This window comes from Coregonus clupeaformis, chromosome 1 (assembly GCF_020615455.1).
Source record: "Coregonus clupeaformis isolate EN_2021a chromosome 1, ASM2061545v1, whole genome shotgun sequence".
Classification (NCBI taxonomy): Eukaryota; Metazoa; Chordata; class Actinopteri; order Salmoniformes; family Salmonidae; genus Coregonus; species Coregonus clupeaformis.
In genome coordinates, this window is record NC_059192.1 from 57,167,884 (window position 1) to 57,312,062 (window position 144,179).

The 144,179-nt window shown below is 42.7% G+C and overlaps 1 protein-coding gene and 1 pseudogene across 12 annotated transcripts; one reads left to right on the forward strand and one right to left on the reverse strand.

Annotated features, from left to right (window-relative positions):
* The first annotated feature begins 11,837 nt into the window (after positions 1-11,837).
* Positions 11,838-89,670, forward strand: LOC121571060 (transcription factor COE3-like). Of its 12 annotated transcripts, none has more exons than XM_041882384.2 (16): positions 11,838-12,541; positions 12,806-12,962; positions 13,312-13,375; positions 13,720-13,775; positions 15,550-15,623; positions 17,331-17,399; positions 52,889-52,970; positions 56,491-56,632; positions 60,974-61,107; positions 61,308-61,434; positions 80,899-80,987; positions 85,631-85,696; positions 85,813-85,984; positions 86,095-86,280; positions 86,508-86,597; positions 87,923-89,670. In XM_041882384.2, exons 1-16 carry the CDS (start codon positions 12,411-12,413, stop codon positions 87,952-87,954), a joined length of 1,671 nt encoding a protein of 556 aa, XP_041738318.1. In that variant the 5' UTR covers positions 11,838-12,410; the 3' UTR covers positions 87,955-89,670. The 12 variants fall into 12 exon arrangements, with proteins under 12 accessions (XP_041738318.1, XP_041738246.1, XP_041738279.1 ...); XM_041882312.2 differs by having other exon boundaries at positions 11,839-12,541; positions 86,508-86,675; positions 87,923-89,669; XM_041882345.2 differs by having other exon boundaries at positions 11,839-12,541; positions 56,491-56,608; positions 60,977-61,107; positions 86,508-86,675; positions 87,923-89,669.
* Positions 89,671-116,616: 26,946 nt separating this feature from the next.
* Positions 116,617-125,666, reverse strand: LOC123482300 (annotated as a pseudogene).
* Between the last annotated feature and the right edge of the window lie 18,513 nt (positions 125,667-144,179).

Consider the following 144,179-nt stretch of genomic DNA (forward strand, 5'->3'; position numbering starts at 1 on the left):
ACAGAAAACTTGAGCGTGCATACCCAAGTCAATACTTTGTAGAGCCACCTTTTCCAGCAATTACAGCTGCAAGTCTTTTGGGGTATGTCTCTATAAGTTTGGCACATCAAGCCACTGAGATATTTGCCCATTCTTCAAGGCAAAACTGCTCCAGCTCCTTCAAGTTGGATGGGTTCCGCTGTTGTACAGCAATCTTTAAGTCATACCACAGATTGTCAATTGGATAGAGGTCTGGGCTTTGACTAGGCGATTCCAAAACATTTAAATGTTTCCCCTTAAACCACTCGAGTGTTGCTTTAGCAGTATGCTCAGGGTCATTGTCCTGCTGGAAGGTGAACCTCCGTCCCAGTCTCAAATCTCTGGAAGACTGAAACAGGTTTCCCTCAAGAATTTCCATGTATTTAGCGACATCCATCATTCCTTCAATTCTGACTAGTTTCCCAGTCCCTGCCGATGAAAAACATCCCCACAGCATGATGCTGCCACCACCATGCTTCACTGTGGAGATGGTGTTCTCGGGGTGATGAGAGGTGTTGGGTTTGCGTCAGACATAGCGTTTTCGTTGATGGCCAAAAAGCTCAATTTTTGTCTCATCTGACCAGAGTACCTTCTTCCATATGTTTGGGGAGTCTCCCACATGCCTTTTGGCGAACACCAAACTAGTCTGCTTATTTTTTTCTTTAAGCAATGGCTATTTTCTGGCCACTCTTCCGTAAAGCCCATCTCTATGGAGTGTACGGCTTAAAGTGGTCCTATGGACAGATACTCCAATCTCCGCTGTGGAGCTTTGCAGCTCCTTCAGGGTTATCTTTGGACCCTTTGTTGTCTCTCTGATTAATGCCCTCCTTGCCTGGTCTGTGAGTTTTGGTGGGCGGCCCTCTCTTGGCAGGTTTGTTGTGGTGCCATATTATTTCCATTTTTAATAATGGATTTAATGGTACTCCGTGGGATGTTCAAAGTTTCTGATATTTTTTTATAACCCTGATCTGTACTTCTCCACAACTTTGTCACTGACCTGTTTGGAGAGCTCCTTGGTCTTCATGGTGCCGCCTGCTTGATGGTGCCCCTTGCTTAGTGGTGTTGCAGACTCTGGGGCCTTTCAGAACAGGTGTGTATATATACTGAGATCATGTGACAGATCATGTGACACTTAGATTGCACACAGGTGGACTTTATTTAACTAATTATGTGACTTCTGAAGGTAATTGGTTGCACCAGATCTTTTTCAGGTGCTTCATAGCAAATGGGGTGAATACATATGCACGCACCACTTTTCCGTTATTACTTTTTTTGAATTTTTTGAAACATGTTATTCTTTTCATTTCACTTCACCAATTTGGACTCTTTTCTGTATGTCCATTTCATGAAATCCAAATAAAAATCAATTTACATTACAGGTTGTAATGCAACAAAATAGGAAAAACGGCAAGGGGGATGAATACATTTGCAAGGCATTGTTATATATATATATATATATATATATATATATATATCAAAAGTATCAAAAGTAACAGTCAGTATCTGGTGTGGCCACCAGCTGCATTAAGTACTGCAGTGCATCTCCTCCTCATGGACTACACCAGATTTGCCAGTTCTTGCTGTGAGATGTTACCCCACTCTTCCACCAAGGCACCTGCAAGTTCCCAGACATTTCTGGGGGGAATGGCCCTAGCCCTCACCCTCCGATCCAACAGGTCCCAGACGTGCTCAATGGGATTGAGATCCGGGCTCTTCGCTGGCCATGGCAGAACACTGACATTCCTGTCTTGCAGGAAATCACGCACAGAACGAGCAGTATGGCTGGTGGCATTGTCATGCTGGAGGGTCATGTCAGGATGAGCCTGCAGGAAGGGTACCACATGAGGGAGGAGGATGTCTTCCTTATAACGCACAGCGTTGAGATTGCCTGCAATGACAACAAGCTCAGTCCAATGATGCTGTGACACACTGCCCCAGACCATGACGGACCCTCCACTTCCAAATCAGGCCTCGGTGTAACGCTCATTCCTTCTACGATAAACGCGAATCCGACCATCACCCCTGGTGAGACAAAACCGTGACTTGTGAGTGTAGAGCACTTTTTGCCAGTCCTGTCTGGTCCAGAGATGGTGGGTTTGTGCCCATAGGCGACGTTGTTGCCGGTGATGTCTGGTGAGGATCTGCCTTACAACAGGCCTACAAGCCCTCACTCCAGCCTCTCTCAGCCTATTGTGGACAGTCCGAGCACTGATGGAGGGATTTTGCGTTCCTGGTGTAACTCTGGCAGTTGTTGTTGCCATCCTGTACCTGTCCTGCAGGTGTGATGTTCGGATTTACTGATCCTGTGCAGGTGTTGTTACACCTGGTCTGCCACTGCGAGGACGATCAGCTGTCCATCCTGTCTCCCTGTAGCGCTGTCTTAGGCATCTCACAGTACGGACATTGCAATTTATTGCCCTGGCCACATCTGCAGTCCTCATGCCTCCTTGCAGCACGCCTAAGGCACGTTCACGCCTTAGGCGTGAGCAGGGACCCTGGGCATCTTTCTTTTGGTGTTTTTCAGAGTCAGTAGAAAGGCCTCTTTAGTGTCCTAAGATTTCATAACTGTGACCTGAATTGCCTACCGTCTGTAAGCTGTTAGTGTCTTAACGACCGTTCCACAGGTGCATGTTCATTAATTGTTTATTGTTCATTGAACAAGCATGGGAAACGGTATTTAAACCCTTTACAATGAAGATCTGTGAAGTTATTTGGATTTTTACGAATTATCTTTGAAAGACAGGGTCCTGAAAAAGGGACATTTATTTTTTTGCTGAGTTTATATACAATACCTGACACACCTACTCATTCAAGGGTTTTTCTTTCTTTTTTCTTTTTTTTTTTACTTTGGAAAATAGTAGTGAAGACATCAAAACTATGAAATAACACATATGTAATCATGTAGTAACCAAAAAAGTGTTAAACAAATCAAAATATATTTGATATTTGATATTCTTCAAATAGCCACCCTTTGCCTTGATGACAGCTTTGCACACTCTTGGCATTTTCTCAACCAGCTTCATGAGGTAGTCACCTGGAATGCATTTCAATTAACAGGTGTGCCTTCTTAAAAGTTAATTTGTGGAATTTATTTCCTTCTTAATGCGTTTGATCCAATCAGTTGTGTTGTGACAAGGTAGGGGGGGTATACAGAAGATAGCCCTCTTTGGTAAAAGACCAAGTCTATATTATGGCAAGAACAGGTCAAATAAGCTAAGAGAAATGATAGTCCATCATTACTTTAAGACATGAAGGTCAGTCAATACGGAACATTTCAGGAACTTTGAAAGTTTCTTCAAGTGCAGTCGCAAAAACCATCAAGCACTATGATGAAACTGGCTCTCATGAGGACAGCCACAGGAATGGAAGACCCAGAGTTACCTTTGCTGCAGAGGATAAGTTCATTAGAGTTACCAACCTCAGAAATGTAAGCCCAAATAAATGCTTCACAGAGTTCAAGTCACAGACACATCTCAACATCAACTGTTCAGAGGGGACTGTGTGAATCAGGCCTTCATGGTCGAATTGATGCAAAGAAACCACTACTAACGGACACCAATAAGAAGAAGAGACCTGCTTGGGCCAAGAAACATTAGCAATGGACTTTTGACCGGTGGAAATGTGTCCTTTGGTCTTGAGTCCAAATTGGAGAGTTTTGGTTCCAACCGCTGTGTCTTTGTGAGACGCGGTGTTGGTGAACGGATGATCTCCGCATGTGTCTTTCTCACCGTAAAGCATGGAGGAGGAGGTCGCAGCCGGCCGCGACCGGGAGACTCATGGGCGGCGCACAATATGCCCAGCGTTGTCCAGGGTAGGGGAGGGAATGGCTGGCAGGGATGTAGATCAGTTGATAGAGCATGGCGTTTGCAACGCCAGGGTTGTGGGTTCGATTCACACGGGGGGCCAGTATATATATATATTTTTTAATTCACTAACTGTAAGTCGCTCTGGATAAGAGCGTCTGCTAAATGACTAAAATGTAAAATGTAAATGTGTTATGGTGTGGGGGCGCTTTGCTGGTGACACTGTCTGTGATTTATTTAGAATTCAAGGCACACTTAACCAGCATGGCTACCACAGCATTCTGCAGCGATACGCCATCCCATCTGGTTTGGGCTTAGTGGGACTATCATTTGTTTTTCAACAGGACAATGACCCAACACACCTCCAGGCTGTGTAAGGGATATTTTACCAAGAAGGAGAGTAATAGAGTGCTGCATCAGATGACCTGGCCTCCACAATCCCCCAACCTCATTCCAATTGAGATGGTTTGGGATGAGTTTGGATGGCAGAGTGAAGGAAAAGCAGCCAACATGTGCTCAGCATATGTGGGAACTCCAGGTGAAGCTGGTTGAGAGAATGCCAAGAGTGTGGCTATTTGAAGAATCTCAAATGTAAAATATGTTTTGATTTGTTTAACACTTTTTTGGTTACTACATGATTTAATATGTGTTATTTCATAGTTTTGATGTCTTCACTATTATTCTACAACATAGAAAATAGTAAAAAATAAAGAAAAGCCTTGAATGAGTAGGTGTGTCAAAAGTTTGACTGGTACTGTATATATATGTGATGTGTATAGACAGTATATACAGTGCCTTCAGAAAGTATTCACACCCCTAGACTTTTTCCACATTTTGTTGCGTTACAGCCTGAAATTAAAATTGATTAAATTTAGATTTTTTTGGGGTCACTGCCCTACACACAATACCCCATAATGTCAAGGTGGAATTATGTTTTTCAAATGTTTTACAAATTAATAAAAAAAGAAAAGCTGAAATGTCTTTAGTCAATAGGTATTCAAGTCCTTTGTTATGGCAAGCCTAAAAATGTGCTTAACATATCACATTATAAGTTGCATGGACTCACTCTGTGTGCAATAACAGTGCTTAACATGATTTTTGAATGAGTCTCATTTCTACACCCCACATAAAAAATTATCTGTAAGGTCCGTCAGTCGAGCACAGAATTTCAAACAGAGATTCAACCACAAAGACCAGGTAGGTTTTTCCAATGCCTCGCAAAGAAGGGCACCTATTGGTAGATAAAAATAAAAGCTGACATTGAATAACCCTTTGAGCATGGTGAAGTCATTAATTACACTTTGGATGGTGTATCAATGCACTCATCACTACAAAGATACAGGCATCCTTCCTAACGCAGTTGCCAGAGAGGAAGGAAAATGCTCAGGGATTTCACCATGAGGCCAATGGTGACTTTAAAACAGTTACAACGTTTAATGGCTGTGATAGGAGAAAACTGAGTATGGATCAACAACATTGTAGTTAGTCCCCCATACTAACCTAATTGACAGAGTGAAAATAACGAATCTTGTACAAAATAAAAATATTCCAAACATGCATCTTGTTTGCAAAAAGGCATTAAAGTAATACTGTAAAAAATGTGGCAAAGCAATTAACTTTTTGTCCTGAATACAAAGTGTTATGTTTGGGGCAAATACAATACAACACATTACTGAGTACCACTCTCCATATTTTCAAGCATAGTGGTGGCTGCATCATGCTATGGGTATGCTTGTAATCATTAAGGACTGGGGAGTTTGTCAGGATAAAAAAGAATCAGAATGGAGCTTAGCACAGGCAAAATCCTAGAGGAAAACCTGGTTCAGTCTGCTTTTCACCAGACACAGGGAGATGTATTCATCTTTCAGCAGGACAATAACCTAAAACACATGGCCAAATCTACACTGGAGTTACTTACCAAGAAGCCAGCGATGTTCCTGAGTGGCCGAGTTACATTTTTGACTTAAATCTACTTGAAAATCTATGGCAAGACATGGCAATGGAGGTCTAGCCATGCTGAACAACCAATTTGACAGCACTTGAAGAATTTTGAACATAATGATGTGCACATTTTGCACAATCCAGGTGTAGAAAGCTCTTAGAGACTTACCTAGAAAGACTCTGCAAAGTATTGACTCAGGGGTGTGAATACTTATGTAAATTATATATTTCTGAATTTCATTTCAATACATTTGCAACAATTTCTAAAATATGTTTTCACTTTGTCGTTATGGGGTATTGTGTGTAGATGAGTGAGAAAAAAATATATTTAATCAATTTTGAATTCAGGCTGTAACACAACAAAATGCGGAATAAGTCAAGGGGTATGAATACTTTCTGAAGGCACTGTAATTTGGAAGAAAATGTTATGTACAGCAGTAAGTATATTAGGATGAGCTATGTCGAGAATACAGTCTATACATACACAGTGAGTAAACAATAGTATATAAACAGAATATGAGGTGAACAGCGTTCAATAATTGTATACATGGGGTATGAAGTATACTTCCCAGAGAGCTCCTGAATGCTTTTCCTTCTCTTCCCACGTCCCTCTGCTGCTGCTGCCTGACGTGGAAAGTAGGCCAAGTGAGCACCAGGGCGTTGCTTTTTTAAGATGATCAGTTTGACAGTGTGTTTTTGTGTGTGTGCTCAGGACGGCTATTCATGTGGCTTGACTCTGTAGAACAAAGAGCAGCATTATACAATTTGCACCACTTCCAATAGCAACGGAAAAGGAGAGGTTGGAAAATAGGGACTGAGCTCTTACACATGGATGAAAACAACTGGCTTATATTCTAATTTCATTTACCTCCAATATTTTACCCCTTTGTTGCAGCAAAAAGGTCCCTAGCCAGTAACACTCATCTGCACTCTGCAGGAGAATACTGAAGGTGGGATTATTTTTAGCTTTGCTGTGCTGCTTTCACCTTGACTCCCTCTCTGTCGTCTGACATTATCATTATCATTCCTGGTAATAAAAACACCTCTATTTGAGCTTTCATTGGAGATTTCTTGCACTATAGGTGTTTTTCATTTGAGCTGTTTTGAATTTTATTATGGCTCTGATAACGGTGAGATCTTTCCATTGTGTGTCTTTGTGTTTTTCTATTAAAGCTTTATTGAATTTAAGTTAATCTCACCAAAACCAACATGATAAAGCTAATATTAATATGTAGTTTGTCTGTTCATTGCTTTCTTTTGACATTTAACACAAAGGTACAATCACAGAATTGAGTATCATGCACCAACAAACAGCTGTCGATTAAATGGTGCACCCATGGTTGAGTATGAAAGAAAAGGTGAATGCAACATTTGACAGAAGCTTCAATGCAGATTTAAGAAAACATCTAGGATTAATGGTTGAAGTTCTCATACAATTTTTTCTTTCCCCAGATTGAATTGATCTAACAAGATGCCAATACACTAACTGAAGAGCAACCTGTGGACATCAGCTGAAGAACATTTGACTTCTAGTGAGCCATACTGTCACCTCTGCACACCCAGTACATTTCAAGTATGGTTACCTTTTCCAAATTGAAATGACAGTAAATGTTGTTAGGCCTGTGTATATCTGTGGTGATAAGTGGTCTGGTGATACAGAGTACCAGAATAGCCTCCTATTATGAGCGTTCATAGAGTGCCTTGTGAATGTTCCCTGAATTTTGCAGACTCCTGTAGGTGGGGCAATATCACCATAGAACAGCTAGTCAATCAAGTGGCTCACTGAGTAAAACAAGAATCTCTAGATTCAAAGAGGGAACACTACCCAATACATTACATTTACATTGTAGTCATTTAGCAGACGCTTTGTTGGCATGCATGTCTAAGTTCTCGATTGGCAATGAGTTCGAGTTTTTCATTGTTTATTGCAGTTGAGTAAAAACAGATTATTTGAAGTAGGCTAGTACCTATACCATCTACACTATTGGTCATAAAGAAATCGAAATAACAGAAAGGGCAACTTTGTTGTGTGACAATTTGTTGTGTTAATTTCAGATCTAGGGCCTACGCCAACTTCTAGTGATGGGAATTTTTCAAGATGGGATTTGAGAGCGGTGTAAATGGGGAATGGTCATGCTGTTTTTTGGGGCTCCATTTCCATGGGATATTTTAGATGTTAATAGCCCTGAAGTGGTCTCGGTTTCTTATTTAATTTCTCTCGCCTTTTTAAAATGTGAATCGCCCGCAGACTGCGCCGCGAGGCTCTAAACCGCGCAGCAACTCTCTCATCATTTCCAGCAGAATGGAAATGCAAATTGTGCACGCGGCCAATGACAGAACTCACCACTGCACATAATTAACAAGACCACTCTCGCTAAAGTTGGTGACGAAAATGTGACCTCGCTGTATCACTGTAAAATGCTACATATAATATTAATAATAATAATAATAATAATAATAATAATAATAATAATAATAATAATAGTACATTTTACACTCAAATAGTCTCAATATATTTCTCAGAGTTTAGATTCAATCAAACTGGCAGTGCACATTTTAGGCAGTTTTATAAAGACCTTTTTTTCGCGTGACAAAATATTTTGGGTGTTGTGTTGAAATAGACTCCCCTTATAGATGCCTCCATTTTCTGTACTGAACAGGTGTGTACGGACAATAATTTGTAGGCCTATTCAAAGAAAGACAAACTATTACAATTAATGTAATCGAATCCATTCTCCTATGCATCAAACTCTGCTCATTCTGTTGGCGTGAAAAATGAATATTCGATTAATTGCATCACCGAGGACAACAGCTGCCCCCAATCGACACGTGATCTCCACTGTAACCAACGAGGGGCGCTGTCTATTAACTCTGTCTTATGTTGCATCTCCCAGTCTCCACATGTGACTTCCGATATGTTCATCTAATTTCTCTCTAAAATGCTGAAAATGTTGTTAGGTTAAACTAATAAAAAAATGTGGGGAAACAACTCAGAATTTGGTTTCCAAATGTCTGAAATGTGAGCCTAAATGTAGGCCATATGCGTTTTTCGTTATGCCATTCAATGCATATTTTTTTATGAATTATTATTTAATTGTCTTTCATAGTATATTACTTAGGCCCTATGTATTTATTAGGCTATCTGCCTATGTTAGGCCTACTCCTTTATGTCATATCAGATTGACTTTTAAACAGATGGTCTACATGAAGTCTACAATGTAAGTCAAATAATTACGCTACAAGTGACATGTCTATAAAGATTTTGATTCTTATATGTATTTAACCAATAAAGCAATGAAGGACGGGCCGATGTAAATGTGAACTCTTTGCAAATTTGAAACGAATTTTCTATTTCAACTTGATAAACATAAAAATATTCAGTAAAATAAATGAGCAAGGTTTTATCGGTTAGACTATATTTATCTTTCTAAACTAATTCATAGGTGGGATGTTTATTGGGACTATATTTGATTTGATTAGGCTGTTTGATCACAAAATAATGCATGGCTTTTGTAAATGTGTATTACACGCATTTTTTTAATAATAGAAATGCTGAACATTCAATCAATCAAGGTAAAACATGATGGCTAATCAATGTGATTAGAATAGTTGTCCTAAAGTCCATAGGTTTCAGGACAGCTGGGCAGTGGCCGTCTGACTTTGCCTTGACATCTGGGAAGCCCGCTGGCCTGTGGCACGTGCATCGGCTGATGTCGCCATTTACATGTAAATTTACCAAGATCATGAGGGCCTCCTTCCGTAAATTCGTACAAAAAAAGAAGACGTCACCCTTAATACGGTCTTGGAAGTCAATGGAACAAAAGAGCCACGCGCCACTGATCTGAAGAAATTCTGTTTCATCACCATGTTAGCTTTTGGGGATTCATATCTTGGTCATCAAATTTTTCCAATGTGATAATTTCAATATGATCAATAAAATAGGCCATATTCTCAATTATGTATGATGAAGATGCTTGGAGGAATCTTGTCTTCAGGAATCTTGTCTTCACTTACCTTCAATGTGGTAGGCCTATATGCCTACCACATTGAAAAAAATGTGTGTAAAATACATTTACATATAAATATTGTTCGAATATGCAGAAAATTATTGTAGCCTACGTGACAAGTTGATTTAGACAAATTTATTTATATAAATAATAGAGAAAAAATTAATATCAGATTCTTCATCCATAAACTTTACACAGTGTTATAAAATGGGAGATCAACAAAGGACATTATTTTATTTGGAAGGTGTGATTGTAATATTTTCCTAATGATGGGGAGCGCATTTTTCACGATGTAAGCCCACCGTGCAGATGATCCCGGAGAATGAGCCGAGACGGATTTAGGCTCCTCGCCTGTGTGTGGAGCAGCTGACTGCCCCTCGCCACGTCCAGATGGCTTTTGAACACAGATTTGCATTCATTTTCCTTTAATGTCTTCTGAAATAGCGGGGCAGCTGCATTTGTTGTCAAATACGGTTTAAAGCCCTCTTTCAGGACATCATCGTTACCTACGTGACGGGTGTGGAGATCCATTTTCCCTCTCCAGTCAACAATATCAGATCTAAGAGGATTTGTCTCAAAGTCTCCTAATTTGATAATCAGATTTAAATCGCATTGGTGCGTGTAATTAGGGGTTAAGTTCTAATAAACGACTTGAAGCCATGTTAAAAAAACACACAGTATGGCTAGGCCAAAGTTCTGTAAAGAAAGATAGGTTGACAATCTCAAATGAACAGACACATTTGCCCAGTTCTGCTCCCCAGCCTGTTTTATATTTGTGTTCATGGAAGTGCCAAGAATCACAGCACAAAACGTGGTAATGGGGCATTTACCTTCATGCCTTCTAAATATATGTTGTTTTGACGCACATATAAGGATATATCTTATTATGCAGTGGCAATAACGCAATAGATCTTGAAAAGAGGTGAAAGCAACAGATTATTATTCATTTATCTTTGTCAGCAGCTATTAACCCTCAGCACCAGATAGATAGATTGCTGAGGATATAGGCTACATCTCTTCTTATCTCCTCCCCCATTCCCTCCTTCACCTATTTGCCCTCAATAATGTGAAGGGTTTTCTGAATCCAAGGCTCGGACATTCTCTCCCCCATTAATCAAAACATTACACTACTTATGACGTCTACTGTCTTGAGATGAAAATAACGATACTTTATTGTCCGAGTATGTTTTATACAAGGCAATCCGGATCTTAATCACATTAGACTTCAGGGAATAGAAATGGAATGAAATTGCACTCATGATGTTTTCCTGATTAATATAATTTGGAACACACCTAAATGAATGGTGGTCAATTTCCAAACTCACTATCCACTCTCACTATTCTTTATTTTTTTATTTTATTTTTTTAAACAACGTTTTCTCTGCATGGGAGGGAAGGACATCCCGAGGCTTTGTTAATATTTTAATATCTGCATAGCGGTGAATTAATTAAAACACACTCAGTTTACCGACTAGGCCTTATTCCTATCGAGGTTCTTAGTCGATGTCGCTTTGATCAAATAATATAGGCTACATGTGAGATTAAACAAAGATACGACAATAATTTCAACATATTATTTTCTAAAACATGATTTATGTAGGCCTAACATATGCCTATTAAATGTTTTTGTTAGCATAGCCCATATTAGTGAATTCACTGCCGGCCATATCAATCTTATGTGTCATAATACTCCCAATTAAATAACCTAATAAAAATATGAAAATATCTCATTACAAATCTTCTCAAAAATATAGTGTAGGCCTACCATAAGCAAGCGTTCACAATAGACAAATGACCATAACAGGAATAGGTTTTTAATATAGTGAATGGATGTTGTGTGATGGTCACACCTCGTTGAATTCATATCATTGAAGAAAAAAAATCAACTCACCACATTGCAAGAGAAAAGTAGAGCGAGTGTTCTCAGGTTGCTTCTATAGGCTAATACTCGTATAGTCGAGCGCCACTGCTTGACAGGAATCGTCAGAGCTCCATATATGGTAAAAGCTACGCCCCATGAGCGTCATATTCTGACTGAGCTCTCCCGTGGGTTTAGAGTTTTGGCTCCCGGGAAAGATTTCAGTCCTCGGGGAAAGAGGGCTTAGTTTTGCATGTTCCCTTCCATCCTGCACGACGCGAAAGGCCCCTTATCCACCTCTCCTGTGTACCGGGAACACCTCCACGGTGACCAGCTTCTGCGTGTGCTTGTCTTTTGGAGAAGCAGCACCTTTCAATTTCAGGAGTGGTTTATTCAAGTGTCCTGAAGGTTTTGGATGCGGTGCTTCAGGGATGTCGATACTTTGAGAGCATCATCCACACACAAACAACAACTATCGAATTGTTCTGTGAATAAGCACAACAAAAAGAAGGAACAATAGCCACAAAAAAAGACTAGTCTGTCGAACAAGTCACTTTTCCAGTCTGTGGATACCACACCGACTAAGTAGAGTACTTTGAGAATTGTTCACATCGCTGCAACCCAGGACGGATTGAAAAGGGAGGCGAGACCTGTGGACCTGGTTTTCCCCTTGCAAGGCTCATACGGCATTTACGACTTATCCCTTAAACCCTCAAGGATAACACGTTTGGACGTTTATTTACCGAATTCCACAGGAGGCTCTTTGCACGTAAATTGTTCTAAATGTTTGGGATTCAGGAAACTATATCGCGGGGTGGGACAACGATGAAGGAGGAACCGCTGGGTGGGCTGAATTCAGTCCGCTCATGGATGCACACAGCTGGGGTGGTGGATGCGAACACAGCCGCCCAAAGGTACGCATGCCAAATCATCTGATTTTCTCACGCATTTCTCATATCGACCCTCAATCCCCTCAATACTCTGTATCAATTACGGTCTCCCAATGCCCCCCTTCGGCTCTCCCCAGTTTCATTACATCAGATTACCCTTATTGTGACAAATCAAGAAATCTCTCGTACTCAAACGTGCTTCCACATCTCGACTGTTTTCATCAGCTCCATCATCTGTCCCCCGTGTCTGATACTTAACCGAGATGGTCTCTTGTTTTCTCCCCGCAGTGGTGTTGGCTTGGCACGGGCACATTATGAAAAGCAGCCACCTTCCAACCTCAGAAAATCCAATTTTTTCCATTTCGTCCTGGCACTGTATGACAGACAGGGTCAACCCGTGGAGATCGAAAGGACAGCTTATGTGGACTTTGTGGAGAAAGATAAAGTAAGCTCTTCATGAGAATATCGTTTATTGAATTTAATAATATTTGCTTTGAAATTAACTTTACTTAGAGATGGCTGTGGGTCAATAAAGCAGGTCACGTGCAATATCGATTTTTAACCCCATTCGTTGATGACAGGAGCGTGATTGTAAGTCTTATTTTTTACAAATTATACATTTCAATGATGAAATATCTGCTAGATAGATAGATAGATAGATAGATAGATAGATAGATAGATAGATAGATAGATAGATAGATAGATAGATAGATAGATAGATAGATAGATAGATAGATAGATAGATAGATGCTTTATTATCTGCTGACCATCATCTCAATGTTGATTATTTTCAGGAACCAAACAGTGAAAAAACTAACAATGGGATACACTACAAACTACAGTTGTTGTACAGCAATGGTGAGTGAAACAATTATTTTATAAATTCAATATTACCCAAAAGATAAAGGCTATAAATAATAATAGTAATAATAGTAATGATGATGATGATGATGATGATGATGTTGATGATAGTCATCATCATCGTCATCATCATCATCATCATCATCATTATTATCATTTAAATAATTGTTTACATGTCCAGGTAAAATGATGTATGATGCAGATTATAGATGTATAAATGTTCTCAGTTTAAAAAAAAATATATACGTTATATGAATGATTTTGTATTTTATCATCAGCATTAATGTACATCTCATACAGCTCTAAACTTTTGCCTAAACTTGTCATCCTTTTCCCCCCAGGCGTCAGAACAGAACAGGATCTTTTCATACGGTTAATCGATTCCATGACGAAGCAGGTAAGCTACCTTTACTCTTATATTCATACAGCTTGCTTACACTAGAGACATTGCTTCTATACTTCATCTGCATTGTGAAAATCTCCACAACCTGTGCAATTCATGACACATGCATAATATAATTTATGAGATGGGTGTTCTTTATGCAATCATGTATTGACTGAAATTGCATTATATATTGACAGCGTGTTGGCCTATATCCTGTTTTTGCGGGACTCCTAAGTAAAATTAATCAAGCACTAAGTTACCATAAACTTAGCCTACAATTGTGTACCTATACAATATAAATTATGATTGATGGTTTGTAATGCTGGTACTTTCTGCCGATACTGATAGAATGCATTATTTAGCCCATTAATCTTAACATATAAGACATGATAGGCTATTGTAAAATAAAGTAGGCCTAGGCTATTTTATTGATATGGAGTTACAAGTAGTCGTGTTCTCTTGTTGAGTCCCTTATTCTAATCTGTGACTTTTAGGCATGTTGCTAGGCTTGACCCATGGCCCATATTAAACATATCTAATGTTTGGGTTTCTGAAAAGGCTCACATAGCTGAAACACTTTCACTCGTAGAGGAATTGTCGAAATTAAACCCCAAATCTCATCACATTATGGTAACTAGGGAAAAAAGAAAGTGGCCTTATTTTAGACTTTTCCACCATGGTGGTTGTTATTACTACTAATTTACGGAGGGTTACAGCAGATCCATCTAAATAGAGCCGTTAAAGCTTCCACCACTCCGAGGGAAAATTCCTCTGCGAATGATCCGAGTCAATGACGCAGAACAAGCAGTTTATGGATTTCTCTGTTTCTGCAGCTGCAAATATCGACATAAATCAAACCAATATATATAATCGCCCGGTGCTCACCAAACAAAAACAAAGCCGTCAAAAAGTCTAGTGGGGTTCCATCCCAGTAAGAATAGGACGTCAACATTTCGGAGTGTAATTGTGTATTTTTTTCTCCTTATCATAGGCCACACTTCTCATTCAAAATGTCTTCAATTGAATATAGAAGCGCTATAGGCCTACCGAAAACAAGGCAAGTTACAGTGCCGTATAACATGCGTCTTTGCGCTAGGTAGGCTAGTTCAATAAAGGGGAGCAAAGGGACTCTTCAGAATAGAGGGAGGGAGAGCGGCACAACTGATAGCTGCACACCATCTGTTTCAGCCAATGCTCAAAAATTACTCAACCGCACTGCCAGACACCGCTTTTTATCCACGGAAAGATCATTGTTAGCAGCTCAAAAATAAACAACAGATTGCCCATTAACACTTTTCCCCAAATATCTGCAGATTATAACCATATTGATGACACTTAATTGGATCGTCCCTCTTGAAAAACTCCCCCTAAAAAGTATTCTTAATATAATGTTATAACAAAATATATAACGTTATTATATTATACATATTATACATATTATACATATACATATTGTTATTATTTTATTACTATTATTATTATCACCATCATCATCTGTTATTATCATTGGACCAACATTGTAACATGTTATCAATTTCGTATGTGTAGTTCTACAACATTACACTTAATGAAAATATATCACAGTGTTATTTTTGCAGTAGTAACGACAATATTGATTTTTCACCAATAACATCAGTAGTTTAGTTGTTTTTTGGAGGCATTTGTTTTTTATTATTCGGTTTTAAATGCCGTTTATATTTAGGCTACTGTAAAGATGATTATATACAGTTTCTCATTATATGTATTTAATGTAGGCTACATATTTGTGTCTTTATTTTTTCCAAAGGCGATTATATATGAGGGTCAAGACAAAAACCCTGAAATGTGCAGAGTTCTTCTTACGCACGAAATTATGTGCAGGTAAGTTTTTTTTCTCTCCACAAACTCATTGTTGTTGAAGAAGTATACAGTACATTTCTATATTTTCTCCCCACACTTGTTTATGATATTGGTATATGACACGAAGGCCTACAAGTAGTCGAATACAAACAGACTGGTACCCAGGGTAGTTGTAGCCTACAGGGTTTCTTGGTGAATATATTAATATTAGTCTGTTGCCAGTGAGTCTGCGCCTCAAAACATGGAGTTGGTTGGTTGATCCCACCTGACATTAGTGATCAGCGAGCTTTTTAGCATAATTTAACCAGGTAAATCTCAAGCTCTCATGTTCCGCTGTTATTCAACGGTGTCGTTGATACTAAAAGGAAAAACCTCTTATGTTGTTTATTGTTGAGCTCAGTGTGAGATTTGTGAGAATTGAATTCAGATACTGTCGGTTAACCTTTCTTTTGTTGCACTGGCGCATTGTTCAAGTTGTTTGAGAGCAAGTGCACCAACCTAGAACTGAGAATGATTTGCCTTTTTTAATAGGTCTACATAAACTCATCACTCATACAACATTTTATACATGCATCCATCACTTATTTGTGATTAGATATCATGAAGAGGATATATCTTGATGTGCAAGACTAGCCTATACTCTATTTGAACTTTATAAATCAAAACTGTGCACTTTTATTAGTTAGGCTGTATCAATATGTTGAAAATGAAGTGTAAGTGAATTAACAAAGCCTTATTTTTTTGCCATACTAAGATTATTTATTGACATATCGTAAATAAGCACAAAAATTGCTCAGTCTGGAATGATCTAGTCTCCCTAAATATCGCCCAACCCTAACATTGAATATGGTGCGCTCTAGAGGTAATTTTACTGTCAGTGTCAAAGAGAAATTGCATTCTGTAGTTGCATAGGAAGACTAACCTACTCACTGAGTGAAAGCTATCATCATTCAAGAAGGCATGAGGTTATGAGTAGCCTAGGCCTACTCCATGAGAGTATTCTTCTGTTCTTTTTTGCTCTGGTAAAGCATTAAGTATATTGTTGCACTACTATGCAGTATTATTCTAAAATCCTCTCAACCTATCTCTTGTCTGCATGTTGTGAAAAATGCTTTGTCTTTCTTTCCTTGACATATGGCGTCAAATGTCAGTTAGACCTGCAGCCATTATACAAGTATACATTTTCATTTCAAATGGGAAGCAGCCGTATATTTGTGTTTAATTTCAGTTTGAATTAAATCTCCAATCAAAGAACTGAAGGTATAGTGTAGTTTAGAGAAAAGATGGTGGAAACATGTGGTAGAGGATAGATTAGTGCTTTTGAGGCCGTAATTGATAAATGCCCCACAGAAATATTGGTTTGAGGGTGGCCTCTTGCATCTCCCCCAGAAATAGCAGCTTGGCAATTAGAGGTAAACAAAAGCTGAAACTGTGAAAAGTGACTCCCCTGCCTCCTGGCCCAATCCCCCCTCCCCTCCCTTCTACTCCCCTCCTCTCAAGCACTAAGGCACACACTGTACCACAACATGTTGTTATTCCATTTTAATTATCCATCAGCATCCATGATAGGATAGATTTAGTGTATGTTATTTCTCTATTCCTTTTTGTGTCCAAATTTAACACAATTACGTTTTGCCTTAGAAAGCGATATACATTTTTAAGGGTCTAATGTTCACACTAAACAGTAACAGCCACTGTTGTGATCTCAAACGCTCTTTCTTCCCCTAGCCGGTGTTGTGACAAGAAGAGCTGTGGCAACAGGAACGAGACTCCATCAGACCCTGTGATCATCGACAGGTAGGCTCTGCTCCATGTCTCCTCCATGCTGCTGTGATTGTGACCTGTGTTAGATTCAGCCTTATGCTCTGTTGGGAAATGAATGAGTTATAACTCTGCAGTGTTGGGGTGCCCAGGTGGGTTGACTTCAACCTTCTGGTCCACTCTGTGGGAACTGTGGCTGATTGCTCTGTAAGCAGGTGAGCAGGGTCTTTCCAGGTACCTGTGCTCAGAGGGGCAGTCACCACCTGGAGAGGAGCGTTCAATCACAGGTGCATCGGGCGGGGTATTCGTCTAATTAGCTAAGGGGTTTATCATGATTTTTGTCTCTCATTCTCTCTTTGTCTATCGAAGTAGTCATTATCCAGTTTTTACTATTCTCTAAGGTTAGGCAATGCTACAATTTTGAGTAAAGATGGTTAGGGCTCTGTTGTGATAAGAGTTTGTGTGAGTGATTTTGCTCTGAACCTTTAGGTTAAAGTATGTCATATAGATTACAGGATTTGGATATTCAGAGAACATAAACTGCATATTGGCTATTACATTCCTTCCACACAGTATAACTGTTATTCAGACTACTCTATCTCACGGCTGAAAAATGAATGTGCGTGCCCACGTGTGTGTAGGAGGGAATATCTTCAGCATTGAGCCCATCTAACTCTCACCATGGAGCGGGGAGAGACAGCAATGCTAATGTTTGACTAGCTGGAATCACTGTTTACTTAGTGGAGAATGCCTGGTATCTGACAGAGGGGACAACTCTCTTATTAGTAATCAAATAGGGCTGAACAGTTGTTGCTGCCACTCCAGCAGCTTCTCATGCATCAGGAAGTAGGGTCTGCCCTGGATGCCTGCCTGGCTGGATTACCACAGCTATTGCTTCTCTAGATGCCACTCTCTCTCTACTAGGAGAGCTGATGGTCCTCTATTATGTAGGACTGGATGTAACATTATGTTATGGGCATTATGCATGGGATTTCATTTGAGCAGCCCAAGGCAACACTTTATAATTCAAATAAATATATAAAGGGCTCTCATCATGCCTTTCATGAAGTTGATTATCTGATTTATTAGACTAGTGTATTTTTTGGATACAGTGTTCACACAGAAACATAAAGTATGAGAGATAAACATCTCACTTATTTCTGCTGCTTTTAAGTTTGATTTGTACTGACTCGCTGCCTTCATTTAGTTGAGTTTCACACTCTATTGTTCCTCAATCTGTGGGACAAAACATGGAACATAAGTACAATAGCCAAAATGAATGCAAAATGGAAAAAAAGAGAAGCAGATGGATATTGTAAGCTCAACCAGCTCTGAAAAAAGGCTCCGATTTTTATTGTGACTGGAGTGAATGGGAGTAGAGTATCCTTTTCCTCGCACAATGAGCAGGTCTGTTGAATCACAAAAGCATATGTTCCTAATTAGGCCCTCTCATTGTCTCCATGTCGTAACTATGAGCAGATCAGTTCACCCTCCCAGACCCACACTACTTCCCATTGACTTCCCACTGACTAGAGGGGGTTGCAGAAAGGCTAGTTGTAGAGTTTCGGGGTTAACACACAAAATCACTGACGTGTACTGTGCTGCATGCACGTCACCCAGTTTACCATCCTGATATAGTAATTTTCAGTGAACATATGGGTGAGAGTTTATAAAGCCTCAATGTGTTACAGACTCTCTTGTAACATCTGTCTGTTTCTCATGCAAATTGTGAGTGGCACCTGTGCTGCGGTTGCTTCTGGCTAAAAGTGATTATTTTAAATTGAAGAGAGCTGAGAGTTGAGTGTGTGAAAAACAGACTGATTGTTGAATCAGTCATGTCTTAGGTAGCTGCCTACATTACAGTATAAAACATCTTCAGCTCTGCCACATTTCCTAGAGAAACAGTAGCATAGCCCAACCTTTAAGAAACAGATTTGGAGTGAATCATTGATGGCATTTCCTCGCTGTAACATTTTCCCAGATGGTACGAGGGGAAGCATACACAGCTAGCTGGCATCTAGCAAGACATTAACTGGCGTTCCCATGGATCTGAAATATATCAGACTGAATTTGGGAAACCTATCATTCCAAATGTGTCCTATTTTCCTGTGGTCAAGCCAGACATCTGTTTACCCTATTTTCTCTCTGAGTTTGATGCAGATTTTCAGTAATTTTTTTGTTAAGGGAAAGAATTCTTTAAAAAAAGTTTGTTAGATACAGTATAAGCCTAACAGCTGTCACAGAGTTTCAGTGCTGGAGGAGCTTTAAATATTTCACAAGTGACTTTTGATGTCATTACATTATTCATATTTGTTTTCTGGGGAAAGAAAGGGACTATTTTATGTGTGTGTGTTTGTGTGTGTGTGTCTGCATGTGTGTGAGCTTGTGTGTGTGAAGGGAAACTCTGACCCTATCTTCTGCGCTGACTGTAAAATAAAGTCTATTACAGATATTAATTTGAGCCAGTTTGCTACAGCAGGAAAATAATCATGCAGCAACAGGAAATGTGAATTATTTTGTGGATTATAATCAATGGATATTTTTGTAGGGGTTGATAAATTTTTCGTAAGGGAAATCAAGTTTGACATTTCAAAGTAGAAATTACAAACTTCAGAAGCCTTTTTAAACCTAAAATACACTACACATTTTACATTTCCTGCATCAGGGTGATCAAATTAAGATCCTACATCTGTATGTTCTGTCAGTCTTTACATACACACAAAAAAATGAGGGTTCCTCAAGGGTTTTTTGGGAAGGTGATGGTTCTATGTGCAATCATACTGACCTAAAGAACCCATTGAGCCCTTCAATCTTTCTTTGCAGTCCATAATGGTTCTATGAAGAATCATTAAAAAGGTTTCTGTAAAGCCCCCAAAAGGGTTGTAACCACAAACATAAACCTTTTTTGAATTTTTCTTTATAGAACCTTAGGAAAGGGTTCTTTATAGCACCATACAGGTTTCATTTAGAACATTATGAGCATGGTTCTTTATAGAACCTTAAAAAAAAGGTTCCATATAGCGCCAAAAAGGGTTACGCTATGGTTATAAGCCTTATTTGACACTATATAGAACCATTTGTTTTTAGTGTGTATTTTTTTGCTCTTCAAATCAGGAATGTTGGAAACTATGTTGGCTCCTGCAAAAACAAAAAGATGCTGATTGAATTTGGTCGGTAATTGTATCACTATTGCTATGACTGCAGTACTTCTCAGATGGTTTTAATCGTATCTTCCCATTATGAAGTCAGTGGTGGAAGGGATGTCACATCTTTAAGCTAGTGGCACCTTAAAGTGAGTGGGGGCATGGGTATATACAGGCAGTAATTTGAGTTTCGAGAGTTATAGTGATGAGGTGCCCAATATCTGATTAGGTGGTTTCCCCATTTACAGTATGTGTAGAGCAGTGCACGCCAAACATAACTACATTTGTGATTACTCTCCTGCCCTGGTATCTATCTTCACTCTCCTGAATATTGATTTAGTCTTCTCCTGTATGAAAGTTTAGAAACATGGTCCATGCTTACACATTAATTTTGTAATATGAAATAAGAACATCCTTTTGGGAAAAAAAAGAGAAAAATACTAATTCTGGCTGCCAAAGTTCAAAGGTTGCTTGTATCACAGAGGAGATGCAGCAGATTAGGTGAGGATAGCAGAGGACGGAATGTGTTTTCATAGCTCACGCTGCCCATACATGAATTGTGAATCTAATGTGTGTAAACATGGCTTAACATCCATGCCAATGTACACTCCCATTCAGAAAGGAGGACCGCGGACCAGACCAAAACATGTCAGCTCCGCTTATTACAGCTTCAACCGCGTTCCCTTTCACTTCCTGTCACAAAGGTCAAAGAGCGTTGACCTCTGAAGGCCGGCCAGCAACTGAATAATTCATAACATTGACTTGTTTTTTTTCTTTTGATCTTTTTTGTCAGTCATCAGCACACATGGCTGTGCTGTGGGAGGGTTTTTATTAATTTAGCTAATTTATAAAGGCCTCTCCGCACCTGTTCGTGTGTTAATGCAATTCAGTTTCTGGCCTAATGCAAATTTTGCTTAGCTTTTTGTTATGTCGCTCATTAGCGCGCTGTATTTTCTAAATGACTGTGCGTTATCGTTCATTTGCGGAACACCTATGAGGTCATATCCCAGAGTGCAGTGGCTTGTTGTCTGAGATGTTGGTCAGCAACAAAATAACTTTGTGTCTAACCATCTCACATATGCTTTCTCTTCCCTCTACGCAACAAATACAAACATTGGTGTGGTAGTGTGTTCCCATCTGGTTTTTGCAAAAGTGTGATTAACTCCCAAGCTGAACAAATGCCAGTATTTATAAGGTCAGCTTTTTGCATTGGAAATGCTATGTAAATGAGAATCAGCGAAAGGGGACATTAAGCAAAATTGAATTCATTGACTCCTTTTATGGCATTTACATTTTTGGCTAAGCCCCGGACTGTCAAAAAGGATTTTAGAGACCATTTTAATTACACATGGAAAAAAGAGGTGTGTTATCATAGGCAGTGTTTTGATAACCTGTGAAGAGAGGTCTGTTTATTAACTTCCTACTGTAAATTACATGTTTTCACAAGGCTAATTAAAATTGCACTGTATATGTCGTGTTAATTCACCATCCATCCACAAGTGAGAATGATGCAATGCAGAGGTCAGAGCAATGCACAGGTTGTGCTGTTGAGTTGAAAGCTGGAGGTCTAGCTCATGGATTCTTGCATCAAACAGTAGAGAAATTGTATTTGGCTCATGGATGGTGAGCATACAGTTTTGAAGTACTATAGTGCAGTCGATTAAAGTTGCTGCCTTTGGGGAAAAACACACACACACACACACACACACACACACACACACACGCGCGCACGCGCACACGCACACACGCACACCATGAATACATGCAACCACACATACACATTGCACGTACACACGCATCCACTTTTCATGTTCAAGCCTCAATAATATTATTTCCATCTCCGCGTTTTATTTACGGCTGTTTTCAATGTAATTCATATGACATATGTGAGTTTTTGACACCCTGTGAGAAAGGAGAGAAGAAACTGGCCACCCCTGACTGGACTAGAGTGATGTTTGAGTGAAGCCTGTCTCCTCTTGAGCCAGAGTAGGAAGAGCAGGAAGTGTTGAGAGCGAAAGCTGTACTTGGCAGCTCTCTGTTGGCTTGCACTTCCCGAGAAATGAAACCCAGACCCTCTCTGCAGCCTTGGAGCCAGAAACTCCTTCCCACTGTTCCAACATCCAGGATTGAGTAATATTGTTCACTAAGCAAAACATTACCTCAAATTATTCTGCTCAGTTTTTTATTCCCTCCTCCCTCATGTCGGTTTTATCGCAGTTTGTAAATGTCAAGACACTTACAAAGACGCACAGTATAAATTACATTTTCCAAATTATGCTCTCATGTTTGGGTTCACATGAGTGGCGTCTGAAGGTAACGTGGTGCCTGGTGTTCCCGGAGGAGACCCACCTCACTGGGATAGGATTCCCCAGGGGCATCAGCTAATGGCAAGACTTGACAACAGCACAGAAGACGTTGAGCAGGGGTGAAGACTTTAACATGTGTGCAGAGAGAGAAGGAGGTATGTATGTTTGTGTGTTAGAAAGAGAGAGAGAGAGAGAGAGAAAGGTGCGCTGTACAATAAACTAGTCTGGACCAACAGAGCGACGGATTCGGCTCTAGCTTGACGGCAGTGAAAGACGAAACATGGTTCCACGTGTTGAGAAAGAGCAGTCCATCTGTCCGCGGAGACAACCCCTCCCCCCTTTCCACCCTTACCCCTCTCTCCCTCTCCTCTCCCCTTCTCTTTCCTCATTCTACTCCCCTGGTTCGCTGTGCTGACAGAAACAAGGCCAGAGCTGGGGTGATGGAATGAAGGCTGGGCAAAGAGCAACAATGGCCCTCACACACACACACATACACACACACGCGCACACACTCACACACATGTTTTATTTGTAAAATTAGTGATATTTTTAAGTAACAATTTTGATAGTTTGTGTTTTTCTGCTTTGATGAAGTTCCATTGTCTCCTATTACAACCAAGAACTCTGTGGAGTATCATGGTAATGCTCTACATTAAGCTTCCCTAAAAGACGATTACAATCAAACATAATACTTGACTATATATTGTGATACTTGAGAGAAAAAAATATATAACGAAATTCCATGAAGCACAAGTGTAACACAGTACACAATGAAAATTGTACATTATTGAAAACTAAATCTAACCTAAATAAAACATGTCACTCTATCTCAAATATTTAACAGCTCTACTTTATAATTAAACTCTGTAGCTGTTTAAAAGTCTTTGTTTGGTTTCTTAAAGCTTTAATGGTGCAAAAGTTTTTTCAAACATCCTCGCATCCTATGAATTGCATTTAGGTCACCCAGCGCACTGTTTTTACATGCTTTTTGTCCTTTTGAAAAAGGGTCTCCTTTCTTTCTTTCTTTCTTTCTTTCTTTCTTTCTTTCTTTCTTTCTTTCTTTCTTTCTTTCTTTCTTTCTTTCTTTCTTTCTTTCTTTCTTTCTTTCTTTCTTTCTTTCTTTCTTTCTTTCTTTCTTTCTTTTGGCATGTTCTCACTGCCATTCAATCCTTATTAGGTTCCCCCTAATTGTCAAACAAACTGTTGGGTCAACCTCAGTCGTATCTGGCAGTAAAACAGCACATTAGGCCCTGGTGAGGGATATACTGTATATGGTATTTCATCGGAGACGGCATAATGCTGGGGTTTTATGGTTAAGTACCAGTTCACGCCCACGCCATTTGTTTCGCATTAGGCTGGAGGTTTTGTAAATCAGATCAATATGTTCGCCGTGATGTGATTCCTCGCCGGGATCTCCCGAGTCGTTCTTTCCTCCAGTACTTTTGTTGTGGGACCGGTTGTCGATGCACACTCACGTCACTACCCCCCTCGCTTTCCTCCGTCCATCCCTCCCTCCATCTCCTCCTCAATCTATTTCCATTTTCTGAATGTAGCAATTTGTATTGTGACATGGCTGAGATTAGGATGGGAAGCAGTCAGAGGAGGATTGCATCGGACATGGTCCTGCTCCTATGGCGTGGGGTCACAGGACAAAGATGGGGAATTGTGGGATGGGGTCATCAGTTACCTCAAGGAAACGAGCGGGTCTTCTGGCCGCTCCGATGGCCCCCAGGGTTGCCTGGGATGGATCTGAGGGAAAAGCCCCAGAGAAAGAGTCCTGAACCAGTGTCATTTATTAAAAGTGACAAATTATTTCTAAGTATAGCTCAGTTTTTTTTGCTTTACAATGCTGTCATTTGGAACAGTGCCCCGCTGTCCACGATTCACATAGAAATGATACATGTATGGATGACCCCCTCTTTTTACATATACATACAGTTTGGAAGTTTACATTCACCTTAGCCAAATACATTTAAACTCAGTTTTTCACAATTCCTGACATTTAATCCTAGTAAAAATTCCCTGTCTTATGTCAGTTAGGATCACCACTTTATTTTAAGAATGTGAAATGTCAGAATAATAGTAGAGAGAATGATTTATTTCAGCTTTTATTTCTTTCATCACATTCCCAGTGGGTCAGAAGTTTACATACACTCAATTAGTATTTGGTAGCATTGCCTTTAAATTGTTTAACTTGGGTCAAACATTTCGGGTAGCCTTCCACAAGCTTCCCACAATAAGTTGGGTGAATTTTGGCCCATTCCTCCTCACAGAGCTGGTGTAACTGAGTCAGGTTTGTAGGCCTTCTTGCTCGCACACGCTTTTTCAGTTCTGCCCACACATTTTCTATAGGATTGAGGTCAGGGCTTTGTGATGGCCACTCCAATACCTTGACTGTGTTGTCTTTAAGCAATTTTGCCACAACTTTGGAAGTATGCTTGCGGTCATTGTCCATTTGGAAGACCCATTTGTCAAGAAGCTTTAACTTCTTGACTGATGTCTTGAGATGTTGCTTCAATATATCCACATAATTTTCCTTCCTCATGATGCCATCTATTTTGTGAAGTGCACCAGTCCCTCCTGCAGCAAAGCACCCCCACAGCATGATGCTGCCACCCCCATGTTTCACGGTTGGGATGGTGTTCTTCGGTTTGCAAGCACCCCCCTTTTCCTCCAAACATAACGATGGTCATTATGGCCAAACAGCTCTATTTTTGTTTCATCAGACCAGAGGACATTTCTCCAAAAAGTAAGATCTTTGTCCCCATGTGCAGTTGCAAACCGTAGTCTGGCTTTTTTATGGCGGTTTTGGAGCAGTGGCTTCTTCCTTGCTGAGCGGCCTTTCAGGTTATGTCGATATAGGACTTGTTTTACTGTGGATATAGATACTTTTGTACCTGTTTCCTCCAGCATCTTCACAAGGTCCTTTGCTGTTGTTCTGGGACTGATTTGCACTTTTTGCACCAAAGTACATTCATCTCTAGGAGACAGAACGCGTCTCCTTCCTGAGTGGTATGACGGCTGCGTGGTCCCATGGTGTTTATACTTGCGTACTATTGTTTGTACAGATGAACGTGGTACCTTCAGGCATTTGGAAATTGCTCCAAAGGATGAACCAGACTTGTGGAGGTCTTGGCTGATTTCTTTTGATTTTCCCATGATGTCAAGCAAAGAGGCACTGAGTTTGAAGGTATGCCTTGAAATACATCCACAGGTACACCTCCAATTGACTCAAATGATGTCAATTAGCCTATCAGAAGCTTCTAAAGCCATGACATCCTATTCTGGAATTTTCCATGCTGTTTAAAGGCACAGTCAACTTAGTGTATGTAAACTTCTGACCCACTGGAATTGTGATACAGTGAATTCTAAGTGAAATAATCTGTCTGTAAACAATAGGAACAATTATTTGTGTCATGCACAAAGTAGATGTCCTAACCGACTTGCCAAAACTATAGTTTGTTAACAAGAAATGTGTGGAGTGGTTGAAAAAACGAGTTTTAATGACTCCAACCTAAGTGCATGTAAACTTCTGAGTTCAGCTGTATCTTCGATTCAGTCTGGGAACATTTGTATTCTGTTTAAGGAGCTGTTTTTTATTGTTTGAAATAAAACAATACAGGAATTATTTGACAATAACTATGAAAATATTTCAATGTGTTCAACAGTTTGTTTAAAAATATTTGTTTTTTAAAATGAAAACCATCTTATTGTATATATCTCAATTTGATCTCGTCAGATAATCGCTCCCAGAAGTCTTAGCAAACAGAACCATGTTGGAATTAAAACAAACGCTTCAACATCTATTTTGGTGGCGTAGTCAGATTTTCATTATTTTAATATTTATGTAAACCGTAACATTAGATTGTCCTAACCAATATTATTGTATTCTAATATGAGCCTCCTTTCCATTGTGGATTGGTGGGGTCCTCTTGACCCCGCACCCTTCATAGCCTGCCCCAACTGCGTTAATTATATATGACAGAAATTTCCTTGTGCTGGTTCAGTGGCAAGAAAGGTCCTGGCTGGTCTATATCAATTCATCTGACTTATGTTCCTATGTCTTAAATTACCACTTGATGGAAACCTGCTGCTCGCTCCTCTTGCCAAATGAAATCAGATCTCCTCTACAGCCCGGTGTGATATTGATCCATATTCAACACCCAGGCTGCCGATCGATCACTATTGATTTACAATAAAAACACTCCTCTGCTTGTTCAGCACCACGTTCAATACAGTTGAAGAAAAAACTGCATTTTGTCTTTACCATGCAGGGACTAGAGCCATATAAACATGTGAGGAGCTTTTTCATTCCAAGAAAGGAAAAATTGTTATTGGTCTGAAACCACGACAAAATGGTTAGTGTACATCATTGTACTGGAACAGAAAAATTATCCACTCAAGTCATGTGAAGCAAACTAATAGAAATGGTTTAATGGGATGACAGTTCTATTAGGAGTCATTTATTGAGGAATGCCTGCCCCATTTCTGAATTAGCGTACATCTATCTATATTGCAGTGGGGAAGTATAACTGTCATGTCAAATCTGTCTGAAATTGAAATGGAATGCTGTAAGCGTGGGTTCAGCCATGTGCACTTTAGCTTGATTTCTCCACGTTAACACAATGACAAGATTTCCTGTGGCTTGATTTGAATAGGCCTCTCTCTCTTTATCCCACCCTCACACACAGACATGCTCTCTCCCTCCCACACCCTCACTATTAGAGGCCAGAGTATAGAGCAGCCCTAGCAGCTCCAGATCTTGGTATACCCGCGTAATGTCTTAGTCTTAATCTCTCTGATTCCTCCCCCCCCCGACCCTCTGTAAAATAGCTGTTCCCATCCAGCTAGTCCGAGTCCCGGTGCCAGCCTACGGACATCTGAAAGAAATTATCCCCAATCTCTGACATCCAGGAGTTTACAGTTATATAATGATGGGGAAAACCACATGTCCCCAGAGGGAGCACACATCTGTTTGGGGCTATACTCAGGCCAGACCAACAGGACAGCGCGGTACCTTTTACCAGCCCTGGTCCAGCCAGTCTGGAACTCATTACATTGTGTTATAAAGCAAATCCAATAGAGCTCCCTCCTCAGTGATTGTGGCACCATCTCTACCCTGGTTGTCCCTGTCTAAGTGCTGGTTGTTTGTTTGTCCTGGAGAGGCTGACTGAGGGCTATGCAGGGACCGGGCCAGCCAGGTCGGAGGCAACGCTATACCCGAGCTACCTGGCATTGCTCTGCTCCCTCACCGCTGGCCTTGTTTGGACTGCAGCTCCAGTTTGCTTTCTTAGAGGGAAGCTGAACCCTCATAATAACGGGCCCTTCCCTCGGGTGGGAAGCTTTGCATGGACAAGGGAGTGATGACGTAGTCCGAGAGGCCTTGCCAGTACACCCTTGTGCTCTTAGCATATTTATTTTCTCTGCTCATTGTATGGTTTAAGTCACACCGTATTATGTTCGGCCCCTATGCACGTGCAGATCACTCTGATGTGATGAGGTATATGCTATAGACCTGTGGGCTTTGTTTTCACAAATTATTCTGGGGATTACTGACTGGCTGACCTGATTGTAATCTTTATTAGTCTGTTAACCGTATCCTCTGCTTTTGGGGCCTTCATAACTGACCTGATAAACCCTGACAATTTTCAGAGGATCCTTGCAAGATCTAAACCTATTCAATATAAGAACAAGTGTTAATTTGTATACATTCAGTATTTCTCAAATCACTCCCACTCTCAAGAAAATATTTGGACAGTTTGAGACCTCCCTATTGTTTCAGACCAAAGAGAATGTTTTATTCAATGCCACTGTTGTGTTTTGTTATGTTATTGAAATGGCTTGTCGATTCGAATAGAGTCAACCTGGTCTGACAATACAATCTCATTGTATCCAGTGGAGAGTGAAAGCCATCTCAGCAGCATAGCCTCACCAGAACACACAGTGAGATTGGAGGAGGGGGGCAGGGTGAGTGGCTCCTCCAGATGGAGATCCAGGATAACAGAGAATGTCCGGGTCCTTTTCCAGAGATTCCATAATAGGAATCTACCATGGCTTGCCTATTAAGTTGTGCACACAACGAGGAATGAGGAGAGAGAGAGATGGGGAAGAGGATATTGTTTAGACTGAGATGGACAACACACATGGCTTCACCTTTCTTGTGCAACTGTCAAATAGAGACTACCAGAAGTCTCAGGTCATGCGCTACGACAGTCAAAGAACTGCCTCGCTAGTGGGCCGCTTTTTTCAGTCACAGAGGCGCATGACAAAATGTGTTTTTGTTTTCTGTTGAAAAAGGGGAAAGTTCGACATGCAGGTCAGGAAGGTCAGCGTTGGGGTTAAGAGGTCACAACCTCTTTTGTACCTGAGCAACCTCATATGTCTAAGCCATTTCTCAGGCTCCTCAAAAATGGGGTTTAAAGCAGTGTGTGTGTGTGTGTGTTTGAGGGGGTTGAAGAGTAGGTTCTCCAGTGATCTGTCAGCAGCAGCAGAAGCACATAGGATGGCAGCTACTGCAACTAAACAGCGTAAAACAGATTAGCAGGACTTTCTCAGTTAAGATACATAAAGCTGCAGAAGGAGTCAGAAAGACTGAGTACAGTGGATGTTGAACTTTGACCTCTCATCCGAATAAAGAGTATGTAGAACAACTGTATACTCATCCAATAAAAATGCTTTTTTATAACCAAAGTGTTCCTTCTTCTTAAATATTGGCAGTAATATTCCACAGTGTCAGTTCTAACCAAGCGCCACGTAGTCCACAAATATCTCTGAAGCTGCATTTTTCTCGAAGATAGTCTATCTGTGTACAGATTGGCCTGTCACTTAGTGAAACAACGTTCATGATTTTTTATTGTTGCTCTGCCATCACCCTTTCCTCCTCTCTACAAAGTGGCTTTTTGTCGTTTGAGGGAAGTAAACTTCATCAGGTCGACGCCGAGTTGTGCTTCACATGTCACTCAGTGGAGCTCTCCCCTAATGAAATGCTGCATACAGATTTTTGCCTGCGGGCTCAAGGGGATAAGACTGTGGAAACAGAATGAAAAGAGCTCCTTTCCGCACACACACACACACACACTTGCTTGAGTGCATCCATGTGAAGAGATCCAAATCTGCAATTTATTCAAATATTGATATTTCTACTTGTCAGGAGAAAGGTGCCTTGAAATTTCCTCTGAGTACTCCTGTCAGAAAAATAGCGAGAAATATGTCAGATCATTCATAAATAGAGTTCAGCACTGTGAAGTCAGTAGGGAACAGCAAAAATATATATGCTTGTCAATGAAGAGTAGGAGCAATATTACAGAGACTAGCGCTTAGTCTTCCATCATGTCAAGCAAGCAGCCCTTGCAGGCCCATAGTGTAAACTTGTATATCAGTGTGTGTTTGTGTGTGTATGTGTATAATGTCTTTGTATGTGTACATGTGTATGTATATTTATCTAAATGTGAATGAGTGTGTGCAGGCCATGTTGTGACTCCTGCTTAGATCTGTTTGTTGTCTTTTTCCATCGAGACACACCATTTCCCATCCTGCAACAGCCTATGAGAGCGTGGCCCTTCTGCAGAGGTCCGTAACCGGACGCTGCCCTCCATGTGGTTTGAATTAGGGCCCCTGAAGCTGTGAAGGACAACCCAAATGACATGAGGCACTCACACACAAATTCCAATCTGCTGAACGGTGGAGGAAAAGAGCTCTCCGGGAATCCGCCGAGATATTTTGGCTCAGGCCCGGAGCGATTAAAACAGGGGGGAAACCAATAACTCAATGAATCATGACTAAATATCCCATGAAATTTGCCTCCCTCAGTCACACCCACATGCACGTCCAAATAAGCCCTCTCAGATTAAAGCTTTTCAAACTAAACCAGAGAAAAGTCTTGTTCTGTACTCCCTTGGCTGAATGGAACTCTCAACATTGGGAGCAGATCAGGCAGTCTTGTCTTTCGGCTAGCTACCTCAGACCTGACAGACATAGTATTCAGATGATGCATGGGGCAGCGAGGCTCCATTGTGCCAAGGCGATACAGAAAAGGACCCAGTATCTCCGGTAGTCATGTGACGCTATAGTTCATAGCTGTTGACGAGGAGTGGTTTGGCACAGCTTGGGACCCATCTGGGTGGTGCAGATACCCATACTGAGGAGCTATTTTACAGCTAGGCATCTGTGTGGCTGAAGAGCTATTTAGCATAGGCTGCTATATGGAAGAATGTGCCTCAACATTGCCAGCCGTAGATTAGTGCTTATTTCCTAAAGCTCCATGCAGCATCGGATAGATGCAGTACAATCCAAAGTGAATAATAATGTTGGTATTTCTGTTGCTTTAATAGAAAACACATCCTACTTTGTAATGACTCCATAGAATGGCTGATGTTAAGGCTAGGACCATGGCAGCCAGTTGAGACATTGCTTGTCCATCTACCTGCATGGCACCTTTCATACAGTGTGTCCATAGTGGGGACATGCTCAGATGTTTGGGCTGCAACACAGAACAGTGCTCTGCTGACAGGGAGAGGGTTAATGTTTACAACCTCAATCCTTCAAACTCTGTGAAGGTATTTCGATCCCTTTTAAAATAGTGATTTGATTGTTTTTTTTTTACAAAAGCAATGGCTTGTGTGTGTTTCGGAGTTGTCATACTGGTGTGTATATAAGTCATAGACATTAAAACCAGTAGATAGTGATAGCGCTGACATCATCCACGTATTCCTGGAAAACCCCGATGGCGCATTAAGCCGAAAGTATTTGAATTTGAAGCGCGCCATTTTGCTAAATGGGGCTAAATGGCGCCAAAAAATCGCTAAGGATCATGGTGAAAGTGGCACCACTAGGTTGCTATGCAGTAGCCAACCAGCAGAGCTTGTGACTTCACTCTCCAGACCGGACACTGGCGCTTGATATAAGTACTCTATCTGTCCATATGTGTATACAGTACGTGACATTTGTGTGTCTCAAAAGATTACACTCCTCTTTCCACGATCAAACAGCAACATTTCCCGCAAACTATTCAAATGAAGACAAACAAAACTTTTGGTAACAGCATTGTCTGATAACAACTGCCTTATAGACCCTTTTGGCTTCCATATCTCTTTCTCTTCCTTTCCTCTCTCCACAAGGCTGTCACACATTCACTCCCCCACAGAGCGCTCCTCCACAGAGATCAGGAGCTCCTTCCCTATCAGCGGTGCTTTGTCACGTAGCAGAGTAGCGTGGAACTCACCCAGAGCTGTTGAACAAACACCAGACCAGCCTGTCAATAGCACCTCTGCAAACTAATTGCCTGTCAAATGAACCATCCCCAAAGCTGCCCACATACGCTTTGACTCAAAGCGCACCTTGTTAGAAGACAAGAGACACGAGTGGCACTCTTCTTTGACACCTTGTTTTTATTTTTTACAATCGTTGTAGCCGTGCACAGTGCAGTGACCGTGAGATTGCTTTTTAGTCCTTAATAAAGGAAATGAAGTGTACAATTAGGTTGGTGTAATTTCACTACACTGAGCAAGGGTTACGGTATGTACCAATACATTTTTGTTTTTACACTCATTACATGGACATAGACAGCACACCTTGCACCAACTGCTATTGTTGTGTTTTTTTCTGTAGTCATTAGACTGTAGTAGTGTAGTAGCCCATTGGCTTGTCTGTTAGCCTGTAGTAACAGTACAGTGAGATTGACACAGCTGGGGAGAGCAGCTTGAGGCTGCACGCTCAGGAATACACAGGGGGTGTTCAAAGCCCCTCTCTGAATCCTGATCAGAGAGCTGCCCCGGCCAACTGATGGCCTATTAAATATACATGGGCAGGGGTCAGAGCTGGAGGTCCCCGCTTCCTCCCAGCCATGTGCACTTAAGCGGAAAGGCTGGGCAACAATAAAAACCTCCTCTCGCTCCAGTGAGCTCTCCCCTGACACCTTCACCTCCAGTGTGTACGTCAAGTACAGCGCTCACCTAGCGCTACATTACAACCCTGCCTTTGTGAAAAGGACAATTTATTTTTTTTTGACACTGGTAATTATATATTTATATTCAATAGCACCCAAGACCACTCTGTCTCTCTTTCCTCTAGACGTGGACAGATAGCCTTATTTGATACAAAGAGAAAGAGTTTTAACTGTAGTTTTACTGTGGTGTGATGGTTCGACATGTGATTAAGTAGGCTAGGAAGCAGAGACAGAGAGGAATGCTGGAGTGGTCCTTCATGCCCAGGCGTGATTAACATATTCAGAGTGACAGTCACTCTGTGTTGTTCTTTAAGCCTGCTCTGTCGGCCTAATGAAGTCGAGCAGCAGTTTATCAATTAACCCAGCGGTGAGCCACTTGTGTCGGGGATAACCCTTTTACCAGGCGTCACAGTAATCAGGTTGGTGCCCTTTCACCTCTAGCGAGTGTCCAACGAGACAGCGACTGTGACAACGACAGCAGGACACACAAGCTTTCAATGGGATATCCACTAAACAGGACTGGTGTGTGTTGTTGTAATCCAATGAAAAGGCAGATCGAAGAGAGAGGACGTTGACAAACTTGGAAAGAGGATCATGAAAAGGGGACGGACAAACTGGCTATGTGGTTGTTCAACATCTATAGAGTCAGCACAGTACATTGTACATCATAACACACATCTTAGTGGTGTCTCCATCAACAATTCTCCCTTGCAACTACGTCCCGTCCTCCCCCACTGTTCCTTACTCCCTTCCACGTTGCTTGCGTTCATTTAGACTGCAGTGACCTGGCTTACACACACATCAGCCCTTTCTCTCATGAGTAACTGCGATGGTCTCCTGGAGGATAATGTGGTTTAAACTCCACATCGGCTGTCTATTAGGAGAGACATGATGGCAACCACAAATAATAAAATACATTTATTCCTCTATATGTGACGCTAACTAGGCAACATATCAAGCGAGTGCTGCTGCTGCTGCTAATGGTCTCTCTCTGTCAGATATGGCACCCTCTATTCCATTCCCCAAGGGCCTCGCCTCCACTTATCTTCTGCTTCATTTTCCATGGGAGCCCAGTCAGAAATGCACATACACCTCATATATATTTGATAGTTAATATTTATCCTCGCAAGGGAAGTGCACTTTACATGTGGTAACATACGATTACCTGCGATTCGTATGGCAAACAAAATCGATATGGATATATAATTTATGACAGAGGGGCTATCAGTTTTTATGGCTCTCTATCCAGGCTCATTAAAGTTTTATCGTAATTGACTGGAAGTAGGAGTTTTTAAAGCATGTTTCGTTCCCTCACTTTCTTCCTTTAATAATTAAGTCAAGTTTAATTGGCTGTATTTTGAAGTACCTAGATGATAGGACTCCTCAAATTCTGAATCATGAATTATAGACGATGATATGCTATGCATTAGTGTGTCAATGTATTTATTAGTAAGGCAGAGAAGGTATGTCATTGCCCAAAAATCATAAGCCAAAAATCTATTCTCACCCCCTTCAAACACCCCTTTTGGCTGTTTAATGCTATGATATGGCACGGTCACTCAAAACTCCCTCACCAACCATGAACCCTGAATCTACTCCACTGATTGGTGGTCAAGTTGCTCTCTTGACGGCTGATTGACAGAAGGAAAATTGCTCTTTCAAATTTCACCCTTCATTCATTGCAGTTGATCTTCCACACATCAACCCTATCCTCCATGTCTTAGACAGACAGGGGCTTTATCCATTAGGCAGTAGCAGGGCGGACGACTGGACAGATTGAGGTGGGATGGAGGAAGCAGGGCTGGAAGACAATCCTTCATTTGAGCACTCTGAGGGAAAATCAATCATGTCATCATAAGTGAGAAGTATGGATGAATTTCATCAGCTGGCTCCTGTCCTGTTCATGCCACTGGCTCCCTGACTAGTCTGTCCTGCTGATTGGCTGCCTCAGTGAATGCTGGATTTGAGAAGGGGTGGATTCTGAGATCTGTTGTAATAAGAGAGATGGGTCAGTAGTCTCAGTGCAGTACTGCTGGAAAACTCTGGTGGTTTTCCCTGACAACGTGATAATGGCTTAACCATCTGATAAAAAATTGAATGGTTTTGTAAGAGGATGTTTCTCAACAATCTCCAGATATGATGAAGTGTTTTAAAGGGCACCAGGATTTTGTCTCTTGACATCTTTACCCCATCGTTTCATGAGGTCACATATGAGCACTAAAAGCACTGTGGGTATAGGGTGTGAAACAATCAGAAAGTTATGAAAGTGATGACATGGAAAGCAGCGAGGAGAAATCGACAGCTAGTTTACAGCCTTGTTGTTGATTCGAGCGATAGAGAAAGAGAGTGAGAGAGAGAGCGAGAGAGAGAGAGAGAGAGAGAGAGAGAGAGAGAGTGAGAGAGAGAGCGAGAGCGAGAGCGAGAGCGAGGAGAGAGAGAGAGAGAGAGAGAGAGAGAGAGAGAGAGAGCGAGAGCGAGAGCGAGAGAGATAGAGAGAGAGAGAGAGAGTGAGAGAGAGAGCGAGAGCGAGAGAGAGAGAGAGAGAGAGAGAGAGAGAGAGCGAGAGCGAGAGAGAGAGAGAGAGAGAGAGAGAGGGGGAGAGAGAGAGTCAGAGAAATTGAGCAAGGAAGAGAGAAGGGGTGGGTTAGAGTGGTGATAAATGTAATGGAAAAATCAAATACAAAACAAATTAATTCCTCTCCACTTGATGCTTGAGTCGTTCCTTTCTTGGCCTGTGTTAAGCCTTTCAAATAAACTGTCACTCCTTATCGATTGCATCTGAATTGTTACAGAGATTTCTGAAAAGTAGTCTTGACACACACAGTGCAAATGGTAATCTTGGGAGATGAGAACATGCAGACTGAACAGCTAACACTTCAGACTTCAAATACAATGGCTTTTCTTCTCACATTTCAAATATAACTTCATGCACTTTGTAGGATTGCACATTTCATTGATTAATGTTTTGTACATTGGTGTATATCAATGCCATTGCTAAGTAGGTGTCAAGTTTAACCCTTGCTTGCTGTTAGACAGAAGGAAGCCATGCTCTCTGTCATTGGAATTTGTACACAACAACAACAAAAACTATTTAAAAAAAGCTGTGCCACAGCTTATTTACCATTTGTGCCCCATATCTGTGATGAAGATGCCATGATGAAATTCAACTAATATGTCGTTTTCAGTGACCAGTTAAATGGACACTGTGTAAGTGACAGATAGTGAAATCAGTATGTCATGGTATGGTTCATTAAGTGTACAGTATAGTGTATCAATTATAGATAGAGAGCTCTATATTCAGCAGTATAGCTGTGTGTCAGTGGGAGCTGGGAGAGACAGAGAGCTCTGGTTGTATCTACTCATTTCCAAACTGACAGGCTTGCAGCAGGAGAAAAGGATTTATCCGGATTGAGTGCCATTTTCTATTCTTTAACAAGGAACTTAGTGTGTAAAGGAGATCTATCAGGATAAAGTGCAGCTTGACTGATGCCACCCTCCCTCTCTGTCTCTCTTGCACCCCTCCTCCACTCTCTCACTCCCTCTCCTCCCACACTTCTCTCCCAGTCCCTCACTGTCACTCTCTTTCTTGCTCTCTCCCAGTCTCTCTCTCTCTCTCTCTCTCTCCCAGTCTCTCTCTCTCTCTCTCTCTCTCTCTCTCTCTCTCTCTCTCTCTCTCTCTCTCTCTCTCTCTCTCTCTCTCTCTCTCTCTCTCTCTCTCTCTCTCTCTCTCTCTCTCTCTCTCTACTCAATGGCTCCCTCAGGGGATCTTCCTTGAGCATTAGCAGAACACATCCAATGTCCCAGCTACCTGATTTCTTGATATGATTTGTACCGGGGATTTACAATAATCCCCAAATAAAGTTGAAAGTGAATGACTCTCAGTAAGACACGCAGACAAGCAAAACCAAACGTTTTCTTTATCTTCAAGAGCATGGAAAATGAATTGGCTTTGCGTTAGATCACAGCATTTTAGCAACAGATCATGCATGTTGTTTTGTGTTTTATTCTCATAATTAATTCCTACACAGGAACCTCAGTGATATACATAATGCATCACACGCTCATTTAAATGTTCAGTTCCTCTGTTTTTATAGTAGCTTCTCATTACTCTTTACCTCTGTGTGTTTGGTAGAGTATGCTACTCACTTGTAGTCAAATATATCTGCTGGAGTTGCAGGATGTTATAAAATGACAATGCAATTATAGTTACTTCTCACCCCTCTCTCCACTTTCACTCTCCTTATGTTAATCCGTTAGGCTCAGCATTAGTGAGAGCTAACTTTTTACCTCAAGTGGACAGGGATGAGATTCACCCGCATGTTTTAATCAGTCTGCTAACTTCAGAGGTATGGGGTAAAGAAGAAAAACACATCCCAGGCTAATTTGAAATGTACTCTGCATCCGTGATTGAAAACAGCTTCACAGGTAAGCAAGAGAGAGACAATTTGTGAATTTCCACCAGAGAAGGAGCTGTATACAAAAAAACACTGGGCACTATTTAACCATCTGGCCCCTAGTATGCAGGGAGCACTAGCTGAGGTCCCATTTCAGCCGTCAATCACAGCTACCTCACTGTGGGGTGTGTATCCTAGTGAGAGAGCCTAGCGCCAGTCATTAGCCAGCGCTGCCGAACTGTACTGAGAACTGCTCTGCGCCGCTCTCACAGCAGTTTTAATATCCCCAGCACTGTGACAGGATCAGTTTAGCGATCTGTTGGCTTGATCTCCTCTTTAAAGTTTGGCCTGAGGCAACTCTAATTGGGAACGAGGCTGACTCCCACTTCCCTCTCTCCCTCAACTGTCAGTCAGTGCTTTGTTTACTGAGGACATGCCCAAACCTATTTACTGAATAATGAGGAGACTTGGTGGGGATGCTGCTGATCATGCCGTGGCCCACAACAGGATTTCACCACTCTGGGGAGGGAACTCCGTTTTTGACTTTTTCAGCTACTGACAGTTAGCACCTACAGTAATCATTACACGGAGGAGTAGTTTGATTTTTCTCCTCTCTTTATCCTATGCACCCTTCATTGTATGGAGGGCAGACAAGGTGCTTTTATACATCAGGGGAATTATTCTGACACCTTCCAACAGTATGCAACAAATGAGAGCATGTTTTCAAGGCAACATAAAGGAGGAAATGTGTTTCACTTCCACCATCTTACATGCACTGCTTGTGGAAATTGAAAAACACATTTGACAATGCTCTTGAGATATCTGGAGATTTCATGATACACAGCAGATTATTGTATTTGTTCAGCTTGCTGTAGACCAGAAACTCTGAAATATTTAAGCCCCTAAAACCTTAAAACCAAACCACGTGCAGGTGTCTTGGTTAATGCCCTCCAGTGGACCATTCTGGAGGAGAGTGCTTTCGCCCGATAGACCACTTCCTAGTCTCTTTGAATGAATGCCTCCTCAGATTAACATTCTCATTTACGAGGTTTTCAGTGGCGGTGAATGACAGAGCCTTTGGTTGGTCTGGAGAGGCAGGTCCATTGATGCCCATAGGGATTTATGAATGATGAAGTGCAGGGCCAGCCACTATCAGAGGTACACAACACTGCTCTTAATAGAAAAGCATTTAACAGGGAGAATGGAGGGGGGCCTGTGGGGGGCTTTCTGACACTCTACTGATAAGAGGCAGCTCTTCAGAGGTGATGGCGGTTACAATGAAAGACGCTGATGGGGATACAATGACACACATGTTGCGTCTGACAGCCGGTGATTTAGACGTGGGGAGAATAGCTGGACCGGGAACACAGTTTCTCTATGAGCCACCATTTAGCTCAATAGCATAGCATAGACATAGTATCACCTAAGCAATACGTAGATTCTACAGATATAGTTTGGGGTATTATTAAACTCTGGACACACCTACTGTACATTGTAGCATGAGCAAGCTGCTGAGAAGGAGAAGAAGAGGGATAGAGAGGAGTGAGAGCGGTGTCTCATAGATAGAGAGAGAGAAAAAGAGAGTTGTCAGTTTGAGGAATGAGCAGGATAAGAGGAAGGGAGCGACTTGGCAGATGGGCAGAAGAAACCGGGAGTGTACTTCTCAATTAAACATGTAAACAGCGAAAGCAGGCAGAGACAGAGATGAGGACAGTTAAATACACATTACAGCACACTGTAATTACGGTACACTCTGAAAATGCCACAATTTTATGCCTTCAAGATGAAGCCATTGGACTTGACCTGAAGGCTTGTTTAGTTAACCCTGCCTTAGTTCCCCATCCTTATTTAGAAAGGTAATGATACAGAGTATTGTTTCAGGGCAGAAATAGCAGTCTCCTACTGTAACAGACCTCTCTCGATGAAAAACTTCAAATCATGAATGAGAATCTCAATCCTGTTGATGTTGTAATATCTTTGTTGTTGTTGTTGTTAGGTCTGTGAAACATTATTGATTAATGATGGACTGCTTCTGCGGCAAGTTTAATGCACACATAGTTGTAGCTCACCAGGTGATTTGAGATGTGTTCATAGGAGAGGGACATTTTATGACTGTCTCTTTTTCTTTCTTATCTCTCTCTGTGTTGAGTGCATTTGTGGTAAAATGAGGGAGAATATTCCCACTTTGACATTCAGCGCAGATGCTATCGCGTAGCCTTAGTATTTAGCAACACAGAGAAGACAGACATCTGTCAGTTGTTGTGTTTGAAGTGAATGTGAGTAGGCAGCTGAAAAACACACTGGACACCAGCCCATTCAGACCACAACGTCTCAGGTGTTTACAAATGGAAGAGAGAGTGACAGCAGAAACCAGAGATGAATGGATGACTGGTTTTGATCTCCGTCCTCATCCTGTGTGTTAAGTTATTCCTTAGCTGCTCCCCCAGTGGGGTGCAGGGGAACAGGAAGTCCTATCCAGGCAGCAGGCAGGCAGGCACAGCCCCTGAAGGACTCCATATGAACATTACAGTATGAATGGGAAATTTGGGCTTGTCACCCCCTATACATAACTTATGCCTCTCTATAGCAATATTAAGTAATAGGAAGTAAATGGGTGGATGACAATAAAACCAGTAATTGCTAGTAATTATTTTAATCTTTAGTTGTTTAGTAGTATAGTAATGTTAGTAGTAGTAAGGGTAGGAGTGACACAGTAGCTATAAAGTAGTGGTGGTTATATAACAGGGTATTTTGCTATCATTGTTATAGGAGTGGCCATAGTCATTTATCTTCTGTCAGCTCTCCTCAGACCTGTATCTATTTCAGGTGGCGTGTCAAGTGAGAGCAGATATATCTGGCTGGCAATTAAGATTGCCCTGCCTCCCCTTGATGCTTGATTAGTCCGATTGATGGAGGAGGCCATATGTGGCAGTTTCAAAACTTGGCAACCAGGCTCCATCCTCTCAAATGAGAGACTGACTATAAAGAGGCAGGCTGCCCAGGGAAGCACATATGTGGGCTGCGATGTGGACCTCCTCTCTGGGGACTTTCTCTGGGGGTCTAATGGCCCCTGGACTCTCCGGCCAAGTTCCAATAGGGGCGAGAGGTGGCCACTGGCTGGGGGTGTCACTGTCACTGGATGTCCCCTCTGGGGTGCGAGCTGAAGGCTAGAGGGGGGTAGTGGGTTTGGCGGTTGGTGTGTGGAGAGGCGGAGAAAGCCGAAAGCCATGGCCTCCTTCCCAGTCTTGCTCGGAGACAACAAAAAGGGAATGCTTGAGAAGGGGGAAGCAGCGGGAGAAGAGCACAAAGACAAAGGCGTGGTCAAGGTCAGCCCAGCTAATGGACCGGAGCTGTAGGCTGCCTGAGGGCGAGGGACACTTCTGTTCTCTCTCCCACACCACATCGGGCCTTCAAACACCCCCAAGTCTACTCCTCTCCTCCTCTCCTCTCCTCTCCTATCTCTCCACATCTTCAGGTGATGCAGTCCAGAGATACCATGTTGGTTTCTATTTTAAAAGACACACAAACATCTAAATGGTATTGCTGCTAAGATGTGTGGGGGTGTTGACGATCACTACTCCCCTCTCCTCAACCCCCAACCCCATAGCATATCCTAGTCTCTTCGTTTTTCCCACTTATCATTCTGTCAATCACCAAGGAGCTGAACTCTTCAGCTTTGTCTGCTATCCCCTATAGGGCCTATACTCTCAGTGAGTGCAGGCAGGCAGAGAGGCAGGCAGCCTGGCAGTGGGTGGAGTTGTTCAAGGAGGCACAGTGTTTTCAGGTTGGCTGCTGTTGCTTGGCTCCACTCACAGGCTGCTTTAATGTGCAGCGGAGTAGAATAAGTGAGTGGTTGTGGGCACCAGCTGAGCTCAGCCTCGTCTCTTCCTGGTCGCAATGGGGCGAGCTGCTGCCACCTGACACTGGGCACCCCGCTCAGGGCTCCTCTTGGCAACGTGGCACAGCACACATGTCCCCTCATTTGGATGGAGATTCAGACGCACAACACACAAAAGCTTTGCGCCATCCTCCCCTTGCCCCATCTACCCCTCACTCCCTTTCTTTTTTTTTTTTTTTCTTTTAGCTTTGACGGCATCATAATAATCTGGGTATCTTCTTGATCATGCCCCGTATTTTTCTTTTTCCCCCTTCTTTTATCCCTCATCTTCTTGGAGACGAGTTTGAAATTGCCAGCGTCAGGACTTTGCTAATTAAAGTCATACTTTCAAAAATGCCATAATAACTGTTAATTAGCTTGATGCTATTTTCAGCATAATTTGCTAATTAGTGGAAAACCTGTACAGCGTTTCTCTCTAATTACAGTATGGCTCCGCACGCCGCATCTGTGCCTTGACTCCAAATGATACCATTACAAAGTCCCATATTACGCATTCTCTCAAAACAGATAATTGCCTCCACAGATACTGAGATACTTCAGTCAGCTGATTTGATGGTAATAAATGGACAGGCACAGACACAAGCCTCCCCTAGTTCATGTTTACTCAATATGGAAAGGAAAACATTTTCTGGAAGAGGTGAGTTGGGAGTAGAATGTATGCAACTAGTAGAGTGATTTGGATTTGGTAGCTACAGTACATTTTACAGGAAACTACCAAAAGCAGATAATAGTTTCAACATTAATACGGTCTAAGGCACTGCATCTCGGTGCTAGAGGCGTCACTACAGATCCTGGTTAGATTCCAGGCTATGTCACAATCTGGCCGTGATTGGGAGTCCCATAGGGCGGCACACAATTGGCCCAGCGTCGTCCGGGTTTGGCCGTCATTGTAAATAAGAATTTGTTCTTAACTGACTTGCCTGGTTAAATAAAGGTTAAAAAAATTAAATTAAAAATGGTGAAACAAATTGCCTACTGATCAACCATCGGCCTAGTATAATCTAGCAAGTAATGAATCACTACATGACCGAAGACTGACTCGCTAAGTGTGGGGAAGAGCATGATTGGCATGACCTGTGACCCCTCTCAGCTGTGCCCATCCTCCTCCATGCTCGGTACCTGACAGCCACCAGCAGTCTGACAGGGGTAGCATCGGTGTTAGCTAATTAATGCACCACTTCAGAGCCCCTTTTATATATGGCTTCTGAAAGGCATTATTAAATTAATTAAAGCACCAAGAGTTAGTCATTATGAAATCAGGAGATTTACATGGATGACAGCGTTTATGAATTAAACATCCCAAAGTTCCTCACAGGAGATACCCGGGGATGAGTGTGGGTACCTAGCGCGACAGATGTTTGCCCCCCTCCCTCGAGCTAACCTGTATCGCAAGCAATTTAGGACTCGTTTGGGGGTTTCAAAACTGAGAAGGGGAGAGAGGAAGGTTCAGGGTAGCTAATGAGCAGAGAAAGAGAGGGGAAAAGGAGGTCACAAGCTCTGTTCATCTTTAGATAGTACAGATGACACTTTTTCATACAATGCAACACAACCTCTCATACTATGCAACAATGATATACATTAATTTGTTGATCATTAAATACATATATTTTTAACAATTACATAAACAACAGTGGTCTCTTGAACCTAATACTTTTAGACTAGTGCTAGATCATTCTTAGATCATGTGAGCTTTGAGAAATGAGGTCCTTAAACTCTGGCTTAGCTGAAGTGCACAGAGCAGAGTTGAGTGGCTCACTCAAGAGCTTGGACGATACGCTCCTTTTCATCTGTCGACTGGGATTCATAAAGAATCTCAAGAGGCTCTCTATCTCTGTCTCTCTCTTTCTTTATCTCTCTCTCTCTCTCTCTCTCACCCCTCTATTCAGGAAGTTTGCCAGCAAGTGTCTTTGTTTACAATGCCAAGGGAAAATGTCAGAGACGTTAAAAAAATATTCTTAGAATCTTTTATTTTTTCCTTTTTCATCTTCCTAATCTAACAGTTTACTGAACTTGATAAGTGTCCTATCAACATGCTAATCAAATTACTTTGGAACCAAAATTGACAGTTTTCATTAATTATACAAGATTATTCTAATTGCAATTCAAATTTATTCATTCCGAACAGAAGGTATCCAGTAATATTTTACAAAATTTGCATATTAAATGGGGGGAGTAGTGCATTATGCATGGTAATGTATGCACAGTTTCTTATTTTTAACTTCACGGCCATATGTGGTGTCGTTGTAGAAGCAGGTGAAAAGTGTAAGTGTGTTTAATTTGCTTGACAAACATTGGGCTGGAGCTTGTCAAGGGGAGTATTGTGAATGTCAATCTTTATTCCCTCTTTATTGATTACCCCAAACTCTAAACATCTGGATGTAAATGTCACTGAGAGAGATGAAGTGAATCTTGGGATTAGTCCCTTCAACGGCTAAATCACTATCAATTAATCTAATAGCATAATTCAAGTGTGCTGTATAAATAAATGTACCTGGTTTCATCTGGGGTTATTGGCACATTTAAAATGGTTTGTAGAATTAAAGCATGGGGATTGTAAGTAATACAACCTACAATGTAACCTTGATTTAACTAATATACCACTATCTCAAAGAAAACGTTTCCTAATTTTTACATAATTAACAGCTTTAGTTAAAATCCTCAAAGTGAGAGAAACATTATGTTAGAAAATAATAATTGGTTCCTTGTCTAAAACAGCCATATTTACTTGGGACGCAAAACCTCCCAATTTGCTGGTTGTTTTTATTTCCTAGAGCAGCCACTAAACTGTAAACAGCTTACTGAGATGGCCGTTTACTATATGAGGAGGAAGGTGTGTGTGTTGTAGCTCCACAGGCAGAGGCTTGTAAGCGTAATAATGATCAAACAGCATTGGGGGCTCTGGCTATGGGTTTAACACTGGGAAAGCATGTTTGATGTGTAGAGGCAGCCTATAGAGCATCCATACAGGGTGACTAAATCTCACGGTTCAGGGAGCACATTAGTATGGAACTACATCCACCCGCGTTCTAAAGGTGATTTCCATTTAGACACACATTTCCTCATGAAGATAAATATGACTTGAATCGTAATTTCCCTGAAGTAAATATAATACAAATACAACATAATACAGTGTCAGACCAAGCATCCTAATAGATTACTGTCATGTTTTCCATTTGTATGGTAAGTGGTGAACCTTGTGGTGGTCTAGCAAGTAACAAATTGAATGTTTAATCCATTTTAGGGCAGATTGAGAATATCAACCGACTGGTAGGTAGCTGGTGTGAGTTCTCCTGTGACTGCTGGTACATTTCACCTCTTTAGGCTCTTCTGGAATGTATTGGCATAGTTAGACGTGCAAAGTGGCAGATAAGTGTAATTTCTTATCTTTTATAAAGGCATCTGTTATTTCTCAAATAGGCATTTTGACTTGACATAATTTCTAGTCATGCATGACTCACTTTCTAAATGTTACTAAACAGCTTTTAGATACATATTTAGTTGTTTAATAAGTATTTGCCTTGGCACTCAGTGTAAGCAAGATTAACTTGAACACTCTCAACATCTCTTATAAAGTGTGACAAATTGATATTTGTATATGGCTTAATCTGTTTACTATGATGTTTATATGAGAAATTATGACGAACTAATGAAAGAAATCGCTTTGATATAATTAGTCAGATAGGTTTCAGGAAGCTCATTAGTAGTAATTTGCATGAATAAGCCCTGTAGTGGTGCTTCTAGACGGAGGCACCAGATCTGTGTTTTAGTTCCACATCAACCCCCATTGTTTGTTGTCTAAGGATGTCTGAAGCGGCCTGAGATGTTTTTAGTCATTGCCCCTAGAAGCAGCAGGGTGTCTGTCAACAGATTCCTCCCCTTAAGCAAGTCAACCTGTATGTTGAAGCAGAGCAGCAGACACATGCTCTTGTGTACACAAGCCAGGAGAAGCGAGAGGCAAAACACTGTCTATTTATCTGTCAGTATTCCTGAGAAAGAACTGAGCTGACAAGTCAGGGTTTCCCTCTGTGGAGTAGGTGGGAGGGGGGCTTCTGCACACTTACATGCCCACTCTATGCCCAGTTTCATGTTATTTGCAAATCACACTCTTTGAAACTCACACAAATGGGTTAGACGTGGCACTCTAGGAGTTTGTCAGCTGCCTTCACAACAGCTAGCGATCAGTAACAGTGTGTGGTTCAGTAGGAAGCAGCTTTCTCTTAGCATTTGCCTTGCTGTCACTTTCTCAACACATACGATGTTTTCATGCTGGGCTCAGCTAGCCTCCTGCTCTGGAAGGTATTTCTCTTCCCTCAGAGACTTCTCATCCCCCCTTTGGACTGAAGGAATCAGCATCTTACAATGACATAAACTCCCCCAAGAAATCATACTCCAAATAAGAGCTAAATTAATAATGAAGAAACATTCATGAAGGGAATCCACATTTTATGATTAACCCTCTCACCATGCACTGAGGACAAATGGATGTAAAAAATAAAATAAATGAAAATGTATCCTCAATACCATTTTCCCACCACGGACAAAATCCTCTCCTAAGCATCCTGACAGAGAAGCACTTGTGTAGCGCTGATGTCACAGAGCTAGCTGGCCTCTTTCTCACAAAGGCTAAGGTATCATTAGCTTGCTCCATACAATGGCCATTCAAGCAGCTCACTGCACTCCTCAGGACCCCTGAACAATGTTATTATTTGTCTCAGAATTATAAAGACAGAGTTTTGCAGGAAACCCGACAGGCAAAACCCTTTAGAGGTAAATGCTTTGGGCGGCTTTTGGGGTTTAATCTTGTTCCATTAGCATTTAGCTTCTTTCTCTTGGACACAAAGACCATAGTACAGACTTTGGGTTTCAGGAGCCAATGACTATGTGTATCAGTATAGTCACAAATTGCCCATAGTTGACTCCTCAATAGCCATATTTTATTATCTGAAATGTACACTAGGATATGTGAAAAGAGGAGTATCAAAAATGCCTAGAATACTTTAATGTTGTGCTAAGGAAGCTTATATTGTACAGAATGGTAAAAAACGTACATATTTCAAGCGTGACTTGAAACACCCTTAACCAAAGAATATTATAAATCACACATGTAAGCAGGAGCAAATATTTCCCCTTTATTATTTTCTGGGTTTATACTCATATTGTCAACAGTATAACAGCTGTGTGAAGGGTTCTTATGTACTACCTTTGTGTGTGTGTGTGTGTGGGTGTGTGTGTGATTCATTCCAGGGCAGTTTTAGTCCTTATAAAATATTCATTTTGGTTGTGCAGGGCCCTGTAATTGCCATCTCTCACCCTGAATTATTTATACCTCGCACAGACTGACAAAGCTTTGCCATACGGCCCCAGATGAATCAGAAAGCAGCCATCTCTGCTGCCAACAGCACTGGGCTTTCACACAAATATGGCAGCCACGTCTCTCAGCCTGGCCCCTCTTAATTTGACATTTTCTTTCCCCACTGCCTTTGTCCTAGTAGCACAGAAAGGTTACCTGCTAGCTTTAAGCACACCAACCTGCTCCTTCTCTCCCTCTCGTCCTCCATCCCTCTCTCTCTGTGCCTTGCCTAAATGACAGCCCACTGTGGCTGTGTTTTGAGATGGACTTAATGTGGCAGCAGTAGCAGAGTGGCTGCCTTTTGCTTTATGATGACTGACCAGTCCTGGCAGCCACTTTAGATACATGTATTATACATTAGTAATAAGCCCATGTAGAAGTTTACACACACACACGTATACGCACGCACATGCACACGCACACGCACGCACGCACACACACACACACACACACACACACACACACACACACACACACACACACACACACACACACACACACACACACACACACACACACACACACACACACACACACACACACACACACACACACACACACACACACACAAACACAACCCCCAACAACGACCACCACCACTATCCTCCTGGATGTGATGCAGCTCTGCTGTCAGTGAACGGTCAAAGCCCCTACGCTGGGCTCCCCTGTACAGCTGCTGGGTTCCACTGCGTCTGTCTGTAGCCTGATCAATCCAAGGTGCCTGTGGAGGAGAGGGCAGGGGGAGCCGGCTGTGCATGGGTCTCATTGTAGGCCCATAGTGTGGCCTTCCAAGCACCCCTACAGTACGTCTAACACCTTAAATACTGCTATTCACTCCAGCATATGCTTATCTTCCATCTCACTAGTGCAGGGCGGTGCTGACTGGTATTTCTTCAGGCCGCAAGCACTGAATGCTAACCAGTAATGCACCATATTCCCCCTTGCAGAAAGAACCTAGAAATACCCTTTTTCACGCTGCTAGACCAGCTGGCTAGCGGTTTACACTGAAATATGAACTGTATTGTTGATGTATTGTTGTGCGGGATTATTTTCTAATGTCATCACCTGTATTGTCGAGAAGGTGTGTAAGTAACAATAATGTATTCATAATATTTTAAGATAAATCAAACTGGAATATATCAACATTTCAGTAAGAGTAGAAATAGTATTGGTCGTATCACTGAAACTAGCTGTTGATTCATTTTACATTTAAGTCATTTAGCAGACGCTCTTATCCAGAGCGATTTACAGGAGCAATTAGGGTTAAGTGCCTTGCTTAAGGGCACATCGACAGATTTTTCACCTAGTCGGCTCGGGGATTAGAACCAGCAACCTTTCGGTTACTGGCACAACGCTCTTACCCACTAAGCTACCTGCCGACCCCAGGTATGCTGATTTTCACAGTAAGGCCACACTAGACAAAAAGCAGTAGAATAATTTATGTTTTGTGCTTTATGTTCTACAAAGCCATGGTACAGAGAACCCAGATTCACTGTAAAACAAAGAGCAGCAGGCCCACTATACAGCTTCAGTAGCTTGTAGTGTGGTAACGGTAGAGAGCTTGGGGCTAAACATGTAGTATGTGCTGGGTTAGACCTAAAGCACAGCCCTAGAGAGAGAGAGAGAGAGAGAGAGAGAGAGAGAGAGAGAGAGAGAGAGAGAGAGAGAGAGAGAGAGAGAGAGAGAGAGAGAGAGAGAGAGAGAGAGAGAGAGAGAGAGAGAGAGAGAGAGAGAGAGAGAGAGAGAGAGAGAGAGAGAGAGTTCTCTTCTGTAATGAGTCCTGCAGCCATGAACTAAATTAAGAGGGATTGACAGAGTTGGGGATCCTCAAGTGAAATGATGTCAATGCCATTCTGGCCATTAGAGAACAGTGGGATGGTGGAGGAAAGGGTATAGACTATAGGGGATGAATGGGGAGGTTTTATTGTTAGTATGTCTCAACAGCCCTCGCTTTGGATAAAAGCGTCTGCTAAATGGCATATTATTATTATTATAAGGGGAATACTAGATGTTGAACACAAAAACAATGATAGTGAAATGTTTTAGCAATAGCATTCTCAGCAATAGCATTCTCAGAGGAGGGCAACGGCCCCTAGAGTGGAAAGGGTTAATTTCCCTCAACCCAATAACATTTGATAGTAAGGCACTTGTTCCTGATAAAGAAGTGATAGGATCTGTGGGGCTGGTCCCTGGGCGCTTGTACAGGGGTAGAGCAAATATTGTTAATGTGCTGTGGTTACTACGGGGAAGGGGAAGAAAAACAGCTGTAGTTGATGAGAGAAGACAGCAAGCAACCAGAGTTTGACAGCAATGACCAGGTTGCTAAAAATCCCTCTGGAATTTTAGAGGTTAATTTCTTTCATCAGCAGGTAAATTAAGATGTGTTAGTACAGAACAACCTACATAGACCAAAACACTTGCTCCTTGTTTATAATGGAATATTAAAAGATCAAACCAGTGTAATGGAGCCTGGCCTGTCAGAACAGGGACCTGAGTGAAGTACAGTAGATGAAGTACGATAGAGTACCTTACATACTGGAGCTGGAGGGGATGCAGAAGGCTTGACATTAAGACCCTGGTGTTTTGGAAATCCAATACTTTATTGACCTGTGTACTACTATCTCAATGAGGAGATTTGCTGTCAGCAGATCGTAGTGGTGTGCTGTGAGACGCTGGTTCCAGGTCTCCTCCAGCCTCACTGAGGCCCATAGTGAGGCCCATACTGGGGTCTGATGGGCTGTGGCTGGGTGGTGGTCGATACTCATCGCCCTGCAATGATGACCTCACTGTCATGGCCGCTGGCTGTGGAATCTTCATGGCAGTCATTATTGCTTGGGCACCAATCAGGAGCTAAGGACGGTCAATACCTGACAATCATGGACGTTTCGGTGGTGAACTTCTGAAATGGGTGGTGTATAAAACACAGTGAAATAAATGCTGTATGATACCCTGTTAATATTGGTAGTACTGTAAGAATACAATGGAGTGATTACTTCCCATTTGTCCCTGAATCAAAGGCAGAGATGTCAAGGAGTGGGTGACATCTCCCTCTCCCAATTAGCTTAGCTCCTTAAATCAGGAAGCGTCTCCTCACTTCATCTGTTTGTTTTCTCCATTTCTCCTCTATTTGATGATGGGAGAGGGGTGAGCTAGCATTAGGCCGACGGGTCTCCCTTTGAGTGTCAGCCTAAAATGATCAGAGTAGAGATAAGAGGGTCTAGCAGCCCTCAAATCAGTCAAAGTGCCAAAGTCTGCTTTTTTCTCCTCAATTACCAGGCGTGTGAAGCACACGGAGTGGAAACCGCCGAGCCCGCAGCATTACTAAAGAGAGAATCTATTTCCCCTTTGACCAGAGGGAGAGAAATCATTATCGCATGATTAGTAGCTAGCCTCGGCAGTGTGGCGAGCATGGAGGTACAGGCTACAGGAGAATCCTATTAATTGCCCTAGTCTCCGTTAGAAAGGGATCGTTTTGGCGTTGATTTGTGGGCCTGTAACTCGGGCTGTTGGAAGATAAAAGCTGATGTCAGGTCGTAGTTATACTGGCAGACTTCAGACAGGGAGAGGGTTGTGTCAAAATGAGCATAGCTCTCCAGTACTGGAAGTCTATCTCTTTAGGCTTTCGCCTGTCTCCCTCTCTCTCATTTGACTTTCTTCCCACTTCATAGTTTCCTCCTCCCCTCGTTCTCTCTTCTACTCTCCCCCCTTCTCTCTCTCCTACTCTTTCTCTACCACCACCACTCTCTCTTCTCTCTCTCCCTCTCTCTGGTGAATTGCAGCCCTGCTCCAACTGATAGCTGTCTGGGCCGATTATTTCCTCCATGGCAGTCCGCTGAGAGCCTCGCTCGTCTACTGGCTTTGGAGAAGTTGCTTTAATTAGCCATGTTAATATCTCCTTCATTGGCCTTAATATCTCTCTACACCTTTCTCCATCTCCACGGCCACGAGGGTCCTCCTGTCCTGTCACTAGCGCTGATTATTGAGAAGGATAGCTTTAATCAAACCTAATTGCAGTTCATTCTTTCTCTCGATCCCCCCTTTGCCCTCCGTTGCCAACATCTAATGGCGTCGTCGCCATGATATCCCATTAAAAAACTATCAAACAATCTCGTTTTTGTCTCCGAGCAAAACACCAGCACAAAGTTCTGTAGATATTTAAGAAGTAAAAGAGAGAGGCTTGTCTTAATTGCTTGCCTTTTCACCAAGGACCAATTTACAGTGTGCTCATGTAGAATGTTAACCAACTCTAATGTAATGATGCTTTACTGTTGCCACTAACATGGACTACTGTTGAAATGAAGCTTATCTGTTAGCTGGAAAATGTGGTTAATCGTCTTCATTACAGTAAACATAAATGAGCTAGTTCACAATAGAACGGCTGCTTTCTATTCCCAAATTGTCCTTTTCTGTTTATTGCTCACTTTTTGTTTTACTGCAGTTTTACACGTTGTAATTGTACTACAACACAACAGACAAAGGAGCAGAAAAGCCCCATGTTAAAAATAACATGTCGCTTCAATAACATTTACATTTTGGCAACAAAATTCCTTTTTAATCTTTTTCTTTTGCATATATATTTCTTTTGGGTTGCACAAGGTGAAAACATACAGTGCACATCAATCTTGGACACACACAGGCTCTTACCAAAACACACAAACACTAGTCTAATCCAATCTGTATGAGAGGCGACAGACAAATAAAAGTCGTATTTCAGGTCTGCTTTCCGCAGATGTCTACTGCTCTGCATTACGACTCTTTGGGGAAATAAAAACAAGGTCAGGGAATTAGAGTACATAATGGTCATTTTGATGATAGGCCAGCAGCTGCAACCAAAAACACACTGAACACAATCAGGCGAAATGCACTAATGACAAGTCAGGTTTTTTATGGCCTCGCGGCACACCAACAGGCAATCAGCATTTTGGCGTGGCTTAAAACTTTTTATTGATTGCAGAGCCAAAGCCCCTTGGATGAGGAGTGAAAATATTTTCTCACCTCTCATGCTCTTTGGGGCTGGCGGTGGTGCTAAGGGTATTGGAGTCTTACTGGAGAACTCTTCTAAATGACCACTGCATGTGTTAATGTGGCCAGGGTAAGAGGGGGCATTTCAAGGCACTGATTTATTGCATTGGCCCAGATCCCACTGTGGAGTTAGAAGTAGGAGGCTAGGTGTTGAGAAAGGGCCTTCTTAGGCAACAACCTCTATGTTGAGTAAAGAAACGTCAATTCAATCCATGGTAATGCAATAAGTGGCAACAGTGCCAATTTAGCTTTTCAATGGAAACCATGAAATTGTGCATTAAACCAATAAATGATGGTGAGTGTACATCAAACTTGGAGGAAGCCAAAAAACATGAATCCTAATGATTCTGTAGTATGTTTTTACTGTACATGACAAGAAAGTCAATTAAAGTGTGTTGCAGTATGTTCTGCTGATAAAACCATTGATTCCACTGTCAGGTTTAGGACATATTGTTGTCATCACTTGTAGTGGTATTAGGGAAGACATTTGTAGCAGGAGACAGCAAACCAAGTCAGGGACTGTTAAGTCTCCCCCACCTGTCTCCTTTGTAATGTTATCTACTGGATCACGGAAAGGTTATGTTTAAAAGGAGAGCTCACGATAGGAGGCGGTTTCAATAAAATCACAGTGACTTGACGTTCATTTGACGCTCACAGGCAAACACTTGGCAGCTGAAGCGCAGCGAGAGAGAGCGAGAGAGAGCGAGAGAGAGAGAGAGAGAGAGAGAGAGAGAGAGAGAGAGAGAGAGAGAGAGAGAGGAAGAGATAAAAAGATACAGAGAGAGAGAGAGAAGCTCACAGACTAACCAACCACAGATCTGTCTCTCACATGACATTTCTTCAGAGACGATTAGCTAGGTTGTAATTTGTGGCATAATTGCCTCACCCATCCGCCAGTGTTTGTGTGCGTGTGTGTGTGTGTGGCGTGAAGCGAAGGTCCCAGGAGTGGCCGCCTAATTGTCTTGACAGGACTATACGTTTTGTGGCGTGCTCTCACCTTGTTAGGTCCTTTATCCCTGATGCTCTTCAAACAAGACCTGGTCACAGGTGGGCCTCATTTGCCTCCCTATTGAACAGCACAACTTTAATTGCACAGGGGGTGTTCTGGGATTAAATAGATGGGTGGAATATCAAGTGACTTCCTGTATGCTAGTAACAGATGGGTCTGGGAGCAGGCTGTGAACTCAGGTGAGAGGATAATATGACAAAGGGTTGCTGCTAAGGGATATTAGAAGCAACAGTAGATATCTGCATTATTTTAAACAGTTGAGTAGCATCTATCCATTTGATGTTGGTGAAACAGATTTGTTGTTGACATGTTGAGTGGCATGGACCTGTTTTGATTTTATGGAATTCCATTAGAGATGAATTCTTGAATGGCTCTATGCTTCAATTGTTTTTGGACTATTTCGTAAACCATAGTAGTACAATGTAGTCAAATTATATCTTTGTTTTGTGCTCTCTTTCAGATTCTTCCTGAAGTTCTTCCTGAAGTGCAATCAGAACTGTCTGAAGAATGCAGGGAATCCCAGAGACATGCGCAGGTTCCAGGTAACTGAAAGTTACACAAATTTACACACACACACACAGTTTTAAACTCACTCAGGTTTAAATGCACACACCCATGCAGAGGGTGTCAGTGTGCTGCTGAACACATGTAAGAATATTTATTGGAGAACACCATCTGACAAAAATAAGGATATGGGATTTAAGGGGTGATATCAGTTGTGGTCCTGACAGCTTTCTGAACCACAGCACAGAAGGGAGGACGATCCCACCACATGTGTTAACTCAGGGTTTCCCAGTAGGACACGTACGCACGCACGCACACACACACACACACACACACACACACACACACACACACACACACACACACACACACACACACACACACACACACACACACACACACACACACACACACACACACACACTCTCACTCACTCACACACACACAATTCTTCACTGTGCAGCCATCTGAGAGGTGTTTTCCATAACACTGCAGCCAGCAATGATATTATAGTATTACCAAAGAGACGTCTATCTGGAGGTCTAAGAGGCTACAGAAGCTAAAATACATGTCCTATTAAATATGGAGAGGTGCCATTGAAGTTAGTGATCTCCATATCCACTTATCCCAGACCCATATACCCCAGGTAGGAGGTCAGGCCTGAATAAAATGGTGGTATCCTATCTGCCTTGCCACAAACTACAGGGGCCATCAGTCACTGCCAATCATGGGCCATGACAAACATACCAACCTAGCCTCCTCCAGCAACCCTCAGACATGAAACAGACAGACTCTTTTTGATGTCACCACTAGACCTCCCTCGTCTCCTTTTCCCTGAGGGGGTAACTGGACTTAACAGAGTCAATCCCTTCACAGACAGCTCAGGTGTTCACTCTACCATCGCATTACTCGTAGATTCACAAGAGACTGGAACATACTGCCCCAGCCATGACAGCTACTGAGTTATCTTTTAAATAATGAGTGAGTGTTGTATAAAACTTCTACCCCATTTGTATCTGTTTATCTTTCAAAAATCAAGATTTACCGTATTTATAGGGAATCAACTGGCAGGACTTATATTCTATGAATATGATTTGACATTATTGTTAGAGTATTTGGGGGTGGGAGGTATTGTAGGCCAAGGCTTACAATATTGTTGGCTATCTTCTCCGGTCTCCATTCCAATGGCCAGAATGCCATTTTTCCCAGATAGTTTTACCAGATGCTTCACTGTAGGTGTTTCTCCAGCCAAGCTTGTGTATTCTGCATGCCTTCCACTCTGCTTATTTCCCCCCCAAACCAGCTGGAGGCCAGAGAGGGCCACATCCATCATCCCCAGATTGGCCCAGCTCTGAACCTGCGAGCAAGAATGGAGCTCTTTCACCTCCCCACTCAGCCCCCCTACCTCCTTCCCAACCCCACACCCCCAACTAACCAAAAAAGCACCCCCCAAATTCCACGGCTACACTGAGGTCACTCAGAACCTGAGAGGGGCTCTCTCTTTCCAGCTCGGAAACACTTTCTCCATTCATGGCCTAGTCCACTGTTTGGAGATGTGGTGGAGAGAAAAAACAACAATAAAAACAAGCACTATGATATGTTGAGGCCGGGATTCAATCCGATCGCTGGTTAAAGGCACTGCGGCTTTTAAAGGCAAATTTCGATTGAGACGATATACAGTATTTAGCGTTTACCGTGAATGGGATCTCCACGAACGTGGGAACATTGCCTTTAAGAGCCACTTTGCCTATAACCCGCGATCAGATTGAATCTCCGCCTAAGTGTGACTTGGAATTTGATCCAGGTGAAATGTTTGTTAAACCAAGAAGAGGTTTGTTTTAGTTGTTCATGAGTTTATCCAGTTTGTCAACTGTACGGAACTACAGTGCCTTCAGAAAGTATTCACATCCCTTTACTTTTTCCACATTTTGTTGTCTGACAGCCTGAATATTTAAATTGTTTAAATTTAGATTTTGTGTCACTGGCCTGCACACAATATCCCATAATGTCAAAGTGGAATGATGTTTTTAGAATTTTTTACAAATTAATTAAAAATCAAAAGGTGAAATCTCTTGAGCCAATAAGTACTCAACCCCTTTCTTATGGCAAGCCTAAATAGGTTCAGGAGTAAGAATGTGCTTAACAAGACACATAATAAGTTGCATGGACTCACTCTGTGTGCAAGAATAGTGTTTAACATGATTTTTGAATGACTACCTCATCTTTGTACCCCACACATACAATTAGCTGTAAGGTCCCTCAGTCGAGCAGTGAATTTCAAACACAGATTCAACCACAAAGACCAGGGAGGGTTTCCAATGCCGCTCAAAGAAGGGCACCTATTGGTAGATGGGTAAAAAAATAAGCAGACATTGAATATTCCTTTGAGCAAGGTGAAGTTACTAATTACACTTTGGATGTTGTATCAATACGCCTAGTCACTACAAAGATACAGGCGTCCTTCCTAACTCAGTTGCTGTAGAGGAAGGAAACTTCTCAGGGATTTCACCGAGGCCAATGGTGACTTTAAAACAGTATAATGGGTGTGATAGGAGAAAACTGAGGATGGATCAAAAACATTGTAGTTACTCCACAATACTAACCTAATTGACAGTGAAAAGACGGAAGCCTGTACAGAATACACATCACTGAGTACCACTCTTCATATTTTCAAGCATGGTGGTGGCTGCATCATGTTATGGTTATGCTTGTCATCGGCAAGGACTAAGGAGTTTTTTTTGGGATAAAAATAAATGGAATAGAGCTAAGTACAGGCAAAGTCCTAGAGGAAAACCTGGTTCATTCTGCTTTCCAACAGACACTGGGAGACAAATCCACCTTTCAGCAGGTCAATAACCTAAAACACAAGGCCAAATCTAAACTGGAGATGCTTACCAAGACAACATTGAATGTTCCTGAGTGGCCTAGTTACAGTTTTGACTTAAATTGGCTTGAAAATATATGGCAAGCCTTGAAAATAGCTGTCTAGCAATGATCAACAACCTACTTGACAGAGCTTGAAGATTTTTTTTAATAATGTACAATCCAGGTGTGCAAAGCTCTTAAAGACGTACCCAGAAAGACTCACAGCTGTAATTACTGCCAAAGGTGATTCTAACATGTATTGACTCAGGGGTGTGAATACTTATGTAAATGAGATATTTCTGTGTTTCATTTTCAATAAATTTGCTAACATTTCTAAAAACATGTTTTCACTTTGTTATTGTGGGGTATTGTGTGTAGATGGGTGAGAAAACACCCCAATTGAATCAATTTTAAATTCAGGCTGTAACACAACAAAATGTGAAATAAGTCAAGATGTATGAATACTTTCTGAAGGCACTGTAGATGGATGAGTCGATCAATGTGTTTTGTGAATCAATTACATCACGACAACAATTGTCATAGTGGGTCAAAACAAGTGATTATAAAGAGAGCTAAATGTTGTTGTTGAAATCTGAAAACAATAAAGCGTGGTTAAGCTGATGTTTTGTATGTGATTGTGTCCCCTTCCTACAGATTGCTAAATGACACGGTCTACCTTCACTCTTGTTGCAGGTTGTCGTCTCGACGACAGTCAATGTGGACGGCCATGTCTTGGCTGTCTCAGACAACATGTTTGTCCACAACAACTCCAAGCATGGGCGAAGGGCTCGCAGACTCGACCCTTCAGAAGGTACGCCTCCTTATCTGGAGAATGGTAGGCACATTTTACATCATATTATTTGCTTTCCTTTTTTCTTTACATTTCCATCTTCCTTTCGTTCATAAAAATTTTCTCATTCTGTGTTGTAAGTCGCTATTTGCCTCCGTCATGCATACTATTTGTAGTGGATTGGAAATAGTATACAATACCATGCATAGGGCACTAATCAATCGAATAATGCTAGTAATTATGGACATTTTAATGATGATAAAATTATATTCTATTTCCAATCTTAACCAATTGTTAACTGCACATAAACATTTTTTACCTATTAGAAACATGATGAAATTGGCAAAGAATTCACAGTGAGGTACATTCCCTGTTGCTGGGTGCTGCAGTTTCAGCTGAGAGGAGAAATTAGGGGATGAAGGAGAGGGCGGAAGGAGGGTCTTGGAGAAAAACAGAACTTACTGTTTTTCTTCCAACTGATTCCATATGATAGACTGATTGCCTGCATGGCCAAAAGAGAGAGAAGCAGGACCACCAAACCATGGGAAATCCAAAAATTTAACTGCACTAAACATAACCTTCTGACCCCTCCTGGCCTCCTCTCGCAGATGGGAGCATAAACAGCTGAAAGATTATGGAAAAAATAGAGCAGGCCAATTGTGCAAATTGCTTATCTTCAGATTTCAAGGGGCAATTATGGCTAGGCAAACAGTTTATATACACACACCACTGACTGAAACGGCCTTCTCTCCACTTTAATAGACATTAATGGTCCTATCACCAAAAGCAAATGTAACGTTTAATACAACAACGGTAAAAAAAAAGACAATTAATATATCTTGTGGGGGGAAAAGCTAATTTGTTTAAAAGCTATTTGTTTTTGTCTTTATTAATGACTCCACTACTGGAGAACAAAATCAAATAATTAAAGTCCTGCCCCGAGCATCAAAGTCATTATGCTCAGTGATGTTCTGTTTGTGTCTATGTCTCACGTTTATGACAGGGTAGGTGTGGATCGCCTAGCAACCTTAGTCTTAATGAGGAGAGCAATTAAAGAGGTTGAGCCCTCTCCTCCATGTTCCCTCATCCCACAGGACAGTGTGTGTGTGTGTTCCACACAGATTTCCCCTGCCCACCCCTTTCTTCCCCTCCTCATTCTTCTAAGCACAAGAGCAGGAAGCTTGCCCTGTAAAGCAAGCTTCCTTCAATAACACAATTTAGCTTAGTATCTGTGTGAGCTACATACATATTCATAAAGTATACATAACAGTCCTGATTTTGAGGGCCTAAATCACCAAAACATTTTAAATTATGGAGAACATTTCATTTAACTATAATATACTAAATGTTGCTTTCCAATATATCGCAATCTATTTTCCATCCCAATCTAATGTAGTCGAGTGTAGAAAACGAACACTTTGTGTATATTACCAATGTACCATAGCTCTTTAGCCAAAACGTTGCTTGTTTGCGTCTCCCACTCTAGACACTCATAGACATGACATATGAGAACAGGATACTTGGTCATAAAACGTAATCCCATCCATGTCGTCCATAGAGTTCTGACACCAGGCAGGCAGACAGAGTGTGCTTTAAATTAGCAACACATTCTTCACTGGGAGTTCACTGGGTGAGAAGCCTCAGGTATGTGGCTGACTGACTCTCTGTCTGTGTGTCTGCGAAAGCAAGGCATCCTCTCAGTTCATTGTCTCAATGCTGGGGTGACAGTGTCAGGCTGCTCAACAAGTGCTGCCCCCTATTGGTGCTGAACAGGAATTTCTGTCACTTACACACAACTGAACCATGCACGTTTGAGCTGTCACAAAAGCATACACATTTAGACATGAATATACAGAAAATCCTTCACGAATACACACACACTTACACACTCACACCCTCATACACACTCATGCCATGCGTTCCTTAGCTCGGTTTGACCTCCACTGTAGCGACTTGGAGAATATGGAAGACTCAGCATAGAGCCTGCAGCGCCCCAGTCATTTGCATGCCAAGTGGCTGTAATGCTGTTAGGGTTTATGCAATAAAGACAAGTGAATCCAGTCTGCTCCGTCTGAGAGAGGGAGAGACAGAGGAAGAGAGAGAGAGAGAGAGAGAGAGAGAGAGAGAGAGAGAGAGAGAGAGAGAGAGAGAGAGAGAGAGAGAGAGAGAGAGAGAGAGAGAGAGAGAGAGAGAGAGAGATGGAGAGAGAGAGAGAGAGAGAGATGGAGAGAGAGTGAGAGAGATGGAGAGAGAGAGAGAGAGAGAGAGAGAGAGAGAGAGAGAGAGAGAGAGAGAGAGAGAGAGAGAGAGAGAGAGAGAGAGAGAGAGAGAGAGAGAGAGAGAGAGAGAGAGAGAGAGAGAGAGAGGGAAATGGAGAGAGAAAGGGGTAACAGATGGCCCAGGGAGAGGTAAAAGGTATAATCCCATCAGCTGCACTATCAGCCGACCATCTGGACGTCCCACAGCACAATTACAACACATTTCAGCAGGCAGAACAAAGGACGCCACAGCCACGGACACATCGAACCTGTTTGAGTGGCTCAGTAGGCCTTCAAGAGCTTCAGACGGAAGTTGGCCCTAAGCTCAGATCTAGGATCAGTTTTCTATACTCCAGTGCTAACTTGCACCATTAGCAAGTAAAGGAAACCAAATTGATGTTGGATTTGCGCTTAGGAATGTAAAAAAAATTAAATAATAATATTGGTTTAAACAATTTAAAAGTATGAGTTTAGTGATGCACAGACAGGCCCTGTTTCAGACATCCTCATTCCCTCCCTGCAATGTCGATCATCTGCTGCGGGGCATTGTGCGTGTCTATCATCAGATCGCTTGCGCTGCCTGTGTAATCCACTTGGCCACGGTTCCCATTCAGCACATGCTCCCCTCTCTGTCTGTGCATTGAGACATATGCAGATTTTCAGGCAGAAGGGTGGACGGCTTAGGGCCCCGGTCGCTCCCTCTCTATGGGTCCTTTCTGTGTACCAGAGGGGGGCGTTGGGATTTCCGAGGTGGTGTGTGTATGTGTGTAGGTTTCTGGCTGCAGCTGCCCCCCAAGAACCACCATCACCCCTCCTCTCTCTCTCTCTCTCGCTCTCTCTCTCTCTCTCTCTCTCCTGGCCCCAAAGTCAATTTGTTTACAGTAATTTTGAAGGGGGAATTATTTGCCGTAATCGGCAGCACTGATGAAGGTCAGCTCCTTTGAGGGGACGCGGCGATCCCACAGAGAGATGATCTTCTTTCAGATGCTCTGCTTAGCAATTAAGGAAAGCAAATGTCACTCGTCCAGACCTCAGAGATGAAATTCTGTAAGGGGTGATTAGCATGAAGTCAACAGCATTGTTAAAGTCAGATTTCCCACAGTGTGTACATGTGTGTGCATGTGCGCTTTATGGGAAGAAAGCAAACATAACCTGAACAGCCCCAACAGCAAAGCAAACAAAGGGAGATGTCTTGTATGTAGTGATCCTTACAGCAAATGCATATGGTGATTTATTGTATTTACTGAACTGGAGTGATAATAGTAGCACAGCAATGTGCTCATATAAAATACCTATAACTGAAATAGTACAAAACGTTAAAAGAACAAGAATGTGCGCAGTTCGCATTGTATTCACAAAATATTGATGTAAAAAGACTACATTTAATATTGCTGTTTTATGGTTAGCTGTCATGCTATGCCTGTTGTAATCATAGTGTCAGGGTGAACATCATATTAAGGCAATGTATCAAATGACAGAGAGAGTTTGGCATGAGCTCGCTCAAATTCGATTATAATAACACCCAGCATTCTGATGAATGGCACAGCTATGTAGCAAAAGTCATGGCTGATGAAAAGCATTGTAAGAAACAATGTGAAATGGATTGAATCGATCACAAAAGGCAAAAACTGAGCCTGAATAATTCATGAATTTATTAATGTTGTAAAATGTGAAACTGCATTCTGAACAACATGCCAGAACGCAGGGAACAAAGACAATGGAATGACATGAAACCAACAACACAGCTTTGGCTTGTCATTTACATTCAACAGCCTTATTCTTGACTCATTTGAGATGTGTTCAACTTTGAAATTCTACTGTACATGCAGGGCTACGCCTAATCCATTTTGATAGCTACATTTGCCCTGACACCTAATGTGCTACATCAAATAATTTCCACTCACAAGTCCAGCGCTTAGCCTTTGTGAAGCGGACCATTTGAAGGGTCTGCTTAACTACATCACTCCAAGCTGCTGATGAATTATTTTATTCTCGTGCCTAAAAGGACAAATCCATCATTTTTTCTCTCTCCAGGCTTATTTCCATGATATGTCTTTCTATTGGGATAAAGACATCAGGCTATATAGAAGTGTAGGTACTGAATAGGCTCTTTTTTCTGTGTGTTAAGCAGCCACCCCATGCATCAAGGCCATCAGCCCCAGTGAGGGATGGACCACAGGAGGGGCCACTGTCATCATCATTGGGGACAACTTCTTTGATGGCCTGCAGGTCGTGTTCGGGACCATGCTTGTCTGGAGTGAGGTACAATATGTTGTCTGATGACGATGCAAAAATGTTTTGTCACACCATTGATTTTATTGAATTTCAGCCTAGGTTTGAAGTGTTTTTCAAACTGTTTCAAGCCTGTACCATAACAACTATATAGTAATGATGTCCATTAGTTTGTACGAGACCTTAGTAGCCATGGTCAGACTCAATGGTTCCTGTGCCCTGTCTTCCAGCTCATCACCCCCCACGCCATCCGTGTCCAGACCCCTCCCAGGCACATCCCTGGTGTAGTGGAGGTCACACTGTCCTACAAGTCTAAGCAGTTCTGCAAAGGGGCTCCTGGGAGATTTGTCTACACCGGTGAGTCAGGCTGCTTAATGCCCCTTTTCAATCGCTCCTCCCTGGGTTTAGTGCCCTGACTAGCCATCCTCTCTGGATGGAACTCAAAGTCTGTTCAAATACTTTGAAAAAGCATAGTGACTTCCTTGCTTCCTTGAAATATTCACTGATCTAATACATTTGGATAAAAAACAAGGTTTCCCAGACATACATAGCTTTTACCTATTCAGTCTTTTTTTTTATTTTATCTGTGGCTAGGTTGGAAATAAGGATTCATTTTCACAGTACTTTAACAGGGCCCCAGTGTCAAGGCAGTAATGATGGACTAACCAGGGCCCTGCTCTCTGGGTCTGAAATGTTCAATGTGTGAGAAGTGAGAACTGCATGGCTAGCTTAAGGTGTTTGGTGGAAGGACTTCTATGAGTGCAACTTGATCTCACCCTGAACTGCCATTAGAAGGCGGTGCTGCCTAGCTTTGTTAAATTCAATTTGTCAGGATAATTCACTCTGACAATTGTATTTCTCTACTCACTTGTCAGATATGCATTTGCTAATTTGCAGATTTTTGATATACACTACATGACCAAAAGTATGTTCCACCTGCTCGTCGAACATCTCATTCCAAAATCATGGGCATTATTATGGAGTTGCTGCTATAACAGCCTCCACTCTTTTGGGAAGGCTTTCCACTAGATGTTGGAACATTGCTGCGGGGATTGCTTCCATTCAGCCACAAGATCATTAGTTAGGTCAGGCACTGATGTTGGGCGATTAGGCCTGGCTTGCAGTCGGCGTTCCAATTCATCCTAACAGTGTTCGATGGGGTTGAGATCAGGGCTCTGTGCAGGCCAGTCAAGTTCTTCCACACCGATCTCGACAAACCATTTCTGTATGGACCTCGCTTTGTGCACGGGGGCATTGTCATTCTGAAACTGAGGGGCCTAGCCCAAACCATGAAAAACAGCCCCAGATCATTATTCCTCGTCCACCAAAATGTACAGTTGGCACTATGCATTTGGGCAGGTAGCATTCTCCTGGCATCCGCCAAACCCAGATTCGACCGTCGATCTGCCAGATGGTGAAGCGTGATTCATCACTCCAGAGAACGCGTTTCCACTACTCCAGAGTCCAATGGCGGCGAGCTTTACACCACTCCAGCCAACGCTTGGCATTGTGCATGGTGATGTTAGGCTTGTGTACGGCTGGAAACCCATTTCATGAAGCTCTCGACGAACAGTTCTTGTGCTGATATTGCTTCCAGAAGCAGTTTGGAACTCGGTAGTGAGTGCTGCAACCGAGGACAGACAATTTTTACGCACTATGCGCTTCTGCACTCTGCAGTCCCGTTCTGTGAGCTTGTGTGGCCTACCACTTCGCGGCTGAGCCATTGTTGCTCCTAGATGTTTCCACTTCACAATAACAGCACTTACAGTTGACCTGGGGCAGCTCTAGTAGGGCAGAAATTTGACGAACTGACTTGTTGGAAAGGTGGCATCCTATGACGGTGCCACGTTGAACGTGACTGAGCTCTTCAGTAAGGCCATTCTACTGCCAATGTTTGTCTATGGAGATTGCATGGCTGTGTGCTCGATTTTATACACCTGTCAGCTATGGGTGTGGCCGAAATAGACGAATCCACTAATTTGAAGGGGTGTCCACATATTTTTGTTTTTTTAGGATATATTTTCATTTGAATGAAAGCAGTGACTGAACTAGAGAGGAATTTAAGCATGCAGAGTTCAGGGTATTTGTGAGTGTGAGTGTGTGCACATGTGTGTGTGTGTGTGTCTTGTGTGAGAGTATCACACCATAAGTAAAGGCGGATTATCTTGGCTAACAGAGGGAAGTGGTTGTATTATCTGTCATCATTGGTGAGGAGGCGGAGGTCATGGGGGTCACGGCCTGTCTGACCTGGAAGCCTCCGTCTGGTCTAACACTGATGGCTAGAATGAGAAGGACATGTCAAACCACTCTCACTCACCTCACACCCTACCTCAGCCCCCCAACATAGACCTTGCCTTGAGCACACAGCGGAACCACAAAAAAAGTTGAGGGGTGGGGTGAAGGGGGGGGAGTTGGGGTGGACCCCTTAACTCCCCCCTAGACCCCTTCCATACCGGGGCAGCTGTTTCTCATCAACCCCCCTAGGCAGCCATCCATTCCCTTCCCGTCCAACCACGTAGTCTGGCACTCCTGTGTTTAACCTCCCTACCAGCAGAGCAGAGGCCAACAAGGCACCAGGATAATGAAACAAGAGTGCAGTGTGCTGAGTGTGTGAGTGTATGTGTGCACATGTGTGTGTTTGTGTGTGTGAAGCCTGGGAAGGTGTATAAGTTAAGACTTTAATGGCTTCTATAGCACCCTGGTGAAAGTGCCAGGTCCCTTAAGAATTAGTCACACGGGCTAAGCGGATTGGGATGATTACCATCAGGTTTTACTGGGGGAACATGTCCCCTTCTGGATCTATGCTGATTTTCTTCCTTCTTCCTTCCCTGGTTCCTGCTCTGTTCCAGTTAGTAGAACGATACAATTACCCTGGGAGGCAATGGCAGTACAATTGATTAGTGTGGTGAATTAAAAGAGAGAGCCACCAATAAGACAAGTCTAGCTCCTCAGACTGCTGCTATTCCCAGAGTGGATCACCCTGATGGTACCAGGGTCGACATGTGAGGGAATGAAACTGTTAGCGAGCTCCCGGCACTTAACGACAGTAGTAACAGGGACTCCATATGTACAGTAATTGCTAGTTGATAGGAGGACATTACCTCTTGGACAGTTAAGTACAACGTGGACAGGCAATAAAAAGAGGACATGTAGTAACACAATTGCTTCATCTAAAGGGCACAGAATGTGCTCGTGTCATTTCGGTGGTCGGGCAACTTGTGCATATCAAAGGTTAAATTATCAAAGCTGCGATTCAAGAGTGACTTTGCGGCATGCCATTGAGAGAAGCGCTTTTAGACCTTTTCATGTACTCTTCTCGCCCGACCGGCCCTAATTGTGAACATTTTACTTGCTCAATTTAAGAAATTATCACAAATTACCAAGAGTCAACATTAGAGTAGACTGCAGTCAATTCTAACGGCAGAGGGAGGGGCTTGTTGGGTTAGTATTCTGGACCACCTCCAAAACGAACAATTCACTCAGAGGATGTGAGCACCACGTAGTGTACATCAATAATCCTGTATGCATTGAGTTCAATCATGGAAACACCAGCTATGGAGACACTAAATGCTACAAAACTTTAGAGGATGCTTCATCTTCATAATCCACATGCAGCCGTTTTTATCTCAATATCATATCATTTCTAGGGAACAATTAAGTACCTTACTGTGATTGTTTTCAATGAAAGTTGTCAAAAATAAACTAAAATAGCTTCTTAGCAAAGAGTAATTTCTCAAGCAAGAATTTTGCTTGGACTGTCTGGGAGTGGTCTGAGTGGGGAGGGGAAAACTGAAAATGTGCTGTTATTGGCAGAGAGGTTTGGAACTCTCTTTCTTATTGGTCTATTAACTAATTTACTGCCTGGTGAGGTCACCAGCCAGGCCAAAACTCCATCCCACCAATACAGGCTGAAATTTCAGGTGGTCTTTTCAAACAACTCTTACACTAAAAGGGCATTATCATCATTTTCACAATTTCACAGTATTATTCCAACCTCATAGTGTGGAAATACATATAAAACACAGAAAAATCTAATTTTTGATTCCACTGGGCCTTTAATGTATCAATGTTTACAGCATTGTTTACTTTAGGGAAAGGACATGGTGTATTATTGTCTCATGGAGGTGGTTTGTCCTGTATCTGATCCATGTATTGGTTATCCATTGGTCAGGGTGTCCGGAGGATCAAACTGTCAGCAAGGTTGTAGAAAATCAAAGGGAGACAGGTCCAGCTGTCCTTAAGTCAATACTTCACACTTTATTAAGCACAGCATAACGGATCTGTGTGTTTTCTTAAAGGGCTTTTATAAAGGGCCCTCTAGGTGACTTCAATTTAGTAAATCTATGTGATTGATTTTTTACCACAACGTTACAGTAGACGACACCAGTGCAAAAGAGTAAACTATCAGTAAAATGTATCAGTAACTTTCAAACTCTAATTGCATCAGTTTCTATCTCAACTTGATTTCTATGACAGCTACCCTCCCAGGACCCCTATGGAGACCCTTAGTGATATGAAGTGCTCGCACTGCTGCTAACACACTCAGCTACTATTTATCCTAATCAGTGACATTCCTATTCCCGGGATTGTGTTCAAATGAACCCCTACCTCGCCCCAGAAATCGCACATTTACTGGGACCCCATTTGTCATGGGTAAATTGAGGGTCAGTACACTTCGCCTGTATCCTCTAGTGGGGATCCGGGACATGCATCATAACGTTAGGGGAGAATGACTGGCAAAGAGTAGCTGTCATACATTTGTCAGGGGGAAGGGAACATTATTTGCTAATTTCCCAAGCTGGAAAGTGACAGGGTGCTTCATCTTCAGACCTTTGGTGACCAGCTTGGTTTCTGGGCTATTAGCAAGTGTTTTATTTTTTTCCTCCCTATAAGGTTGACTGTAACGAGAGCCATTTATCCGACCTCACAGAGGGCTGCTATTTAACACACTGGGTCTGGGTGAAGGATTTTGGATGATGCTGCTGATGATGCCCCATACAGTGAGCGTCTCTTGCCAGATTTGGGTTGAGGCTAGACATCATTGAAGGCTGATGAATCACAAAGTTTTCTTGTCAAGGTGACAGTATCAACTCCACTGCACCGGAATCTGACATAATGGGTATAAGGTAGTTATTCATCAACATAAGGACAAAGGGGTCATGGGTGATTCACTCAATACTGTTAGAGACCAAGAAATGTCAGTCTGGTAGGGGATGGAAATGGAAGGTGTTAATACTGTATATATTCTGTAAGTATTAATGCTATCCTACACCACTTGCAAAACTCACAATTATGAACATTTATGTTGACGGTTTTTACTGTAATGATCATCAAGATGTTATGCATTGTAAATGTAATGCTGTGAATATTGATGTGTACCTTGACTGACCACTTTATCCTTACTCAGTTGGGCAGAGATACAAAGAGATCTTCAAATCTCAAATGAAACCCTTTGCCCCACTGCAAGCAGAAATTGTTGGCTCTTGACCAAAGAAAATGCAGTTCAGTACAAATGGACTCCTTTATCAAAGCACATCAGTCCAGGCCTTGTGCTGTTCAGTTTGTGTATCGGGCCTAACCCTACAGCTCCCCTCCGCCCTTCAGCCGAGACATTCTTTGAAGTTCCGGATTTGGCGCAGATAAGATACAGAGCTTCCTCACGATTTCCTTCCCTGCAGGGCAGGGTTTGGTAGCAGCTAGTCAGGGATGGGGTGGGGCCTAGACGCACTGTAAGATACGCTGTAATCAAGACATTCACAGAGGTATGTAAACAGATCTGTTTAAGAGGGTCTTTCAATGGGATCTCTTTTAGTGTAAGGGCGTAGTGTACTGTAATATAAATGTTGTATGAATGGCGATGTATAGCTCATGTCCCAGTGCCTGTCCCCCAGTCTGTCTTTCTCATTACATGCCTGGTATTTAGCTCTAGCTCCTCCGGAGTGACTGAGACACTTGTCACCTAGTTAGACAGGCTCAGGCAGAAAGCCTTTGTAAGCGTGTGCAGATAGCGTCAAGGATTGAGGAGGAAGGTCCTTTCGTCCAATTAGAGAGTTGACGTGGCACACACTCTACCACTCCCCACTGTCAAGCAGTTTGTCAGGTAGATTTTGAGGAGTGCACCGTGACATTATATATTTCACATAGTGGAATAATTAAGAGACCTGGGAAATCCAGCTATGGAAAATTGATTGAAATAAGTGGCAGCTTTTTTGCCATTGCATAGTATCGGTACAGGGGTGTTTCTCTATAAGGATGAAAGGACTATTCATTTATTTGGATTTAATTGGCACCACTTGATGTTCTACTGTGTGTTTGGTAATGGTACGCCATATGGATAGTCCCCACTAAGGCACAATATTAGTCCTGTGCAGCAAAAAAGATAGATGGGAAGGAAGGAGGCTCTTGATAGATGAGGATCTCTCCTTCCTCCCCTCCGTGCCCCATTTTCACTATGTTCCACACCCAACGGGCTTTAAAAGAACTCCCATCCCCCTATTCCCCATCCCCCTTCTCCCCCCAGCCCTACCTCCACCGCTTGTGATTGAAATTCATCGGCAAGTTTATTGAGAAATGAATGAGAGAGGCTGCATGGTATTGACTTTGAGAGGAAAACACAACTCATCTTGAATGAGGGAGAAAACGCGGACGTAATTTAGCCGTCATCGATTGGGCCCCGTCCATGTATTGATCTTCATTTTACAATATGAATTTGCGCCTGCAATCAGCTGTGAAGGGAGGCCATTTGATTTCTGTTGGACGGTAATGTGTGAAAGTCCCCCTCTATGTCCTTAGAGGAGGGGGACACTCACTTTAGATGTCATTGAAGGGAAGAGAAGAAGTGTTTTCACCCATTTCCAATACAGAGATAAAGGGAATTTTGAAAGTATGAGAATTGTGAACTGATACAGTACATCACTCCCATTTAACCTGTGTTAATTACATTTTATCTATTGCAGAAGCAATATCTGGTGGAATTGTAGCTTGTTTTTTTCCTGTTGTCTGTATCGACTCAATGTTCATGATATTTCAATGAACATTGATTTCTCTCTATTGATTCAGCTTAACTGCAGATCTTTGAAATTGTAATTTTCGGATCAACCTAACACTTCTGGAGATGGAATCACTCAGTGATAGCTTGGATTGGATGGAGAGAATATGGTCAGTGGTAAATGCACTGGTTTGGTTTGTGTTGGTTTGCCGTGAGTTAATATTGGTTGGTTTAGTTTGAAGGTGGGTTCTGCCTGCATGCTTCTTTTAGATCTGTCTCCACACATCTATATTGCTGAACATCATGACCTCTATATGTCTCCCAGAGTCTGTTCATGTTATCCCTGCATCTTGTATCACCTGTTTAAGTGAATCCATTTACCTTCAATAACCCCTGAGTGATATTGGCCTTTTTCCTCCCTGTTTGATGCTATTGATGTCAGTGAGAGGATGTCATTTCCTGTGGTGATAATGATACTATGTGTGACCCATATCTGTGCTGCATTTTTAAGATGATCTCAGGTGCCCATGAGGCTTGAGTTGGACACTCTTACAAGTTCCAAAATCACTAACACTTGAATGAACTTCACTCCGTTCTGTTTATCTGCTCCCCTTCCAACTCCCTCTCCACCTCAGAATAATTTGTGTTAGGGGAAAGAAAAAAATGCTCAATGGTGTAGGAGGAGTGGAGATAAGCTCCAAGCAGTTAAGTATAATTAGCGAAAGTAATAGCTGGCAAATGGCAACAAGGCTAGTTTTTATCTCCTGGAAAGATAGAGTTATCGTAATAACCAATAATGGCTGGCAGGAATGCTAGCATTCTGTGCACGCTTCCATTCAAGCCCTCAGACTTAAGAAGGAACCATTTCCCTTAAATGTACTGCTTTGCTCAAACATTTCCCCCTGTTACTGCCTGTTACTGCAGGCAAATACAGTACATGACTTCAGTACACTGCCACATACTGAGAGCATGCAGGCGTATTGTCATGTAAGCATTTTCATCTGCCAATGACGGCCATGTTACATTGTTCCTCTAGAGCGGTTACTCATGTCATATTTCTAGAGTACATGGAGAAGGAGTAGTAGACCATGCTCAGACGCCTGTTCGGCTGTCCACTCTGCATTTTAAGCAAAGACATTGGGCTTGGAGCCTTCTGGAGTGAATGTGTTAGGAGCATGAACGGATGTGCACATCCCAGGGAGAGGAATTCCATTGAAATCCTGCCGTAGATTGTGTGTGTGTGTGGTGCTTGAAATTAGAATTGATATGGCCACAGCTGCACACCAAGTCATGCATTCCATTTTTTTTATTCTGAAACATGACCGTTCACTCAATAGAGTGAGGAAATTACTGAAATATTCATAAAGTTTCCACTCAGCTAGCATCCAAAGAATTTACTCTGCTGGGATTTTTTTTTAATAATGTGCATCCTATTCAAAAGTGACAGTAATGTTGCTCCTTCAGCTGTCAATTATTTATCAAATAAAACGATGAAATGATTGACATTATTTTATTCAGGTTGTTAAATTATAAACATTTTATTATAAATTATAAACAATTATAGCTTCTCATAAGTGATGAGGAAAATATTAAGTTAGAGTATTTGAACTAAACAAGTCAAGTGAGTCAAGCTGAATCACTTGTTCAGAAGAAGAGAGGAGAGAATGTTATTAGTCTATGTTATCATTCACTCTTCTTTTCTCACTCTTTATTCCTGGTGAAGTATACAAATGCAATCATATTAAATTACTGAAATACTAATAAAGTTTCCAAACAGTTTGATTCCAAAGAATGAACTTTTTTTTTTTATCATGTTCAAAGCTAAAGTGACAGTAATTTTGCTCCTTCAGCTGTCAAATGAAAAATGATTAGCATTACTTTGTTTCATTATGTGGTTTACATGATAAACATTTCATTATAAACAATTATAACTTCACATATGTGAGGAGAAAATTTTTATGTTTAAGTAATTGAGCTAAACAAGTGTTTTAAGCTGAACTTCTACTAGTTTAGAAGAGAACATGTTATTAGTCTATCATTCACTCTTTCTCCTCTCTCTTTCTTTATTCTCTCTCTTTATTCCTGGCGAAATATTCAAATGCAGCCCCTGCCTTACCTCGCTGTGTCTCTTTCTCTCTAATTATCTGTGAGGTCAGTAAGCAAAATGGGTAAGAAGCCAGGAGATCAATACAAATTATCCCTGAGCAAACCAGTGCTGACAGTTTGAATTGCAGCATATGTTTACCCAAAATCAGGCAATTTATCTTCATATCAGCCGAGTAATGCAGCAGGGGTCAGAGGTCAGACAATCTCTCCACCTCATAATTACCCGCCTCTAAAACAGGAAAGTGGTATTGATTGGCCGCAGGCCGGGAAGCGGGCGTGACTGGAACGTGCCAGCGCCTCCTCCCTTCCCAGCCAGACTCCCCACCCAGAGCAGGATTTATGGGATGTGTGTGGAGGGTTTCATGTTTCCTCACTGTGGCTGAGAACCCTCACAGGGGGGCCAGCTCCCCTCCCTTCACTACCCCCGCCCTTCTCTTCTCCTTAGCTACCTCTCACAACAGTGCACTGCGCTGGTAAAATATGGAGATGAAGCTCATGTTGGCATTTATGCTGACAGTCCAAGGGCATCGTAGAGTTGAGAGCTACAATATTAAAGGTTAAGAACAAGGTGGTGGGAAGAGATGAGGAAGTGAAGGTAGGATATAAAGTTGGGAGGTGTTTGAGGGAGTATAGTGGCAAGTGTATGAGTGGTGTATAGTAACACTGTCCTCAAGTTTGATTGGGCATGGACTCTACAAGGTGTCGAAAGCGTTCCACAGGGATGCTGGCCCATGTTGACTCCAATGCTTCCCACATTTGTGTCAAGTTGGCTGGATGTCCTTTGGGTGGTGGATTTTTTCTTATACACACAGGAAACTGTTGAGCATCAAAAACCCAGCAGCGTTGCAGTTCTTGACACAAACCGATGTTCCTGGCACCTACTCCATTCCCCGTTCAAAGTCACTTAAATGTTTTGTCTTGCCCATTCACACTTTGAATGGCACACATACACAATCCATGTCTCTCTTGCTGTCCCCAGTCCGCCTGGCCTTGCTGCTATTCCAGTTTCAACTGTTCTGCCTGCGGTTACGAAACCCCTACCTGTCCCAGACCTGCTGTTTTCAACTCTTAATGATCGGCTATGAAAAGCCAACTGAGAGACCTGAGCCCTAGGACCATACGTCGGGACTACCGGCCGTGGTGACTCCTTGCTGTCCCCAGTCCGCCTGGCCTTGCTGCTATTCCAGTTTCAACTGTTCTGCCTGCGGTTATGGAACCCCTACCTGTCCCAGACCTGCTGTTTTCAACTCTTAATGATCGGCTATGAAAAGCCAACTGAGATTTATTCCTGATTATTATTTGACCATGCTTGTCACTTATGAACATTTTTGAACATCTTGGCATGGTTCTGTTATAATCTTCACCCGGCACAGCCAGAAGAGGACTGGCCACCCCTCATAGCCTGGTTCCTCTCTAGGTTTCTTCCTAGGTTTTCGCCTTTCTAGGGAGTTTTTCCTAGCCACCGTGCTTCTACACCTGCATTACTAGCTGTTTGGGGTTTTAGGCTGGGTTTCTGTACAGCACTTCGAGATATTAGCTGATGTAAGAAGGGCTATATAAAATAAAATTGATTGATTGATTGATTGAATTGTCTCAAGGCTTAAAAATCCTTCTTTAACCTGCCTCCTTCATCTACACTGATTGAAGTGGATTTAACAAGTGACATCAATAAGGGATCATAGCTTTCACCTGGATTCACCTGGTCAATCTATGTTATAGAAAGAGCAGGTGTTCTTAATGTTTTGTACACTCAGTGTATGTCATCATCAGCCCTTATAGGATTATTGACAGTGTCTGTGTCTGTCTCTGTGTGTACACGGTCCAACTACAGAACTGTCAACTCATCAACTGACAGCACCATGTAGCACTAACGCAAGTCTCCATCAGCTGTCAACGTCATTTGCATGAAATCGATAGCAGATGGGGGTCTGTGTCACCAATTTCATTACGCAGGGTTGTTAAAAAAGATAATCTCCATGATAGATGAGATGGCAAAATGTCGACATGCACTTCTCATGGCCCAGAGTTGCACCCCAATCACAGAACCTTGAGACATGCTTTAATCCTCTTCTTAAAGAGCAGGAGAGAAAGAGACATCTTGTTTACTATGGTATTTGATGCTCACTTTCTAGGTCCCCTTTCCCCCTTACAAACACCTTAGTAGTTGAAGTAATTGAGTGTTTTCAAACAGAAATGATAGAGAATTCCAAATCAATTATGTTTAAAAGTGTCTGACATATCAAAATGTTCAAAAACGTGTACAGTGCATTCTGTTTTTCTCACTCTTTCAGGCTGTATTACTTCAGGATAATTGTAAATGTAAATACTTCCAAAATGCACATCACATACTGCTGCTTTATTACCCAGGTCTTGTGGTGTAGCTACTGTATCTATTCCCAGCATGCCCTGCAGCGGTATTGTGTGTAGTGTGTTATGTATTGTGTGTGTGTGTGTTTGTGTAGTGTGTAGTTTGGAGTGTAGGCCCCAGCTGAAGCAGAGGACAGCAGAGCGTGATGTATCACCCTGAGAGAGCCTACTGACAGCCTGTGATGATGGATGGCCTGATTATGGAGTGCTTTTTACACATACACAATTTACATCACACTGAGCAGCGGGGTCTGGCAGGGCTACAACACACACACACACACACACACGCGTCTTGCGGTGTGTACATATAGAAGGGGGAAGGAAATAACAAAAGAAAGAGGGCAAAATCCCAGCCAGAGCCTTGTCATGGCGTTCCCTCACAGAGAAAATGGCGTTCCCTCATGTTCTGAAGCCGACCTTTGGTGTTCCGGGATGCATAATGAGATGTCAAATCAGATTTCCAGGAGTGTATGTTGTGCGTCATGTGGTGCGTTTGATTGTTGGGAGTTCACTTTATGCGGATCAGCCTGAAAACGTCCTCCTGGCATGTTTTTGCAAAAAAGTTAAATGTCACTGTAGCTGACGTTTTTCTCAATACATTGCAGTCAATGGGAAAATATGAGTGTCTCAGGGTTGACATTTTTCTCAATACATTGTAGTGAATGGGAAAATATTAGTGTCAAAGTGTTTACATTTTTCTCAGTACATTGCAGTCAATGCAAAATGATGTGTGTCACAGGGTTGACATTTTTCTCAAAACATTGCAGTCAATGGGAAAGGCTGAGTGTCACAGGGTTGACATATTTCTCAGTACATTGCAGTCATTTTCAAATGATGTGTCACAGGGTTGACATTTATGTCAATACATTGCAGTCAATGGGAAAAGCTGAGTGTCACAGGGTTGATGTTTATGTAAATACATAGCAGTCAATGGGAAAATATAAGCATCAACCAATTGAATCTTATGTCAATAAATTGTAGTCAATGCGAAAGGATGAGTGTCACAGGGTTGACGTTTTTCTTGATACATTGTAGTCAATGGGAAAAAATGAGTGTCACAGGGGTGATGCCCAAGTGAATAAAGTGCATTCAATGGGGGAAGATTAGCATCACAATATGGACGCATAGAGAAAGGCATCATAGACTTGACACCCTCCCTCCCTCCCTCCCTCTGTATCTTCTATCTCTTTCTCCCAACTCGCTCCCTACTATCTTTCTCTCATTCCACCCTCCCTCCTTCACCCTCTCCCTCTCTCTTTCTCTCCCTCCTCCCCCTCTCCCTTCTCTCTCTCCTTCCTCTCTCTCCCACCTCCACAGACAGGATATTGGGGTTATTGGCGTATAAGTCAGTACATCGCATTCAAGACAAAAATGTTGGTGAAACAGCTGCAATGGGTAAATTGGTGAAAGAGTCAGATCGATAGACAGACAGACAGACAGACAGACAGACAGACAGACAGACAGACAGACAGACAGACAGACAGACAGACAGACAGACATATCCACTCACAGGCAGGCAGGCAGGCAGGCAGGCAGGCAGGCAGGCAGGCAGGCAGGCAGGCAGGCAGGCAGGCAGGCAGGCAGACAGACATAAACTCACTGAAAGACAGAGATATCCACATACAGAGAGAGGGAGAGAGAGAGAGAGCGAGAGAGAGACTTTTGACTTTTTGTCTTTCTTTGATGACACATTCTCATTTTATTAAAACCTCACCTCCCACCCTTAAAAATATATATAAAAAAATACCAATATCCCCTGTACTGAATACTCACCTTGCCCCCTGCCCCACGATACAAAAACAACACCACACATCACAATAACCCAAACCTCACCACTTCTACAACCGTATATTCAGACCATCTTCCCCAGCTATACAGACAGCCCCCCCAACACACCATATCTCTTGAAACATCTCCACACTTTTTATCATTTTATAGAACTCAAATTCTACCCTAAGGCGCGCAAAGACCATCCCATTAAATAATAGTAAAGGGTCTGTTATCCCCCCACCTTTGACCCTGTTCCTCCTTGTTAACCAAATAGCCAACTTTGCCTGAGCAAATAGAAAATACAACACCACACATTTGGCCTTTTCCTTATTTGAATACCTGTACCCCATTATAAACACCCCAACAGTAAACTCCACCCCCAACCTCTCACACAGACATTCCAACAGAGACATTAAAGGCTTTAACCTGGTGCACACAGAAAACACATAAATCACAGTTTCACTCATGGCACAGAAAGGACACCCCTGTCCGACTCCCGGTACAACCCGTGTCAACCAGCTGTTAGTGGCCAGGTCTTCATGTAGAACCCTCCACTGGAGGTCCCCTGACCTCTTTGGCACTGGGAGTTTGTAGAGTCCCCTCCATCTAAAACCCACCATACTTTCCACCCCACATACCCCCTGCCACTGATGTGCCTTCACTCCTGTTAGGCTCCTAATGTTCCTTACCTTAATACAGAGGTTGTATAGGGCTTTACCTCCCACCCCTTCAAACTCCCCCAGGCTCGGAGTGTTAAAATCGAACAAGTCCTCCAGACCCCCTTGCCAGTCCCCAGCCTCTGCCGTCACCTGCAGTGGCGGAAACATTGGTGGCCCCTCCCCCTTTAGCCGCTCAAACACCCCCCTTACCGGCTCAGACAGTGCCTCCTGAACTTCCCCCAGGAATCTCTCCAGCAGCCTAAGAGATGTTAGTCCTGTTTGTTGTGCTAGGACTTCTGGGGTTTTCCACCCCTCCTCCCCCAGCAGTCGCAGGTCACCCAGCCTTAGTAATCCCGCTGCCATCAGTCGCCTCTGCAGGGTGGCCAACTGAACTGATCTCAAAAGGATGGCTGGGTTGTGGAAGATAGGCTCCTCCCACACCCACAGCCCAGGCTCCACACCTCCTTCTCGTGTGGGCCTTAGTAGATGCGAGGCCCTCAGCACCGCAGAGTAAAAATCAGAGAGACCTGCTATACTCAGCCCCTCCAGCTTCATGAGGAATAGCTGCCGGTCCAACCCTAATCCGCCAGCTCTCCTCAGCAGCGCGCATGCTGGTTCCCTCCATCCGACATCAGGATGGTACAGCAGTCTCTAGAATGCAGCCACTCTGCTCTCCAGTTTCACCAGGCCCTGTCCTCCTTCATTTACGGACATATACAACACTTCCGCCTTCAGCCAGTGATGGCCCAACCAGAAAAAATCCACCAGCTTGCGTTGCAGGTCTGCGAGCACTGTTGAGGACAGACAGTTTATGCCACAGGGAAGATGCCACCAGGTTGTTGATTATCAGCACCCTCCCTCTATATGACACTTGGGACAGGATCCACCTCCACCTGACTAGTCTCGACACCACTGCCTGTGACAGCCCCTCCCAGTTCTTCCTGACCCACCTTTCCGAGCCCAGGTACACCCCCAAAATGTTAAGCCCTTCACAACCCCACTGCAAACTCCCTGGAAACAGAGGAGGGGCCCTATGCTCCACATAACAGAGCTTTGCTCTTGCCCCAGTTTACCTTAGCTGACGAAGCTCCCTCGTACACCTTCAGACTAGTCTCTAGTGCCTGCATATCCTGACCATCCCTGACCATCACAGAAACGTAATCTGCATACGCTGACACTGCTATGCCTGTCAACACACCCATGCCTGTCCAGCACACTCCCTGCAGTCTCCTGCGTAGCAGGCCCAAAAAAGGCTCAATGGCTAGTGTATATAACTGCCCTGATAGAGGGCATCCTTGTCTAATGCCCCGCCTCACCCTAACTGGCCTACTGAGCCCCCCTCCCACCTTGACCATACATGACGCCCCAGCATACAACATCTTCACACAGGCCAAAAACCTTTCCCCAAACCCAAACACAGACATCTCTTGATCTAAAGAGATCAGTCCAAAGTTCACATTAGAACCTCACGTCAAGTCCAACATGTCCCTTATTAAGAACATGTTGTCCGTGATTGAGCATCCTGGTACTCAATATGTCTGGTCCTTGTGAACTATATAGTCCAGATGGGACTTCAGTCTGTTAGCGAGGACCTTGGCAAATATCTTGTAGTCCACACAGAGCAATGCCATAGGCCTCCAGTTCTTAAGTTCACATAAGTTCCCTTTTTTGGGCAGGAGAGTCAGCACCGCCCGACGGCAGCTAATCGGCAACTCTCCTACCCCGACGCACTCACACAACACGCAAAAGAAGTCCAGTCCAATTATTCCCCAGAGTTTTTTATTAAACTCCACTGGGTGTCCATCGACCCTCGGTGCACGGCCGGGGGACATTTGGGTTATGGCCTCTGCCAGTTCATGGGACAACAGGGGAATGTCCTTTTCATCCCTCTGTGCCAGAGAGCGCTTAGGGAGTTCTGCAAACAAAACCTGAGCACAAATAGGATCACACAGTTCTGCCCAAAACAACTCAGTATAGAACTCCACAGTCCGCTCCCGCATCTCCCCCACCACAGAGGTCACCCGCCCATCCGAAAGCCGTAGACAATGCATTCCCTTGGCTGCACCGCTCTGTCTTACCAAACCAAAGAAGAAGGAGCTGGGAGCATCCATCTCCTTGAGCATGGATAACCTAGCTCTTACAAGTTCTCCCTTAGCTTTAACCTGGAAAAAACGGCCCAGGTCCCTACGTAATTCAGCTAAATTAGCCTGGAGACCTACATTTCCTTGCCCCACCAGCTCTACCTCCATCTTACTAATACTACGATCGGTTTCCCCAATACTCTCCTAGCCTCTGAGGATGAGAGAGCTGTATACTGTTGACAGAAAAGCAGAATTTAGACTTTCCCACATCCCACCATTGACTCAGAGACTCATACTCCTCTCTTCACTGCCCCCACCTTTCCCCAACAAGTCTGGAAACCTGAGCAAAAAGTGGCATCTTGTAAGAGCTTTACATTAAACTTCCAAAAGGATGCCTGCCGAGGACCTGGTGAAATAGACAGCCGAGTGATGGTTATGTGATGATCCGAAAAACCCACCGGGAGAATGGTAGCGCCCAACAGCCTATTGCTCTGATTCCTGGACATGTACAATCGATCAAGCCAGGCTGCACTCACCCTAGCCCTAAAGACCTTCACCCATGTATACTGTCTTGTGTTGGGATGTCTAGTTCTCCAAACATCCACTAGGTCAAACTGATTAATGATGTCCCTTAACACCCCCACTGAGCCTGAATGAGGCTCCTCCCCATTTCTGTCTTTTGTAAAATCTATCGTACAGTTCCAGTCCCTGCTGACCACCAGTGTCTCCTCAGGCGATAACTGTGAGAGTTCCTGTCTAAGACACACAAATATAAGCCCCCTCTCTCTCCCTGTGTTAGGCGCATACACGTTTATAAAGACAAAACCCCTGTTGTTAATTTCTGCTTTTACTACAAGCAGTCTACCCCTACACACCTCTTTTGAGGAGCACATTTTTACAGACAGACCCAGTACAAAAATGACTGCCACCCCTGCACTAACATTTGTCCCATGGCTCAGCACACTTGCCCCTTTCCACCAGAGCCCCCAATCAACTTCATTCACCACATCACTATGCGCCTCCTGCAGAAACAACACCTGTACTTTTTTTTGTTTGACATATTCACCCAACACACTCCTCTTTCCCGCATCTCTGGCACCATTAATATTAAGCGAGCCTACCCAAAGAGTCTCCATAAGAAGTGGGAGAAAAGCCAGTAAAGAAAGAGACCAATAGCAAAGCTCAAAAAGCCCCAGTGCCAGAGGGAAAACTTTCATCTAAACGGTGTCTGAAGGTAGACCTTTACGCACGGTTGTGATCCACTTCCTCAACCTAAACCGTTTCCTGGGAGAGAGGACACCATGTCCCTCATTTTTCATAGCATGTTGTACTGATCTTACAAACTTTCCCGGATCGCAAAAAAATTGAAAGAAAAGACCAATGAAAGTTAGGACAGAGCCCTCCACACCAAACACTCAAACTCCAAAAAACTCCCAGCATGCACTGTGAGAGAGCGAGAGAGAGAGCGAGAGAGAGAGAGAGAGAGAGAGACTCACTGACATGCAGGGAGGGAGGCAGGCAGGCAGGCAGACAAACTCTAAACTCAACCCTAAACTTAACGCTAACCCTAACCATAGCTTCATGTCCAAATCCCGGCTCAACCCTAACCCTAGCCATAACCCTAACCCTAGACCTCCACATCTTGGCTCAGCTCTTGGAGTTAGGGTTGAGTGATATCAGCGGAAGGGTTGAGCCAAGATAAGGAGATGAAGTGAGGGTTAAGGTTAGGGTCAGGGTCAGGGTTAGAGTTAGGGTTGAGCCGGGAGTTGATATTAAGCTAGGGTAACGATTAGAGTTAGGTTTGTGTCTAGGTTTCGGGTAGGGACAGACACTTCAGAAAAAAGTTCCTTTTGATTTTTTGGGGGGGAATATCTGTTGTTCCATGTAGTGAATCTGTTATTCAATGCGTTTGTATGGGCTAATAGCAGTGAAGCACAAAAATATTTTTCAGCAAATATTTGTTTTATATATTTTGGGGGGGGAGACTTCAAGGGGTCTTAAAATTCTAAATCAAAAAGCTAAATGATCCTTTGTATGACCTTCTTAAAACAATTCAATTTTTTGGGGGGATTGACTTGAAACTTGAAACTGTCTGTGCGTGTCTGCCTGCCTGCCTGCCTGCCTGCCTGCCTGCCTGTCTGTCTGTCTGTCTGTTTGTCTGTTTGTCTGTTTGTCTGTTTGTCTGTCTGTGTCTGCCTGTCTGTCTCCCTGTCTGTCGTCCTGTCTGTGGGAGAAAGGAGGGAGAGAGAGGAGGAAGAGGCAGAGAGAGCAATGAGAGAGAGAGAGAGAGATGAGGAGGAGGTGGAGGGAGGGAAAGAAGGAGGGAGAGGTAATGGAAGGGGGAGGAGGGAGAGAGATGGAGAGTTGTGAGAGGGTGGAGGGGGTGAAAGAAGGGGGAGGGAGAGAGAAGAGAATGAGGGGGGGTAAAGATGAGGTATAGAGTGAGATAGAGACAGACATGAGATAAACAAGAAACATGTCAACCCTGTGACACTCATCTTTTCCCATTGACTGCAATGTATTGAGAAAAACGTCAACCCTGTGACTCATCTTTTCCCATTGACTGCAATGTATTGAGAAAAATGTCAGTCCTGTGACATATTTTGCCATTGACTGCAATGTACTGAGAAAAACATCAACCCTGTGATACTCATCTTTTCCCATTGACTGCAATGTACTGAGAAAAACATAAACCCTGTAATACTAATCTTTCCCCATTGACTGCAATGTATTGAGAAAAATGTCAGTCCTGTGACATCTTTTCCTATTGACTGCAATGTATTGAGAAAAACTTCAGCTATTGTGACATTTGACCTTTTTGCAAAGACGTGCCAGGATGACATTTTCCTATGATATCATGTTGGTAGTGCACATTGCACAGCCCTGTACCATTGATCAGTAGCCTGTACTAGTGTGTGTGTGTGTCTGCTGGCACCAGTGCCTTCTTGGTCGGTGTGTCAGTGGCCCTGGCTGTACGTGTGGCGTTAGCCTTCATGTGGTTCAGCAGGTTGAGCGAGCCTTGCTGCGTTAATGCCAAAATTACATGCTGAGTAATGAGTGATGGACCAAATTACAGGCTGAACAATGAATAGAGGCAGGCAGCTCTTATTAGTCTCCACAGAAAGCCATTGATTTATGAAGCACCGCCGCGCTCGTCTGAGTTACTCTGCTGAAAATGATATCTACATTGAGAAGTGATGTTCTCTATTAAGTCGTTCCTTGCCCTCCCCTCCCTCCTTCCTTCCCCCTGGCCTATGGGTGTACATGATTGTTTAGAATCAGCGAGAGCTTTAAGGAAGCCTTAAATTAACCATTATGACTGTCAGACATAAAACGCCTTAGCCTTACCAAAGTCTGGCTTATGATTCATTTACTTTGTGCCTCTGATTCATAGCCAATACGGTTCACTGCTCCAGATTACTATTTGAGGGGTGGGTGAGATTGATCGCTCTGTGTGATCTGTTGCAGTATTTCAGCAGAGCAGCGGGGTGGTACAGTAGGTGCAGCGCTGGAGTGACAGCAACTCACGCTAGATCAATTTGTGGACAGGCCTTTCACAGATTATTAAAGCTTGGTTAGATTAACACACCCCACTATGTCATTTGCACTCAATATTCCCATGGAGATAAAAAGAGGTGGGCCCTGTGAGAGATATGAGACCTGCTCTAGACTGATGTACTCCATCATGTCATCATGGCTATTTTGCTAAATGAAGAATTTAACTGGATGGAGGGGGTTTGTGACACTTGTGATAGAGTTTTCATGCTAGTTGCTTTGCATTGCAGACATTGGTTAACAGAGCCGTTATTTCACTTCACATTGTCTAACCATTGGGATTTTTTTTTGTCAGCCCTCAATGAGCCAACCATCGACTATGGGTTCCAGAGGCTGCAGAAGGTCATCCCCAGGCACCCGGGTGACCCTGAGAGGTTACCAAAGGTCAGTGCTACATCTCATCTTCACAGAAATGGACATAACAACACCATATAGACACAACAAACAACACCATACACACACCACAGCTGCTAACCCAACAACATCATCAAAGACCAAGAAACAAAACAACATCAAAAGAAGATCAAACCTTTTAACCAAAAATAAATACAGTACACACACACTGGTGCATCCATGTAGCATTGATTTGGGAATGTATTTGTTCAGTGACTGGAGAGAGAGGGCAGGCAGGCGTGTGGTAAACTTTCTGTGTGGCAAAATAGCTCAATCAGACGTCTTTCCTCTCCAGTAGTCTGTAGAGATGGTAATCTACTGGTCGTCTGGGCCGTCATTACCCCACTCATGTTTTCCTTTCATTCTCCACAGCTCCATTTGGTTTAATCTGTTGTTTACATGACTCTACACTCATAAACCCCCCCAGTCTTAGTGTGGCTAATAAGGCCAGAGTGACACGTTATTGTGCGTTAGGTCTCACTGTTTTCTTTATAACTCAGTAAAGGAGTTGAAAGGGTCTTGATTTCCACATGCTCGTGACAACAATATTCCAGCCATTCTTTGATTCCTCAGTATTTCCATTTCCACTGATAATATCTATTACTCTGCTCATTTGATTGCGATCCTGCTAATTCCCATTTGGTATAACTGGCATTCCATATGCGTCAAATGTAATATTATGACTGATTAGTTTGCACAGACTCCCTTGGCATGCAGTAAATTGGTGACCACCTCAGAGTTTTAATAATACCATAAAGCCTTTTAAGACCTTATCTATTAAAGCCCAGCATGCAACACTGCAATATCATTAACGTCCAACGGACAATTTAATAATGACCAGGCTGTGTGGTGTAGTATGGACGACTGGGCCAAGTCAATAGGAAGATATATACGACATCGCAGCCTGCAGTCTCTGGTGCACTATATGAAGTGTTTCAATTAGACTTTGGTCCCCGTGGAGACTCAAAACAACACCTGGACATGAAAGTAACTCTAATTTCAACAGTACATTTGAAAGACCAAAGGAAAGGTTCACTTAGCTTTTATGGCTGCGAGTCTCCCTGCCCGGTGTCTCTCCGTCTTCACACACTCAATTTAGTCAGTACATCTCTGTAAAATCTACAATTTGAACATAACAAAGAATATTGTGATGCATACTTTATTACAGCATACATTTTTTCTTCTTGGAGAACAAAATGTGTTTTGGCGATAAAACCATTTTTGACTCAATCTGAGATGAGTTTCCTCAGTGTGGTTACTTAAGATAGCAGGGTGTCCCCCCAGCCCTCACATGGCCCAATCTCAGAGTGAGATGAAACCCTGCACTTCCAATAAATAATATAAATATTTGATTTGCTCTCTAATGGACCCAAATATGGGGTTCATGGGGCCATGTAAATGATCCTACAGAGTGATTCATCATTGTTAAGCTTGCCATCTGAGGGTCGCCTTGAGGGGTCAACGGCACACTCCCAATATACGAGCCTCAGGGTGGATGGCATGTACATTTGGAACAAGAAGGGAGACGGCGTTAAGAGAACAGCCATTACAGGCTGCAGGTGAGGTGGAGAGACTATAAAAAGGAGATAAAGCTGGAGGAGGCAAAGTATGCATTAGCAGATAGGCAAATCGACACCGGGCCCCCCTCCCTCAATGACTTCACCCTCCAGTTGATAATATTACGGCGCTATTGATTTCCATCATCCTTTTCCCCAGGACCAGTAAGACACGTGGTAATTGTGAGGAGACAGAAAGCCAATATGGGCGTGCTCATGGATTGCAAGGGATGCACGCTAATATTGTTGCTACACCGAGAAAAAAGGGGGAAGCGTGCTCTGATTGAAGTTTACCTCGTAATTTTAAGACAACATTACAGATGACAGACTGACCCTATGGGAGGAGCAGCGATATAAAAATCCAATGCAGAGTCCAGAGTGAATATGAAAGTAATAAGTGTGAGCAGTCAAGTGATGCGAAAGGAGATTGGTTTGTGGGCATGGCGTTAAGTGAACAGAGACTTCGGAATTCACCCTCCTTTTTAAGATCTTGTTATAAAACAATTTTCGATTCATCATATAAAGAAGACAATTTATAATACCATTTTGTGCCCTGCGGCAGTAATGGACAAATAGACTGGATATCACATTATACCACACTCAATTTCTCTTTTCTTCTGTAACAAATTAGATTCATTACTAAATTAAAAGCATAAACCCAATATTGTTTTATTATTAAGTTGATTGCATTCGCTTCTTTCTTTGTTTTCCAAAATAAACACAAACCTATTATTTTCCAATTCTTTGTGTAATCCACAAGGAGAAAACGAATATTACAAATGTGTTCATGTCAAGCAATTACCAATGTATTTAAATGAATGACTATTCTACATCTAAGGGCCCTATCCTTCTGAATGTATTCAGGCTAGAGCTAGCACGGTAATTGCCTTACAGTTTTATAATGATATTAACACTCAAAGCTACATAACCTGGGCCCCCTTTTATTAACTGTGATAACATAAATAGAAATACACAATCCTTGCTAATCTAGCATGTGGAGGATTGCATTTAGACAAGTTTTAGGCTACCATGTAAAACAAGGAATACCAGAAAAGCTGTCATGCCTTTGTCACAAAACAAAGGAGATCATCTATGGGCTTTAATTGTTTTCAATTTAACATGGTGCTCTGATATGTATGTCTCCATGACAAGAATGGCAATTACATTATATGCTGAAGCAGTATCCAGATTTACATGGAAATGCCCCCAGAACACCATTCGGTGCTAATCGTATTCACAGCGTGAGCCGATACGCGTGAAAGTGTCTAGTCGGAAACCAAACAAACTCCGTGGTTGATTGGGTACCACACTTCCCATCATCCTGGGATATGACTAGGCCACCACTTAAGCATAGCCCTGCGAGTGAGCTTGGTTAGTTAAGACGCCACGCGGTAAACGACAGATTAAGGATGAGAGGCAATATCGTTTTCTCTCTTTTTCCCAAGCTGTCCTTATGTTGCTGCTGTAAAGTACCATATGGACAAGGAGGGAGAGGAGGCTTTCAGAGAATGAAAAATGGCTTGCAAACGTGACAGTCTTAATTGCTTGAATTGTTGTTTGAAATTGAGAGGCATGTAGAAGATCTTGAAATATGATAGAATAGATTATTGGTAATTATTAACTGCAGGAAGAAACAAAGAAATTACACTTTATCTCACTCAGTGAACGAGAGAGGAATCTGTTCTGCCTGATGAGAACACATAAAGACAGCTGGTCCTCTCATTTAGTGTACCTGCCTCACGACAACCATAATTCTTTATTTGTATGCAAACTAGATGCATGCACCGTTGAGCATACACACCAATTTCAGAGGTAAATGCCCATTTTAAAGAGAGCCACCCATGCGGTAACTTGGTGGATTAAGCTATATGTTGGCTTAGCATGGCTTCTACAGCGATTCATCTTGATAAATCAAGGACTTCAGGAAGATATGGCTCTTCAGGATGAAAGGAGGCCCACACACACTCCATACACACTCCATACACGCTGCCTTGGAAACACAGGCCAAGTCTTGGAGGCCGCTGTTTGAAGGCACGATGGCTGTGTTTACATTCATTTACGGCAGCTGCTGTCTTAATCCCAGATTGCTATTGCCAAGTGATGGAACACTTCACACAAATTACTGAGGCCCGCGAAGGAAAACACGCAATGTGGGAAGAAAACAAGCGCAATCTGAGATGTTTCTAGTGACAGATTTGCATCGCTTTTAACCAGGGTTCTGACAGAAAGTCAACAAACTGCTGCAATACAGCAGGTGACAGTAAACAAGCATTTAAATAAAACCCCACATCAATATCTCAAGCTTTTTTCTTGTGAGAATAAATGCTCCTAAATGGAGGAGATGGTTTTCCTAACATATTGCTTGGAGCATCACGCTAAACAAAGCACTGTGGTGCTCCATGAAGGATTTCATTAAGTGCTCAATTCAAAGAGCAGATAAAAGCACACTAACAAGCCAACCTATTCTGAAGTAGAGTAGGGAACAGGATACAGGGCCAACTCATTTCAGTGTTAAGAGCCAAAGCAACATGACTAATCCTTATTGTGAAGCAGGGGTAAGCATGCAGACATGGATAAGACTACATCCCATGCATCCATGTCCCAGAGGCACAAGCACCCAGCTCTCGCTGAATGGGAAGTCATTTGTGAAGTCCTTTACAACAGCCAGTCAGAGGTTAATTGAAAAATTCCTTAGTGTCATTACGGCAGAACTAGATTAACCCAAGCTAATTCACTTTATTGTTCTGAAGAAAGGAGACTAAAGTGCTGAACACTTGTGCAAACGTGAGCCCAGAATTAGAGGGTGAGGTGTTGTTTTTAAGGCCTATGGTGGTTTAATTAAGAGATGGGACATTATTCATTGTACCCAGTGGTTCTGAGGAGAGAAGAATTGGTGGCCTAATGCAATGTTGGTGCCTCTCAATACAGGGCCACGTTTATTTACCCACCTATTAAATACCTCTTATTGTTACATTACATGTCATGGTGTTTGTTGAACAGTGTCATGAAGTGTCATATTGACCTTTAGTCTGTCATCAGCATTTCAATAATGTATGTCGTTCCTCTTTTTTTCATCAGGAGGTATTGCTGAAGAGAGCAGCTGACCTTGTTGAAGCACTGTATGGAATGCCCCACAATAACCAAGTATGCAGACCGACACACACACACCTTACAGAACATTTGAAACGAAGCAACCATAATGGATGTCTGAGGGCAAAAGAGTAGCTCAATAACTCTAACTTCTACCTCCATGTTCACAGGAGATCATTCTGAAGAGGGCAGCGGACATAGCTGAGGCCCTGTACAGCGTTCCCCGTACCCACAACCAGATCCCTTCCCTCGCCAACACAGCCTCCCACGGCATGATGGGAGTCAACTCCTTCAGCAGCCAGCTAGCCGTCAACGTGTCCGAGTCACAGGGAAACGACCAGGGTAGGTGGAAATAATGCTTAGTGGTCAAGAGTCATTCACAGTCAATGAAAGAATGAATGAATCCTATAGACCTCTAATCACCCCATCATCCTCTTACTCCTATTCAGTAGGCTACAGCCGGAACACCAGCAGTGCGTCTCCACGAGGGTACATCACCAGCAGCACCCCACAGCAGTCCAGCTACAACACTGTCAGTAACAGTATGAATGGCTACGGGAACTCTGGCATGTCCAACCTGGGAGTGCCCAGCTCCCCTGGGTTCCTCAATGGATCCTCTGCCAACTCTCCATATGGAAGTGAGTAGAGCTGCCATTCAGGAGGGAGCAAAGTTACACAAGGTTCAGATAGAAATGTATTGTGTAGGGCAGATATACTTGTCTGTCAGGTAGAGAATTGAAATCATGTTAGCTCTATTCTTTACATTTCTATCGGCAATGTTCTGAACGTTTCACCTCACTGAATACAGCCCAGTTTAGTCCGATAGCATGTTCTTACCCCCCCACCCCCCATATCTTGTCTGCAGTTAAACAAAAGAGCGCCTTCGCCCCTGTGGTCCGACCCCAAGCCTCCCCACCCCCTTCCTGCACCAGCGCAAATGGCAACGGACTGCAAGGTGAGCCCCCCTCACCCCCTCATCCCTTCCCTTCGGACTACTGGGCAGATACCGCGGCTCATGCCTCTGTCCGGTTTGGTGAGGGACTAATCATTACAAATATGCATTTTAACTGGCTACAATTTATTATTTACACCTTTGAGTTTACTTTCAAATACACAAGCAAGCATGAGGGCACACACATGTACTGTACACACACACACACACACACTCACACAAGCAAACACTCGCGCACACATGAACAAATGCATGCACGTAAGCAGGCATGCAAACACACCACACACAACCCATCCAGTATAGCAAATTATATAGTCCGAGGTCTAAGGAAAACACCTTCCCAGAATTGTTTTAGTAATTATGTTTATTAGGTTTTGTGCGTGTGTCATGACCAACATGATTGCTTTGAAAACAAGCTTAGCCGTAGCGTGTGCCCCAAGATTAATAACATTGAGCTTAATGAAGTGGGAAATTAAAGTTCATCTTGCTACACGATCATACTTATTAATACATGTTGTGCAGAAATTAATGAGCAATGCCTTGCCATCATCTGTGCTGGCAAACTTAAAAGCATTCCAACCATGACACTACAAATACACTGAGAGCAGTGCAATGATTTTTCATCCTGTCACTTCACTAGCCACATAATTGTTCAGAATGTGTGAAATACTGAGTATATCAAGTCTCTGTATAAGGTAGAGTTGCTAATGATATCCTAGCAGATTGTCTGGGTAAAAGAATCGAAACTACCTTTGATCTCTGTCTAATCTCATGGATAATGATTTTGAAATGGGACTAGTGTAGTGAATGTGGAAATAGAAGTGTAATGTAGTGGCTCCATCCTCAGTATGGCGGATGGTTTGAGTGTGAGGGGAGTCAGTCTGAGGAGAGTCTTTGAGTGACGAGGGAGGGGGTTGAAGCACAGCATTGTGGGTAGTGGCCGTGTTGTTGTTCCACGGTCGGCAGGGCCGTCTCTCCTGGGAGTCTGGTTCACTGTTTGCCATTACCTCAACACCAGGAGGAATATCACACATAGCCACGCTGGCCTGCTGGGGCCTGAAATGTCAGAGCAAGAGGGAGGCTTTTGAAACTGTCCTGTTAGAGAGGTGTGCACTCATACATGTACAGACACACCACACAGACACACACATGCATCACACAGGCACACATGCACACACTCATACACACAGAGTCTCACAACATCATAACATAACGTATTTTTAAAGTTCTTTGATGTAAATAGCTAAATGTTTTGCTTATCCAATTGAATACATAGGATAAGATGAATGTGCTTAATGCAATTTCTCTTTCACTCTCTTTTTTTCCAGCTATGTCCGGTCTGGTTGTACCTCCAATGTAAATGCACTTTCATCGTCTCAAGCACCAGTCTACTCAGCACGCTACAGGACACCCCTTTATCACACAGCAAAGACACTGGTGTAATCTATAATACTGAGGATATAGTCAACAGCTTATTCTGTTTTTAATGAAGATAAAAACATGATTTTCTTTTAAAAGACTGTATTTCAAGAGTTAAGATTTGAACATGTGGACAAAGCATTTCATTAAGAACTCAATGATTTTAGATTTTTTTTGCTTATATTTTTCCATTTGATCAACCTCGAAGAAGACAAAGGACGATGGGGTGTTTATTTTGTATACCTATCGGGTGGAACTTTGGCTTTGGCTATGTCCAGTGAACCATATGGGAAGGAACTCTGTGGACTCACCATTTTGTTTTAATGTAAACACTGATGTACATTTACCTATGAACTTGTTTGCCTCAGAAATTGTTTTTTGTTTTAACTCTCTTTCAATAGATTCACAATTGTGCGTCTTATAATGTGACCTTTTGTATTTTTATGTGTGAGAAAATACAGTGGGGCCAAGAAGGTTTAAGATTTTCAACTGGAAAATATATGAAATATATAATGTAGGAATCAATCATAAAATACATCAAATGCAAGTAAATGGGTGGGGCTGGGTAAGATTGTATAATGTTTCAATCATACATCTTAAATGAAATTTGTAATTTATTGTAGCTAGAAATTCATATTCGAAAGTGAAAATTATCTTGAATTCTACAAGTACACTGGCGTACGTAGAACGCCTGGCTCTGTTCCATGTCTAGAGCTTCCTTTTAAGCAAGTGTGTTTTGCCATGTTTTTTAAAACGTTTTTTGCTAGCACTGTATATTAATGCATTCCTAGGCTACTGTGAAGTATGTTTCTTGTTGACGAGCGCCATCCTCTTCCTTCTAGCTCCAAATCCCGTTATGTGTTTTATATGTGGTTATAAACTTGTACACTATTGTGATATTGCCAAAATTGTGCTAAATATTTATACATCTGTCTTTTTTCCATGTTCTTTTAGATCTACAACAACATTTAAAGCAAATTTAAACTCCTTCTAAAATCGAAAGTAGTTCATTGTCATATTTCCATTCCAATACACACTTGCGCTCACTTGAGGGACATTTTGTAACATATCAACTATAAATATTGTATTTATCTCTGAAATTTTGTATATTGCTTTTCATTATGTATGTATTAATCGTCATGCCCTTAATAGTGATGCAGCACAGAGAATTTCAGCCAAGAACTGTTGCGTTCATGATTTTTTTGTATTTGATAAAATGCAATGTCCATATATTTCACATATCTTCAAAGTTTTGTTACTCTGTCAAGACTCTCTGTCCATTTTTTAAAGGGAAGTCAAACTTCATTGTTTATTTTTATATTGATTTTAAATTATCTATACAGAGAAAACTTTGTTGGTTGTATTGTCAAATAAATTGTTTGTGACCCATATGATAGTTGTTAAGATACAATAGAAACAATGTGCATGAAGGACAACCTTGGAGGAAGGAACTCCATTTGTGGTTGTATTTTCTTTCTGTTTTGTAGAATGTATACAAGTCATTTTTACTCACAACTTATGACTCTGCCACATAGCTTAAATGTGTTTACAGGGAACAAAAATTCAAAATGTAAAAAATGTGGAATGAAAACAGAAATTAATAAGTGATGTTTTATAAAAAATTTGGAGTAAAAAACTACAAAAACTTGCTGATGCCTGTGGATTGCTTCAATTGTTATCTTTACCTGAAATATGACATTGATAAAATACACAGAACACTTTTGTTCATGATTGCCCCTGTAAGAGCCCACTCTATCCATGGGGGTTTCTAGCCATTTAGATTCAGAAACAGGTTGCAACATTTAAAAAAGTATTTATTTTTAAACTTGATTCTACTCTCTCCTAAATAGTCAAAACAGTTCTGTTCTGTTATATTGGCCCAGCAATCTGACTTTGAGGCACATTCATATTGATCTTTATATCTGCATCTCTAACTACAGCCGTGCTTTAAAATGGCCTGTTAAATGCGTTGTAGCCTTTCATGTGTGAGCTTTTTATTCAAAGCACCCTAAAGAGGCCCCATTCAAATCCCTCATTTCATTGCATTAGGCCGCCTAGTTAATAAAGAATCAATGCATTGAAAGAGCAAGGTTATCTTTTGTCTATAAGGGGTTGGTATTGTTTTGGAACTCATAGTTTGAGCAATGAAAGGGGGCCCTGTGAAATCTATACTCATCAAGTAGGTCAAACGGAGAGATAGAGAAGCAACGGGGAAGAATAGCACCTCTCCTTTAAAACAACTAAACATCTTATCTGGCTTTCTGAGTGGTCCTGGAGACCAGGTCACAAAATGTCAATTTCTCATCAAGGCAACAGTGCCTATGACCATCCCTCCCTATAATGCACAATTAAGCGAATGCAAGTTGAACAGGAATCAACGAATCACAGCTTATTATGGCAACGGTGTGCATAGATCTCATGACACATAAGATAATGTAGGTGATGCTGATAGTGTGAGGTCAGATACACCAGAGAACGATTCCATTTTCAACTTTGATTGCTGTGTGCATCAAAACATTCCCTCGATAATATATTCAGTGTCTGATAACAATAGTCACATTCCTGCTTCCTGACGTAGCATTATCTGTTTTAGATCGACACAGTTTTAGATCTGTTTTCTCGCTCAGTGCTTTTTTCAATAAAACCTAGTGAAAGGAAAACCTGAATCAATGTACTCCATATAAACACTTCTAATCATTTCTAGTCTAAGCATAAATCACATGTTATGCATTGTCTATCAATGAACAATGATTTATATGTGCATCTGAGACCTTTAATAGTAGGATAACAAACATAGTAGGCAAGTATTTTGGTGCATGCCAAGTAATGCCAGGCAGGAATATACGAGTGCTAGGAAATCACACCAGGCTCTCTCTGTGCCAAAAGCCAACCTATAGCTACAGCAGTCAATCGTGGTGAGAGCCTGTTTATTGCAGAACTCTAATGGCCGCCCTCCACCATGATCTTAATGTGTGCATTAAATATTTATAAATCCTGAGTCAATAACGCCCCATAACCAGAGCCTGATGGACACCCGGACCATGTGGCCACCACGCTCTCCAACACAGGCTGGGGTCAACAGGTTATGCAATCAAAGGAGGCCAATGCTCACCACATCCATATGTTGCTACTCTTATCAAGACTTTCCTCAGTAGTGGTCATCTGTCAAAGGAGAGAAATATTGAAAGCAATATCGATCTTAACTAGCCTTGTGTTGCCGAGGGGCCCAAGCTTCAAACATCTGCTTGCATATTGTTATATTTTTTAAATACTGCCACTTCATCACACACATAAGAAGGTAGTGTTGAATGTCTCTAATCAATGTTTACAGACTGACAATTTTATTTGCTATTACTGAAATAGCGCCTGTTTATTGTAGATAATTTTCTCTCTACCATTGCTTTATTCCTCTCAGACGTGGGTGCCTCAGATGCTATACCTGGCCGTTTCACTATGATGTTCCTACGGTGTTCAGGTGAAAGATTGTGCTCTGGTGATAGCGCCACACAAAAGCCTGGCTGGACAATGAGCCAGTGAATGGAGAGCTCCAGTTGAAAGAGTCACAATGGCTGTGCATGCTGGGAATTGGGCTGGATGACATAAAGGAATGAAACCGTCATTGAGGCCATGGAGGACAAGCATTCAGAAAAGGGGTTTTGTTTGGTCTTTATCAATCCACAGTTTCCCATGAGGAAAAACAATTCAAACTGACCTTAAAAGAGAATATTACCTTACGAATCCACTCCCTATGTAAGACTTATTCAGGTGCTTATGTGTTCATTTTCAGGGGTGCTGATGTAATGGCTTTGTTGCCTTGTGTACAATATCAAGACAGTGCAGACCATGAATTTTAAAAGGTGGACAATTGTCTCTTCTGCTTCTCTCTGGTTATCACTGAGAAAGACTGACCATTGGTCCATCTATCTGCAATCCACAGTCTGCTAGGAAAAATATACTGAACAAAAATGTAAACGCAACATGCAACAATTTCAAATATTTTAGTGCATTACAGTTCATATAAGGAAATCAGTCAATTGAAATGAATTCATTGGGCCCTAATCTATGGATTTCACACGACTGGGCAGGTGTGCAGCCATGGGTGGGCCTGGGAGGGCATTGGCCCACCAACTGGGGAGCCAGCCCCAGCCAATCAGTTTTTCCCCACAAAAGGGCTTTATTAATGACAGAAATACTCCTCAGCACCCCCACCCCCCTCAGACGATCCCACAGGTGAAGAAGCCGGATGTGGAGGTCCTAGGCTGGCATGGTTACACGTGGTCTGCGGTTGTGAGGCCGGTTGGACCTACTGCCAAATTCTGTAAAACGACTTTGGAGGCAGTTTATGTTAGAGAAATGAACGTTCAATTCTCTGGCAAAAGCTATGGTGGAGATTCCTGTAGTCAGAGTGCCAATTGCACGCTCCCTCAAAACCTGAGACATCTGTGGCATTGTGTTGTTTGACAAAACTGCACATTTTAAAGTGGCCTTTTATTGTCCCCAGCTCAAGGTGCACCTGTGTAATGATCATGCTGTTTAATCAGCTTCTTGATATGCCACACCTGTCAGGTGGATGGATTATCTTGGCAAAGGAGAAATGCTCACTAATAGGGATATAAAAATGTGTGTACACAATTTGAGAGAAATAAGCTTTTTGTGCATATAGAACATTTCTGTGATTTATTATTTCTGCTCATGAAACATGGGACCAACACTTTACATGTTGCATTTATATTTTTGTTCAGTGGAGATAAAGTTAGGTCTGTGGAAAGAGATCTACTTCATTTACTGTGGAATAGAAGGATGAGCAAAGTATCTTAATGCAAAAAAATCCATTAAACCTGTATTTGGGTGTCATTTGATATTATATGAATGATTTAATGCATTTCAGATCCACAGATGTAGGATTTACTCTGGCAGAGTTATTACTATATTTGTCTTCCCATAGGCACACTCCACCAAGAACAGTCACAGTACAGAAACCCCTGGTCAGAAAGTGTTAGACTACAGTGATAAAGTAATGTCACTTCAACTGCATTTTTATGCCACACTCTGACACATAGAGCTCATTTCATAGTTCCTCTCAGTAGTGCTTTATCCACTAGTTCTGGATATGATATCATCTATTAATAATGTATTGGCAATGGATTACATAAAAAAGAGAGCAGAAATAACATCAAATATTCATGTCCCCTGAGCTTGACCGTGTCCAATCCGTTTGGCCCATAAAACCTTACCCCTATTTCCATATCCGCTGAGGGTCGCGACAGGTCTGCCGCACAAAGGCTCACAGAACAGCTCAACTCAGGAAAATGGCTGTTAAAATCGGGTGGATTTTTTAACCCTTATGAAACAGCCCCGCTAGAAAAAAAATATATATATATATATATATATATATATATTGTCACATATTTAAGCGCCTGCGAAAAACCTGGTACTGTATTTCTGTCTTTAATTGTGCCACTTGACATGCCTGTGAAACATGGCATGGATCTCACAGTTATTGCAGTCCCCTTGGCGGGGAATGTTGATATAACATCTGCATGCTATAGAAAGTAATGGAAGTAGCAGAGGTGGCAGCTGCAAAGCAACAGGAAGCATGCCATTTGAGTCAGCACCGCTGTGCAAACCACTAACTGTCTGCCAGCCATGGTCTTACAGTCGACACTGAGTGGGGGACACTGTGACAAACAGGCAGGGTCTGAGAGCTGTGCATCCTAGGGGGGTGACAGCGCCAGTTTGATTGTCAATGAGGCTCATTAACAATGTATTTTAAAGAAATCTGAAGAGAGAGTTGGCAGCTTGAGACAGGGTCCTCTATCAAACAACATTACATTTCAAAAACTTTAAGCTACTCTCACCCCATATCCATGAACTTCCCAAAGAGGATGTGCCTTGGCCCTTACCTCGTCTTTTACCCTACAGAAATGTATATATTTTTTCAGCCTTAAAACGTTTCTCAGCACTCAGCACGTAATTTTCCCCAATACCAAAGAAAACAAGAGCACTTAAAAAAATATCTAATTTACGTCCTCTAAAGAACATGTGCCATAAATTGTCTACATTCTATATAAAATACTATAACCTCCCTGAGAAATGACCTAAGGAAGACATCTCACTCTAGCTTCTACCTAATGGAGCGATGGCCAACCAAAGCCAGCTTGTAAGGGCATTTCCCTGAAGAGTCCTTGTCACACTGCGCCAAACCTCTGTGATTATCGTTGCTTTTGCAGTGTCCACGCCTGCCAATACCGCTGTTCCATAAATGAATTTGGCCTCTCGTCAACGAATTACCTAACACGCAGAACTGTGTATGTGTCGGATCCAATTCCAACACACAGGCTTTTGTAGTACGATGGCAGGTGGACTTAATTATAAATCATCAATCATAATAAATGAATCACATTGATACTACTTTACATACAATATCTCAAACATTTTAAATATAGTGAGTTGTTACATTTTGTCATGTTTGATTGGGGCTAGGTGTATTTTGAATCAATTAATAATAATTCATCATGGCAAGTCAGTGAAAGCTTTCCTGTAAGATGATGCTCCAGCTCCACCAAACAAACATACAGTGAGGGAAAAAAGTATTTCATCCCCTGCTGATTTTGTACGTTTGCCCACTGACAAAGAAATGATCAGTCTATAATTTTAATGGTAGGTTTATTTGAACAGTGAGAGACAGAATAACAACAACAAAAATCCAGAAAAACGCATGTCAAAAATCTTATAAATTGATTTGCATTTTAATGAGGGAAATAAGTGTTTGACCCCCTCTCAATCAGAAAGATTTCTGGCTCCCAGGTGTCTTTTATACAGGTAACGAGCTGAGATTAGGAGCACACTCTTAAAGGGAGTGCTCCTAATCTCAGTTTGTTACCTGTATAAAAGACACCTGTCCACAGAAGCAATCAATCAATCAGATTCCAAACTCTCCACCATGGCCAAGACCAAACAGCTCTCCAAGGATGTCAGGGACAAGATTGTAGACCTACACAAGGCTGGAATGGGCTACAAGACCATCACCAAGCAGCTTGGTGAGAAAGTGACAACAGTTGGTGCGATTATTCGCAAATGGAAGAAACATAAAATAACTGTCAATCTCCCTCGGCCTGGGGCTCCATGCAAGATCTTACCTCGTGGAGTTGCAATGATCATGAGAACGGTGAGGAATCAGCCCAGAACTACACAGGAGGATCTTGTCAATGATCTCAAGGCAGCTGGGACCATAGTCACCAAGAAAACAATTGGTAACACACTACGCCGTGAAGGACTGAAATCCTGCAGCGCCCGTAAGGTCCCCCTGCTCAAGAAAGCATATATACAGGGCCGTCTGAAGTTTGTCAATGAACATCTGAATGATTCAGAGGAGAACTGGGTGAAAGTGTTGTGGTCAGATGAGACCAAAATCCAGCTCTTTGGCATCAACTCAACTCGCCGTGTTTGGAGGAGGAGGAATGCTGCCTATGACCCCAAGAACACCATCCCCACCATCAAACATGGAGGTGGAAACATTATGCTTTGGGGGTGTTTTTCTGCTAAGGCGTCAGGACAACTTCACTGCATGGTACCTTGGTCCTCTGTAGCTCAATTGGTAGAGCATGGCACTTGTAACGCCAGGGTAGTGGGTTCAATCCCCGGGACCACCCATACGTAAAAATGTATGCACGCATGACTGTAAGTCGCTTTGGATAAAAGTGTCTGCTAAATGGCATATTATATTATATATTATATAAAGGGACGATGGACGGGGCCATGTACCGTCAAATCTTGGGTGAGAACCTCCTTCCCTCAGCCAGGGCATTGAAAATGGGTCGTGGATGGGTATTCCAGCATGACAATGACCCAAAACACACGGCCAAGGCAACAAAGGAGTGGCTCAAGAAGAAGCACATTAAGGTCCTGGAGTGGCCTAGCCAGTCTCCAGACCTTAATCCCATAGAAAATCTGTGGAGGGAGCTGAAGGTTCGAGTTGTCAAACGTCAGGCTCGAAACCTTAATGACTTGGAGAAGATCTGCATAGAGGAGTGGGACAAAATCCCTCCTGAGATGTGTGCAAACCTGGTGGCCAACTACAAGAAACGTCTGACCTCTGTGATTGCCAACAAGGGTTTTGCAACCAAGTACTAAGTCATGTTTTGCAGAGGGGTCAAATACTTATTTCCCTCATTAAAATGCAAATCAATTTATAACATTATTGAAATGCATTTTTCTGGATTTTTTTGTTGTTATTCTGTCTCTCACTGTTCAAATAAACCTACCATTAAAATTATAGACTGATCATGTCTTTGTCAGTGGGCAAACATACAAAATCAGCAGGGGATCAAATACTTTTTTCCCTCACTGTATAACTAACTGATCATGAGTCTATATCGGTTTGACACATACATGAGTATTTGTATGAACATGGAATCCTATCTGTAACACACTTCGCAATACAGTATAAGTAAATACTGTATGTTACACTGATGTTATTGACTACTACAGGGCCATTGAGACCGACGTTTTACATATCCCCACTTCAATTTAGAATAGAATTAAACTAATAGAATTACAGACAAACAAGATACTAGACATTGGCCAATATCTACAGTACATCTTCTGTAGTCATACAGAACTGCTAATAGGTCAAGTGTGTTTTGCACAAGGCTGCAGACAGTACTTGGCACCAAGGCTCTTATTTTCCCTCTCCCTGATCCAGTCCACTCCTCTTTCCTGGACTCGTCATATAGATCATAGTCGGGCCAGAGGTGCTGACGGAGCCCAGATGCTCCCAGTCTGTCTGAGGGACTGGGGAGACTGGTGCCAGGGGGTCCTGGAGCCTCTGAAGTGCCGCCCCTTCGTCAACAGAACAAGGCAAGACCTGCACTTTCTCCAACCTGAGACACTCTGGTTCCCACTCTCTGACAACTAGGCTGTAGTCGTAGGTTAATACGTGAAGGAATACAAACACTCAGTCTCAGAACATGTCTCACTGCGGTGCATACTGCAGCACAAGTTCACACGGACACACACACACACACACAAGGCTGAGTGTTTTGGACTATATGTTACCTATTGGAGATCAACATTAACAGTGTGAGATTGCAGATGATACATTGTACCCACTACCAAACTCCTTGCCCCTGCCTAGCTGCATCCACAGCATGGCATAACTTTTGGCCAACAGGGCAGAGAAGAGATAGGCTTCCCTCTAGAGGTCTGGTTCTTCTCAAGGTTTCTTCCTTGCTCTCATTTAAAGCTGAGTTTTCCCTTACCATTGTCATCCTCAACTAGTTCTTTTTGGGGAGTTTCTTTTCTCAAAATAGACAAAAGCCCAATCCGAACCTGCCCTCTCTCTCAAGATCTCAAAGATCATTACAATTGCATCAAAGCATGTTCGTTTTTGTAGTGCTGGGCTGTGGCGACGTGTGTTGGTATTAGACTGCTGTAGCTAGCAGCTGTGGAGGCTGGTCTGTCTGCATGGTACCTTGGTGTCAGGGCCTCAGAGAGCCGTCCAGACAGAGGGGGAGGGAACCTGATAGGGCAGTGCAGTCTCAGCCCAGTCTAATATCTGATTGTTGGACAATACTTATCTGCATGTCTAATACTCTGGAATAGCAAAGGCGTTACTGTCTCTTGTTTGGTGCTGTGTTGTTTAAAGTTGCACTAACATTTTGGGGCACTCTAAGGCAGGGCTATTCAACTGGAGGCCCGTTTATTTATTTAGACTGGCCCTTTGATCAATTCTGAACATTAATAAAAGGTCTGCAAATAAATCCCTGCCAAAATCCGAAGTTGACTTCCAGAATGACAAGCACTATTGTGGTTGTCTGTAGTGTGGTTTCTAGTGGTTTTTTCGGTTTCTAGCGCCTATGTGGCATGTTGATTATTTTTTCTTCCTATGAATTTGGCTCTAGTGTTTGAACAGTTTATGCTACAAAATATGATTAACCTATTCCTGAAAGCTACGACTCTCTGATGCTCACAAAGACTTGTTAGAAGGAAATGTGACAAAATAAAAACTCACGTAATGACTGAGGGAAATGAATTCAAAAAGCAGAATTCCTTCAGAGTGGAATTTGTCATTACCTGATTTGACATATCTTTGTATTATTTATTACGTTTTCAGATTATTTTAATGACATAATTACTTTTAAGAAGCTTTTAAAATGTGAATATCCCTACTCTAAGGCATAGAATTCACAACCAAAGGGTACGTGTAAGCCTACAGTACAGTGTAAAATGAGGCTACTGGACTGATGTACATATTGTATGAATTATATAAAAATTGCCAATGTGAGTTGTGACTACACTGGTATGTGATGAAGTGCAATAGGGAGTAACTATGTTTAAGTGGGGGGACCAACTTGACTGTGTGAGGTGGGAGCACCGAGTGTCTGTATTTGATGTGGGGGCAGACAATTACTATTTTTATGAGGAGGGATGGCAGGATAAGAGATGGGAAGTAGGGAGTTACATTAGAGACAGGATATAGCTTATGAAATGGAAATGGTGGGAAATAGTTATAGAAGCCAAAATACATTTTAACACTATCAGCAATGATTAATTCAGCCTGACTTGGTCACAGCCTTGTAATAATGATGTGAATGCCACCGACCATTTCCTCGGTCCTTCAGAAGCTAACTTGAGTGTGTTTGTGTGTGTGTGAGGGGGTTAATAAATGTTGAATCAAACACAGCACGAGACACTCACACTCCTTAAGGGTTGCCCATTAGCGGTGTGTGGGTGTATAGGGAGTTTATCAGTGTCTGGGTGATTTATGAAGTCAGACTCAATATCATCCACTTTACCCCCCTCCCCCCCCCCCCCACACACACAGAGAAGCAAATATTAGGGCAAAATTTGAGGTTTCACAGAGACTAACAGAGCGGATGATAAGATAGTAGTAATTTAATGGTGTCCATAATTCCATTAGAATTACATTGAATCACATGGCCAGGATGATACTGAAACAGAGTACTAGTGTATGCATGACACTAATATAAGTTATCAAAGTGCATACTCTATTTCTCTCTGATCCCTGAACCGTAATGGCCAAACTACTCACACATACGCTACTCCAGGGCTACTCTTTTGGCCTGTATCACTGACTAAACACATAGAGCATGCATCTTTTACCTTCTGCGCCTCTCTGTTGTGTAGTGTAGCACATTACATAGACTTGACTTAGCCACAAGCAAAGAGGGTGCCTACAGTGCACTTCAGAGTGTGCTCCTTTTAAATAGGACCCCTTGTTGCTCTGTCACAGCAGCCTTGGTTATGGGTCGACTGTAGCCTGTAGTCACCACAGGCATCATTAGCCCTGTGTGAAACCACACACTGAAACTCATTCTTCATCTGCCGGTCTACAGCCTGCTGCCTGCCTGCCTCAACATCGAGGCTGGAATTGTGCTCTGATGATGACAGAGTGCTGTATGTGAGTCCAACAGTATTCAAATATGCTTCAAAATGTACTACAGTTCAGTAGAAATGTATTAATTAGTGTCAGTGAAGTACTGGTTTGCAAAAATAGAATAGCAGAAATTATATAATATTGCATGGATTAAATGACTGTCAATCTAATCCTCACAGTAAAATGTCCATGCAATCTTTACCTGGCTGAATTCATAGTCATTGCTCTCAGAAAAGTATTATTCTTTTTATCTCAATGGGATCAAATTGGATATTGATAAAAAATAACTAAATACATGATTGCTTAAAGGACAAATAAAATGTGCCGGAAGAATTGAAAGCTGAATGTTAATGCTTGTTTCCCATTCTGTACTGCCCTCTATTGGAAAGCATACATTTCAATAAGAAAGAAGCACTAATATTATTCTCTGAATGGTGCTTAACATTTCAACCATACTTGAGATGGGTAACTGAACACAATAACACATCTATTACAAACTGTATCTACAGTATGTGCATGTCTAACTACAACATTTGAAATAATAAAGTGACTGGTTATGTAAGATGAGGCTTTTGAAACTTCTTGAAATGTATTTACAAAAAATTTAATGAAAGATAGTGTTGACAATTGACATTGTAGGTGAATCTTAATGAAGAAAAACAAATTACTCACAAAGACAATTCAGAGCTTTTTTCCTGGATGTTGAACAAAGCATTAACTTGGCAGGAAATAAAACAACCAATGATTTAGCATGGGAAGGAAAACGATTCAAGAGACATATTTTGGGGAAATAATTATTTAGAAAAACCATTCCAACAAAAACTGGCAACCCAAACTGGCACTCATGGGAACATATGTTTGTAATTCCTACTGTTCGCAGTTAAAGTTGTTTTAGTGCCTTCTAATTTCGGACGAACTCACATTAACTATACAGTATGATTAGTAGAACAACAGAAGAGCAGTAGTATTAGCATTGACATATTTGTTTTTATGGGTGTGTCTACTGGTGTTTCATTGTCTTGTCTTGTGCCGCTGCAGTATAGTTAGTATCTATTTCACTGTACCCCCGGAATGTAGTGAGTGTTGTTACCCCCCTTCTAAAACTGAGGGCCCTCTAGGGGGGTAGAAGGAGCCCTCTACACTTACCCTCCCAACACACCCACCCCTTTAATCCTACACTCTCTATTATTTTACAGGAATTAAATTATAACACAGACTGGACAATAGGACAAAACAGAACAGAAGCAAATAGAAAAACAAAAACATAAAAGCTCCCCCTTGGGTTATAGACAGCGTTTTTTAAAATAAGGCACAGCTGACACACATTTCACTTGTGAAGCAGCCCCATGTGCACATGTCTCACAACTATGTACAGGTTTCCTCAGCTGTGGTTCATTGTTGACATCGCATCTTGCTTACTGTTGTATTTCACAAAGCAGGATAGAGGAGTTAGCTAGCTTACTGTGATAAACAGTCAGAAATAATAGTTGGTGTTCAATTACATAGCACACAGAATGCTATAGTTGAGATTATTTACTATAAGTCACTTTCAAGTTTATATGAACTGTTTCAGGAAGTATAGTGGTTTCAGAATGGTTAAAAAAGTTGTCTGTATAACACTTCAACCCTACTTTGTTAAATATAATACCACCCTGGTCTTACTATACCACTCCACTGTGCTTCAGTCTTCCTCTTTGACCATCTGTTTCAGAAGGTTACCTTTGCAACCCAATGTACATCCCACGCTGACCACTGCTGGAGATTAGGCGGTAGCAGGGGATGATGAGGGAAACCTGAGGTGGGGAGATAAATAAAATAGTATATTTTGGCAATATTGGGGAAAGTACAATTGGTTAACCAGCCTCTCCTTGTGTTTCACACCGCTAGTTATGAAGAGAATACGTCCATGACATAACAACGTTTAGTCAAGTGACATGACTATTCAGAGACTGCATTCTCATGTTGACATGGATAGACACTGTGAATGCAGCATAATGATTGATGCTTTGATAACATAGAACCACTGAGTCATTACTGATTTGCCATATATGAAAACATGAATCTACAAAATTGTCCCTTCGTTTAAACAAGTAAAAATAGCCACATCAAAAGTGTCTGGTTTGTTCCTGAATGGATCCACATTGAACGTGAACGCTCAGTGTTTGGTTATAAATTAGTTTTGGCTCTTTAATAGTATTAAGCAAAGCAGCAATCAAAAATTAATGGGCAAAAACACCAGCAGGATGAATATTCAATGGAGAGTGTGTCAACATTATCTGATAACCCTGTGATCATTAAAAAGAGGAAGTCGATGGTGCGTTTACTCTTGTTGCAGACGACTGCCAGGGGGTCTGCAGTTCTTTGTAAACTAAATGACTGGAGAAAGATTAAACAAGCGAGCTTACATACATTCATTCAATGTGAATTCACAACAAGAATAGTGGCAATAGGGAGGGCACAAACGGTTGTTTGTATTTTTAAACATAAGCCTAGCTTACATGAAGTTGCTCTCACTCGGCCTGTATATTGCCTGCATATTGCTATCATGATAAAATATTAAAAGTATGTTATTAGTAATGACCTATTAGCTGTCATAGCCCTGTAATTGAACTAGTTCACTAGTTCAAGGTTGGTTGTCACAGCGTCATGGTTGTGCCTTTAGCCCTTCTGTAACTGTACAACAGCAGGAAATCCTATGTGGTTTGAATCCATCATTAAAACCACTCCCATGTCAACAGCAATAAAACTTTCAGACCCCAGATTAACCTTACTGACAGAGGGATGCTGCAACACTACATGGATCGATACTGGTTTCCCCAGGTTTGGAAAGCAGTCAGGGTAGGGTACTCTCAAGGCCTTTAAATCAGCATCTTCACTTGGCGAAAGAACACTAAAGCTTATGAATACTCAAATCCTGGTAAAGAAGTGCCACAGAAAGGCAAAAATCAGCAGAACCGACAAGTAATTGACATTGAGAGGATCTGGATCTAGATTTGTATCATGAGCCAAAAGGCCAGACTCATCATTAACTTCAACTGGAAAGTATTACTCTAGAATGTAATCGTGGGTAAAGATTTAGTGCATATTACAGAGCAACAGCGTAACATAATACAAAATATTGTATTTGTAGTATATTTCCATACATTTAGACATTAAGACATTCAACATACCTTCTTACTTTCCGACATACCTTCCTGTGAGTCTGACCTACACTCGGTTTGTTGTTTTTACGGTAAACATTTATATGAAGTAGTTTCTTTTTCAAAGTTGAAGTTCTGATAGCTAAGGATTTCGCGACACGGTTAGCTTTTTCTTCTGGACCGCAAATTTGTATTCTGAATTCCTGCTAAAAAAGCACAATAGTTAGCAGTTAGCTATCATGATAACAGAGCAAGATAACGCTAGCAGTGCTAGAGTCAAAACACCAGTGGTATTTGAGTCTACGTCTAGACTCAAATGCGCTAGGTGTGAGATGATATCTACGCAAGAGGAGGAAAATAAGGTGGAACTGATAAATGAACATAAATTCTTTGTCTGTTCCAAATGTATCATCATCAAGCAGTTTAGAGAAGAGATTCTCCGACTGTTACCTCAGCTGCGGGAAAAACAAGATGTGCTTTCTAAGTACTTTGATGCAGCTCAGGCAAACAGATTTTCAGTTCTGAATGCCTCCTACAGCCAAGAGGTCGATGAGTCGGGCTATACTGACCTGCTCCAATCCACTGGACAGATGGTAAGCTCAACTCCATGGCCAGTGGGAGACTGGACACTGGTAAGGCGTAGGAGGTCGGGTGGAAGGCAGTCTGGTCAGTCTCCATATATCCTAGAAGATCAGATCCAGCTATTAACCCCCTAGAGTTGATTGACACACCAGCACGTCAATCTAAGTAACATAACAAAAGAATCCCCATCAAAATCTGTCAGTTTAAGCTAGAGATATCAGTTGTTTTGCATTGGATGCGTCTCAATCCACCGCATCCACCTATGTCACACTTCCGCATCTGAGATGGAAGGTGGCAGAGATAGAGCGGTGTTCGTTAGACCATAAGATATCCCGAAAATCGGTCTTCTCACAAAAATGTCTGTAGCGTCCGACCTCTTATGACAACTCCATGGAAAGGGGAGACTCTCACAAACACGATGGTATTGTCACACCCTGGCTCTGGGACTCTATATGTTGAGCCAGGGTGTGTTCATTCTATGTGTTCATTTTCTATGTTGGGTATTCTAAGTTGTTCTATGTCTATGTTGGCCAGAGTGGCTCCCAATCAGAGGCAACGAGTGTCAGCTGTTGTGGGTTGTCTCTGATTGGGAGCCATATTTAAACTGTATGTTTTCCCTTGGGTGTTGTGGGTTTTTGTTCCTTATTCGGTCAGTGTCACCGTGGACTTCACGAGTCGTGTTTTGTACTTTAACTAATTAAAGTCATGTTTGTTTCACACGCTGCGCCTTGGTCTACTCACTCCTACGACGATCGTGACAGAAAAACCCACCATACAACGACCAAGCAGCGTGTCCAGGAACAAACGCAGGAGGTGACGCTGGTGGATGTCCTCCTCGGTTGGGGGCAGATTACCGAGGAGGAGGCCGTCCGGTACCGGAGGGCTATGAAGGGGGAGACCCAGGCAGGAGAGGAGCAGCGGCGTCAGCAGTGCCATCGTCGGACGGACGGGAGGCACCCCCAAGAATTTTTTAGGGGGGGGCACACGGCGTGGGCGACTGGGCAGCAGGAGGCTGCCACAGGGCAAAATAGGAGACGAGGAGAGAAGGCCACCGGGTTACGGGAGCCATTGGCGAGAGGAGGGAAGGAAGTCGTAGAGGCACGGCGAGAGGTACTGAGGTGTATTGCCAGTCCGGTCCGGCCCGTTCCTGATCCCCGTTTAAAGCCAGTGGTGTGTGTTCCCAGTACGGTCCGGCCTGTCCCTGCTCCACGCAACAAGCCTACGGTGTGCGTCGCCAGCCCAGCCCGGCCTGTCCCTGCTCCACGCACCAAGCCTACGGTGTGCGTCGCCAGCCCAGTCCGGCCTGTCCCTGCTCCACGCACCAAGCCTACGGTGTGCGTCGTCAGCCCAGCCCGGCCTGTCCCTGCTCCACGCACCAAGCCTACTGTGTGCGTCGACAGCCCAGCCCGGCCTGTTCCTGCTCCACGCACCAAGCCTACGGTGTGCGTCGACAGCCCGGCCCGGCCTGTCCCTGCTCCATGCACCAAACCTACGGTGTGCGTCGCCAGCCCAGCCCGGCCTGTTCCTGCTCCACGCACCAAGCCTACGGTGTGCGTCGCCAACCCTGCCCGGCCTGTCCCTGCTCCACGCACCAAGCCTGTGGTGTGCGTCGCCAGCCCTGTCCGGCCTGTCCCTGCTCCACGCACCAAGCCTACGGTGTGCGTCGCCAACCCTGCCCGGCCTGTCCCTGCTCCACGCACCAAGCCTGCGGTGTGCGTCGTCAGCCCAGCCCGGCCTGTCCCTGCTCCACGCACCAAGCCTACTGTGTGCGTCGACAGCCCAGCCCGGCCTGTTCCTGCTCCACGCACCAAGCCTACGGTGTGCGTCGACAGCCCGGCCCGGCCTGTCCCTGCTCCACGCACCAAACCTACGGTGTGCGTTGCCAGCCCAGCCCGGCCTGTTCCTGCTCCACGCACCAAGTCTACGGTGTGCGTCGCCAACCCTGCCCGGCCTGTCCCTGCTCCACGCACCAAGCCTGCGGTGTGCGTCGCCAGCCCTGTCCGGCCTGTCCCTGCTCCACGCACCAAGTCTACGGTGCGCGTCGCCAGCCCGGTCCGGCCTGTTCCTGCCACTCGCACCAAGTCTACGGTGCGCGTCGCCAGCCCGGCCCGGCCCGTTCCTGCCACTCGCACCAAGCCAGGGGTGCGAGTCGTCAGTCCGGCACAACCCGTGCCTGGGTCATCGGTGCCAATTCAGGTACCGCTCTACTGCTCCACTAAGGAGCTGAAGCCTACCGCTCCTGCTACGTCCAGTCCAGCTCCAGCCAGCGGGGCCAGACCGGACCAGGGGCGCTATGGGGGGTTTGTGGGAGGGTGGTGGGCAAGCCCGGAGCCGGAGCCGCCGCCGAGGAGGTATGCCCGCCCAGCCCTCCCCTGTTTTGCTTTAGTTGAGGCGCGGTCGCAGTCCGCGCCTTTAGGGGGGGGTACTGTCACACCCTGGCTCTGGGACTCTATATGTTGAGCCAGGGTGTGTTCATTCTATGTGTTCATTTTCTATGTTGGGTATTCTAAGTTGTTCTATGTCTATGTTGGCCAGAGTGGCTCCCAATCAGAGGCAACGAGTGTCAGCTGTTGTGGGTTGTCTCTGATTGGGAGCCATATTTAAACTGTATGTTTTCCCTTGGGTGTTGTGGGTTTTTGTTCCTTATTCGGTCAGTGTCACCGTGGACTTCACGAGTCGTATTTTGTACTTTAACTAATTAAAGTCATGTTTGTTTCACACGCTGCGCCTTGGTCTACTCACTCCTACGACGATCGTGACAGGTATTCTCCGTTTTGATCTACGACACCCACAAGTGTCACAGGATTTGTCTGAAGGTAACCTGTACCGGTAAAAAATAAATAATGGAAGTATGAAGGTAGTTTTGTGCCTACCCAAAAAGAGGTAAAATATGTGTGAAGAAAATATATATATATTTCCTTAGCTTTCTTATATCTCCTAAATATAGGACAGGCACTTCAAAACCTTGTTTCTTATTATTAATTTTTTGACTGTATTTTTTTGCCATTTATCAATGCATTATTCAATGCATTTCTCTGGGCTATAGTACTAAAGGCCAAATTCAATACTTTATCAAATAATTTTTTACAATATTTTTTTATACCTAAAGGGGTTCTATAATTCTAAATCAAATGGCTAAATGACCCACCCCCCACGGCTTAGACTTTTAAGAATCAAACAGCTTTGCCCCACTGGAGGCGGACATACCGGCCCCAGGAATCAGCTCTGATCCTGGGAGTACACCAACAGCCAGCAGCCATCCAGGGGCACCCTCCTCCACAGCTCAGCTAGTCTCTGACCAAAGGAAGCAAGGTCTTGAGCCCTCCTCCACCTCCCCGAGGAATATGACACCATCCGCTGCTTCTGGTACATGTGCAGTGTGTCAGACTGGCATGAGTCAAAGCACATCTCCTCCCCTCTGCCTGAGGCAGGCCCATTCTGTTCCCCCTCTTCCTTCCCCATCGGATTCCATCACGACCACCATCATCGTGGGCAGCTCGATGGTGAGAGATTTTGGCCTGCCTACGGCATGTGGGCCGACCAAGGTCCATTGTCATCTAGGCGCCTGTGTCCAAGACATCAACTCCCTCCTGCCCCCAGTTCTAGCCAACTACTGGCATTATTGTCACTCACATTGGATTTAACGACATTCGCTTTTGACAATCTGAGGAACTGAAGAAGGACTACAACATTCTCTTGAACAACCTTGTTTGCACAGGGAAGATAACAATCATCTCTGGCCCACTGCCGTGTTGTAGAAGGGTTTCGGAATGTTACAGCCACCTCGCTGCCCTAATCGAGTTCCTGAAGAAACTCTGCAAAGACAGGAATGTCTCCTTTTGTGACAATTTTGACATGCTGTGAGAGCAACCAAAACTCTTAAAAGAGATTGGATTCACCCTAACCGCTGGGGTTCCAGGATTATCTCCATCAACATAGTGAACTGCTTAAGAGACTGACGGTCTGGGTTTGGTAGCGCTCCAGTCTTCCCTGTCATAATAAGCAACAGAGGATATGGAAATCGTATTATATCCCAGAGAATTAAGTAAAGTCAATGTACGTGACCTAATTTATGTTTGTTTAACTGTTAGCTCTGAGGGTATTGTCTGCAATAATCATATGCACATAGAATTTTATTCCACTGTTTGCACTGAAACTGTCTGCCTTAGGAAGAAGCCCACTGTGGGCAGCCCACTCTGTACCATTGACTCAAATGTAAATGTCACTGACATGTCTACCTCAGATCAGACTCTGAGAATAGCACTAAAAACAAACAAGCAACCCAGAAAAGGACAAAAAATATCCCATATTAACACATGCAGCCTGAGAAACAAGGTTCATGAAATCTACAGCTTCTTAACATCAGAAAAAAGTTATATTCAGGCCATCTCTGAAACACACTTAAATAATTCCTTTGGTGATGCAGTAGTAGCTATGCATGGTTATAGAACATATAGGAAAGATATAAATGCAAATGGAGGAGGTGTTGCCAAGTATGTCCAGAGTCATATTCCTGTTAGGCTGAGAGAGGATCTCATGTCAGATGATGTGGAAGTAAAATGGCTACAGGTTCATCTGCCCCACCTAAAGCCTATTCTCGCAGGAAGTTTCAGTATTAGGACTATATGTGTGAAATGTTGGATAATGTACAGTATGTGATATCAACAGAGAGGTATATTTTCTGGGTGACCTAAATATTGACTGGTTGTCATCAAGCTCTCCACTCAAAAAGAAGCTCCAAGCTGTAACCAGTGCCGGCAATCTGGTTCAAGTTATCAGTTAACATACCAGGGTATTTACAAACAGAACAGGAACTAAGTCATCCAGGTGTATTGATCACATCTATACTAATGTTGCATGAATCTGCTCTAAAGCAGTATCCACACCCACTGGATGTAGTGATCATAATATAATAGCCATTACTAGAAAAACCAAAGTTCCAAAGATGACCTAAAATTGTGTATAAATGATCGTACAAGAGGTTTTGCGATGATTCCTATGTCAAAAATCTGAAAAATATTTGTTGGTCTGATGTGTGTAATGAGGAACATCCTGACCCTGCACTTGAAGCATTTATGAAACTGCTTCTTCTGGTTACTGATAGACATGTGCCCATCAAGAAACTGACTGTGAGGCAAAGGGAATAGCAAATAATTCTGACAACACAGCAGACTGGCAAACATACAGTAAATTGAGAAATCACGTAACTAAACTAAACAAAAAGAAGAAACTACACTATGGAACAAATATAAATGATATAAAGAATGATAGTAAAAAGCTCTGGAGTACTTTAAATGAAATTCTAGGCAAAAAAGCAAACTCGGCTCCATCCTTCATTGAGGCAGATGGCTTGTTCGTAACAAAACCCTTTGATATTGCCAACGACTTTAATATATATATTTTTTTGAGAAGATTAGCAAACTTAGGCATGACATGCAAACAACAAATGCAGAGCCTTCATATTCATGCATAATGGACCAAATAATGGAAGACAAGCGCTTTAGTTTAGAGTTCCACAAAGTGGGTATGGAAGAGGTGAAACAATTGTTGCTATCTATAAATTAGGACCAACCACCTGGTACAGACAACCCGGATGGTAAATTGCTGAGGTTGGTAGCGGAATACATTGTGACTCCTGTTTGCCACATCTTCAATTTAAGCCTAGAAGACAGTATGTGCTCTCAAAAATGGAGGGAGTCAAAGGTCATTCCGCTACCCAAGAATAGCACAGCGCCTTTTAATGGTTCAAACAGCCAACCAATCAGCCTGTTACAAGTGCGTAGCAAACTTTTGGAAAAAATGTGTTTGATCAAATACAAAGTTATTTTACAGTAAAGAAATTAACAACATACTTTCAGTATGCTTATACTGTAGGGAATGGCACTCAACATGAACGGCACTGAAACAAATGCCTGATGATTGGCTGAAAGGAATTGATAGTAAGAAGATTGTGGGAGCTGTTTTGTTAGACTTCAGTGCAGCTATTTATATAATTGATCATAACCTATTGCTGAAAATGTAGGTGTTATGGATTTGCATCCTCTGCCTAATTATGGATTGAGAGTTACCTATCTAATAGAACACAGAGGGTTTTCGTTAACGGAAGCCTCTCTCATGCAAATTCAGTTGAGTGTTGTGTACAGCCGGCTAGGGCCATTATTGTTTTCTGTTTTTACTAATGACCTTCCACTGACCTTGAATAAAGCCTGTGTATCTATGTACGCTGACAACTCAACAGTATACACATCAGCTGTAACAGTAAAATAAATAACTGATACCCTTAACATTGAGCTCCAGTCAGTTTTAGAATGGGTAACTAGCAATAGGCTGGTGCTAAATATCTCAAAAACGAAAAGGATCATTTTTGGGACAATTCACTCGCTCAATGCTAAACCTCATTTAGATCTATTATTGAATAATGTGGCAATTGAGCAAGTTGAGGAGACTAAACTGCTGGGTGTAACCCTAGATAGCAAACTGTCATGGTCAAAACATATAGACTCAATGGTTGCTGAAATGGGAAGAGGTCTGTCCATGATAAAGGTTGACATCGCAGTCGACCAGACAGGTCCTACAGGCCCTAGTTTTGTAGCACCTGGACTACTGTCCAGCTGTGTTGTCATGTGTGGCAAAGATGGACATACAGTGGGGAGAACAAGTATTTGATACACTGACGATTTTGAAGGTTTTCCTACTTACAAAGCATGTAGAGGTCTGTAATTTTTATCATCAGTACACTTCAACTGTGAGAGACGGAATCTAAAACAAAAATCCAGAAAATCACATTGTATGATTTTTAAGTAATTCATTTGCATTTTATTGCATGACATAAGTATTTGATCACCTACCAACCAGTAAGAATTCCGGCTCTCACAGACCTGTTAGTTTTACTTTAAGAAGCCCTCCTGTTCTCCACTCATTACCTGTATTAACTGCACCTGTTTGAACTCGTTACCTGTATAAAAGACACCTGTCCACACACTCAATCAAACAGACTCCAACCTCTCCACAATGGCCAAGACCAGAGAGCTGTGTAAGGACATCAGGGATAAAATTGTAGACCTGCACAAGGCTGGGATGGGCTACAGGACAATAGGCAAGCAGCTTGGTGAGAAGGCAACAACTGTTGGCGCAATTACTAGAAAATGGAAGAAGTTCAAGATGACGGTCAATCACCCTCGGTCTGGGGCTCCATGCAAGATCTCACCTCGTGGGGCATCAATGATCATGAAGAAGGTGAGGGATCAGCCCAGAACTACATGGCAGGACCTGGTCAATGACCTGAAGAGAGCTGGGACCACAGTCTCAAAGAAAACCATTAGTAACACACTACGCCGTCATGGATTAAAATCCTGCAGCGCACGCATGGTCCCCCTGCTCAAGCCAGCGCATGTCCAGGCCCGTCTGAAGTTTGCCAATGACCATCTGGATGATCCAGAGGAGGAAAGGGAGAAGGTCATGTGGTCTGATGAGACAAAAATAGAGCTTTTTGGTCTAAACTCCACTCGCCATGTTTGGAGGAAGAATTAGGATGAGTACAACCCCAAGAACACCATCCCAACCGTGAAGCATGGAGGTGGAAACATAATTCTTTGGGGATGCTTTTCTGCAAATGGGACAGGACGACTCCAGCATGACAACGACCCGAAACACACAGCCAGGGCAACTAAGGAGTGGCTCCGTAAGAAGCACCTCAAGGTCCTGGAGTGGCCTAGCCAGTCTCCAGACCTGAACCCAATAGAACATCTTTGGAGGGAGCTGAAAGTCCGTATTGCCCAGCGACAGCCCCGAAACCTGAAGGATCTGGAGAAGGTCTGTATGGAGGAGCGGGCCAAAATCCCTGCTGCAGTGTGTGCAAACCTGGTCAAGACCTACAGGAAACGTATGATCTCTGTAATTGCAAACAAAGGTTTCTGTACCAAATAACAAGTTCTGCTTTTCTGATGTATCAAATACTTATGTCATGCAATAAAATGCAAATTAATTACTTAAAAATCATACAATGTGATTTTCTGGATTTTTGTTTTACATTCCGTCTCTCACAGTTGAAGTGTACCTATGATAAAAATTACAGACCTCTACATGCTTTGTAAGTAGGAAAACCTGCAAAATCGGCAGTGTATCAAATACAGAACAAAGCAGCATGTATCGCACTTAGATGTACACGGAGGGCAAGTGTCAGTAACATGCATGTCAGTCTCTCCTGGCTCAAAGTTGAGGAGAGATTGACTGCATCACTATTGGTCTTTGTGCAAGGTATTGACGTGTTGAAGGTACCGAACTGTCTATTCAAGCAGTTGGCACTTAGTTCGGACACTTATCATTACGACACAAGACATCAACCAGAGGTCTTTTCAAAGTCCCCAGGTCCAGAACAAAGGCTGGGAAATGCATAGTATTAAATAGATCCATGACTACATTGAACACTCTGCCACCCCAGGTAACTCAAGCTAGCAACAAAACCAGATTCAAACCAGATAAATTAACACCTTACTGCACAAAGGGGACTGTGAAGAGACACAGCCATTTTATATATCTTCTATTGTAATTTGCACTGTATTATGTATTATACCTAAATATTGTGTGTATGTACTGATATGTAGGCTATGTGTGACGTTTTAAATGTATGTAGTTCAGTTCTTGACCAATAATGTTCTGTAATATGTATTATGTCATGTTTCTTGTGGACCCCAGGAAGAGTAGCTGCTGCTTTTGCAGAGGCTAATGGGGGTCCTAATAAATACCAAATACCAAAACAAACATTGGTTACCTTGAAAAAGCTCATTGTGTGTATCTTCACAAAACTACTACTACTACTACTACTACTACTACTACTACTAATACTACTACTACTACTACTACTACTACTAATACTGTGCAGTGCCTCCAACACAGGCCTAAAGCACTACATGGGGAGAGCTAAACAGGCTTTGATCCAAGGTTCTGATAAAAAGGAGACACACCATTTGCCCTCTAGCTTTCATTTTCTACAGACTGAATAAAATCACCAGCAAAGAAGATAGAGGGTAGGGCTGGTTTCCTACAAGCCATACATTTGAACATAGCCTTTACAATAATGCAGATACTCAGAAATTGGAGCCCAAAGTTGTATTGTTTATGGTTAGTATAATTAATCATTTAGTTCAATTTCACAGAGCAACTTGGGTTAGACGCCTTGCTCAAGAGCACAGATATTTCACCTAGACTGCTCGGGGACTCGAACCAGTGACCTTTCAGTTACTGGCCCCAATGCTTTTAACCGCTAGGCTACCTGATGCCTACCTCAAGCTGTCTTTGCCTTACTGAAGCTTTTACAAGTACAGATGTTGGATCTTCATTTGATCCCCTTGATACAGGAGAACTTTCCTGCACTGCAGGACATTTTTAACTTTGAGTGTATTTGAGGTTTAAAAAGGCTTCTGAAGTTTATAATTTCCACTTTGAAATTTCAGACTAGATTTTCCCTTCCGAAAAATGTATCAACCAATACACAAATGTCCATTAATTATAATCCACATAATATGTTCCAGCTGTAGCAAACTGGCTCAAAATAAGATCCTTCCATAGACTTACACAGTAATTATGACGACTTCTGGAGGACATCATCCAACCTATCAGAGCTCTTGCAGTATGAACTGACATGTTGTCCAGCCAATCAAAGGATTAGAGAATGAATCTAGTACTGAAAGCATAAGCTACAGCTAGCTAGCACTGCAGTGCCCACCATCAATATCATTTGGCCCCTCAAAGCCTCCCAAATTAAGTATGATATTTTTTTTCATTTAAAATAATATAATAATAACAATACAAAAATAATAAAACATTCTCGGACCCGAAATGCAAAAACTCCCAAGTGCAATGTCCCAAGAAGGAAGTTACCCTACCTAAATAATACAAAAGTTACATTTTAACTTCATTCATGAGCAGAGAGAATGCAGGAGACAGTCAACTAATAAAGCAGGCAGCGGACCATTTTCTGGTGCTGAAACATAAAGCTGCAACCTCAGTGCAATCAATAGAAGGTGAACAGCGCCTGGTTCTGAAAATATAGCTAACTTGTTATGCAAGTGTTGCAAAGTAACAGATGGAGAAAACCTACACCAGTCGAGTAATTCATTTCGACAATAATCTTCATTTTAATTTGACTTTACAAACCACAATGCGGCTTAATTGGAGTCTATTTCTTCCAAGCCTAGTCCTATATAAAATAACTTAACTGGCTGAGGTAGGCTATGAGGCTTAACAGCATCTTTCACAATAAAAAAATACATGGTCTAATAGAAGTGGGATTTGTTTATTTATTAGGACTACTTACAATTGCAACTGGACAAAAATGTAGCATCCTACATATAACAATAATTTAAAGAAATAAAGGCTATGTCTGTGTCTGAATCGGGTTAGCCTGCTCCTTTAACGACAGAACAAACAGAAAATACTGTCAGGTTGAGACCTAAATATCCCTGGATAAGCACTCACAATAATGTTAGTATTGACTAAATACAGTCATATAGGCCACTAAGTGACTTACTCAATAGGAAAAGTTGAATTTCCCCTCGGACACGATCTTGTGGATGGTGCGTGAGATGGGTGTGATTTTGATGCACAGGCAGTCCTCGATTGACTTATGTGAAAGCTGGTTCCTGTCATATTGTCTATATTGCATTCATAGAGGAAAATTAGGACTTGCCGGTGTAAGTCGATCCAAACATTGTTAGCACATAAAATACAAGTCTGAGCATGCCACCCAAAACGCACACAAGGATTTTGCACTCCTGAGCGCATCCCTGACTTGGCTCGATGTCTGGAATTCAATCAGCTCAGTTTGAATTCCAGTCTCATCCAGTGAGGGTATCTTTTTCTTAGCAAGGGAGGAGAATTCTCCACCGGGGCGGACTGTGAGAGGATCACATATAAACGCAATGATATCCTTGGGCATGCTGTAGTTTTTCAAATCTGGCGGAGAAGTTGTCCCTCAGCTGCTTGATGTAATCTTCCATCACCTCTGTGACAATGTTGCGGCATGGTCCCTCTGCTTGTCGTTTCTTCCGTGTGCTGAAGTGCACTTGCCTTCCAGATGACAAGTCCAAATTGAACAACTCAAGCTTCCTAGTAAAGGCCTCAAGTTCCACCATGTCCACAACTGTTTTCCCTCTTCCTTGTAACTGGAGATTTAACCAGTTTAAATGACAGAATATGTCAGCCAAAAAAGCAGTGTATGTAGCTTGCAGTTAATGCTTCAATGTTTCTGCGTTGGGCCTCTGTCTGAGGCGGGATTCATAATGACGTCTGACATTGAATTCTTTGCAAACAGCGACATTTTCAAGACACAGTGGCTTGGCATTGTGAAAATATGGTAAGATGAACGCATATACAGTGAGGAGAACAAGTATTTGATACACTGCCGATTTTGCAGGTTTTCCTACTTACAAAGCATGTAGAGGTCTGTAATTTTTATCATAGGTACACTTCAACATAACCTATTGCTGAAAATGTAGGTGTTATGGATTTGCATCCTCTGCCTAATTATGGATTGAGAGTTACCTATCTAATAGAACACAGAGGGTTTTCGTTAACGGAAGCCTCTCTCATGCAAATTCAGTTGAGTGTTGTGTACAGCCGGCTAGGGCCATTATTGTTTTCTGTTTTTACTAATGACCTTCCACTGACCTTGAATAAAGCCTGTGTATCTATGTACGCTGACAACTCAACAGTATACACATCAGCTGTAACAGTAAAATAAATAACTGATACCCTTAACATTGAGCTCCAGTCAGTTTTAGAATGGGTAACTAGCAATAGGCTGGTGCTAAATATCTCAAAAACGAAAAGGATCATTTTTGGGACAATTCACTCGCTCAATGCTAAACCTCATTTAGATCTATTATTGAATAATGTGGCAATTGAGCAAGTTGAGGAGACTAAACTGCTGGGTGTAACCCTAGATAGCAAACTGTCATGGTCAAAACATATAGACTCAATGGTTGCTGAAATGGGAAGAGGTCTGTCCATGATAGAGGTTGACATCGCAGTCGACCAGACAGGTCCTACAGGCCCTAGTTTTGTAGCACCTGGACTACTGCCCAGCTGTGTTGTCATGTGTGGCAAAGATGGACATACTGTATCTCTGTACATTCTTCCCTGAAACTTTGATTTTCATTATCCACCTTTCTTTTGATACTTTTTGGGAGCGACATTTTCTCTTGTTATCAAGATAATTGTTCTGAACGAATGTTGACATTTAAAAATGTAGTGTATCTTACAGTAGGCTATGTAGACCTGTTTTTCCCCACCAATCAATGCACAGAGAAATATACAAAATAATATTTGAATAGAGACACAGTGATTTTATGAGCATAATCAGATCAAAATTATTATGTTATTGTCACTGAATTTATTACAGTATGTACTAATCAGATGTGTAAATTTTTTGTTTTATTTGTAGTGTAGGCCAATTAATTGTGCTAATATTATATACTAATCATGTTTTGGCCCACCGACTATTAGCTCAGAATAATTTTGGCCCGAGGCCAAACCTAGTTGACGAACCCTGGCATAAAGTGTGGTGAGTAGTTGACTCAAAGAGAGAGATAGACAATAGCTGAACAGTTATGAACAAATTAATTTCTTCAAAAATTAAGGAGAAGCAGCAGAGAGAGAAAGAGAGCTACCTATATTTCGTTGTATTTTTTTTCTTCTTAGTTTACCTTTCAATTACTTAGCTTAAACACCTAATTTAGCCTACTCAACAACCTGACTCAAACAGAGAGGAATAATATTTATGTTAGCTATCTGGCTAAGGCTCTCCGACACTGCAACTCTTCCAAGTCAAGGTAAGCTTTCGGTTTTATTAATTTATTGCCACCGGGGCCCACCAGTGTAACTGCTAAACTGCTTGCTGTACACTGTACTACGTGATTGTACACATGGATTGGAGTGTGGATTTATTTAGTTTGTTGACTATAACTTTAATATGGTGACAACGATGTAGGCTGTGTAGCGGTTAGCAGTTATGGTATGAATGTTTGGCTTGGAGAGGTTTTTGCACCTGGTCACAGACAGCTGTTGTGTTGTACACTGAAGTCCAGAAGCGAAGGGAAAAGGTGAGAGGAGGAGAGCGTGTAGATGCGAGAAGGAATTATACAACGAGCAAAGTGATGATGCTATATGTGGCTGCTAGGGCCAAACGTTTCTTAAATGGAAGCAAATGGAATGAAACAGAGAGGGACCTACCTGAATTTGTCCAATAGAAACTCTCATTTTAGTTGCAAAACTGAACATTTTGCAACTGTTTGGCCTAATGAGTACACCCCAGATCTGCTCGATGCAGCCAAGAGTGTGCAAGGCGGTATTGAATGTGTCCCAGTCTGTCACCTTGATGACTACAATTTGTCTCTCAACCTGTGCATCTTCATTATAAACGTTAATTTGTAGGCTAGGTTAGCAACCTAATCTTAAACGGTACCGACTGCCACTGGTGTACGTGTCAATCAAAGAGAACCCTACTGACCGGGTTCCTCCTTATGGCCCCTCCCATAGCTCTAACGGCCCTGCCATCTCAGCCAACCGCTTGTACGACACAGTCTCTCCCAGTCCCAGCCTCACGTCCCTCACAATAGTCTGCAGAACCTGGCTGGTAAACGCATCTACAAGAGAAGAGAGAAAGAGAGAAAAATAGAGGGAGTGAGTGGCAGGAATAGAGAGACTGACACTCACTTAATCAGTCAACATTCATAATAAGGACAACATAGGCTAGGTTTACTTCCTTATTCAGCAAATTATGTTTAAAGGAAGTAGTTTGTTTTCTTTTGTTCAGCAAACAACAATAGACAAAGAGATACAGATACCTACGTTTTAACTTAAAAACATCAGTTTAACATGGTATTTTACATGAAGGAAATTATTTCTGAAGAAGGACAATCTGGGTTATATTATATAAGGTCACAGCTAAAATTAAAAGTTTGCTCTTTCATTTAAAAGGATTAGGAGAGGCCAAATAGACACCAAATCTGCTCCAATTTTTTGAATAAAAATAATTTGAATGTTGCACACCATTTGTGTCAGTGGGATGACTTTGAGGTTAATAAGACCAATTTGTCCTTTTAATTGCTTTCTATTCAGAGTAGATTCATTATATCATGTTCTCTTAAATGGTGGAATTCACAAATCATTCACAGCTTAAGAGGCCACATTAACAGCTTTGATTTCATTAGTGCTTTAGCGGTAGCATTATCTTTAACTGTACTACCAGACTGGCTTAGCAACGTCCTCTCCACAAGCATGTTTGGGTTATTCTGATTACTTACAGTAGAAATGCAATATATTCAAATCTGACTTCTATTTTTACTCTGAACATTGATTCTAGCTGTATACAAGTGAAATGTACCTTTGTACAGTGAGCTTGTTAGTCCCTTACTTCATGCATCCTACAGTCATGAAAATTCAATTAGCCATCTAGCATTCCCTCTCATTCTGGTCTAAGAGAGCACATGACAAGTGATCTATGTGAAATCACTCTAAATTGGCATTGTGTGAAAACATGTCACCCCCCTGTCTCTCTTCTACAGAGCGAACATCCTTCACTCCCCAGGCTTCCACCTTATTGTCACTCTCCGCTACACAAAGCCACACGAACAAGGCGATTTGCCTAAACTGGGGGGAATAAGTGTAACACCTGAAGGAGATATATTTGATTGATGCCTACCCATGTGAGTTCTTTGTCTTCAACAAGGCCCGTAGGTACTGTTTAATAATTTTCAGGTAATAATCACGCTGTCAACGAGCTGATGGGTTCTTACGAAGGCAGACTTAATGTTAAGAGGAGAGAAGAAGCTTTATCCTCAATCTTTAAATACATTATTCTTGCTCATGAATTATGGATTTGCATGTGTGTTATATATTGATACCTCTGTAACTCTGGTGGCTAAACGGCACCATTTCCTGACTACAGATAGAAATAACTGTTTATGTACTTATTATTGACAAACAACTATAGTCAATTGACAGACTCTGTACATCATGACCAAAGTTATGTTAATTTGCGCTATATGCCTTATGTAAGTCTACACTTGCAGTTTCTTTGTCCAACAAGAAAAAGGTTTACACTGGATCCACAGACATAAACCCACAAGTCTAGAGGTTAAACAACTCTGGCCTCAACAGTGTTGGAGAGAGAGTTTCATGAGGGTCATTTCAGGTGACCAGCAATGATTTAAGAGCGGTCCCCTAGCCCCATACTTCATAAAGGGCTTAATATGGAGTGTCTGGGGTCAAGACCCTGTTTAGATAGGGGCACACCGATGTCAATTGTTTAAATAAAAGTTGAGGGGCACCACTTACAGCTTTACAGTCTTCCCATAATGATGTCACAGGTCATTACTTACCATAAGGGCAGGTGACAGGGACATTGGTGAGGCCAGATTAGCTGGGACTAAAATCGATGGGGATGAATGGATTATATGATTTGATGTCTATTGATGTTTTTGTTCTTTTTAAATGTAATACTGTACATTAAAAAAATAAATCCAGTAGTTTATTAGCCGTTCATAATTTGGTGTAGGTGACTGTATGGACAAACACATACACAAGGAGTCACATTTGCAGACACCACATAAACCAAGCTAACTAACACAATGAGATTTGGAGAGATCATTTTCCAGTTGCTACCCACCCCTCTGTAGTTGTGAGCATAAAGTACAATAGTGGAAATGCGGCCCCCTCATTATCCTTTGTGTCTAATGGCAGGGAGGAGAGACTTTGGCTCACATTCAAAGTGTCTCCTGAGTCTTGGGGGCTCCATACTTTTGAAGGCTGACAGGGTGTTGATGATTCTCTGATTATTCGATATTCTGAAAACTTTAATTTCCCTAATTCCTCTCCACATCACAGGGGCGAGTCCTGGTGAGTCTCATCTCACCCTGCGCTGTGCACAGAGGGAGGTTCAGACCCATGCAGGAACTCAGTCATTTGGTCTTTGAAGAGCCACCCCTCCCATTTTTACATTTTTAGTCATTTATCCAGAGCGATTTACAGTCAGTGAGTGCATACATTTTTCATACTGCCCCCCCGTGGGAAACGAACCCACAACCCTGGCGTTGCAAGCGCCATGCTCTACCAACTGAGCTACAGGGGACCTCCCTACACGTTCCCCGTGCCGCTTACCCAGACTAAGATCCTCTCGTCTGTTACATATGGATGTATAATTAATGAGAGAATAATATGCATCATTCTGAGAACCCATGGTGTCTGTGTTTTCGAGGAGACACACTCACTCTCTCCCTCTCTCCCTCTCTTCCCACCTCGATCAATGACAGTCAGAGTGTAGGAAAACAAGTTTCACGTCATGTCAACTCAACCGAGTTGCAAATCAACTTTATATTAAAAGTGGCTCCATTTTCTTATGAACAACAGAGCAAATAAATATGACAACATTTAACGGTAGAGGCCATGATTCCTACAGTTGCTAGTGAAAGTCTGCACACCCCTTGCACAGTCTTCACATTTTGCAGCCTTAAAGGGATACTTTGGGATTTTGGCAATGAGGCCCTTTGTCTACTTCCCCAGAGTCAGATTAACTTGTGGATACCATTTTTATCTCTCTGTGTCCAGTATGAAGGTTCGTTTCGTGAGACAAAATACACTACATTCTGTTTGCAACAAGGCAGTTAAGCAATACTGCAAGACACCGCAAAGAAATTACTGTTCTGGCCTGAGTTAAAAACTACAGGTTTAGGTCAAATCCAATACAACACAGAGTGAAACCCTCTGTATTGTCAAGTGGTGGAAGCATTATGTTATGGGTATGTTTGTCACCGGCAGGGACTGGGGAGTTTGTCAGGATCAAAATAAATATGAAAGGAAAAAAGCCCAGGTAAAACGTTTGATGTAAACCCGCCTCAGACTTCTGAATATCTAACCCCAGGACAATTACACAAATTTGAATGCAAAAGACACACAAGAATGGATTTCCAAAAGGTGTTGTTTGTTCCTGAATGGTCCCGTCTCAGTCCTGACTTAAACCAGAGACAAGGTTTGAATATTTCTGTGTATCAATGATTCCCAACCAAATTTACTGTGCTTTAGCAATTTTGACAAAAACAATGGCTATACACTGAGTATACAAAACATTAAGATTTTCCATGACATAGACTGACCAGGTGAATCCAGGTGAAAGCTATGATCCCTTATTGATGTCACTTGTTAAATCTACTTCAATCAGTGTATATGAAGGGGAGAAGACAGGTTAAAGAAGGATTTTTAAGCCTTGAGACAATTGAGACATGGAATGGGTATGCGTGCCATTCAGAGGGTGAATGGGCAAGACAAAATATTTAAGTGCCTTTGATTGGAATATGATAGTAGGTGCCAGGCGCACCGGTTTGTGTCAAGAACTGCAACTCTGCTGGGTTTTTCACGCTCAACAGTTTCCCGTATGTATCAAGAATGGTCCACCACCCAAAGGACATCCAGCCAACTTGACACGTCTGTGGAAGGCATTGGAGTCAACATTGGCCAGCATCCCTGTGGAATGCTTTCGACACCTTGTAGAGTCCATGCCCGATGAATTGAGGCTGTTCTGAGGGCAAAGGGGGGGGGGGTTCCTAATGTTTGGTACACTCAGTGTTGCCCTAAGAGTTGTGCACAGTTGATAGAATCTTATTCAAAATTATTCACAGCTGTAATGGCTGCCAAAGGTGTTTTCACCAATTATTAACCCTGAGGTGTGAAGACATACGCAATCTTTCATGGACAATATTTTATAATGGTCTTTCTTTTTGTAGATCTGTTGGGGAAAAAATCCAGTTGAATCCCTTTTTGAATTTAATTGAAATGTAATCTCCTGAGGGCACTTAACGTTAGTATGACCAGCAATTCATGCAAACTGTAAACACATCCTTATCCTGCTAATAACCAGAGAACAATTTACAAATTCTGATGATCATCAAAAACATAGAAATGATATTTTCTTCCCTCAATAGACAAATACTCATGCTGCCTACATATAACATGTCTTCACTGACAACCCTTACGGTTAGGACCACTGAGAGCAGTTCACTCCTAGCCTACCATCTATTTACCCAACCTCACAACAACAGGAGAGGTGTGTGTGAGGAGTGGGGTAAAAGGGCACAATCACCTATTCAGATCAGATACTAATGAAGAATTCCATCTATCCTGAAATTTAATTAAAACCCCAAAGACTTCAGATGAGATGCAATTTGAAAGAGCCCGGGGCGGGTCCACAAGCACTTAGTGGCGGAGGGAATCACGCTGAAAGTTGATATCGTAATTGCTCCTGTTGTATTTCTGCATTGCCTTTGCGGGAGCGTGGGACTCGTTGCAGTATACTGAATCTCAATGGAGTACCTGCTCATTGAAAATGCCATCACTCAAGCACTGTGTGGATCTGCAAGAAATTAGAGTGCAACTAAAACTTGATTGCAGGAGAAGAGTAGCATGGTTGCTGAGTACACGCAATGGAGTGCATTTGAGTGCTATCATATTTTTCGGTGTAGGGGCACTTTATTTCCTCCTAAATGAAACCTCATCGGAAAATTATCTGTTTCAACATGATAAGTATTCAGACTTAATGAAGTCTAACTGAGTTATATTGACATTTTCTTGGAAATTATTTTAAGTCCTAAAAAAGTTTATAATTTCAACATGTATTATGGTATTATTGTACTTTTATTGTGCAGAAAATGCTCTGAAAATGGCCTACCTAGCGTTGGTCAAATGTACTGCTGTGTGCTCTATCAAGCCATATCCCTGTAATGCTTAGAGAAAATGTCAAGTGTTATTGAAGTGTTGTGGTTGCGGGTTTACCTGCCTCATCTAAAGCCTATTATTTTAGGTTGTTGCTATAGGCCACCAAGTGCTACACAGTCAGCATCTAGATGATAGTGTACAGTGTGTGATGTAAACAGAGAGGTCTACTTTCTTGGGGACCTGAATATTGACTGGTTTTCATCAAGCTGTCTGCTCAAGAGGAAGCTTCTCACTGTAACCAGTGCCTGTAATCTGGTTCAGGTTATTGATCAACCTGCCAGGGTGTTTACAAACACTACAGGAACAATCTATCATCCACATGTATTGATCACATTTTTACTAATACTGTAGAACTTTGTTCTAAAGCTGTATCTGTACCCATTGGATGCAGTGATCACAGGATCACAGCTATATCCAGGAAAGACAAGGTTCCAAAAGCTGGGCCTAAAATTGTGTATACAAAAGATTTTGCTGTGACTCTTATGTGGATGATGTTAGAAATATTTGTTGGTCTTATGTGATAAATAAGGAGCATCCAGACGCTGTAATTTATGAAATTGTTTTCTTCCAATTATTGATAAACATGCACCTGTTAAGAAATGGACTGTTAGAACTGTTAAGGCTCAATGGATTGATGAAGAATTGAAAAAACTGTATGGTTGAAAGAGATGAGGCAAAAGGAGTGGCTAATAAGTGCAACTTGAGAATTATGTGACTAAACTCAACAAAAAGAAGAAGAAACTGTATTATGAAGCCAAGATCAATTATATAAAGTTTGGAGTACTTTAAATGAAATTATGGGCAGAAAGACAAATTCAACTCCATCTTTCATCGAATCAGATGGCTTAACCAGATGACAAAACCATTTGATGTTGCCAATTATTTAAATGATTACTTAATTGGCGAAGTGGGCAAACTTAGGCAGGAAATACCGACAATGAACAGTGAGCCATCGTATTCTTGCATACAAAAAAAACTAATAATGAAAGAAAAGCATTGTAAGTTTGAATTTTGTAAACGTTAGTGTAGGAGAGGTGGACGAATTACTGTTATCAATCAATAATGACAAACCTGGCATTGACAACTTAGATGGAAAGCTAATGAGGATGTTAGCTGACTCTATAGCCACTCCTATCTGTCATATCGTTCATCTGAGCCTAGAGGAAATGGTTTGTCCTCAGGCCTGGAGGGAAGCCAAAGTCATTCTTCTATCCACGAATGGTAAAGCAGCCTTTACTGGTTCTAACAGCCGACCTATCAGCTTGCTGCCAGCTCTTAGCAAACTGCTGGAAAAAATTATGTTTGACCAAAGACAATGCTATTTCTCTGTAAAAAAATTAACAACAGACTTTCAGCATGCTTATAGAGAAGGGCACTCAGCATGTACTGCATTGACACAAATGACTGATGATTGGTTGAAAGAAATTGATAATAAAAAGATTGTGGGAGCTGTAATGTTAGATTTCCGTGCAGCCTTTGATATTATTATGGTCTTTCAATCTCTGCCATATTGTGGATGAAGAGCTATCTATCTAATAGAACACAGAGGGGTTTCTTTAATGGAAGCTTCTCTAATGTTAAACATGTAAAGTGTGGTGTACCGCAGGGCAGCTCTCTTGGCCCTCTACTCTTTTCTATTTTTACCAATGACCTGCCACTGGCATTAAACAAAGCCTGTGTGTCCATGTATGCTAATGATTCAACCCTATACACCTCAGCAACCATAGCCAGTGAAATCACTTCAACCCTAAACAAAGTGTTCCAGTCGGTTTTAGAATGGGTTGCCAGTAATAAACAGGTCCTGAACTTCTCTAAAACTAAGAGCATTGTATTTGGTACAAATCATTCCCTAAATTCTAGACCTCAGCTGAATCTGGTAATGAATGGTGTGGCTGTTGAGCCAGTTGAGGAGACTAAATTACTTGGTGTTACTTTAGATTGTAAACTGTCATCGTCAAAACATATTGATTCAATGGTTGTAAAGATGGGGAGAGGTCTGTCTGTGATAAAGAGATGCTCTGCTTTTCTGACAACACACTCCACAAAGCAAGTCCTGTAGGCTCTAGTTTTATCTTATCTTGATTATTGTCCATTCATATGGTCAAGTGCTGCAAAGAAGGATGTAGTTAGGCTGCAGCTGGCCCAGAACGGCACGTTTTGCTCTTCATTGTAATCAGAGGGATAGTATCGCTTCTTGTTTTTATAAGAAACATTAATGTATTGGAAATTCCAAATTGTTTGCATAGTCAACTTAACACAGCACTGACACACACTTACCCCCACCAGACATGCCACCAGGGGTCTTTTCACAGTCCCCAGGTCCAGAACAAATTCAAGGAAACATGCAGTATTATACAGAGCCATGATTGCATGGAACTCCCTTCCATCTCATATTGCATAAATTAAAGCAACACCTCACAGCACAACGTTTCTCCCCTATGTGACCAATTTTTTCTGTGTATGTACTGACATGTATGTGTAACTGATAGAGGCACACACCACACACCACATGTTAATGTGTTTAAATGTATGTAAATTGTAAAGTATTTTGTCTGTAATGTCTTTTCGTTATGTGTCGGACCCCAGTAAGACTAGCTGTCGCCATTGGCGTCGGCTAATGAGTATTCTAATAAAATAATGATCTATCAAACTATGAAATTACAGCTATTACTTGAATGCACACTAACTGTCTATTCTGAAGGCTCTCTTGTCCACTGCTGTAGGTGACTGGTCAAGCCAACAATGCCCTCATTGAAACGTTACTACCATTCACATGTTCTCATTAAAAAAAGCTTCCTGTCTGAAAATGTCAAGAGTGGAATTCGATCAGTTTCAAAGAATGTGCCAAGAATCATGGGAACAGCAGCCAAGACTAACATGCGTGGTAAGGGCTGCCACAGATTACTGAGCGAAGTCACAGCTCCGGGTTCTGTTCTCTCTCTCTGCCTCTTCTGTTCGCTCTCAGCCATAAAATACTTTATTATAACACAGTGAGCCGGAGAGTGTAAGTGATGTAACTGACAATTAAGAGTGAAAGTCTGATCCCAGTCATGGCTCTGCAAATATTTATCCATGGCGACAGACAGACAGACCTCCATGCAGGGTGGGGTGGTGAAAGAACGGGAGCGGGAGCCTCCCCACGGTCCACAGCTTGCTGAAGTAGGCCCAAAGCCATTCCACGCAGCACTGCAACTCATTTCCATTGCTAACAGTGACCGCACAGCTTAGGGAGGCATCATCACTCCTGTGAGAGATATTAGAAGGACAAAGTTTCAATAGAAAATGATTAATAACGGATCATTCTTGGTTAGACAGTATCATAGCATGTCATATGTGTGTAATAAAAGTCATGAATGAAAGGTCATGAATGACAGAGTAATGACAAAAGTATTACATTTTATGCAACCTCACAAACGTTGTTGATGTGAATGAAACAGCTGAATAGCTTGTCATTATGTCAAAAGCTAAGTATATAATGCGTCATGCAACAGTGTTATTGTGTATCAGTTGTCGAATAAACAGGATTTACAATTAGGATTTACAATTATTCTTATGGCAGCAAGGCTCTTTTACCTAAAACTAGTTTAGTCGCAGACTAAAAAAGGCAGCATATCAATATAAAGGGGTGCCTACAAGCAACGGAGAAAACTTGAACTTCCGTCTGGGAAAGCACTTTGCTTATGGTTGAGTTGGCATCACTTAAAACAGATGAGGTTGCTCTCTGATGCTGACCAACCTCTGTTGGTCCGTGGAAGTGGACTGACCCATATCTGACATGTAAAGACGCTACTGGGATAGCCATCTCTTAACATGAGCATTTCTGTAAAGTAGACCTCAAACTGTGTTGCAGCTCGACACCGCCAATTCCATTAACTGGTATACAGATGTGTAAATAAATAATGACATAATTTAAGTGCCTTTTTGGAAGATTGGTTTATCCTGTATAGTATTAATAATACACATTTAGTTTGTTAAACACAAAGAGCATACTTTTTCTAACCCTCTTAATATGTAAGTCAACATGGTGTACTTTTTAACACTCCTGCAGAAAACAATTTGTGCAACAAAAATAAATCAACATCCTTGGCTGAGGTTTACTAGTGTGTTATGGTGCAGTTCAGTTTTCAGCGAGCAGCATAGCCTAGGTGTTAGTGGCTGTAATGAAACTCCCAACAGTGCTATTTTACAGTATGTGTAAACACTGTAAAAAGTGTAAATACTCTCATATCAAAATACACCAAACCACAGTTGAGTTTATAGTGAAGTGCTGACAACTCAGAGAGACCTAGCCCTGGTCCATGCTGAGGCCGAGTCAAACAATGGTTCTGGCTCATGGCAATCTCTTTCGGCATGGGTGAGTGCCCAGTCAGCCCCTACTTGTCATTGTCTCTCCCTCACTCCCTTCTCCCCCTCCCCAATCTCTGCTCCACTGTTCTCTCCTCATTTCTCCCTTCTCTGAATTTCTCTATTCCCTCTCCAGATCCAACCCCCCCCATCACCCCTCCCCCCACCCTTCTCTTTCTCTCAGTGAGGATGTTCCAGCCACTGCACACTGACAGCTCGGGGATATTGTGTGTGGAAATGTTCCTGTTGGAATCACAGGCCCTTACAATCTACTGGACAGAGGCTAGAGCACCTTTGCTTAAGGCAGGGGACCTTTGCCCTCCACTCACACTTCAGACCTGTCACTATGGCTGTTATCCCACAGCCCTCTGCTACACACCCTCACCATGAGGTTGTCTGAGTAATCCTACATTGACATTTAGTCAATATAATGCAGTCAACAAACGTAAATGTTATTTGGTAAATTTCACAAAGTTAGTTTAGCTGAAGCCCCTCATACACACTTTGAGAGAGGCTGGGTGTTTGTCTTCTTTATCATCATATGCAATTTGTAAACTCAGATTAAGCTTCAGAGTCACTTAACATCACATCTATCTTTCACCAGAACACACAAATTGAAAAAACTAACTTTATGGAAGGAAGATTAGAAACCATGACCTTGAAATGAGAGATCAGAGATATCTAATCAATGGCTTCAATGTTCTTCCAATTACAATAACACTCTCCCAGGAGAAATACTTGTGTCTTGAGATAAACAAAAATAAATCCAAATTGCATACATCTTTTGTATACCGACCAACCTACAAATAAAGTGTTAAATTCCTGTTTGCCCTTTCAAATTGCACAACATTCACGTTACTTTTCCATGGTTTGGACTGGAATATATGTAACATCATGCTACCTGTGTTTTTCATTGGTTGAATCAGTTTCCACACAGGCGTGGGTTTGCATCAGAGGACAGAATATTTCCCTTGATAGTAGATCGTGATTTGAAAGAATTTCTAATATTGTCCTTCTGTCACAATTGATTTCCAATATACCATAAATCATTGCTGTGCAGTGTAAGAGTCATTTACCACTCTACCTATTTTATTTTCATTCTAATACAAAGAATGAATTGAGCATTTATATATACTGAAAAACAATATAAACGTAACATTTAAAGTGTTGGTCCCATGTTCCATGAGCTGAAATAAAAGATCACAGAAATGTTCCACATGGACAAAAAGCGTATTTCTCTCAAATTTTGTGCACAAATTTGTTTACATCCCTGTTAGTGAGCATTTCTTCTGCCTAGATAATCCATCCACCTGACAGGTGTGGCATAAAAAGAAGCTAATTAAACAGCATGATCATTACACAGGTGCACCTTGTGCTGGGGACAATAAAAGGCCACTCTAAAATGTGCAGTTTTGTCACACAACACAATGCCACAGATGTCTCAAGTTTGAGGGAGCGTGCAATTGGCATGCTGACTGCAGGAATGTCCTCCAGAGCTGTTGCCAGATAATGTCATGTTAATTTCTCTACTATAAACCCCCTCCAATGTTTTTTTGGAGAATTTGGAAGTACGTCCAACTGGCCTCACAACGGCAGACTATGTGTGACCACGTCAGCCCAGCATCTCCACATCCGGCTTGATCACCTGCGGGATTGTCTAATGCCAGCCACCCGGACAGCTAATGAAACTGAGGAGTATTGCTGTCTGTAATAAAGCCCTTTTGTGGGGAAAATCTTATTCTGATTGGCTGGGCCTGGCTCCCCAGTGGGTGGGCCTATGCCCTCCCAGGCCCACCCATGGCTGCGCCCCTGTCCAGTCATGTGAAATCCATAGATTAGGGCCTAATTTATTTATTTCAATTGACTGATTCCCTTATAGGAACTGTAACACAGTAAAATTGTTGAAATTGTTGCATGTTGCATTAATATTTTTGTTCAGTATAGTTATTAGGATGGCCATAGTTATTAGGATGGCCATTTCATTTACCCTAGGATGAACATTCAAAAAATAATCAGGGAGCAATACTGCATTAACAAAAATATTGTTGCCATATTTTGTCAAAACATGTTATTGCTCTTCTACAGTATGACTTACACTATCGTAAAGTGTGTATCAGGAACATACGTTGGTGGTAGTATCTACCATCATTGAAAGGAATTACTTTAATCTAATTTTCAGAGTATTTTATGAGGAGGAAAAGCCTTCAGCTTTCATGCCACCATCCTGTGAAGTGTGATGTTGCTCATCCTGTCTCGATTGGCAGCCACGTTTGACACCACTTGTCAGAGTTCTCTCTTACCAATCATGGGTAACATGGCGGGTCAGAGGATGAAACAGAAAAGGGCAAGTCCATATTTCCCTTAGCCTTACAGCAGCAGATACTTAACTCAGAGATGTCAGGACTTGAGAGAGCATGAAAACAGCCTGAAATGACTGTCCAAAAAGGAAAAAAAAATACAGCACGTCTCTATGAATGTGAAGATCTTGATAGACTTCAAGGCAAAGGTTAAGATACAATTGTAAGCCATTTGCTCAATGAAGCTTACTCAAGTATTTGAAATTCCATTGGTAGCCAGCTACAGTATTGAGCTACAGCAGCTACAGCGATAGTGAGGTACTTCAAGCTGGCTGTTCCACACGGCTTACTCCCAGCTGACTAACCATGGAATTAAAGTAGATCCACATTACCAGTGCCTTATTTCTTACTCTATCATGTATACATACAACCAACTCAGCAATATTTATCTAAATAGTGTTTTCAGCCTCTCGTCTCGAGTGTCTTCCAAGGAGATTCTAATTACCAGAGTGGTACAGTAACAAGCCAGTGAGGGAGACATCAATGTATTAAGGATCCCCTGGAACTATTTAGCCACACAAGCTAACAACTGCCCCGGGCTGAGAGAGGGGGAGAGCGACCCTGCATGGATAGCCTCTGTCGAAATTTGACCATGGTCAAGCACAAAGACATTATGGGAATCCAGTGTCACCAAGTCCTAATTACCGTCTGTGTTCGGAAAAAATGGCTGCCTTGTTCCTCTGATTAGTGAGGATGCTAATCTTCACCTGTGTATGCCAGAACTGCTGCGGGCCCTTGAGTGTTAGTGGTTCATCTTCTGTAATTTATTTCTTAAATCAGTGCCCTTTCCCAGGAGTTTTGAGTGTTTTGTTGTGAACTGCTTACCATGATCCCCACCACCGCCCCCTCACCCCTAAATCCTTGACTAAATCCTTGTTTGGTGCCGCAGGAAGATAAGCAAGAACAACACTTGGGCATAATTGACTCACACTCCTCTCCAAGATGTCAGAACACAATAATCTTCCTGCTTACTGCCTCAGTACACTACACACTGTACAGTGTTGTACAGTACAAATGTAGAATACTTTCAGTCTCAAAACAAGCCACATGGAATCATGCTACCATCAAATGTTTTCAGATAGAACAATTTGAACTAGAAAGGTTTCTCAAAGTACAGTATCCCTGGGTGTAATAAAACCAACTTAAATCAAACCTGGGCTAACATTTTCACACAAATCTCACGTTAGGATTCAGCCCTTAGTGAATCTACATGAACAAATTAATGGCTGTGTTGGGCAGTTTACAGGTAGTGTGTCAACACAGGTGTTGGTTTCCACATGAAATGACACAGGCAGCCTGATTGGGGGCAAGAGTCCCAGGAGACAGAGCTATAGACAGAGCACAGATGGGTCCAAGGGCCAGAGGGAACTGCACCTTAATGAACCTGCAGCTGAGCACTGTGCAAGATAAACACAATACATGTACAGTACCTAAGGCCATTGTAAAAAATGTATATAAAATGATGACATGGTCTAACCTAACATTTCATTTCATGAATTAATATAAAAGCAAAGACAAATGTCAAAAGCTCTCACAGAAGCTGATTATTGCTGCTGAAAAATTGCTCAAAGATTTGATTGTCAGATATGCATTTTTTCAGTCTCTCTGTGTTAAGGGATATATTAAGAAGTGGCACGTCCACTCAAAATCTATAGGACTCCCCTCCACTCCCGTCCCCAGAAAGAGGCGTACTGTTGACGGGTGAATTGATAAGCATGAATCACGCAAACATGCCCAGAAAACAGGAATAGGTTTCTAACACTATTTGATGTGAACCAGCACATTGATTACCAACACTGCATGAGTGTGAAAAATAGATAAACACACCACTCCAGGTTTTTCACACTAGTGTTAATAGTGTGTTAAAGCTGCTGTGACAGCTTGGGTAACAGACAGAATATAGCAGCTTAGGCATGCTTATTAGACAGTTTGACTGTTGTCATGACTTGCCCTCATAGGCTGAGGATCAAAGATGCCGGCTAGGCAAAGGTTTGAACACACCCTTTCCTGGGGGACAGTTTTATGACCGGTCGTAAATTCCTTGCAGAAACATTCTTTTCCGTGCCATGCAGTATTGGGAGAGGGAATTTCCCTGTGAGACAAAGGAAGTCTTCCCGCCAAGGCTCCAACATCCAAAAGTGGATAGTGAAACAATATTCCTACTTAAAATAATGTGGGAAATGGTCGGTGGGGACTTAAAGAACAATCATGTCAAATTCGTTACTATGTTGTGATGTCATTAAAGATGGTGGAACAACATAACTGTATCTCTGGGGCTGTACACTTCCCATTTATGAGGTTTTCATCTAATTGTTGTATAAAACGAATGATTAAGGATAATAATACTTTTGTGAAGATAACAATGTGATTTTAGCATTCTAGATGAGATGATTGTTTTCCATATTGATTTGTTCTCAGTCAGTGGCCACGTCCAGATGAGCACAAACATGATGGAACGCTCCTTTTACCGAGTGCATAAAAAGCCTTGAAAAACTAATTATAATTAGACCAGCAGACGTGAAGCGTGAGCTAAATATTACCAATGGTTTAAAACTACAACTCCATTACCAAAGGAAGACCAAGCAGATTACGGTATAAACCAGATGTTGCAAATGTTTGAATTTCTACCAGACCAGGAAGTGTGAAGCTGAAGCTACACATTACAAAATGGTTAGACCAGAAAGACCAGAAAACGTGAGACGTTAGTCTACACGTTTCAAATTGAGAAACTCTGAAACTCTCAACCTCTACACGAGGTGAAGAAGAAGGCAATGCACTAGACCTTATCATCTCAGTCTGCAGCTGGCATGTATAGTCATCTAGAGAACTTTCACTAAAGACACGAGTTGGGAAGGACAATCCCTCTCCGACAACTGCTGGTACATCTGAAGTATCTATTCTAACAGATCAACTACAAAATACAGGGTATGCTGAAGTATCCATTCCAACCACCAGTACGACTAGAAACTCTACCAAGAACATTGGGATCTCTGGTGGGCAAACCAGAGTCCTACATCATCAACTCAACTATCGAGGAAAGCTGCATGTAAATACATGTTGCATTTCTAATCCGAATGAGCGGCTGTGCTAAGCATTTTTATTTCCATGAGCGTAGTTTACAAATGTCCGATAGGTGAATTCCTTTGTCTCTTCCTTTCCCCCCCTCTCTCTGAATCAGCCAACCCTCCTTCTCCCCAAGCATTCATACTATTGTTAGTTCAGTCCACTAGGGACCTGTTTTCATTGTATTACGTTAGTAATCAATAACCCATGTGTGTGTGTGTGTTTGTATTGTGTTATTATTTAGTTAGTTAGTAAATAAATAATTAAGCCAATTTGTGTATTGCTGATTCATCAATAAGGTTAGGGTTCTTGCAGGTTCAAGGATTATGCGACATTCAGAATGAGACTGATAAGAGGTAATTATTTAATAAGTGACTGTTATCGACATATAACATATATCTTCTAAGAGTTTAATTCAGGAGATGGTAACTCGTTAAACAACTTCTTCCATGGTGCCCCAAATTCCTAATGAGTTAATTGTTACATGATTGATTTAATCGAGTGACAATTAAACATAGTTAGGTGATATCGATAAATAACAGTCAATACATTAAAGTAAGTCACGTCACAACACTGTGTAAATGTAGAGCAAGAGCAGTTACAAATCACACACTCAACCTCATGTGGTCTATGACAATGGAGGGTATAGGTTATAAATCAAATCAAATAAAATAAAATTTTATTGGCCACATGCGCCGAATACAACAGGTGCAGACTTTACAGTGAAATGCTTACTTACAGCCCTTAACCAACAGTGCATTTATTTTTAACAAAAAAGTAAAAATAAAACAACAACAAAAAAAGTGTTGAGAAAAAAAGAGCAGAAGTAAAATAAAATAACAGTAGGGAGGCTATATATACAGGGGGGTACCGGTGCAGAGTCAATGTGCGGGGGCACCGGCTAGTTGAGGTAGTTGAAGTAATATGTACATGTGGTTAGAGTTAAAGTGACTATGCATAAATAATTAACAGAGTAGCAGCAGCGTAAAAGGATGGGGTGGGGGGGCAGTGCAAATAGTCCGGGTAGCCATGATTAGCTGTTCAGGAGTCTTATGGCTTGGGGGTAGAAGCTGTTGAGAAGTCTTTTGGACCTAGACTTGGCACTCCGGTACCGCTTGCCGTGCGGTAGCAGAGAGAACAGTCTATGACTACGGTGGCTGGAGTCTTTGACAATTTTGAGGGCCTTCCTCTGACACCGCCTGGTATAGAGGTCCTGGATGGCAGGAAGCTTGGCCCCAGTGATGTACTGGGCCGTACGCACTACCCTCTATAGTGCCTTGCGGTCGGAGGCCAAGCAGTTGCCATACCAAGCGGTGATGCAACCAGTCAGGATGCTCTCGATGGTGCAGCTGTAGAATTTTTTGAGGATCTGGGGACCCATGCCAAATCTTTTCAGTCTCCTGAGGGGGAATAGGCTTTGTCGTGCCCTCTTCACGACTGTCTTGGTGTGTTTGGACCATGATAGTTCGTTGGTGATGTGGACACCAAGGAACTTGAAGCTCTCAACCTGTTCCACTACAGCCCCGTCGATGAGAATGGGGGCGTGCTCAGTCCGCTTTTTTTTCCTGTAGTCCACAATCATCTCCTTTGTCTTGGTCACGTTGAGGGAGAGGTTGTTGTCCTGGCACCACACGGCCAGGTCTCTGACCTCCTCCCTATAGGCTGTCTCATCGTTGTCGGTGATCAGGCCTACCACTGTTGTGTCGTCGGCAAACTTAATGATGGTGTTGGAGTCGTGCCTGGCCATGCAGTCGTGGGTGAACAGGGAGTACAGGAGGGGACTGAGCACGCACCCCTGACGGGCCCCCGTGTTGAAGATCAGTGTGGCAGATGTGTTGTTACCTACCCTTACCACCTAGGGGCGGCCCATCAGGAAGTCCAGGATCCAGTTGCAGAGGGAGGTGTTTAGTCCCAGGATCCTTAGCTTAGTGATGAGCTTTGAGGGCACTATGGTGTTGAATGCTGAGCTGTAGTCAATGAATAGCATTCTCACGTAGGTGTTCCTATTGTCCAGGTGGGAAAGGGCAGTGTGGAGTGCAATAGAGATTGCAACATCTGTGGATCTGTTGGGGTGGTATGCAAATTGGAGTGGGTCTAGGGCTTCTGGGATAATGCTGTTGATGTGAGCCATGACCAGCCTTTCAAAGCACTTCATGGCTACAGACGTCAGTGCTACGGGTCGGTAGTCATTTAGGCAGGTTATTTTATAGTCCTTGGGCACAGGGACTATGGTGGTCTGCTTGAAACATGTTGGTATTACAGACTCAGTCAGGGACATGTTGAAAATGTCAGTGAAGACACTTGCCAGTTGGTCAGCACATGCTCGGAGTACACGTCCTGGTAATCCGTCTGGCCCTGAGGCCTTGTGAATGTTGACCTGCTTAAAAGTCTTACTCACATCGGCTACGGAGAGCGTGATCACATAGTCATCCGGAACAGCTGGTGCCCTCATGCATGCTTCAGTGTTGCTTGCCTCGAAGCGAGCATAGAAGTGGTTTAGCTCGTCTGGTAGGCTTGTGTCACTGGGCAGCTCGCGGCTGTGCTTCCCTTTGTAGTCTGTAATAGTTTTCAAGCCCTGCCACATCCGACGAGTGTCAGAGTCAGTGTAGTACGATTCAATCTTAGTCCTGTATTGACTCTTTGCCTGTTTGATGGTTCGTCGGAGGGCAATAGCGGGATTTCTTATAAGCGTCCGGGTTAGAGTCCCGCTCCTTGAAAGCGGCAGCTCTACCCTTTAGCTCAGTGCGGATGTTTCCTGTAATCCATGGCTTCTGGTTGGGGTATGTACGTACGGTCACTGTGGGGACGACATCATCGATGCACTTATTGATGAAGCCAGTGACTGATGTGGTGTACTCCTCAATGCTATCTGAAGAATCCCGGAACATGTTCCAGTCTGTGCTAGAAAGCAGTCCTGTAGCTTAGCATCTGCGTCATCTGACCACTTTTTTATTAACCGAGTCACTGGTGCTTCCTGCTTTAGTTTTTGCTTATAAGCAGGAATCAGGAGGATAGAGTTATGGTCAGATTTGCCAAATGGAGGGCGAGGGAGAGCTTTGTATGCGTCTCTGTGTGTGGAGTAAAGGTGGTCTAGAGTTTTTTTTCCTCTGGTTGCACATTTAACATGCTGGTAGAAATTAGGTAGAACGGATTTAAGTTTCCCTGCATTAAAGTCCCCGGCCACTAGGAGCGCTGCATCTGGATGAGCGTTTTCCTGTTGATTTATGGCCTTATACAGCTCATTCAGTGCAATCTTAATGCCAGCATTGGTTTGTGGTGGTAAATAGACAGCTATGAAAAATATAGATGAAAACTCTCTTGGTAAATAGTGTGGTCTACAGCTTATCATAAGATACTCTACTTCAGGCGAGCAAAACCTCGAGACTTCCTTAGTATTTGATTTTGTGCACCAGCTGTTGTTTACAAATATACACAGACCGCCACCCCTTGTCTTACCGGAGTCAGCCGTTCTATCCTGCCGATGTAGCGTATAGCCCGCTAGCTGTGTGTTATCCATGTCATCATTCAGCCACGACTCGGTGAAACATAAGATATTACAGTTTTTAATGTCCCGTTGGTAGGATAACCGTAATCTTAGGTCATCCAATTTGTGTCACGAGTTGCTAAGCCAGAACCCAGAAGCAGACCAGGACAAGGTAAGTTGAAACGAAGGTGAGTGTTTATTACAAATTCAAGAGTGATGCTGAATAATCCAGGGAACAGAGCGGGCGGCGTTGATTAGTTGTTGGGGGTGCAGTGGTTGATCCCATCCTGGGTCGGCAGCCGCCGACCACCAGGCAGAGGTTGGATGAAGGTTCCGGACGGGTGACTGCAGATGGAACAAAACGGGGGTAAGTAAGCAACAAACCAACAAGGTGCAAAAACAACAAAACTAACGCTAGGCTCTAAGACTGATACTCTGGTAAACCTACTGTTCATGGCTAACGATCCGGCAGGGACTGGATGTTAGGCCAGAGCCTAAGAAGGGTGATGATCAGGACCAGGTGTGCAGATTGCTGATGGGATGCAGGTGCGGAAATCAAGAGAGCTTCCCCGGAGCGTTCCCGAACCCTCGGGAAACTGGAGATCACGAACAGAAAAACTAGTCACCAGACAGGACCCGACTCAGACTGCCGGGATCGTTACAGTACCCCCCTCCGACGAACGCCACCGGGCGGACTCCCGGAGCGCCAGGATGGAGGCGGTAGAAGTCACTGATGAGGTCAGCATCTAGGACCTGTCGCCGCGGAATCCAACTCCTCTCTTCAGGGCCATACCCTCCCAGTCCACGAGATACTGGAAACCCCGGCCCCGCCGTCTGGAATCCATGATGCGACGCACCGTGTAGGCAGGACCACCTCCGATCATCCGAGGAGGAGGAGGAGGAGGCGGAGGAGGCAACAGAGGACTGAGGAAAACAGGCTTGAGGCAGGAGACATGAAAGGTGGGATGGACTCTGAGCGTCCTCGGGAGTTTGAGTCGAACTGCCACCGGATTGATCACCTTCTCCACCACAAACGGACCAATGAACTCGGTAACAACTTCCTAGACTCAGTCCGTAACGGAAGATCCCGTGTGGCCAACCAGACCCTATCTCCGATGGAATAGGTGGGAGCGGGGATCCGGCGACGATTCGCCTGGAGCTGATACCGGTCCGAAACTCTAAGGAGTGCCTTTCTGGCCCGATGCCAGGTCCGGTGGCAACGACGAATATGGGCCTGAACAGAAGGCACTGAGAGCTCCTTCTCCTGAGAAGGGAACAGGGGAGGTTGGTAGCCATACAGGCACTGGAAGGGAGACATCCCAGTGGCAGATGTAGGGAGAGTATTGTGGGCATACTCAACCCAAGGCAACTGAGAGACCCAGGAGGTGGGGTTGGAAGAGACCAGGCAGCGTAGCGTGGATTCCATCTTCTGGTTGGCTCTCTCCGCCTGACCATTGGATTGGGGGTGAAAACCAGATGTGAGACTGACTGTAGCTCCAATGGCCAAACAGAAGGACTTCCAGACAGCAGAGGTAAACTGAGGGCCACGGTCGGAAACGATATCACTGGGCAAACCGTGGACCCTGAAAACCTCCCTAACCAGGATCTCGGACGTCTCCGAGGCAGAGGGAAGCTTGGCAATTGGCACAAAGTGGGCGAACTTGCTGAATCTGTCCACGATAGTCAGAACGACCGTGTTCCCCTCAGAAGCGGGCAACCCAGTGACGAAGTCCAGGGCCAGATGCGACCATGGTCGCCGGGGAATAGGAAGGGGGTGAAGTAGTCCAGAGCTGGGCCGATTGGTACTCTTATTCTGCGCACACACTGGACAGGCAGCAACAAAACCCCGAGTATCCTCGGCCATGGCAGGCCACCAAAAACGTCTGCGAAGAAACGCCATTGTCCGAGCCACGCCAGGGTGACAAGCCATCTTGCTGGCGTGGGACCATTTGAGGACAGCAGGACGAACCGACTCAGGCACAAACAACCGACCGGGTGGACCGTTACCGGGACCGGGCTGAGTCCGAAGGGCCGCCAGCACCTCCTCCTCAATCTTCCACATAACTGCTCCCACGACGCAGTTCCGGGGGAGAATTGTCTCGGTCTTGGACCCACTCTCATCCGTCTTGGAGAACATCCGGGACAAGGCGTCCGCCTTGCCGTTCTTAGATCCAGGTCGGAACGTCAGGGAAAACTTGAATCGTCCGAAAAACAACGCCCACCTGGCCTGACGGGAGTTGAGACGTTTAGCCGATTGCACGTAAGCAAGATTCTTGTGGTCAGTCCAGACAATAAACGGTTGCTCCGCCCCCTCCAACCAGTGGCGCCACTCCTCCAAGGCAAGTTTCACCGCGAGAAGCTCCCGGTTACCCACATCGTAATTTCTCTCCGCAGGCGAAAGGCGACGAGAGTAGTAGGCGCAGGGATGGAGTTTACTGTCCGTGGAGCATCGCTGCGACAGGATGGCGCCAACTCCCACATCAGACGCGTCCACTTCAACGACGAACTGACGGGCCGTGTCCGGTTGAGAGAGAATCGGTGCGTTGGTGAATCGCCTCTTCAAATCCAGAAACGCTCGATCCGCCTCCGGATTCCACTTGAAGGTCCTGATACTGGAAGTCAAGGCAGTTAACGGAGCGGCCACACGGCTGTAATCCCGGATGAATCTGCGGTAGAAATTCGCAAACCCCAACAATCTCTGGAGCTGCAATCTCGTACCGGGCTGGGCCCATTCCAGGACCGCTCTAACCTTCTCCTGGTCCATCCTAATCTCTCCCCTGGAGATGATGTACCCGAGAAAGGATGTCGTGTGGGCGTGAAACTCGCACTTCTCGGCCTTCACGAACAGGCGATTCTCCAACAATCGCTGCAGAACCTGCCGGACATGCTGGACGTGGTCGGAAGGTTCCTTCGAGAAGATCAGAATGTCATCCAGGTAAACAAACACAAAGAGACCGATCATATCTCTCAGGACGTCGTTCACCATACTCTGGAATACCGCTGGAGCATTGGTCAGTCCAAACGGCATCACCTGATACTCGAAGTGACCCATCGGGTGTATTGAAACCCGTCAACCACTCGTCCCCCTCTCTGATCCGGACCATGTGATACGCATTGCGTAGGTCTAGCTTGGTGAACACCGTAGCACCCTGTAAGGAGTCGAAGGCAGAACTCATCAAGGGCAGGGGATACTTGTTCTTGACCGTGATGTCATTCAACCCCCGATAATCAATACACGGTCGAAGAGAGCCATCCTTCTTACCCACAAAGAAGAATCCTGCCCCCAGGGGTGATGACGAGGGACGAACGAGACCAGCAGCTAGGGACTCCTTGATGTAGGTCTCCAAAGCCTCACGTTCAGGTCGGGAGATACTGTATAACCTTCCCTTGGGGTAGACAGCTCCAGGGAACAGGTTGATGGCACAATCATATGGTCGGTGGGGAGGGAGTGACAGAGCCTTCTGCTTACTGAACACTTCCCCAAATCGTGATATGTCTCGGGAACCAGGGACAAATCTGGGGGTTTAGCCTCAATCACCTGACTGGGAACCGAATGGGGGCAGGCAGTCTTGAGACAGTTAGCATGACAATCAAGGCTCCAACTCGTTACCTTGCCCGTCACCCAATCGAACGTGGGATTGTGTTCCTTCAGCCAGGGGTATCCAAGGACCAGAGGAACATGGGAAGACGGCAGAATGAAGAATGAAATCATCTCAGAATGATTCCCCGACAACCGCATCTTAACCGGTTCGGTCCTCATCGTGATACGTGCCAGACTACTGCCGTTCAGAGTGGTCGCTTTCAATGGCTTCCGGCAATTGCTCCTTGGAAAGCCCCAGCTGTTCCACCAACTCGGCATCAAGAAAGCTTCCACCGGCACCTGAATCGATAAAAGCGTTAATCGCTAAGCTCTGATTCCTGTTCACAAGGGTAGCCGGGAAACGGGGTCTGACAGAGGTACTGAGAGGTTGAAACTGGCTCGCTAAAAGTCCTCCCAACTTTAGCGAGCCGGGCAGTTTGACGACCGCCGGGAACAAGTGGAGATGTAATGTCCCGAGCTACCACAGTAGAGGCAGCAGTTGGTCTTACGTCTATGTTGACGCTCCTCCTTGGTTAACCCGTGCCGCCCCACTTGCATGGGTTCAGAATCGGGAGAGAGGACCTCTCCACTAATCCTTTGTGGTGGAGAATGATCGACGTGTTCTGGTCCACCACCCGACCCGACTGGGAACTGAGAAGCTGATCGATTGGACGGACCCCATTGCTTCTCCCTCCTTCGCTCTCGGACTCGATTATCCACCCGAATAGACAAGGCTACCAAGCTGTCCAGGTCACTAGGCTCCGGATAGGAGATCAACTCATCCTTGAGCTGCTCCGACAGACCCTGGTAAAAGGCCGCTTGCAGAGACTCCTCGTTCCACCCACTCTCCACAGCCAACGTCTTGAACTCGATCACGAAGTCGGCCACGCTGCGAGTTCCTTGGTGAAGCGAAAACAGGCGCCTAGCTGCGTCCCTCCCTCGGACGGAATGGTCGAAGAGCTTCCTCATCTCGGCCGTGAACCCCTGGTATGAAGCCATGCAGGGGTCTTGTCGTTCCCAAACGGCTGAAGCCCACTCCAGCGCTCGACCACGCAGCAACGCAATCACAAAGGCTATCCTAGCCTTGTCTGTGGCATAAGAGTAGGGCTGTAGATCGAACACTAATCCACACTGCATAAGGAAGGAACGGCATCTTCCCAGCTCCCCTCATATTTATCCGGCGTCGGAACCTTGGGCTCACGGAAGGACACAGCTCCAGAAGCGGCAGGCGAGATGGGTGAAACCGGTAGTGGATCCTCCACCGGAAACTTGCGTTGGTTCTGGACCTCCGTCAGACCGGTAGAAAGGTTCCGAACTGACAACGCGATCTCCTGTAGTACCGTGCTATGATGGCCCAACATCTTCTCCTGATGGGTAATGGCATGGCGAACAGAGTCCAGGTCCGCTGGGTTCATTACTGGCCGGATCGTTCTGTCACGAGTTGCTAAGCCAGAACCCAGAAGCAGACCAGGACAAGGTAAGTTGAAACGAAGGTGAGTGTTTATTACAAATTCAAGAGTGATGCTGAATAATCCAGGGAACAGAGCGGGCGGCGTTGATTAGTTGTTGGGGGTGCAGTGGTTGATCCCATCCTGGGTCGGCAGCCGCCGACCACCAGGCAGAGGTTGGATGAAGGTTCCGGACGGGTGACTGCAGATGGAACAAAACGGGGGTAAGTAAGCAACAAACCAACAAGGTGCAAAAACAACAAAACTAACGCTAGGCTCTAAGACTGATACTCTGGTAAACCTACTGTTCATGGCTAACGATCCGGCAGGGGACTGGATGTTAGGCCAGAGCCTAAGAAGGGTGATGATCAGGACCAGGTGTGCAGATTGCTGATGGGATGCAGGTGCGGAAATCAAGAGAGCTCCCCGGAGCGTTCCCGAACCCTCGGGAAACTGGAGATCACGAACAGAAAAACTAGTCACCAGACAGGACCCGACTCAGACTGCCGGGATCGTTACAATTTGTTCTCCAATGATTGAAGATTGGCTAATAGGATTGATGGGAGCGGCAGTTTACTCGCTCGCCGTCGGATCCTTACAAGGCACCCCGACCTACGTCCACGATATCTCCGTCTCTTCGTCATGCGAATGACGGGGATTTGGGCCTTGTCGGGTGTCTGTAGGATATCCTTTGCGGCCGCCTCGTTGAAGAAAAAATATTTGTCCAATACGAGGTGAGTAATCGCTGTCCTGATATCCAGAAGCTCTTTTTGGTTATAAGAGACGATGGCAGAAACATTATGTACAAAATAAATTACAAATAACGCGGAAAAACACATATAATAGTACAATTGGTTAGAGGGCTGTAAAACGGCAGCCATCTTCTCCGGCGCTGTTCTATACTAACTGGTACTAGACTATAACACAGAGGATATCCATTCCTCGTATGTGTAACGCTGGCTTTCTCTCTTATGCTTTACTATCACAAGCATGGTGAGCACATTCAAACAAAAGACTCATTTATTCTTGTACAGACCCTTATGTAAGGACCTTTTCTCCTCTCGATTGGTATTTCTTTTATAAGCAGGCCTGATGCTCAACAAAAGCATTTAAAAATCAGTGATTGCTTTCATCCATTTTAATTACATTCAGAAATGGCATTTCTGCCACATAATATACCCCTATTGTTTCAGAATTATCTGGTTCGGAAACTAAAATCTAGAATATTTGATGATATTCCTGATTTAAATTGCCTCTTGAAATTGAAATATGCTTTTCAAATACAAAATAAAAAGACAGCCTTTGCTGCTGATATACTGTGAAGCTCCTTGGCTTTCTACAGGGTGCTGCTATTATTATGCATATCCAGGTAGAAATGTAATTAACCCAAAGCTTAAGCTAATTATGGTAGCAGAATGCTATCAACCAAACGCTTTCAGTCAGACAGCTGTCCAGAATTTCATTTGCTAATCATTTGTCTTTTGGAAGAGCATATGGTACATTTCCTTGCTATCAGAGGCAAACAAACAGATGAAAATCATTAACTTAAAAACAATGTGCACTGTTGAAAAATCACAGACTTATGGCATAGGGATGTCTAATGATAATTTTGGTTTGAGCCACTTAGGATTTTCGGCAAATCACATGATCCATGTGTGATGGGAATTCAGGTGCACAAATATAGTATATTGTTTATATCTATATGCAAATGAGAGAGTGTTCATTGTTTATCCATGTAGTATTAATGAGAATGTTCTGTGGAAGCATATGTGGGCTGGCCGGCAGTTCTTCTAACAGTTTCTGTTAAAGCACCACATGTTCTGTTTGTCCAATGGTTTTTGTTGTTGTTAATGCAGGAATATAGCCCTTTAATACTTTGCCTTTGAATTAAATCAATCATTTCTGTCAAATATTGTTTGCATTATTTTTGTTACAAAATTGAAGAATACTGGTAGCTGTTAAAGAATGAATGATTTCAGTATCGCCTTGCAACATTATCAGGCAATAAAGACTACTCAAGTTTTAATGCAACATGTCACACACAGGCTTCTGTAGTACATTTCTATTGAGGACCTCACAAGCTAAATTGCTTTTCCCAGCTCCCCCACATCTCAGCAAGGTTGACAGACAAATTGATCAAACCACTGTAAAATAATATGCTCACAAAATGTCTTGGAGGCAAAGTCCTGCCCTTTTCCATTTTCACCCTAATAAAAAAGTAGTCTGTGTTTTCCTCTGTATAACGTGTCTCTATTTTGTGTGAAGGGGTGAGAAGCATCATATTTCAGATAATAGTAATCTCCTTTAAACAAAATGTGTATCATTTTTCAGTGAACCGTCTGACCATGTTAAATGGGGAAAGCTGGTTAACAGCGTGTTAGGTCCTCTGTAGCTCAGCTGGTAGAGCACGGCGCTTGTAACGCCAAGGTAGTGGGTTCGATCCCCGGGACCACCCATACACAAAAAATTTATGCACGCATGACTGTAAGTCGCTTTGGATAAAAGCGTCTGCTAAATGACATATTATTAGGTGGCTTAGGCCCCAACAAGGGTTGTTGAGATATAATGAATTTGTTCATCTGACGTTGCCTTCAGGGCTGTCGTTAGACTGGTGGAGGTATATTTCCACAAATGTTGCCTAGCTATATCAGTTAGGAAGCAAAAGAGCCTTGAGACGTTTCTATTAGAAAAGCTGATGGTCATGGTGTGTAAGCAATGCTTCAAGTGCATTTGTGTAGCTATAATGTCATTTATCAATCACATTTTTTTTCAATGTGGCAAGTGCTTTGATACTGCTGCTGTTTAGCACTGAACTATGCTAACCCTAGGCTTTCACCAAGCACAAATCTTTGGTCGCAAACTATTCTAGTGCAAAACACTCCTGGACCAAAACCAAATTGTTGTTGGAAAATTAATTTTTGGGGGGAAAATAATCAATCTTGAGGAAGATTGGTTTAGGTAGCGGTCGAAATTTACACCATTTCAGTCAGGTGGAGGGTTTAGTTTTTTTTTTATTTAGTCCAGGGGAGGGTCAAATAATTTGTAATTGATTAAATGTCATATTGCTCAGTGTTCTTCATATCAAGAATGGCACTGGAGGAGATGGCTGCCGTTTTACGGACTCCTAACCAATTGTGCTATTGTGTGTGTTTTTTCGCGTTATTTGTAACTTATGTTGCACATAATGTTTCTGCCACCGTCTCTTATGACCGAAAAGCGCTTCTGGATATCAGGACAGCGATTACTCACCTCGTACTGGACAAATATTTTTTCTTTAACGAGTCGGACGTGAAGGATTTTCTTCAGACACCCGACAAGGCCCAAATCCCTGTCATTCGCATGAGAAAGATATGGAGATATCGGGGACGTAGGTCGGGGTGCCTTGTAAGGATCCGACGGCGAGTGGGTAATCTGCCTTCACCATCAGTCCTATAAGCAATACAGACAAACAACGATCATGGATATCCTACCAACGGGACATTAAAAACTGTAATATCTTATGTTTCACAGAGTCGTGGCTCTGTGAAACATGGATAACGTACAGCTGGTGGGATATATGATGCATCGGCAAGATAGAACAGCAGCCTCCGGTAAGACAAGGGGTGGCGGTCTGTGTATATTTGTAAACAACAGCTGGTGCGCGAAATCTAATATTAAGGAAGTCTTGAGGTTTTGCTCGCCTGAGGTAGAGTATCTAATGATAAGCTGTAGACCACACTATTTACCAAGAGAGTTTTCATCTATATTTTCACAGCTGTCTATTTACCACCACAAACCGATGCTGGCACCAAGACGCACTCAATGAGCTGTATAAGGCCATAAGCAAACAGGGACTCCTAGTGGCCGGGGACTTTAATGTAGGGAAACTTAAATCTGTTTTACTTAATTTCAACCAGCATGTTAAATGTGCAACCAGAGGAAAAAAATAACTCTAGACCACCTTTACTCCACACACAAAGCTCTCCCTCGCCCTCCATTTGGCAAATCTGACCATAACTCCATCCT

Bases quoted from the DNA above. Each gene is read 5' to 3' on its own strand.
- LOC121571060 (XM_041882304.2), top strand. From the start codon at position 12,411: ATGTTTGGGATTCAGGAAACTATATCGCGGGGTGGGACAACGATGAAG. The intron at 12,963-13,311 runs GTAAGCTCTTCA...GATTATTTTCAG, and splicing joins ACTTTGTGGAGAAAGATAAA to GAACCAAACAGTGAAAAAAC. The intron at 61,435-80,898 runs GTGAGTCAGGCT...TTTTTTTGTCAG, and splicing joins TGGGAGATTTGTCTACACCG to CCCTCAATGAGCCAACCATC.